The 144,179-nt window shown below is 46.3% G+C and overlaps 1 protein-coding gene, 1 non-coding gene and 2 pseudogenes across 3 annotated transcripts; 2 read left to right on the forward strand and 2 right to left on the reverse strand.

Moving 5' to 3' along the window:
- Nucleotides 1-7,091: 7,091 nt before the first annotated feature.
- Nucleotides 7,092-18,635, reverse strand: LOC149327332 (uncharacterized; annotated as a pseudogene).
- A 1,317-nt stretch (nt 18,636-19,952) lies between these two features.
- Nucleotides 19,953-102,808, forward strand: LOC149327333 (uncharacterized; annotated as a pseudogene). Its single transcript, XR_016286543.1, has 15 exons — nt 19,953-19,980; nt 23,239-23,258; nt 23,409-23,478; nt 28,495-29,241; nt 39,189-39,255; nt 44,114-44,259; nt 50,253-50,311; nt 54,295-54,400; nt 56,713-56,848; nt 74,108-74,262; nt 75,814-75,987; nt 77,662-77,728; nt 90,010-90,139; nt 97,772-97,932; nt 102,592-102,808. The product of XR_016286543.1 is annotated as an uncharacterized LOC149327333 (transcript).
- Nucleotides 102,809-110,877: 8,069 nt separating this feature from the next.
- On the forward strand, nt 110,878-113,915 carry RIOK1 (RIO kinase 1). Its single transcript, XM_089564155.1, has one exon. It carries the CDS (start codon nt 110,962-110,964, stop codon nt 112,537-112,539), a length of 1,578 nt encoding a protein of 525 aa, XP_089420281.1. The 5' UTR covers nt 110,878-110,961; the 3' UTR covers nt 112,540-113,915.
- A 23,860-nt stretch (nt 113,916-137,775) lies between these two features.
- On the reverse strand, nt 137,776-137,848 carry TRNAA-AGC (transfer RNA alanine (anticodon AGC)). Its single transcript has one exon. It is a non-coding gene; the product is annotated as a tRNA-Ala (tRNA).
- Nucleotides 137,849-144,179: the final 6,331 nt, after the last annotated feature.

Consider the following 144,179-nt stretch of genomic DNA (forward strand, 5'->3'; position numbering starts at 1 on the left):
TGAGCGGGGCACAGCCGCGTGAGCGCAGTCGACGCACCAGCGATCCAGCGAGCCGCGTCTACTGCTAACCGCCACTCGCTCGGTTTGCGGCGCGCCGTTGCGAACAGCGTCGCAACGTCCGATTGCAGCTCGTTGCCTGCGTCCGGCCTGCTAGACGTCAACGGCGGGCCGCTCGCGGCAACAACGACGGAAAGCGGCAGCGTCATGATGACATAGGGCGCACTCCTTGGAGCCGGGCGGTCTGCACCAGTCTTCGTGCCGAACGCCGGCATCTGAAGAACGCGATAGTATTGTTTGTTCACGTTCATAGCAAACCCTGGGATATATGAATATCAAAAATGCATCGTTTCTGACGATCGTTGGCAAATACCGAGTTCCTGGTAGAAGTGATGACTGCGATGCAAGCAAATTTCATCAGCCGGTTTTGTGCTGCTGCTACCTGGTGCGGTTCACCTGCCGTCTGCTAGCTCTGTTGCTGAAGACGTCGTGGAAATCGAACATATCTTTTATTATGGGACGAGTTCACAGTAAAGGGGTGCCGAGCGGAGCACGTTTCTGAGCGCTGGCCAGTCCCGAAACGCCCTCAGCTGCGGAGTCGATATGCGAAAGCAGCTAGGCCTAGCGACGACTAGGGCAGTCTGGGACCAGCGCGCAGGTCGTCGGCCGGCGTTGCCGCAGGCAGTGTCGCTGCCGAAAGATCCACTTTTAGCACAGTCATGCTGTCGTATCTCGAATCTAGAAAGCATCCTTTCTGGTAGCATGGCTGTTTTGTATTTTCTTGTGCGGACGTGAAGTACGCCGAGTCTGCCGGCCGGTAGGTCGGCCTGGATACCGTCTGCCGACGTCATAAAAGCGAGCTAAAGAGTATTCTTGACGTAAATAATAAACCATGGGACAAGAAATGTGAAAAAAGTGTCATTTTTGAGGATCGCTGACCAATACTGAGCTGCTAGTAGAGGTAACAACTGTTATATGAGCAAATTTCTCACAACCGCGCCTAGCAGCTGCCGCTGGCGCGACGTTGGGGTCCGGCTCGCCCGGCGCCCGCTAGCTCCGCTGCCGAAGGCGTCGAGGAGATTGACCATACTATTATTTTATTGTGAGATTATTCTGTTAACACTACAGCTATTTGTGAAAAGTAGACCTTTTATTATAGCGCAGGCGACTTCCGAAGCGCCGGCCGCTTGCTAAACAGGCTATAGGCCTAGCGACGACCACGGCAGCCAGGCAGCAGCAGAGCTCGTCGCCCGGAGCGCCCGCGAGCGGTGCTGTTGCTGAAAGCTCCCAACATAAGCAGACATGCTTTGTCGCTGCTCGAGTATAGCTGGCAGTTCTGATAACAAGCCTATCTTGTCTTTTCTTGTGATATTTGTACACCATCCCAAGCAGCGCTCAGGTACTGCTGCACGGCAGCGAAGTGTGACACCGGTTGTGGGCGCAGCTTGGGTAGAGCGGCGCAGCGATGCTTACTGGCATTTTGCAAAGTGTTTCGCATCCTCACGCGAACCCGCGAAGGCGATATTAGCGTGCGAACAAAAAAAAAGTCGATGTCCTCACTCATTGGAATCAGATCTGTCAGAATCCGAGCTGCTGGGACTAGACGTGCAGTTGTTTGTTTTCATGCGCTGGTCAGCACGTGTGTCGGAAAGCAGACGATGCAGCAGTAGGTGCGTCACAACCTTTGTGGGCCCACGTGACCAAGCGAAGCAGTTGATCTTCCCCCTCTGTGACGTCACTGTACAACTCGGCGTTCCGAAACCGAAACCGAAAATCGTTCACCTAAAAATGCTATAATAAATTATTCACTGTGAATATATGAATCTTTGAGTGTGTATCATGCTTCCTGGAGCCATAAGAAACGTTTGAAACTAAGAACGCGCGAACCACAAATTTGGTGTCTCCACCCCTTTAAAGGGTCCCTGAAACGGTGTCCATGTAGGCAAAGAGAAGTCGAAGCATTGATAGACACTGAACGATCCATCATCCTACCGCAAAAATTTTTGATCTACCTTGTGTGGAACCAGAGATAATGGCCATTAAAAATGACCACCAGCCTTTTCCCCCTCAACTCGTACACCGGAGCGAACCATAAAAAAATAAAGATTACAGACCGGGACCATGCTCCGCCCACAAATACGTCATCGACGAGATCGGTTTGTTTACTTCCGGTTGACGCGCTCGCTCGCTCGCTTTCCCGCTGTCTGCTCACCTGTCTCTCGCAACCGTCGCTGCGGCTTCTGTCGTACTGTGGACCCCGAGCTGAAGGAACGACTTTTGCGGATGGGTGCCCAAATGGGATTTCAGCCTTAAGGCGGGGACATATGTGCGAAAAGTGTGTGCGATTCGCCGCGGCGCGCCGTTGTGAACGACGTCGTAACGACCGATCGCAGCTCGTCGCCTACGTCCAACCTGCTGGATATCAACGACGAGCCGCGCGTGTAAAACGCAACGACGGGAAGCGGGAGCCAATACGAGCGCGGAGAGCGGCAGCGTCGTGATGCCGTACAGCACGCTCCTCATGGCGCTCGGGGCCGAGCCACGCCAGGCCGGCCTGCCAGCCTTGATGCCGGCCGCCGGCGACTGACAAACGCGCTAGTATTGTTTGTTCTCGTCCATAGCAAGCCCTTGGATAGATGCATGTCAAAAATGCATAATTTCTGACTATCGTAGGCCAATATCGAGTGGCTGGTAAAAGTGATGACTGCGATACAAGCAAATTTCATCCCAAAGCCACTTTGGTGCTGCTGCTACTAGGTGCAGTTCGCCTGCCGTCTTCTGGTTCCGTTGCTGAAGGCGTTGTGGAAATCGAACATATCTTTTTATAATGGGACGAGTTCGCAGTAAAGCGATGTGAAGAGTAGGCCTTTTATTATAGTGTAGGCGACTTCCGAAGCGCCGTCAGCTGTGGCTTCGATCCGAAACCAGCTAGGCCTAGCGACGACTAGGGCAGCCTGGGACCAGCGCGCAGTTCGTCGCGCGGCGTTGCCGCAGGCGGTGTTGTTGCCGAAAGATCCACTTTTGCACAGGCATATTGTCATTGCTCGAATCTATAGGAAGCATCCTGTCTGATATCATGGCTGTTTTGTATTTTCTTGTGCGAACGTGAGGTACGCCGAGCATGCCGGCCGGCCGGCCAGCTTGGATCCCGTCTGCCGTCGTCATAAAAACGAGCTAAAGTGTGTTCTTGACGTAAATAATAAACCCTGGGATAAGAAATGTGAAAAATGTGTCATTTTTGAGGATCGCTGACCAATACTGAGCTGCTGGTAAAGGTAACGACTGTGATATGAGCAAATTTCTTGCCACAACCGTCTCGCAGCTGCCGCTGGCCCGACGTGGGGTCCGGCTCGTCTGGCGCCCGCTCGCTGCGCTGCTGAAGGAGTCGCGGAAAGTGACCATACTATTATTTTATTGTGAGAGGATGCTTTTGACTGCAAAGCGATGTGTAGAGTAAGCCTTTTATTATAGCTCATGCGACTTCCGAAGCGCCGGCCGCTGCGGCTTCGATGCCAAAGAGGCAATAGGCCTAGCGACGACCACGGCAGCCAGGCAGCAGCAGAGCTCGTCGCCCGGAGCGCCCGCGAGCGGTGCCGTTACCGAAAGCATCGCAACATAAGCAGACATGCTTTGTCGCTGCTCGAGCAGTATTTCTGATAACAAGGCGATCTTGCCTTGTGATATTTGTACACCATCCCATGCAGCGTTCAGGCATTGCTGCACGGCGGCGAAGTGCGACACCGGTTGTGAGCGGAGCTTGGGTAGAGCGGCGCAGCGATGCTCACCGCTCCGTGTGTCCCTGCTTGTAGTGGGGCGGCAGTTCACAAGCGACGATCGGTGAGGCGCGTCGGCCAGGTTTTTAAGGACACGCCGTTCAGAAATCCGGCGCCAAATCCTGACGACGACGACAGCTCGCTCACTTCCATCCTTCGGCAGACAGTGCCGAAGGGCAACATATCTTGGCTTTGCAACCAACGACACAGCACGGCCGGTCCATTTTGATTGCGCATGCGACGGAGGTCGCGGCAGAAATCAGTACTGCGGAAATCGCACCTCGATTCTCGATTCTGTTCGACGGCGGCGCCGGCGGAGTGACACAAGCGGTACGAGCAGACGAAAACATTGCAAACCGGAAGTGCAGTACTAATTTCTGACACCCAACACGCAATAACCGCGTAAACATGCATATAAACGACAACTCTCCTTGTTGAAATGCGAAATGGTCCCGCAAAGAGTAAGAATGTGAAGTATCTAGAGCTTTTAGTTTGTTAAATGTGCGATTTCACATTGGCACCGCGAACCAATGATAGCCCTGCGCTGGTGACGTAAAGAGTACTAAAGTGACGTAATGAGTACAGATTCAGGCGGAAGTTCACCGCCGCTGGTCGCCGCGAGGCTCGGGAGCAGCAGTTTTTTAAAATGTATTATAAATTATCTACTCGCTTTTGATGTATTGTACGCGGCATGAACGTTCAGTGGCCTATGCTCTACGTAATGCAAGTATTTTTTTGACAACCTCAGACACCCCTTTCAGGGACCCTTTAAGTGTCAAAAACATTCCTACAGAGTGAAAGAACAGCTGTCTTGCTGCCGAAATCAGAAATCACAAGGAGTGTTTAAAAAGATATTAAAGGAGTATAGACACCCAACTTTTGAATGCGTGTTTTCTTCTTTGCAATGAGGAGGAAGTCATTATTATACATGGATTACCAAGTGGTAACCTCCTACAACCGCTAAATAATTTATAATGAAATTTCTTTCTCGTGCTGTTTCGATTTCATTTCAGCAGCGAGCGACGCTTGTGACGTCAACGAAAGGTTATAGATCACGTGAGGCATGAGAAACTGCAATATCGGTGCTTCAACATACGTTGTCATTCCAACTTTTGAAAAAGGCTGGATTCAGCACTGTACTGAATTAAAACGATGAAGAACGGATTGGTAAATTGGTTTTTGAGGAAAGGAAATGGCGCAGTATCTGTCTCACATATCTCGGCGTACACCTGAATTGCGCCGTAAGGGAAGGGAGGAAGGTGGGAGAGAAAGAGGTGCCGCAGTGGAGGTCTCCGGAATAATTTCGACCACCTGGAGTTCATTAACGTGCACTGACATCGCACAGCACATGGGCGCCTCTTGCGTATCGCCTCCATCGAAACGCGGCCGCCGCGGTCGGGCTCGAACCCGGGTACTCCGGCTCGGTAGACGAGCGCCTTACCACTGTGCCACCGCGGCGGGTCGGATTATGTCGGTTTTTTTTCATGCCTCACGTGACCTAAACCTCTCTCGACATCACAGCCATCGCTCGGCTGTTCAAAACCGAAACCGAAATAGCATGACAGAAAAATTCGATTATAAATTATTTAGCGGTCCTAGGCCAATACCACATGGTGATTCATGCAGAGTAGTGTCTTCCGCATAATTATAGAGAAGAAAGTATGCCGCCAAAACTAGGTGTATGAACTCGTTTAAATGCGAAAACGTTACGCTCGGGGAACAACTGGTCCATTTCGCTGATATAGTGATTGAAAAGCATGCAATGAAAATGGATAATATGAAAAAAAATACAATTAACCTGGATTCAATGAAACATTAACGCCGCAATTTAAGTTGTAATGCAGCCAAAGAGCGGCACTTACCGAGATTAATGCCAACAGCAGTTACAACGGCACAAGCAAAGAGATGAAAAGAGAAATGCACGGAAGCTCTAGCAAAAACAACCGGACATTGTGCGATTGCGTACTGCTTAAAGGTGCGTTTATACTCCGACGTAGTGCGCGCGGCACGGCGACGAGCGCACTCTGACCGCACCATGCAGAAGACGGAAACAGCGCATTGACACAAATATTTGAAAGTAAACATTGTGATGCCGAGTTTCTCCAAAATGTGTCAATACATGATACAAATTTTTTCATTTAATTATCCATGACGTTTTTTTTTGCACATAATCTGTGTGTAGGTTCGTTCTATTTAGTTTGATGGTGAACTCTTTGCTCTCGCGCTGTAATGGCGACGAATGCAAGAAGGCCACGCCGCCCTCTCCCGCGCGCGCTGTTTAAGCTTGGGTGGCATCAAATATTTTGTCATTGGTGTCGAAAAGTGTGAAATTCTCTCTCAAACTGGCACATTTATTATTATGGCCACAAAGGCAACCGTTTTGCGCCACATAAGCATGACTGTTTTCTACAAAACATCTAATGGACCATGTAGGCAGACAAGCGATTAGGTAGTGCACGACGTCTAAGCTCCATGTCCAAGGGCATTTCAGGAGCCGTTAGAATCGTGTGCTTTGGTGTAAAATTTTCAAGACAGCTATACAGTTTTGGCCTTATAAGCGTATTGTAGGCCAATAGCTTGCAATTGCTAGGTGCGCCTCTAAGTTTATGGCGAAGAAAACCAAGTTTACGTAAAGCTGAGGATTTAATGTGGTCTGTATGGTCATTCCATTTGAGTTGCGAGTTTAGTACAATACCAAGGTACTTTTACCTTGGCACTTCTTTAACTGAAACACCATTAATGCAATAGTTGAAAGAAAATGGATTTTTCTTCCTCGTTATCCGCAAGAGCACAGTCTTTTGGGTATTTATTTCCATGCCCCATTTTTCACTCCAGGAAACGACACTAAGCAGAGTATTATCTAAATATTCCTGGTCAGAAACGAAATATACGGCAGTATATATCATGTAGTCATCCGCAAACAGAGCAATCTTGACAGCTGGATTAATACCGGAAACTAGATCATTTACATAAATTAAAAAAGTAGGGGTCCGAGCACACTTCCCTGATGTCTTGCTCCAATTCTGACATACTGTTATGTGCGACTACTATTAGGCTGAAAATAAAGAACTCGCAGAGCTGAGCTAGCTACATAGCTAAAGTTCATTTACCTGTCTAACAGGAGCTTTCAAGAAGGCAATATTTTATTGACACCTGCTTACCATCAATACTGTTACAAATTTTCCTTGTTGGGAGTGACATATCCTTTGTGTGCAACCTTCCAACTTTTCTATGACCATATCTAAGAAAAAAGTAAGCTGAGATGCATTGTTGTTTCCTTGCAAATGGTCAGACTACACTGAAAACACTAGGAAGTAAGTCTGAAATTTCAACTTCGTATATTCCGTTCAATGTGCACATACAAAATGCAGCCCTTTGGAGACATTGTCACATAGTATACAGGCATGAACATATCTCTGCTGCATGTACTATACTGCACTCAGTATGAGCTGCAACTCACAATATGTGGTAGGATCTCAATTCACAAAGCATGTGCAAACCAGCCAAGTTGAAAACTTCTGCAATTACTGGACAATAAAAATAAGTGACATTAATGAATGTGTGGCAAAGTTGGGTGCTTTGTTTTAAAGGGGCTGCGAAACACTGCCTGGGGGAATACCGGCTATACTTCAGGTGGGTTCTTTATGTCACACAGAGGCTGACTTAAAAAGAATTACAGGAATCGATGCACAGGAACGGGAGCTATTCAGTGAAGAAATTTCAAAATACAAGCAAACAAAACGCTGCCCTCAACTCGATTTTGGCGGGGCTTCCCACTCCTATTTCGCTCTCCCAATGACGGCACCTGGCGCAACCAATCAAAACAGCCAGCCAGAGCACGTAGCGGAAGTTTGCACTCCATGGTTGCCTGCTCTCTGTGAGACTGGCAGCGTTGTTTCCATGCCAGAGCGCCCCTGGTGGTGTATTTTTATTTTACTTGCTTTGTAGGGCTTTTATCTAAGACAAGCAAGTTGTTTTTGTTGATCTAATATAAAACGCAGACAGGTGACAAAATGGGTCTCTATTTATTCACACAATTTGCAGTATATTTACTGTTTGTCCGGTCATCAAGCTCGCGCCGGGTGATGTCATATCCGCTGCTGAAAACCCGCCACTGTGTGGCGACACCATCAGAGCCATGAAGCTGTTTTTGGGAGGACATTAAAATATTAAAAAACGGAATGTACGCGGTATTACCGACGCTAATAGCACCATTATAACTCACTGTATGCAATCAACAGGCAAAACAGTTAACTAAGATTGTGTTTCTGGGCCCCTTTGAGTGGATATTTTTATTTTCTCTCACATTTCTTTCAGTATGTTCACTTCAATTTTGCCTATATTTAGTCGCTCATGTGATTTTGGGATTCTCCCAAAGCAGTGTTCATGGCCCTCTGCTGTTTTTTACTTTCTGTTGGATATTTACTATAGTAGGATACGACTTAAAGGTACAGTCTTTCTCAAAAGTAACCAGGCTGAATGGTTTGCTTCTAGCTTGTATAGTAGAGCCTTTGTGACTTTCCCAAAAATCAAAAGTTGCTGGAAGGTAAGAAGGTCCTCAGTCCTTACCTTTAATGACCATTTCAGCTCCAGGGAAGCTGTAAGGGCTCCACTGTACGAGCTAGAAGCAAATCATGCAGCCTGGTTACTTTTAACAAAGACTGTACATAGATTTGGTATCAAGGGGGACTTTGGTTTGTTCAGTACAGACACAGTGCAAGTCATATCGAGTGCAATAGTACATAAAAACACAGTCACACAAAAACATTACAAACATTAAAAGCAAGCAGAGGTGCACAACACGCACAGCAAGTGCGTGACAATGTGCCATGATTTATGGACTACAGTCTGTACGCGTATTTTTACTAAGTTTACTAAGTCTGTGCCTGGTACACATTCCATTGGACCCAGCTATAGGAATATGTTAATTGCATTTGTCCCCACAAGTGCACATATTGTGGCAAACATGCCTCTTTTTAGAGGCACCACGACTGTTACTACGCACATATGCTTCACTGTATTCCCTACTGTGGCACAAAGCTCCCAGCAGTACATACAATGTTGAAGTCAGCTGCCTATGATTGCCCACATCTGTTATTTTCACTTCAAAAACAAGTCAGCGAAACACTATTCTACAAAATCAAGATTCCAACTAGTGCCACTAAGCAAACATAAAAACCAGTCAGCTGTGCAGTTGTGACAGAATTGTATGGTGAAAGTTTGCCCATAGAAAAAAGCTGTATTATAATGAGAATCATGTTGGACAGTAGGGCAGAACATGCTATGGGCACTTTTCAAAACAAGAATAATGCGTAGTCTGCACCTGTTGATAGTCTATCAAGCACAGAATAGTATTAACTCTTAACCTGAATAGATCATAGATTCTATACAAGGAATTATGCTAACTCAGACAACTTTTAATGCCAATAAACATAACATTACATCAGATGTACAATACAACAACAACCAAGAATACAGCACAAAAAAGTTTTTTCAGAAATGGTACTTGATGCTAAAGTTTTCCAGCACTGTATTACAGTGGCGTAGACAGAAATAATTTTCAAGGGGTGTTATACAGCACAAGTAAAGAAATAAAAAAGAAAGCCTGCACCCAAACAATATTTTGCTCATTTTTCCGCTTTAATAAAGCCGAAGGGTTAGTGGTTTCGTTAACTGTAATATAAACATATACATAAAAATACGAGTTCACGCAGGACTCTGAGGACTTGATTCATAAAGAACAGTTCTTTTCTCTCTCTCACACACACACAAAACTCGTATGATAAATCGTGGCTATTTAGAATATTTTCACATCATCATCATCATCAGCCATACTACGCCCACTGCAGGGCAAAGGCCTCTCCCATGTCTCTTCTCCAATTAACCCTGTCCTTCGCCAGTTGTGGCCACCGTATCCCCGCAGACTTCTTAATCTCATCCGCCCACCTAACTTTCTGCCACCCCCCGCTACACTTGCCTTCTCTTAGAATCCACTCCGTTACCCTTAGGGACCAGCGGTTATCTTGCCTGCGCATTACATGCCATGCACATACCTTCCTCTTGATTTCAAGTAAGATGTTGTTAACTTGTATATTTGTATTTGTTGTATAACTTCACATAATATACAACAACACAAAAGCTTCTGCTCTACAACAAAGTTGGCAACTGCAAACAAATAGCATTTGTCAAAACTTCTACCCATGCATGTGAACCTGTGCCCGGCTGCAGAGGCGGTTTAAAAAAAGCACTTTTTATTTTCGTGATTGTTTATGAAGATCTGAGCACAATGCAAAGGGTGAAAAAGTAGGCTGATGCGAAAATTGATGTATTGATGTACTGGGGTTTAACGTCCCGAAGCAACTCAGGCTATGAGGGACGCCGTAGTGGAGGGCTCCGGAAATTTCGACCACCTGGGGTTCTTTAACGTGCACTGACATCGCACAGTACACGGGCCTCTAGATTTCGCCTTCATCGAAATTCGACCGTCGCAGCCGGGATCGAACCCGCATCTTTTGGGTCAGCAGCCAAGCGCCGTAGCCACTGAGCCATCGCGGCACACTGACGCGAAAATGCATATTTAATTGGATGAGCTGTGCCTATAATTAAAAGCAGTGCCATATGTATGTCGCTCGATGGTGAAGGAGAGTGACTCTTCTGCAATAATTTCCGCTTCTGGTTATAGAGCCATGGAAACATCAATCTTTTCGAGAATAAACTGACACTCTTGTTCTTTTCGTTTTTTCATTTTACTATATTGATGCAGTGTGTAAATAGCATGGGCAAAAAAAAAAGACCGAAAGGAGGAGTTGAGAGGGGATGCAGCGCTCAGAGAATTTCGGGGCGGGGTGTTCTGTCGCCGAAACAACCCCCTGGCTGTATTATTTCTTTGGTGTGGGAGATGGAGTGCACATCTATCACCCTAAGCCAGTAGGCTAAAATGTCAGTCATGCTGCAGGCGCCTTCGTTTTGGGAGGGGTTTCAAGGAAGAGCACCCCTTTGTTGGTGAGCTACGAACGTGGACACCAGAACATCCTGTCACACAGCTTGCTAGCCTAGCAAAAGCACTGTCGAGCAGTTCACTAACTTCCGACAGCACTTCGTTGCTGCGGCATCGGAAGAGAATCGAATTTCATTTCTCCCACTTTTCAAGAACACTTCTGTGCAGTGCCGAAGGCATTCTGTGTGTAAGTAATGGCTCAGGCGAGGTCAGGTCCGCAACGCTGGCTTCTTGTGTACTGGCATCACTGAAGCTAGCTGTTTCTGTCTGTTATGTGTGTCCAGTGTTATGTGTGGCCCATTAAGATATTCATGAGGCAGTGAGGGGAAAGTCCTTCCTTCAACAATTTTAAAAACTGCACAGAAATGTTTGCAGGGGCACTTGTGCTTGCAAAAATCAGGGCATGTGCATGAGGGCTTGTGAAAGTTAACAATGTAAGATGAATCTGTCCTCTCAGAGCGAACGGAAAATGTCCCATTGATGGGCAGCTCAGCTACATCAGCACGGGTATATTCCTCTGCATTTACAAGCCTCCTCAACATGTGCTTAATGAAGTTGCGAGGGCGTCCAGCAAGGTATGCAGGGACATTTTCATTGTACTATCTGTATAGCGCTGACTGCCTCATCTGTGACTCTATCAATTTTTTCTCACCATCTGGCAAGTATGCGTAAACAAGGGCTGTGATAAGGGAGGTAAGGGATCACTTCCCACTTGCTCTCTTCACATAATGTGCCTTGAGTACTCTGTTCTGAGCCTCGATCCCGTTGTTTGTGGTAAGCACAACATCAAATCCAAGCCGGTAGTACAGAACCCACAGCTCTTTCACAGAGAGCCACACTGTTTGAAAATAAGTTTGGAGCTTTTCATTTCTCCAGTGCTCTGAAGCCAGGAGAGCTTCCAGTGAGCTCTCAAATTCATCTGTATTAGAAGCGTTCGCTAAGCGCTTCATAAGGTTAAGGGCATCATCGGGGTGTGACACACCATTTTCTTTACTGCGGAGCCATCTCTGCCATGCCTGGCCCCTGTGGAAATCGCAGATGGATATTTGACTTTCGGGGAACACTTGGCGGATGGCACCCATCTCTGCCAGACTGTAGTCCACCATCCAGTATTCTGGAGATAGATTTTCGCACCATTTTTGGAAAACATTTAAAGCTTCAGCTACACGACAAGCACTTTCGAACTGCACAATGAACACACCAGCAGTTGCATAGCCTAATGATGTTTTCACTACAAGCAGAAAAAGTGGCAGTGCATAGTCACTGGTCTTATGGGTCGAATCTAAACAAATGACTGCAGTGCCATACTTTCCAAGCATGTTTTTCATAAACTTCGACAGGAAACAAAAAAGCAATGTCTCCTCACACTCACTGGCAACATTCTCTTCCATGTCATCAGATGTGCTGCAGTTTCAGTTCGTGCTTGCTGCATTAACCGGTACACTACTGAACTTTCAGGCTGTTCAGACTGGATTTTTTTGATCAGGTTAAGTGCATTTGTCTGATCAACAGTGCTGAACCGATCTCTTCTGAGAGCAGCTTGGATGCGGTTGCTGATGTCTTCAGGAGCAGGGAAAAATGCCCTGCTGCTGCTGTCTGGTTTTTCATCACTCGGAAAAAGCATATCTTGCACACGATAGGGAAGAAAATTTTTGGCATCTGACATGGTTGTGATCCCTTCTTCACCAATAGTGCTATGCGCTCAACAGAACACCTCTTGTCCACAGTTTCGCTGAAGCCTTCGATGTCATGTGGCAAGTACTGGCAACAATGGAGACATAAATCCTCTTCTCAGATACTGCTGCTTCAGTTCCTTGTAATGGGCTGATCTTGGCCGATTTCAATTTGTTCTTTTATTCGGCCACATGGCTGAGGTACGTCCACCTAGAAACAAAGCATCGCAATTTTAAATGTACACACATCAGTGAAAGTGCCAATTTATTTCCCTTTTCTTTTTAATAACATTCACAACACAGACGTCTGCCTTAATGCATAGATCGCCCAGTCAGCTCGGATAGAATAAAACGGAATAAAATGAAAAAAAATTTTCATGATATTTCGGCGCATGTCAATGAGAACACCATGATGTTTTGCACACAGTTGCATAATGACTTAAGGAATGAAGAGTTAGTGTTCTTGGTTTGAAAACAAAAAGAAGTGGCTTTCTTTTTGGCTGCAAAGTCTATTACTATGTGGAAAAGAATGTATTCCCACAGAAGTGGTGAGCTGTGTTGTCAAAATGACCCGAAATTTTCTGTGCATAAAAACTTCCTTGCATTTACACCTGCAACCATATATTCACAGATTCCAATCACTACATTTTACAATCTTGCAAGGAAATTTAGGCAGGCAGCAGTTTGTATCGGAAAAGCTGCCTTAAAAGAAACTGAGTCCAGCATCGGTCTCTCTCTTCCGAATGAGATACTCAAGGCTGGTAGAGGAGTCCGTAATTTCAAAACAGTGTATGGGTGCAACGATTGTTGGAGTCCAATTCGCACCCTCAAAATCTGTCTATCTGTAACTGCATAACCAAGCCTGGGGCGCGGCCTGGTCTCGGTGCCCAGAACTCAACACGCACTTCCGTCACCAGAACAGGATTTGGCCACCCGGGTGTAGTACTTGGCCACAACCTTCTATGAGCAAACCAATTAAACCTCGGCCCTCAGTCCCCAGCAGCTGCAGAGCAACTGACCACAAGGCGGCGGTCAGACCTGTGACGCAGTGGTGGGTGCTAAGAATCACTGGCTCTGGACAGGCCGCCATTGGAAACTGAACCTGGCAACTTTTAACGCTAGAACCTTGTCCAGTGAGGCTAGCTTAGCAGTGTTGCTTGAGGAATTAGCGGGTATTGATTTGGATGTCATACGGCTTAATGAGGTTACAAGGACAGATAATGCGTATACAGTACTAAGGGGCGGGCACATACTGGGTTATCGTGGATTAGCAGATAGGCGAGAACTAGGTGTGGGATTCCTCATCAATCAGGATATAGCTGGCACATAGAGGAGTTTTATAGTATTAACGAGAGGGTGGCAGCTATCGTAATTAGGCTTAATAAGAGGTACAAGCTGAAGGTGGTTCAGGCCTACGCGCCCACATCGAGCCATGATGACCAGATCGCTGAAAGCTTCTATGAGGATGTGGAATCGGCAATGACCACAGTAAAATCACAGCACACTGTACTGATGGGCGACTTCAGTGCGAAGGTAGGCAAGAAGCTGGCTAGAGAAAAGTTAGTGGGCGACGGTGGCATAGGCTCCAGGAATAGCAGTGAGCAGTTAGTAGAGTTTGTAGATATAAATAATTTACGGATCATGAATACCTTCTTCACAAACGACCAAACAGGGAGTGGACGTGGAAGAGCCCCAATGGTGAGACTAAAAATGAAATAGATTTCATACTGTGCGCTCACCCTGGCATCATAGAGGATGTGGATGTCCTCGGTAAGGTCCGTTGCAGCGACCACAGAATGGTAAGGTCTCGTATTAGCTTAGATTTGAAGAGGGAACGGAGGAAACTGGTGAAGCGAAAGGCTATTAACGAGTTAGCATTAAGAAGGAAGGTAGAAGAATTTAGAATGTCGCTGCAGAACTGATTTTCCACTTTAACTGAAGAAGACGACCGTAATGTTGGAACAATGAACGACCATCTGATAGCTATCATCACAGAGTACACAGTAGAAGTAGGCAGCAGAACGGTTAGACAGGATACCGGCAAGCTCTCTCAGAAGATGAAAGATCTGATCAACAAACGCCAAAGCATGAAATCCTGTAAGCACACAGACAGAATAGAACTGGTACAGCTATCAAAGCTAAACAATGAACGCAAAGTAACCGACATAAGGAAGTTTAATGCGGGGAGAATGAAGCATGCACGAATTAGCAGATGTAGCCTAAAGGCAGCAAACAGGAAGCTAGCCATAGGCAAAAATCAGTTGTATACATTAAGAGACAAAGAAGGCAAAGTCATTACAAATATAGATTAGATAATTAAAGCAGCCGAAGAGTTTTACACAAGTCTATACAGTAGTCAATGTTATCAGGAGGCTATTGAGAGAGAGGCAGTAGTGCACAGCAATGGGACATCCCGCGAGTAACGAAGGAGGAAATAAAGAAAGCCTTAGGAGCAATGCAAAAGGGGGAAAGCAACTGGTGAGGATCAGGTAAAAGCAGATTTGTTGAAGGATGGAGGAGAGATTGTGCTAGAAAAACTAGCCACCCTGTATACGCATGGCCTTGTGACCTCGAGAGTACCAGAAGCTTGGAAGAACGCTAACATTATCTTAATTCATAAGAAAGGAGACGTCAAGGACTTCAAGAATTACAGAGCGATCAGCCAACTGTCCGTTGCCTACAACGTATTTACTAAGGTAATCGCTAATAGAGTCAGGACAACCTTTGGCCTCAATCAACCAAATGATCAGGCAGGCTTTCGTAAAGGATACTCGACAATAGACCACATTGACACTACCAATCAGGAAATGCATAGAATATAACCAGCCCCTATATATATACCGTTCATTGATTACGAGAAAGCATTCGACTCAGTAGAAACCTCAGCAGTCATGCAGGTATTGTGGAATCAGGGTGCAGAAGAGTGTTTCTCGAAAATATATAACGATTTTACAGCTACCATAGTCCTCCATAAAGTCCAATAAGGAAAGGTGTCAGGCAGGGAGACACGATCTCGCCAATGCTATTCACTGCCTGTTTACAGGAGGTAATCCAGGGCCTGAAATGGGAACAGTTGAGGACAAGAGTTAATGGAGAATACTTAAGTAATTTGCGATTCGCTCATGACATTACCTTGCAAAGTCACTCAAGGATATGAAATGCAACTCACGATCAATGACTTGGACAGGCAGAGCAGAACGGTAGGTCTAAAAATTAACATGCAGAAAACCAAAGTAATATTTAAGTCTCACACAGGATCAGCAGTTCGCAAATTGGTAATGAGGTGCTGGAAGTGGTAAGGGAATATGTCTATTTAGGGTAAGCAGTGGCCACTGATCCGGATCATGAGAGGGAAGTAACTAGAAGAATAAGAATGGGGTGGAGCGCATGTGGCAGGTTCTCTCAGATCATGAATGGTAGCTTACCAATATCCCTGAAGAGAAAAGTATATAACAGCTGTATCCTACCGGTACTCACCTATGGGGCAGAGACGTGGAGGCTAACAAAGAGGGTTCAGCTTAAGTTAAGGACAATGCAACGAGCTATGGAAAGGAAAATGATAGGTGCAACATTAAGAGATCGGGAGAGGGCGGAGTGGGTGAGGGAAGAAACGCGAGTTAATGGTATCCTAGTTGAAATCAAGAGGAAGAATAGGGCCTGGGCAGGGCATGTAATGCAAAGGCATGGTAACCGGCGGTCACTGATGGTTACAGACTGGACACCAAGAGAAGGTAAGTGTACTGGGGGGCAGCAGAAAGTTAGGTGAGCGGATAAGATTAAGAAATTTGCGGGAATACAGTGGCCGCAACTGGCGAAGGACAGAGTTGATTGGAGAGACAGGCCTTTGCCCTGCAGTGGGCGCAGTCAGGCTGATTAGGATGATGATGAGCTTGGTGCAGTAATGTCTTTTTCATCATGTAGGAGCTGCTCGGTGCATTAATTGTCTTCTTTCAGCTTGTTAATTATCTCAGTCCTTTCATGGGCTCTTTCCATTGTGTTAATATCCTATATGTTCTAAATTATTACTAAATTGCCATTACTTTCAAGTGACGTGTTGTGCAGGAACATGGATCAGTGCACATTTTTGTAAGCAACGGCTTAGACATAGGGTTACACGAATGCTCAAATGGCAATTATCCATGGCCACAACTCAAGGATGAAACACCACCATCTTTCAGTGCTTTCCAGAGTAATAGAGTCTGCGGCTTTGCAAGTTTTGAAGGAATGTAGATTCAGAGGAGGTTTGGTTTTTAGAACTTCACTGGGAGAGGCCAGATCGACGAAGTAAGTTGTGGCAAAAGAGACTGTTCACACGCGAAGAGAAAACTCTCGACTCTGTGCTGTCGACATTTACGAATATTTTTTTCCTGGTACCAGGATATAGAGTGGCCCCATGAACTATGGAATGCCATGTGCAACTCCATACCTGCACACCTGCAAACAGAATATGGCTTCCGGTATGATATTGGCAAATGAACAGTTGGTGTGGATAGGTGTTGAATGGAAAATAGTGATTACACTAGATCGCTTGGAAGTTCTTGTCGTGTGAAAATGATAGGATTCATTGTATACTTAGCCAAAAAACACGTTGTATGGTTTGGTTTCGTTTTAGAGGGTTTAACGTCCCAAAGCAACTAAGACTATGAGAGACGCCGTAGTGGAGGGCTCCGGAAATTTCGACCACCTGGGGTTCCTTAACGTGCATTGACATCACACACTACACAGGCCTCCAGAATTTCTCCTCCAAAGAAATTCAACCACCGCGGCCAGGATCGAAGCCGCGTCTTTTGGGTCAGCAGCCAAGCACCATAACCACTGAGCCACCGTGGCGGCACACTTTGTATGAACCTCATTATCAACTTTTCTCATTAAACCAGACAGGAGAGAATTGGGCTTACTTTAGGGCATAGTTAAGGGCGGCCAGCCTAATCTAGACAGAACAACCATGCATGACCAATCTGTGGACATGCCTAGCGTGCAGTATGTTGTCTGTGCTGTACGTAATTTCTGTCTGAGGTAAGCTTGAGAAACCAGAGCAGTACTTTCACTAGAGGCCTCTGCGTGCAGAGACCACGCGCACATCTGTGTCAGCATAGGAGGGGCTAACACTGTGCCCAATTATTCTCCCGTAGTCCGCTGTCTTTGGTCAAGGAAACGTTCGTGGAAGAATGCGTACGCAGCCAACCTGTCAGCCAATTTGCAATGCATGCCTTTCTGAAAACTGTAGAACTTCACTGGAAAGAAGCGCTATCCAGAAGTTCTTGGAGGAAATTGTAGTATCCGGTTAGAAGGTTTCCTGTTGCTGTTCAAATATCGGTGCGGGTATAACTGGTGAAATCAGAGCATGCAAACAGAAGTTATTCCACTTGCAATATTGAAAATACAATGAAAACGAAATCGCATTTCACACGCCCATTTCACTAGCCCAGTGCGGAAGATTGGGCACCACAAATCAGAACCGTGCCTTGCACACATGCAGTCATTGACAAGCCAGGGCAGTCCACGGCAACCCCAATTGCCACTTCCGCATACATGCTGCAGACGGGAGCCTTTTGATGATACTCAGAAAAAGTTTTCTTGGACAAAGACCTGACACGACACGCCGAAGTGGCCGAGGAATTACCCACTGCACTCGCCATATCTAATCACGACTGCTGGGTCGCCGTCAGCGACTCACGCATAGCCATTAAGAATTACGCCAAGGGGAGAATATCCGTGGAAGCCTGCAGAATATTCAAGAAACAGACAGGTTCGCCGGACAACAAGGTCGAGCTAGTTTGGTTCCCTGCACGAATGGGGTACGTCTCTCCGCACCTCAGTCAGGTACCACGGGATGGACACGTTATGCGGTGCATGTGGAGAGGAGGAGGAAACGGCTGAACACTTGACAGTGTTCTGTAAAGGGCTTCACCCCATAGTTGAATGCAGCACGGCTGCTTTATTCAAAGCATCGGGGTTTAAGAACAGCGAAAGAAAAATAGATTGCAATAGGGTAGAAGTAACCGAGCGAAGGTTATCTGATTGCTGGCTAAAACCAAGAAAACTGAAATTTCACGAATCATATTACAGGTGGCTTGAGCCACCGCCCGATTTAAAGGGTTCAGCCTCATCCATCAATCCATACATCCATCCAACTTCAACGAGGTCGCTCACTCCGTTGCGCGAGGTCTCGCAAACCGTGTATGAGAGGGCCATGGTGAAGACAGGGAGGGGGACCGGCTGACGAGCTTCAATGACTTAACCAAAGCCTTTTACCTGGCCCGCCGGACCTTCCCTCCACCTGGCAACAAACTATGCAGAGCTCAGGCAGTCATCTGGAGGCAAACACGTGCCTGAACCAGCTGCAATAGGATCTACCCCGAAATACATAACACCAACACATGCAAGGTCTGCAAGACACATGATGATCTATGATTTCACACTCTGCAGAGCGCGTGGAGGAGCTTACCTCAATCCTGTTCAACAAGCGCACTCCTGATCCACGCTATGATCCCATGCTAAAAACACGTTGTATTGTTGTGGTAGCTGTCGTTGTTGTTGTTGTTGTTAGCCTTTCAAAAGATGGCACATACCCATGTTACAGTTTCGGGGGATCGGCCTAGAATCGGGAGGTAAAGGTCACTAAAGGCAAAAGAAAAGCACACGGAAGAGCAACGCCGGAGAAGTCTACCTTGCGCCAGCCATGTGCCAGCTGCTGTCGCACGCACATGGGTTACAGCAGTTACAGTGAACTCATAGAGTTTCTTACGTAGTAGTAAGAAACTCTATGCAGTGAACTAGAATATTTATACACATAGGCCACGCATGCATCTATGGCTATGGCTCTGATTGGCTTAGAGAAAAGTTTGCGGCTATTTTGGTCGGGTTTCAGAGATTCGACGCTGCATTCCAATAATAATAAAAAAATACTGTAACAACTTTTTTTAAGCGTAATTGCATCACATTGCAGTGAAATTTAATTTTGAGTCAACCAATCAGAAGTCTCAGTTCCTCATATCCAACAGGGCCAGTATCCATGGCAGTATTATAGTGCCTAGAAATATACTAGCAGTATCAACGTTCTTGTGTAGTGTATTATTATAGTTCTAGTGACGTTGGAAAAAATTTGTCAAATTACTTTTTATTATTATTAGAGTGCAGCGTCGGATCTATGAAAACCGACCAAAATAGCCGTACATTTTACTCTAAGCCAACTAGAGCCATAGCCATAGATGCATGCGTGGCCCATGTGCGTGCGTCTAATATCACAACAATGCAACGTGTTTTCAGCATGGTATTGTAGCGTGGGTCATAGCTCTGACATGAATTTCAGTAAAATTGCGATTTTTGCTGCTTTAGGTCTTGGACATCAAGTGCCCGATGAAACTGAGGTTTAGTGTGTTTTTGTACAAGCGGCGCGGTACGATCGATAAAGATGCCACGGGTACCAAAGCAGAGTGCGGCCAATCGGGAATATTCCGTTGAGCAATGGGTAAGCTGATCCTCGATCCTGCCTTCTTAGGTACAGGCAAAATGATTGGAGTCTTTGGTGGCAACTCATGTGAGCACCTGTATTCGTCTTCTCGACCAGTCTTAACGAAGTGAACTTCACTACGTTTAAACACAAATTGGTAATGTTGCAAATTGCCCAATGTTTATTTACGTGTTACGTCGGTTGTTGTGCAGTACAAGAAAGACGAGGAAAAGCTTGTAGTGTTTAACTGGGACAGCGACAGTAATCACGCTCAACGGTGTAGGCAGAGTGTATTTACTTTGTGAAGCCAGCAACCGAGAAAATAAAGTATGATTCGCTCGTGCTTGTGAAGTCCAATGTCAGGCAAGCTTGGAAATCCGACAGGTTGCATCTCATCTGCTGTCAAGAGCAGGTGCCGTGCGGGCACCGACATCTTAAAATAACTGGTCTACAGCTTTTTAAAGGACGTGCTGTTCATGGAATTGTTCTAGCTGTAAAGAAGTGGCCGCTTCATTTTTGTTCTTTGCAAATCTAGTAGACTTTCACACTGGTTAGCAAGAGACGCAGTGCATTGTAGGAAGCAGATTTTTCAGTGGTTTTTGGTTACCGCTAACTATCTTAGCGGCTTTTGATGTTTGTACATGCTTATTTCTAAACAGTTCAAGATTCATAAGGGGCTGCACTGTTTTCTGTATTGGAATCCTGTGGTCATCTCATCAGAGCTAGCCATTGAGATGGTGCGGTAAGCAACATCGAAACAGGGTTTGACTTCATATGTGCAGGATTTCTACGCGAGTTTCTGAAGTCTGCGGGGCGAATTGGGAGTTTATAGGCGCGCTTGACAGTTTAGGAAAAAGTACCTGCAGAACTAGAAGCTCAGAAAGATGTGGTTACAAGACAGCCTGTTAAACAGTGGTATGACAGAGTTGGTTTATGGCTTATGGGGGTTGAACATCCCAAAGTGACTCAGGCTATGAGGGACGCCGCAGTGATGGTATGAAGGGATGGTTACTTACATAGCAATCAGTGAACTGTGTGTGACTCTAGCAACATATCCCTCAAGCTAACATGAACTTAATCACCAGTGAAGTCTAAACTTGGCAAGTAGTTTCTTGTAAAAGTGAGTTTAAGCCAAGGTAACAGCAGCAATGTCTCGTTTAGTCGAAACAAAAATGCGGTAGAAAAATGCTGCTAAGATTTCACAGAAGTAGATGAGGCAAGAGTGAATTGCATAGCAGATACTACAAAGTTTTCATAGTTAGGGAGATAGAATTCAGTGCTTCTTTTTCATACACAGTCATTTCTTGGTAATGAATTGAGCTCTTATAACTAGCATACTGAAGGGATGGATGTCAGAAGATTACTGTAATAGTTATAGCTGAAATTGTTAGGGCAGCCTTTCATGTATGAAATAAATGTAAAGCACTAGAGAAACTTTCAGGGCTGAAACTGTTTCGCCTATTCCGCTCCCAACCATATTTTACCCATGTACGGCAACCATAAAATGTGTGTAGGGGTTGTAGATTTCAGTTTTTATTTTGTAAATTCAACACACTTTTTTCAGTGTTTTTCAAAACACAACTATCAGTTTTCTTTTGCAAATATTATTTCATTTGAATGAATTTTCACTTATTTTTCGGTAAAGTGAACAATCTCCCTGTGCTGCTGAAAGTGATGAGCTTATCTTAGCCTTTTGTTACTAGCACAAGCAGCCCATGGAGCAGTAATCAGTGCACAATTAACTGGTAAAAGTAGAAGTCTTTCCATCGTAATAAAAAGTAAAGACGTTGAAGTTACCTGATGATGAATCCTGAAGACAAAAACTTCAGTGGAAGTTTAGTCCTAAAAACCTGGTTGTCATTGTGGCTGCACCCTGCATCGAATGAGAGGACTGTGCATCATTTCACTCACGGGCTGATGGGAACCATATAGCTGCTGCTTAACCTTTGCAGGTGGGTTATGCATAGTTTCGCATTGACGGTTATCTCTTACCATTCCAGAAGTTCCCGGTATCCTCAGATGCCGTGAAAAATATTACTTAACGAAGCAACAGCCCTAATCTGGTGGTAAGCCTGAGCATACGGTGCTGTGCTAGCCGACATTCCTTAGCCTCTTGACCTGCTACATGTCTGAGTTCATGGATCAGTGCCTCAAAACTCACAACTGTTTCGTGCCTGTCTAATTTAGGATGACTCTAGTAACTGAGGACTTCTTTTAGATGGGGATTATTGAACGTTTGTTACAGTCTGGGCTACATAGGTCTGATTAGGAGGAATACATGGTTGGGTCTGCTGCGTAGCTGTTCAAGTGGGGACGCCGCGGAATCCGAGTCGTCTGCCACTTGTCTATAAGAGGGTGAGGAGGACGGCGGCCGTCGGGCCCGTGCGCTCGGCGCATCGCCTGCGAGGGTGGCTGGCCGCTGCTCCGACAGCGGAGGGTGCGCTGCCGGTACAGCTGGCGCCATCTACAAGAGCGTCTTGTAACAACAACTTTACAATAGTAAATTCCAAAGATACCGTTGTCTCATTGTGGTCCTCGCTGCAGAACTTTCTCAGTGTTGCCATGTTCTGAATAGCCAGTTAGTTGTGACATGCAAGCCCAGAACGCTGACTTTTTTTGGTTTAAACCGCAAAGTCCAACCCATTGATAACTTATGTTGTACCGCACGTAAGGATTTATGAGGGATTCGAAGAAAATTGGCGACAGCCCCAACACAGGTAAAGCTCACTGCATACAAATCCCTGGTTAGACCGATTTTGGAGTACACGTCATGCGTATGGGATCCCTACACCAGAACAAATATAGACAAGTTGAAGAATGTGCAGAGAATGGCCATCCGTTTTATTTGCAACCGTTACACTCTAACAGATAGCGTAACAGGGATGGTTAATCTCTTGGATCTTCAGACCCTCCAATCCAGACGCACAGAATACAGGCTTAAGTTCTTGTACCTCCTGTACAACAATAAGACGCAGATAAACAAGACTCTCTGCCTTACCCCTGTACCTCGAGCTAACACATGCTTTAACCACGGGAAAATCTCACAAGAATACTGAACTTTTATCGATTAATTTAAATATTCCTATTTCCCTAAGGCTGTGTCCGACTGGAACAGGCTGCCTCAGAATCTTGTTGATTCTCCTGATGAAGTGAAATTTATTGCCGCTTTGAAAAGTATGAATGTCTAACTTTTTTCTTTCCCTTTGTTTTGTATTTTTGGTATCATTCCTGTGTGTTTTTACTCCTGCTTGGACTCCAGAAGGAGTCTGCAGCATTCCTAAATAAATAAATAAACGTGTCCTTTAGCTTTGGGTAAGTCTCTCACCTGTACCCTTTTTATCGTAGGGCTCAGCAAGGCTAAAGGGGTAACTTTAAGAATGCAGTGTCTCCATTTTGTATGTTTCATCTTACCTTTAACTATTTGTCTTGGAACGGCATACTGTGACTTTGCTAAGTCACACAAATCGGCCTGCTGTCAAAGTGTGCATCCCCCCCTTCTGTGTATCCCTGTGCAGAGGGCACTCCTGGAGCGTCTCACAGCCCCATCTGTGCCACAGTCGGCTTCCAAGGGCGTAGTGGAAGAAGGTACGTCAAGTGTTTCGGTCCGGGTGTTTGTTTAAACGCCATGTCCGTGCTTTACCGTTGAGGCAAAGCGTGTCGTGCTAGTCCCCACGGCATTGCGATGGTGCTGTCGTGACTACCTGCTGTGTGACAAAGACAGTTCGTTCTTTAAAAGCGTGTTTTCTCAGAAGGGACTATGAAATTGCAGAAAGTGGTATATTCTGTTTGAAGATATTTTCCAACTTCTGGGCACCACAGTTTTAATCACTGCGGGGAGGTGATGTCTTCGTGTTATCGCTTTATGAGACCAGCATTGTGAGATTGTGATAACCGCTGGTCCACAAGGGTAACGGAGTGGATTCCAAGAGAAGGCAAGCGTAGCAGGGGGCGGCAGAAAGTTAGGTGGGCGGATGAGATTAAGAAATTTGCAGGAATACGGTGGCCGCAACTGGCGAAGGACAGGGTTAATTGGAGAGACATGGGAGAGGCCTGTGCCCTGCAGTGGGCATAGTCAGGCTGTAGTTGATGATGATGATGAAGGGCAAGAATAGCCATAATGATAGAAGTTAGCATTACTACTTGAACTGAGAAGGTTACTATTTGCCAGATTAGGTCACGCTTTTGCCCTGAACCCAGTGGGTACTATAGCGGCTGACTCTTCACTTGCGATGCCATAATGGATGCCACCATAGTTGGGAAAAATAAATGTGGCGAGGGTTTGCATGGGAGTGCAGCTGCTTCTTTCACTGTGGATTCAGTCAGCAGTGGAGCCTCATTGATTAAGTATTGATAGAGGATTGGTCCCGTCAAGTGTATCACAAAGGCTCCCCTCAATTCTAACTCTGCAGGGTTCGAGCAAAGGTCTGTGCCCTTTGAGTTGAACTAGACCATAAACACCTAATTTTATTTGTGTTTTCCTGTCTGTAATGATGCATAAGACAGAATAAATATGTGGATTGCCACGTGGTATTCACCTACCACCGCTAAATAATTTATAATCGAATTTCTCATATGGTGTTTTAGTTTGGGTTTCATCAACCAAACGATGGCTTTGAGATGTAAGTTCCGTGGCGATGTACCTCCCGCGGAATGATGACATCGCGGCACGCGCGAAGTTTCGGACCGCGAGGCAGATGCCAAATGCGCTCGGTGAGGTGGCTTCACCACGACGCTAGGAAGCCGCGAGGAGAAGCTAACTTTCTGAACACCTTGAGGCCGTGAGGCAAAGCGCGGGCGCGCACGGAAAAAGTAAAGCTGCATGTATAAATGTAGAAAGAAGGCGATGCGGGTCGTTGAGAAAGGAAAGCCAGTACAAGTGTAGTGAGGAGTAGAAAAGGGGGAAAAGGCGTGCGTTCGTAGCACGAAGAAGCAGTTGCAAGCACAGGTGCCACGGAACTGTGTGGGCGGTCTTGCTGCGCCTGACAAAGACTACTGGCTCTTAAACGACACTGAAGTCACAGAAGACGACGGCGTGATCATGAAAAGCTGTGGTTTTTCTCGTGGAATCAAATTTGCTTTATTGTTGTGGCCACGTTGTATTCATGTAAATGTGGCACTTCCACAAGATGTTAATGATATCGAAAACGTGACACTGTGATAGCTGATAATAAATAATTATCGCACAAAGGGACAATAAGAGCAAGATGAAAGGTATTTCTGAGTGTTTCTTTTATAAACCAAAACTTCGTGCTTAGTAAGCAGCCAGAGAGCATAGTCAGAGCCATGCCATCACCAACAACCGATATAGTAAAGAGTAAAGACCATGATACATTAAGACTTCTTTCTGGTGCGAGCTACCTTACTATAGAGGGGTTCTACTGTAATTGTAAATAAAGTATTAATCTTCAAAATAAAGTTTACTGCTATTGCTACAACAAGGTTCCCACTTGTGCAATATCTGGTAGCCCTTTCGGATATATAGTCAGTTGTAGTGATGATGGGTGAAAACAAAATTTCTTTTCAATGCCTCCTTCTTTTCATAGCTATAATTTGTGGTAAAGTGTTTCTTTTTATTTCAACTACCTGTACTGGTATTTGATATTATTCGATTCCATAAGCAACCTATCTTTATTATTCGCATTCACTTCACACCCATAAACTTGATAACACACCATTATAATAAATTTGCCTTTTCCTTGCCATGTTTCGCAGAAAATTTCATCTGTAAATTAACTTGGCAGTACTCAAAAAATGTTCAAGTCACAATAAATTTTTAGTATCTCAATTCGCTTCGCAACCAAAATTTTGCTATTCGCACAGCTGCAGTCAGCTACAACTTAAGTCTGCAGTGAAGCTTCGCCCATATTTAGGACCTCGATGCACAAAATTCCTCGATGTCAAAACAGTAGTCCATTGTTAAAACATTTGTTTCTACTTGAACAAGAAGCTAAACACAAGAAAAAAATTATAAGCTCTACACTTTTGATACCTGGTTTGTATTATATAGTCAAATGTGAAAACGCTTGTTCCGTGCACTGTTGTGATTGGCCAGAAGAGTAAAACAATATGTTGCCCAATGTCACCAACAGCCGCTTTTTTTTTTTTTTTAAGTCGTATCCTACTACAGTAAATATCCAACAGAGAGTAAAAACTGCAGAGGGCCATGAACACTGCTTTGGGAGAACCCCAAAGTCACATGAGCGACTAAATATAGGCAAAATTGAAGTGAACATACTGAAAGAAATGTGAGTGAAAATAAAAATATCCACTCAAAGGGGCCCAGAAACACAACCTTAGTTAACTGTTTTGCCTGTTGATTGCATACAGTGAGTTATAATGGTGCTATTAGCGTCGGTAATACCGGGTACATTCCGTTTTTTAATATTTTAATGTCCTCCCAAAAACAGCTTCATGGCTCTGATGGTGTCGCCACACAGTGGCGGGTTTTTAGCAGCGGTATGACATCACCTGGCGCGAGCTTGATGACCGGACAAACAGTAAATATACTGCAAATTGTGTGAATAAATAGAGACACATTTTGTCACCTGTCTGCGTTTTATATTAGATCAACAAAAACAATTTGTTTGTCTTAGATAAAAGCCCTGCAAAGCAAGTAAAATAAAAATACACCACCAGGGGCGCTCTGGCATGGAAACGACGCTGCCAGTCTCGGCAAGAACGAGTTACAGAGAGCAGGCAACCATGGAGTACAAACTTCCGCGACGTGCTCTAGCAGGCTGTTTTGATTGGTTGCGCCAGGTGCGGTCATTGGCAGAGTGAAATAGGAGTGGGAAGCCCCGCCAAAATCGAGTTGAGGGCAGCGTTTTGTTTGCTTGTATTTTGAAATTTCTTCACTGAATAGCTCCCGTTCCTGTGCATCGATTCCTGTAATTCTTTTTAAGTCAGCATCTGTGTGACATAAAGAACCCACCTGACGTATAGCCGGTATTCCCCCAGGCAGTGTTTCGCAGCCCCTTTAACACGTTTACTGCAGCAGTAATTTTCAGAGCCCCAATCCCTCTGTGCCCTGGTCCACTGGTCAGCCAACCTTATAATTTCTAGTGTCTGGCACGACCCACCACGAAGCTACTGGTGACATGAGCTTCTAAGAATCGCGAACTGGTGCCAATAGCAACCTTGCATGTGCTTTTCATAGGGTAAGAAAAATCTCAACTGCACCATGGTTTCGTCATGTGATCCAGTATTTGTGGCCACACAGAATGAATAAATGATGTTAACTACCAGCGACATACAACACAGTGAACATGTTAATGAGTTCAGAATTACTCAAATTGAAGATGACATTTTGTTTGCGCAATAGTTCAGAGAGAAGGACGTGCCAAAACCTTTTGAGAAATCAGTGAATGAGGCATCGATGTGGTTATGTCATGAGCAAAATCAGTTAACGGAGTAAATGTACTAAGCCCTTTGAGCAATGCTCAGAACCAGAGAAATGGTTATTGACACAAAGAATTGCATATGTTTATGAATGATATGCTATAGGAACTGAAATGAATGTGTTCTTAAGAGGCAATTCTATATTTGAACAGAAGTTGATTTATTAAAAGGAAGGAAGTACAGTGGCCAATTTCCAAGAGGTTTGGACAGTGCTGGTGGAAAGAAATTTTTGAGAAGTTACTAGGAGGCAGTTAGACGAACAAAGGTGATGACCAAGAACACTGTTTCAAACACCATCAGGGCCTAGAAAAATTAGGCCTAGCTACAAACTGAACCGGCCAGGAGTGGTACTTGAGTGAATCCAAGACAGCGATATAGTTACCAACTCCCTTTCTACTAGAGCATCGCAGTCAAAGGAAGACATCAAAGGCCAGTAAACTGCAGGTGGCACTCAGCCATGAAAATGATTCCAAGTGATTCACGTCCATCTTGTGTTTCCATATTTTAGGCTTTTCATTTTAATAACGTGTCTCCAGCGGCCTTCTGAATGAAAATGAGAATGGGCTTTGCCAGGCTACACGAACTGAATGACATAGTGCAAAATATCAGTAGATGAGTCAGCGGCCCAAATAACACCAATAATGGAGGTCTGTGTCTATACATAAAGTTTTCACTATATTGACTCAGTACCAGAACAGACTGGTAAAGTTGATAACCTGCGATGTGACCAAAGACATAAAGCTACAACTATTGTATAACCTTTGCTCGATGAAGTTTGAAAAATGCAGCGAAAAAGCTAGTGCAGCACGCTTGCACACAGAATGCACTGGCTGCTGCCCCCCCCCACCACCCCCCCCCAAAAACCATGACTTTAGATGAAAGTTCCACCGTATACAAATGTTGAACAGTCCGTGAATACTAACATTGGTGACACAAAATATCAACTCATGCATTCAGCTGTTCTGTAACACTATTAACAAGCAACTAAAGTACACAGCAAGATCTGCTAATAAATGCTGTATTACTGCACTGTAACAAAGAAAGAAATGAGCTTTCTTAGAGGTTGCAAGCACATTGTCTACTGGCTGCACACCTTAAATATTCACTGCAACTTTATAGTTAGAAAAAGACACAGTCTTGAACCTAATTGTCTTTTTTTTTTTCTCAGATCCTGTATTCAAAGGATACCGAGCCTCTGAGAAGCCAAGGAGTTCCTCCGCTCCCTCCCACACCCTTCATACACTCACAGGGTGGAGGCATTTCTCAAGTGCGAGAAGGAGTGGGTCCTTCCATATCGCAGCGGCTTCACCTCCACTCGAGGCCACAACACAAACAACTACTCTGAAGCCTCAATCCGAGTACTGAAGGACATTGTGCTATGTCGAACCAAGGCGTACAATGCTGTAGCTCTGGTCGAGATCACTGCTACAACTTGGGAGAAGTGTTTTGAAGCACGATTGCTCCGACATGCACATCACCGAGAAGCATCACATCGCCTCACATTTGAGCACCTGCTCCAGAAGATGTCTGAACTGTCCCCCCGAGTCCATTACGCAAGTGGACGAATCTGTTTACAGCGTGCCAGATGCTAGCAACACCAAAGCACATGAAGTGCATGCCGACCTAGGTTTCTGCAGCTGCTGGGCGGGGAGCCAAGGAGCATTCTGCAAGCATCAGGCTGGAGTGCAGAAGGCTTTTGGGGGGCCCTTTCCTAACAGTCCAGAGCTGACGCCCGAGGACGGCAGGGAGCTCGGTCACCTCGCACTAGGCGAGAAGTGCCCACCATTGGAATTTTTCATGCCAATGAAGTACAGCCAGCAATGTGTAGTGCCTGCAATTCCCTCTGCAAGCTGCGACGAGGAAGGCATGGAGGAGGATGCCAGCTGTAGCGAGCCACCGCAAGCATCACAGGGTCCAGCGGCAGTTCCTGGCTCGAGTCTCCAAACTGAGGTACACCAACTGTCATTAGCCCCGCCGCGGTGGCTCAGTGGTTACGGCGCTTGGCTGCTGGCCCGAAAGACGCGGGTTCGATCCCGGCCTCGGCGGCTGAGTTTCTTGAAGGTGAAATTCTAGAGGCCCGTGTGCTGTGTGATGTCAGTGCACGCTAAAGAACCCCAGGTGGTCGAAATTTCAGGAGCCCTCCACTACGGCGTCCCTCATAGCCTGAGTCGCTTTGGGACGTTAAACCCCAATAAACCAAACCAAACCAAACCAACTGTCATTACTGGTTCATTCCACAAGGTGTTGGCACCAAATTCCAAACCAACAGACTGAAGCCGAGCTTAACACGCATGGCGCATTTTTGGTGACTGTTGTGTGCAGGGGCTCCTCAGGAATTTGACAGTAGTGGCAACAGTTTAAGTAATACGATGACATCCGGTTACAAGAAACTAAATTATGTGACTATTCAATGATTACACGGCCACCTTCATCAAGTGATAATGGACCATCGCTATGTTCACCAATTATGCACTAAGAAAGTGTCATGCAAGGGTGGAAGTGCGAGCTAGTTGGTAGTTCATCTTGAGGAAAACGCAGCGCACTCCTGAGACAAGGACGAAGAAGGACAAGAGGATGCAGCGCTGACCTCAACTGATTATTCTATTGTGGAGCGGCATATATATATATGTACGAAAAGTGGGCGGGAAGACATGGGTGAAGGCTGCTGAGTTTGCATGCGGCCGAAAGGTAACATGCTAAAGTTGAAAAGACACATGATGGCAAGGGTGGACCTTGGAGGCTAAAAAAATGAAAACGAAACATGATAAAAAGACAAGTGGAAGCATCATCCTTTTAATCGCCCTTCCACTTGTCTTTTTTATCATATTTTGTTTTCATTTTTTGTTGCCTCCAAGGTCCACCCTAGCCATCATGTGTCTTTTCAACTTTAGCACGTTATCTGTTGGTTGCATGCAAACTCAGCAGCCGTCACCCATGCCTTCCCGCCCACTTTTCGAACAGATATATATGTGTTGCTCAGCAATAAAATAATCAATTGAAGTCAGCGCTGTATCGTCTTGTCCTTCTTCGTCCTTGTCTCAGGAGTGCGCTGCGTTTTCCCCAAGAAGAAAGTATCTTGGTCATGCAGTATTGCATACACCCCTGCAGTGAAAGGAAAACAACTCCCCCAACTTTTTGCTCTTCTCTAAATAGCTGTCATCTGCTAAAGCCACAGAAGAGCAAACAGTCAAGGAAGTGTTTTAACCATGAGCAAGTGTTGCTTTGCTTTTAAAGCATTTAGTGATTTCATGCCTACCCATGCTATACTGCAAGTAGTGCAACTGTCAGCGTAGCAAACATCATTTATGAAACCTTCTTTACAGGTGGTTGAAGAGACCTACGCTGGACTTGAACGGGCACTTCGAAAAATGCACAGTCTTGCAGAGGGAAGCTCTGCTTACATTGCGCTGCTACAATCCGTAACAGCACAAATCGACAAGGTGGGCAGCATCTCTGGCGCATTCACAACCATGATGCGAATGAAGGCTTCAACTGCCATGGACAGGCGACGGGGCAGGAAAATTAAAGTTCAGCCCACAAGTGTGGCAAGGCGCCGAGCTGGACAACCTCGGGGTTCGGCCCGGATTCCTGCTGGACGACCTGCCAAAGCAGGACATGTGAGGAAGGCAAAGCGCACGCACAAGTTGAGCCGCTGCGTCCAGAAAAATGTGCCAGGAGCGAAATGCCACTAAATGTGCCCTAATTTCGCACGTGATTTGTTCAGATAATACAGTCGTGCCTCGTTAATAGTCACACTTTGGTTCCTCAGCAAAAGTGTAAATAAGCGAGTTGTCCGTAATAATGAGCCATGAAGAAAAACAAAAAGAAATGTTTGAAAAAAATTCATAAAAACACTATACTATTACGGACTGCTTCTGCCTACCTTTCTCTGGTACCCAGCACTCAAAATATAACGGGGGGAACATCTGGTAGAGGGATTTCAGCACTTTGTTATCCCTGCCCATATTACCGGAACAAAAATATGTGGGTCCCAAGGGCTCTGTGCATTTTCACCGTCCACTGTCTGGACAGCGAATTGCTGTATTAAAAAGGAATAAATGCACTGGAAAAGTTGGGTCCTCAGAAAAGCTGTCCTTAGGTCTCTTCGATTTGGCTTGCACTGGCTGCACCAGTTCTGATAAGTGCTGCAGCGGTGCCGCCAACGTGCAGCGCCAGTTCAAGTGCAGCAGCGACACCAGCAACACCAGCGCTGCCAAAACGAGGACTCAAGTGTAGACCTAGCAGACGCTCGGTCAGGGTGCGTGCGTCGATTCGTCGGTATCGCTTGCCGTAGCACCACCGTAATGGCCCTTTTTGAAGCCGCCTTGGAGCTGCTTGACGATGACTACAGTAACTTTCATGACGACTCCAACGACGACTGCGACGATGAGTTTGACGAAGTGTGCATTTTGGTTGCGTGCGCGTTGGTGGGGCAAGATGCCACTCGTGTGCCTGGCTACGAGGACATTATCAACAGGTACCATGAGTACGAGTTCAAAAGGCTCTTCAGGCTATTCAGAGAGACTTTTGACTGGATCAGTGGTAAATTCAGGGTTTCGGCCTTCTATCCAAGCGCAGTGCAAGGTCGTAAACAGATATCTGCCGAAAAAACGTGCCTCGTTGCACTGGTATACATCGGGTCACAGATGTCAATGTATGCCATAGGCGACAAGTTCGATGTTACAGAGTCGTCCGTACACGCTTGCGTGACACGGGTCATCCACTTCCTGCACGCTATTAGCGGTGAAGTTATATGCTGGCCCAGTAGTGCGGAGATGGACCGCATCAAGGCCGGTTTCCTCGCCAAAAGCGGTGGCAAGGGCCCAAAGAACGCCATCAGCTGCATACACGGGTCGCACATCCAGATCCTAACCCCCAGCGACTCTGCGCAGTCGTACTTCAACCGCAAGAAGTGGCCATCCATCATCCTACAGGGGATATGTGACGACAGGAACAAGTTCCTGAATATGTTCATTGGCTTTCCAGGATCGGTGCACGATGCCCGCGTATTAAGGGAAAGCCCGTTTTTCGCACGGGCAGCCCTGGAATGCGGTGAACACTACATTCTCGGGGACAGTGCCTACCCCTTGATGCCTTGGTTAATGACACCGTTCAGGGATAATGAGGGTTTTTTTCCATCATGGAAAAGGAACTTTAACAGACGACACAGCCAACAAAGAGTGGCAATCGAAAACACGTTCGGGTTGCTGAAGCAGCGTTTTAGAAGACTCTATCTTGTGGACGCCAAAAGTGTTGCGCAGTGCTGCTATATTGCCATGGCTGCAAGTGTGCTGCATAACTTATGCAATGATGAGAGGGACTTCCTCCTGGAGATGACATCATTGCCACAGGAAGAAGACGTGGGCAACGATAACTCTGAAGGGGACTTTGACAGCAGTCTGCCAGACTACAGCCGGTCTCTCCGCGAGTTCATCGCCAAAGAGCAGTGCTAGACTGATGATTATGGGTGTGTTTCATCATATATTGCCCCATATATGAGCAATGTTTTCAAAATGAAACTTGAGCGTGCAGTGCTGTTGGAATAAATTTATTGTTTGTCAAATGTTTTAGGGGAATCCCCCAAGGTGAACAATAAATTTGTAATAAGGGAGTAATTACTCATTGACATCCACCCGAGCGCAGCCTTGCGGCTACAAAGGAAAGCTATACAGCTTTCTCAGAAACTTCGTAGTCAAAGAAAAATTCGTCCCCGGACCTGGACAAATTTTTCTTTGACTACGAAGTTTCTGAGAAAGCTGCGCTCGGGTGGATGTCAATGAGTAATTACTCCCTTATTACAAATTTATTGTTCACCTGATGTGCCTTGCTGTCGAGCCAATAAATCGGCTAGGCGGTCAAAACGATTCATGCGTTCTTCGTGTCGCTTCGCCTTCGCCTCTTCCCACTTCTTCCGTGCTTGGGTGGATGCCCATGAGTAATGACTACCTTATTAGAAATCATTTCAACCTTGAGGGATTCGCCTAAAATATTGGACCAACACCGCTCCCATTTCGAGCTTGCCCCATCATATTGTTACGCCGTCCCGGTTCGCGCACTTGGTAGGGCAACTGCCCCCGTGAGGCAGTAGTCCCGGGTTTGAACCCCAGTCTAGGGTAACTTTTCCTCTAACTACTACAAAGTTCCTGTGGAGCCTGAGTAGCTTTCCTTTGTAGCCGTACGGCTTTGCTTCGGTGGATGATAGTGAGCAATTACTCCCTTATTACAAATTTACTCCACACTGGGGGATTCCTCTAAAATATTGGACTAACATTGTCATTTACTGCATGGATTTCTACAGTGACCAGTTCGAAGGACAAGGGGTTAGTAAGCATAGCCTTGTGAGATGGAAGACCATTCCAGCCTTTGGTGGCAAAAACAAAATTGAATCTTAAAATGCAGTGGCATAAGCTAAGGGAGGCACAGTGCTTGTGCAGCTAGTGCAGAAGGAACCATGAGCAGGAAAAGATTAGTTTGTTATGTGACGGTAAAGAGCAAAAAAATACCTGCAGTTTCTGCATGAGACGAAGAAAGTCGAAGATTCACCTTTAGTGCTGTGACACTGGAGCTTCTACAATAGTCTGAGAGAATAAAACAAGCAGCTCAGTTCTGAATTCATCCCGGGATCTCAGAAAAATTAGATTTGTGCCATGTGGCGTAAGAATATTCTGCTGATGCCACACAGGAGTTTTGAATGCAAGCAACATGGAAGACGGTGACACTAAGGACATGCTATGGCGTAAATATCCTGGGCTGTGGGTAGTTGTATAAGGATTGTTAGGTGAGTCCATGTTACATTGTTAGCCCTATCAATAGTTGAGAATTTGAACCAATATGCACCGACTGCGGCGGCCACGTTTGTGTGTCCTGCACAATATCAGTGCACGGTAAAGATCCCCAGGTGGTTGAAATTATTCTGGAGACCTCCACTACAGCACCTCTTTCTTCCTTTTCTCTTTCACTTCCTCCTTTATCCCTTCCCTTCGAGCGCAGTTCAGGTATCCACCAAGATATGTGAGAGTTACTACGTCATTTCCTTTCCTCAAAAACCAATTTTTTTTTCCAGTATGCAGTAAATGTGCCTTTCTCAGTAAGGCCTTATAAGTAGGCAAGATGTAGTTATCCTGAAAGTAAAAAATATTGGTGCATTCTTAATAACATTAGCAAACAGGCTAGTTGAGAGCATCCGAAATATTGTTCTGAGAGTTGAAATACTGTTACTGATTGCAGAGGGCAGACTCCGTAGTCGTCAATGAAGGCGTGATAGGAAACACTGAATGGAAGGTCATAATGTATTTAATAAAACCTCGGGCCCAAGGGCAATGCCTTGGGGACGCCCGAGATTGCAGGAAAAAAGCAGGACGCGTAAGAATTAGTATGGGAATTCTGTCGACAGCTGGCTGTTAAAGCTTGGATCCAGTTTAGAGCAATTGGATCCAAGTTATAGCATGAGAAAATACACCTTATATAAATGAGGGATTTTATCACACGCTCTTTCAAAGGCCACCAAAAAAGCGTTGAGGGGGATGTTGCTGTTGAGAGACAATGAGAGCAAGTTGACTATCGCAGGAATGCTTTCTAAAGCCTTGCAAATTTGGATGAAACAACTTAATTGTCCAAAACATTATAGCGCCACGAGAGTATAAAATGTTTTACAATTGGGTGTACATGCCAACTACACAAACAGGGTCATAGGTGCTGGGTGATGACTGGCAAGACGCATACAGGGGCCAAGCCATGATGAGACAGGAGGCTATCTTCATGGCACGCACAAGATATATGTACACACTGTGTCCCATCCTGCTGTTGCATTCTCCAAGTTTCACAGGGCTTGAGTGTGCTGTTGGGTGAACTGCTGGAAAGACGGCATGTTGACACTGTACTAAGGACGAGTATGACAGAACAAGAATGGCTACTGGGTGTGGTGGTGGTGTTGTTCTTTCCTGTCGTCTTTGTTCCTTGTAGTTTTACAAGCTCCACAGGCCTTGTTTTCCTATCCGCTGTTTCAAAGTGGTGTCAGGTAAAGCCATTTTTTATTCTACAACCACCAAACTGCTGTGCCATACAACATTCTTTTAATCAGCTTTCATAATTTGCAACCACAAATTTACTTCATAAGTCGTCTAGGCAAATAACACAGCTCAATAACTTGTGTCCTCATCAGGACTAAAAATAACCATAATTTCATTTATATGGTCATGCCTCGTTAATACAGACCCCATTATTATGGATTCAAATTATGGACAGTATTTCTGGGGGCAAAACGTTTTCAATGCACTCGCACCTCAATAAAATGGAAACTCGCTCATGACACAGTGGACAGAGTGAAAATGAATACAGCCCGTTGTCGCATAATTGTGCAGAGTGCAAAGACTGTTCAGACTTCTTGAATTTGAGTAGATAAGTCAAGCACAGCCTGAATCCTATACCTTTGTTACACACTGTAATTGTCGCCATTCTGCTTGTTGCAGTGTGTGCAGAGAGTTTTGTCTTAACCCATGAACTGTCAAGCCCAACTACTCCTCCTGCTCACACACTTTCTGGATGCCAAAGCACTTCTTTTTCTGGTGTCAAAAGCATTGTCAGTGCTCGGCGAGTCGCATCCTGGCACAGATTGCTCATTGCACAAAATGAATTAAGCTGCTTAACAATAAAGAACAGAGCTGCAAGCTTACATTATAACCTCACAGATGCCTTTCCGCAGCCCACAATACTATAGCACTTTTTAAACGGAGTGCACCATGTTGTTGCAACCTAAACCGAGAACTACTCCTCTGGCTCAGCCCACCATCATGCAGAGAAGTTCGTGTTGTCACCAATTCTTCACGCAAATATTTTTGCAGACATAGGTGCGCATAGCAGGCAGGAAATAAAAAAAAAAACGGCGCTCCACAAGAGACCACTGCACTACACACCGATGTTTTCGCACGTCGTAACCCGAGCATACATAATCACAAAATGTACTGTATGAAGCAGCAAGACGCAGAAGGATGGCGACGCTGCTGTTGTCGCGGAAGAAAACAGTTCGACGGCCGTGCAGCCACGTCGCACACACAGCAGTTTCGAAGCACAGTGCCTACACGAAGCGCGATCAAAACCGGTGATGGATACGTAACAGAAACAACGTCGTATAACAACGCTCGCTTCGGTCGCAATCACTGCAACCAGTGCGACTAGCTGCACTACGCCAAGCTGATTTCAGCATACGGAAAACACTGCGTGCGTAGTGAGCCTTCGCACGTGCGCATTTATCTGCCTCGACGGAGAAGCACTTGCTCCGACCGCAATCACTTTCACTTCTCGGACACTGTCACTGTGTTGTGTAGCTTATGCACGCACAGGAAATTCACCATGAGCAGCCTCCTTTCTCCAAGGTGAGCAGCTGTTACTCGTCGCTGTCTGTGGTGATCCTTACAGGAATTAGAAACGCTTGCAACGGCCACAAACGCTTCATGACATCATCACCGCGTAGGTCCTACGTCGGTTTGAAGACCAATGCAATACGCATATCTAACATCCAACCGCGCGGCTTACATAGCTCCTTGGAATCGACGCACTTTAACCATTCAGAGGCAAGTATCCTGGACCCAACTATGCGGCTTGCACTGGTCTTGGAACCACTTGTTTACAACTGACCGAAAACACCGTGACTGCCGCCACAACTATAGTGCCAGTATATTCTAGGCACTATACCACAACCATGGAGGAAGAAAAAGTTTTTTTTCCTCCATGACCACAACCTTTAAAACGGCCGTTTTGACTGTTGACGGAAGTGACGTCATGTCACGTGATCGCACTCCTGGGCGTCGTCTGCTCGAGTGCATCTACAGGATATGGTTTGGCTATAAACAAATGCAGCCACGCATTCTAAAAAAATTCACATTGTTAACTTTTTTTTTTTTTACTGTGTACAGCGCAAACGAATAAAAAAGAGTTGATTCTGAACGCTCAGTAGATGTAGGAACTGAGACTTCTGATTGTTTGATTAAAAATTATATTTCACTGCAATAAAAAGTTGTTAAAGTACTTTTTATCATTATTAGAGTGCAGCTATAGTGCAGCGTCCGATATCTGAAAACCATAGAGTTAATATAACCAACTCTGAAAACCGACCAAAATAGCCGCAAACTTTGCTCTAAGCCAACTAGCGCCATAGCCATAGACACATGCGTGGCTCATGTGCGTGCGACAGCTGCCACAACAATGCAGCGTGTTTTCGGCATGGGACCGTAGCGTGGGTCAGAGCTCTGTCGTGAATTACATTAAAGTGACGTTTCTGCTGTTTTAGGCCTTGAACATCAACTGCCCGATGAACTCTAGGTTTAGTGTTTTTGTACAAGCGGCGCGGTACGATCGATAAAGATGCCACGGTTACCAAAGCAGAGTGCGGCCAATCGGGAATATTCCGTTGAGCAATGGGTAAGCTGATCCTCGATCCTGCCTTCTTAGGTACAGGCAAAATGATTGAAGTCTTTGGTAGCAACTCACGTGAGCACCTGTATTCGTCCTCTCGACAAATTTTAACGAAGTGGACTTCTCTACGGTTAAACACACTTGTAATGTTGCAGTGTTTATGTAGGTACGTGTGACATCAGTTGTTGCGCTGTAGAAAAAATCTATCTTGTAGTGTTTAAGCGTTGTTGCCGGTCCACTGCCTCCGCTGCCAAATGACCAGGATGGCGATGTTGCAGTCCTTTTATAGCCAGGCGACGTAGCAGTGCTGTGATGCAGTACCACGTGATGTCGCAGGTATGCAGGGGTCCTTTTGTTGGCCGGAAATCAGCCCAGACAGTCCGGTGGTCCACATTATCAGGTGATAGCGCTCGGGGCAGTAGGCGTCTGCGATTCAAGATGAAAGATTAGGCGTTGTTGCCGGTCCACTGCCTCCGCTGCCAAAATAACTGATGAAACCCTGAGACAAAAACTTTATTAAATGGTAGTTTAGTTCTCAAAACCTGATTGTCATGTTGTGGTGTGTTGAACGAGTTTTCTGTGTTGAACAAGAGGACCATGAATCGTTTTGCTCACAGGCTGATGGGAACCATATAGCTGCTGCTTAACCTTTGCGGGTGGGTTATGCATAGTTTCGCATTGACGGTTATCTCTTACCGTTCCAGAAGTTGTTGGTATCTTTAGGTGCAGTGAAAAAAACCTAGACCAAGCAACGGCCCTAAGCTGGTGGTAAGCCTGAGCGGACAGTGCTGTGCTAGCCGACAGTCCTGAGCCTCCCGATTTGAGTTTGCAGATCACTGCCTCAAAACTCACAGCTGTATAATACTAAATCCCAAAGATACTGTCGTCTGATTGTGTTCCTGGTTCCAGAACTTTCTCAGTGCTGTCATGTTCTGAATAGCCAGTTAGTCATGACATGCAAGCTGGAAATGCTGACTTTTTTTGGTTTAAACCTTAAAGTCCAACCTGTAAACATGTCTGTTAGCACTGGGTAAGTTTCTCGCCTCTACCCTTTTTTTCACAGGGTTCACCAAGGCTAGGGCGTTAGATTTAAAAATGCAATGTCTTCATTTACAGTTTTTATGTTTGTTTTGGTTTTATGGGGGCTTAACGTCCCAAAGCGACTCAGGCTATGAGAGACGCCGTAGTGAAGGGCTCCGGAAATTTCGACCACCTGGGGTTCTTTAACATGCACTGACATCGCACAGTACACGGGCCTCTAGAATTTTGCCTTCATCGAAATTCAGCTGCCACGGCCAGGATCGAACCCCCGTCTTTCGTGTCACCAGCCGAGCGCCGTAACCACTGAGCCACCGCAGGGGCTAGTTTTTGTGTTTAATCTTACCTTTAAATATTTGTCTTGAACGGCATACTGTGACTTTGCTAAGTCACACAAATCTGCCTGCTGTCAAAGTGTGCATCCCCTCCTTCTGTGTATCCCTGTGCAGAGGGCACTCCTGGAGCGTCTCACAACCCCATCCGTGCCACAGTCGGCTTCCAAGGGCGTAGGGGAAGGTACGTCAAGTGTTTCGGTCCGGCTGTTTGTTTAAACGCCATGTCCGTGCTTTACCGTTAACGATGCACTGAAGAGGAATCTGAACTCGTATTTTTGCCACAGGAACTCGATCTACACGTTCCGAGCGTTCTTGGAAACTTCGATTTATTCCCCTGTGCGGCCGATTTCCGTAACTAAATTGGATTAACGTCCGGCTCCCGCCATTTTTTCTAATCCCCGCATACGGTGGGAATGCAACTTTGCTTTCGCTTTTATTTTTTTCTTTTAGGTTTCCATAAATAAATAGGTCTAGTCAGAGACTACATAGCTGCAAATTAGGCCCACAGAAATAAAAATATGCGTGGACTCTCTGCTTTCCCTAATCACTACGTATCACTCCGCCGATGGCAGAGCGGCGAGTGGCAAGCCACCACAGGAGTGGCTGAAAGGTTGGTCGACTCCTCCCACCGTCTGCGGGAATTTAAAAAAAAAAAAAAAGGTGGGAGCCTGACGTTAATTCGATCTAATTAGGGAAATCGGTCACACAGGGCAATATTTAGAAGTTTCCAAGAACGCTCAGAACGTGTAGGTTGAGTTCCAGCGGTAAAAATACGAGTTTAGATTCCTCTTCAGCTCACCTTTAAGGCAAAGCGTGTCGTGCTAGTCCCCACGGCATTGCGATGCTGCTGTCGTGACTATCTGCTGACAGCTGTGTGACAAAGACAGTTTGTTCTTTGAGAAAAGCGTGTCTTCTCAGAAGGGGATGCGAAGTTGCAGAAAGTGGTATATTCTGTTTGAAGATTTTTTCCTACTTCTGGGCACCACAGTTCTAATCACTGCGGGGAGGTGATGTCTTCGTGTCATCGCTTTATGAGACTAGCATTGTGAGATTGTGATAACCGCTGGTCCACAAGGGTAACGGAGTGGATTCCAAGAGAAGGCAGAAAGCTAGGTGGGCGGATGAGATTAAGAAGTTTGCGGGAGTATGGTGGCCACTACTGACGAAGGACAGGGTTGATTGGAGAAGAGACATGGGAGAGGCCTTAGCCCTGCAGTGGGTGTAGTCAGGCTGATGATGATGATGGGCAAGAATAGCCATGATGGTAGAAGTTAGAATTACTACTTGAACTGAGAAGGTTAATGTTTGCCAGATTAGGTCACGCTTTTGCCCTGGATCCAGTCGGTACTATAGCGGCTGACTTTTCGCTTGCGATGCCATAATGGATGCCGCCATAGTTGGGAAAAATAAATATGGCGAGGGTTTGCATGGGAGTGCAGCTGCTTCTTTCTCTGTGGATTCAGTCAGCAGTGGAGCCTCATTGATTAAGTATTGATAGAGGATTGGTCCCGTCAAGTGCATCACAAAGGCTCCCCTCAATTCTAACTCTGCATGGTTCAAGCAATGATCTGTGCCCTTTGAGTTGAACTAGACCATAAACACCTCATTTTATTTGTGTTTTCCTGTCTGTAATGATGCATGAGACAATAAATATGTGGATTGCCACGTGGTATTCACCTATCACCGCTAAATAATTTATAACCGAATTTCTCATATGGTGTTTTAGTTTGGGTTTCATCAACCAAACGATGGCTTTGAGATGCAAGTTCTTAGGTAAGGGAAGTGTGAGAAAAACTGCAATATAACCACTTATACGTCGTTTTTTTTGTCATTCCAGCTCTTGAAGCATGCTGGCTTGAGAGTTGTGGTGCATTAAGGGGACACTGAGGAGAAATTGAAGTTGGCTTGTATCGACAGAGTACCAGCCCCTGGTTACAAAAATGCCATTCATACTGACAACAAAGCTCTTGTAATGTAGAAAAGAGCAAGAACCAAAATACAGGTATCGCCACCACAGTGTTGCTAGAACCAATGGTTCTAGAAACACTAGGACACGAGAAGCCACGAATCACTGAGGCGCAGCCAATGCATGCGCAAATCTCTTTGACGTCGCCAGATGGCACCACGTACCGGGCAGCTACGCACGCGCCTGTAGCATCAGGACCAATCAGCGCTTGCTCACCGGTGGTAGGCGGGCTCTCGGTATTCTGCTAGCGGTAACAAGGTACACGATATGCTAAAGCTGTCTGTTTGCGAGAACTTCATTGACGACTTCGAGAATGGGATCCATCGTAACGCTGGCAAAACGCCGGTGCAAACGTAAACGAAGCGACGGTAGCGACGGCCGCAGTAGCCGATAGATGCCTTCAACGTGCGGCCGGCGGTAGCTTTCTTTTCGGCTGCTGCTGGGCCGCACTGCTGGCCGCCAGAAATCACGGAGTCTGCGTTACGTCATGTGCACGTCATGTTTCACGTCACTTAGTCCTGTGTCGTCATAGCAGAATCCCAAGTTTGAATCATAGTGGCGGGAAAAGCTTTTTCAACTTCGAATCCGAATTTCTTAGAAATAAATGCATCTTTCGCTGCCGGCCAAGTGGCAACAAAGCCATGACATGCCGAACTATCGGATTTTCCTTTTAAAAAAATATTAATAGAGCTCTCCTCGGTGTCCCTTTAAAACCATGTATCTTTTGATTGTATATCATTTCTTTTTGCGGCCCATGTGACCTGTAATCTGAACGTCACATCCATCGTTTGGTTAATAAAACCGAAACTGAAACAGAGAAGAAACTCAGTTATAGATTACTTAACCCCCTAACCGTTTTGGACGAGCTGTGCTCGTCCTTGCCAAGCCGTCCCCAAACCGTTTTGGATGACTGTAGCTCGTCCTCTCTGAATAGGTTCTTCTCTTCCTCGTGTCGGACGAGCAGTGCTCGTGTGTGGCTTAGATGACATTTTTCTCGACAGATGGCAGCACTGACCTGTTAATTTCGTTTTCTTCTACCGCATAAATGTTTTTTTTTCGTATGGCAACCTGGGTTTTAAAAATGGCATCCGGCGGAGGCGACGCGTGTTTTGCTGGCCCGTCTTCTCGGAAAAGTCGCTCTTCTTCGTCGTAATCTTCAGACGATGGTGACTGAGACACCGAAGTGTACATTGTTTCAGGGAGCGAGGACGACAGTGCTGACGTTGTGCTTATCAGTTCTTTCGATGAAGAAGTGGACAGCTCGGAAGCGAACTTTGCGAGCGCGCGTCAGTGCATGAAGGTCAACGTCAGTAACATCCCTACATGACCCCCTCGGTTTCCTTTTCTTGTAGTTCCCGGTAAGATGTGCATTATAAGCTTGCCTGAAGTTCCCGGTAAGATGTGCATTATAAGCTTGCCTGATGACTTGCTTGAATATATTTATCGCTCATTACCAGCAGGAAGTTGGTTTTCCGTAATGTCAGAAGTAATAAACTTTAATATGCTAATTTGACTTCGTGTTTGCTTCAGATATTTTTTAAAGAACGAATTCGTGCTTTTTATTGCAATAATATTCGAAATCAGGAATAAAAAAAATAAGCAGTTTTGTTAAGAAATTCGTTGATATAACAAAACGGTGAAGGGGTTAATGGTTGTAGGGGTATACCATGTAGCGATCCATCTACTGTAACGTTTAGCACATAATTTGAAAGAAGAAAACATGGAAGCACAAATTTTGTGTATACGTCTTTAACTCAGATGTTGGCGCAATGGAAAAGATGCAGCCCTGGTTTGAGCCTGCGCCTATACATTCTTGCACGCTATCAGTACCCAAAAGGAGAGAAGCCAGTTACCAGAGATAAAAATGGAATATCTACGGGTCTCGGGTTCCAGGAATCTGCGTATAATTGCTGTATTTTCCGGTGTATAAGACGCACCCTTGTATAAGACTCACCTGCCATATATGCAGGCTGTCATTGAAGAAGTTGGTATATAAGACGCACCCCAATTTACCCAGTTAGGCTAGTGAGGCTTAATTAAACACGCTTGCGCGACCATCGCGAAATGCACCGTACCTGTGAGAAGTTCTTAAGCAACGCTAAGTGATCGAAAAAGGGAACACTCGCGCCATAGCCGCCCACGTTTTAGCAAAAAAGAAAGAAATGCAAACAAACTCCTCTTATGTCCATAACAACATTTTATTTTTACTTAAAACCTTCGGAGTCTTTATCTTCGGATGCGCTATCAAAAAGTCGCCCATTTCTAGAGGCAAAGCAGCTGAAACATTCTCTTCGCACTACGTACACGGAGCAAAGTTGCAAAGGGTGACTAAAAATACCCAGGCTTAGCTTGGTTAAGCCAAGAATGCGTAGCATATTGCGCGGTCTTTTTGCGTGAGGTATTGCTTGGCGGCACTCGATTTTCTAAGCAGCTTTTCCTCCGTGACGTATGGATGGATGGATGGATGGATAGGAGCGCCCCCTTTGAAACGGGGTGGTGGCAACCGCCACCATGCTCAGGCGTCCTTTTTTTATCTTTTTTTTTTCGTGGTTTGGTGACGTCACGTCACGTGGTTTGGTGGCTGCCCGGCCGCGCCCAAGGGCTGAACTGAGTGATTGCAATATGCTGCGCATAAAAAGAATGCCGGCTTGTCTTGACAATGGCGAGAAGCGCAATTGTCGCCATCTTTTGGCATTTCACATTACTTTTGCTTAGGGCCTCCGAAACGGCCATGTGTTTGTGATCCCGAAAGTCGTCATCCCCGCCGTTTCATGATAAAGTTCACCTAGAAAAGTTGCGCATGACGTCCCGGTATTGAAGTAGTAACAGTGTTACAACCGCGTTACTAGTAGTGATATTTTTTCGGTGAAAAAAGCTTGAACATGAAATTGAGTAATTCCTGAACTTGCAAAAAAACCCGAAAAATTCGCGTATAAGATGCACGCTAGTATAGGACGCATCAGCAAGATTTTTGAAAAAAAACTGCGTCTTATACACTGGAAAATGCGGTACTTGGCAGCAGCGTGTGGTGGGGCAGTTTAGGGTGGTGACCGCTCGGTTGTGTGCTGCGCAGAGGAGCGGCGGATGACCAATCGGCGTGCATGCCTCCTGGCACGGCTGGTGCAGCGTCTCTGCTGCCAGTACCAGTGGCGGACGGCCGCAGAAGCCGTCGAGGTGCTCCTGGCTGGGCACTACCCCGCCGACCAGTTCTGCTACAAGGTGGGCTCTTTGCTCTGATCAGTTATCGTTTTTTTCTCTTGCTATTACCATTTTGAGGACACGTGTCAATTTTGCTGTCCTCTATTTTCTCCTCCCCGTCTTTCCCTTTATAGGCTCTTTGATCTAATGCAGTTTTTTTTCCTTTACAAGCACAATGTACAGCATACTGAGCGTACATGTCTCGTTCTCTGTACCGAACTTACTTGTTTTTTCTCCTTACATTTTGTTTGATGTCGTACTCCGCCGCCATTAATGCGGCACTGTAAGAGGAAGCCAGGACCTCTCAAGCTGTCTATACAGCTTTTTCCCTGGCTGTCCTCGCAACACGTCGTTGCTGAAATAAACCTTTAACCTTCACCAGGAACGCTACTTGTGAGCTCTGCTAGCTGTTGATAACGTCTTGCAACGTCTTGAGAACGTCTTATGAAGCTGCTGGTGGAAGTCTGGATTTCTCAGTTGGCGATGGGCTTTTGGAAACTAATGAACAGGGACACCCCTAATAATCTCTCTTCTCAGCTGTTGAGAATGTCTGACCACTTTCAAAAATACATTATGGTCAACTGCATGTATTTTTTGTTCGTGTGGTTGGATACAACCCAAGTCTGTAGCGAATCATGGTATGTGAGGTAGCGCAAAACGGGACAAGGGACAGAGAAAGATGTACGCAACACAGGCACTAACTTCTGGAAGTTAGCACCTGTGTTATGTGCGTCTTTCTTTGTCCCTTGTCCCGTTTTGCGCTACCTCACATACCAGGAATCACAGCTACTGACTCGCCCAAGTTTCTACCCTTGTGAATCTGTAGCGAAACTCCACCTGTGATCGCCACAGATTGTTTCATTGTTCAGCTTTCCTTGTTACCTAAACAAAGAGTGGACAGCAGGATGAATTATGGCCGGTAGGCAACTGCTATTGTCATAAGTTGTTTTCTGTTTAGTAAAGTTAGGTTCTTTGGTGCTTCGTGACTCTCTTGACAACAGGGAAAGGTGTATTTTGTGCTGAGAAACTTGAGTTGGAAATGGACAGTTCTTTCATGCCACTCAAGTTAAGCTCACGACTTTAATGGTGACATTGAGTGCATAGAGGCTGTGTGATTTGTGATTGGTTGTTGGTGGTGGTGTAGTGTATACTTCACCTCACAAGTCGTTTGCAGTGCTGTGAAGTCTGTTCAGATCTGTACTTTCAAAACACCATTCTAAACTACCTTTCCAGTTTGTTTCAAAACTAGTCGGAACACTGCTGAAATATTTGAGGCGCTATTTGTTGTCTTCCTTGGCCCTGATTGGATGACACAGTTTTACCTTTCGCAGTGCTGCAATTGACTTGTGAGATCACCTTATAGCCTCATTGGTCTGCAAACTAAAAATGGCTTGGTATCACTACAGCTTGCTAATGAAAATGGCCCGTAGAAGCAGTACTCGTGTTTTATTTTCAGCCATTTTTGGCTTTCAGTGAAATTTGGTTCTTTGTAATTTGAACTCTGTACAGTAGAGCCCCGCTATAATAAACTCGGGTATAGTAAAGTGAAACTATGGTTCGATTTTGCCTTCCCTAGATGACTGTGCATTTTTATTTTTATAGAAAAGAAGTGTTGATAAAGAAACGGATGTAGTGAAAAGCATATAGCCATGGAGCCATACTTTTTGTGGAATGATGACATTGTGCCATGCGCGCATTCTGTAATCACGAGGGCACAATTCGGAGGCAGATGGATGCTGAAGTCGATAAAACGATGCTCTTCGAAATGGCTTAACAACTAGGCTCGTGAGCTGCAAGGAGAAGCCAACTTCTCTAAGGCCTTGGGGCCACGTGGCAAAGTGTGTGGCGCGCATGAAAAAAAACGAACAGTAAAGCTTGCTGTGAACTTGGAAAGAAAGTGCCTTGAGTTGCTGAGGGAGGAAAAGACAGTAGAAGTGAAGCAAAGAGTACAGAAGAAAAAAAGAGGGTGAAAATTCGCTCTACCGGCCGCACGAGGCAGTGACAGTGACTCTGTCGTGCATGTTTTTTAACCACTGGCTCTTAAATGACACCGATGCCGTGTTTACACAAAGCTTTTATTTTCACATATAATCAAACTCTCGTTATGTTCATAGCTGCATTGAATTTATGCAGATACAGTCAAGTCCACTTATAACAATATTCAAGTGCCATGGAAATACCATTGTTATAACCAATAATTGTTATAACAGGGTTGGGCCGAAAAAAAAGAAAGGATGACAAACTTCAGAGCATTTATTGACAGTAAATACCCAGAGGGGTTTGATTGTTCTAATGCGTGTAAAAGCTCGTTAAATCGAACTTCAGGGAACGGGAACAATGTTCACCGTTCACCGATGACCAAAGCACCGCCATCACTGCGCCACCGGGAGCTTTGTACACCTCCACATCACAGGAATCAAGCCGGCTTTTTGGAAGCTATTCTATGGGAAATTCAAGAAGCATGCAGAACCAAGGGTGCGGTGACAGCTGACAAGAGAAAAACCGCGCTGGCTGCATGCACACGCGCTGCACTGACTGATTAGGGGTACGCATGGCGTGCGTAGCCAATGCAGCAATGCAGCAGCTCTCCTGACGCGATGACGCCTGCCTCTTTTGCTTTTGTGGCGTTGCTGCGCCAGCTTAGTCCATTGGTCGGCCCCACACATGCACGCCTTTGTGTTCTAAGCATGGTTTTGCTGGTGTGGTTGTAGCATTTCTTTTCTTTTTCTGTAATGGTTGACACTCAATTACCAGATTTAATTGTTATAACCAATAATGTGCCCTGACTGCATTGCTATAAGCAGTTTATTTTACCATAGAACACATGGCAAAGCTGATGGTGCCACGACTGAGCATTGTTATATCCGATATATTGTTATAACCAGCATTGTTATAAGTGGACTTGACTGCACAGTACTTCCACATGATGTAAACGAAATTGAAAATGTGATAACTGAAAATAAGTTGTTAGCACATATTGTAATGATTAGAGTAGGGTTAATGGTATTCCATAGTGTTTCTTTCCTAAACCAACACTGTGTGTCGAGAGAGTAGCCAATTAATTACCAGAGAGCATCCTCAGAGCCCTGCCATCACCAACAGCTGATATAATGATTTAGTAAAAATTCTCTGATTTAGTAAAAATTTGTGTTTGTATGAGTGGCTACTGTGGAGGGCAACAGGTATTGTCACCAGAGGCCATTTCTGCAGCTGAGTGGCATGGACATCGTGGGAGATGTATTTTATTATCTAAAGGAGAAAAGTAAAGGGTTATGGGCTTATATTCATTTAACTTTTTTTTTTCTCCCAACTGCTGGTTTCACCTTTGGTGTGCAAGGAAGACCGGCAGAAAGACCAATCATGGAAAATCATGTAGAGCGAGGCCACCCACCTACCATATTCCATATAATATGGTAGTAATAATAATAATATAATAATATCCCCAGCGTCACAAGTTTGTATCAGATTGGCAAGGAACAAAATACTTCCACTTCAAGCTCTTTCAGCCATCAAAGAGCCTTTTTGCTGCCAAACAATTGTTGGCAAAAGCTGTTGAAGGTCTAGCTAATCGGCCAAACCTTTAGGGGAATTCCCTAAGGTGGAGTAGATTTGTAATAGGAGAGTATAATTACTCTACTCCACCTTGGGAGATTCCCCTAAACATTTGAACAACACTGTTCCCACCTCAAGTAATTGATCATATCGCTCTCGCCCTACCATAAGCTTGCCGTCCCGGTTAGCTCAATTGGTAGAGCGACTGCTCCGGTGAAGCGGTGGTCCCGGGTTCAAACCCCTTACCAGGACGAACTTTTCTTTAACTACAAAGTTTCTGAGAAAGCTGTATAGCTTTCCTTTGTAGCCGTATGGCTGCGCTCGGGCGGATGCCAATGAGTAATTACTCCCGTGTTACTAGCTAATCGGATTTCAGTAACAACAAAAACCCGATGGAGTTCTCCTTGGTAACCCTTTAACTCTTTCAATACCATGTTCGTTGAGCATAGGTGAGTGGTGACCCATAGATATTACGCGCTATTTTAATGCTACCAATAAACGTTCTGACTTGTTCCACTTTAGTAATGTAGTCCAGGGAGTCAGCTTTCAGTTTCAAAGTAATTTGTAACTGTGCTGCAAAAAAAGTGAATTTAGCATGGGGCTGAACTTTTCTTACCTTGGGAAACTCCCCATATCTGGATCATCTTACAAACTGCCTTTATTTTGTTGTTTTCTTGCCTATCACGGTAATTTTTGGAATACTGTTAATAGCAGTAAGCCTCTGTGTGATGGTAGATAGTCTGGTTTTAGTTTTAAAGGTGCATTGAAGAGGAATCTAAGCTCGTATTTCTACCGCAGGAACTCGATCTACACGTTCCGAGCATTTTTAGAAACTTCGACTTATTGCCTTCTGTGGCCGATTACCCCAATTTAGATTGGATTAACGTTGGGCTTCCGCCTTTTTTTTTTTAATTCTCCGCAGACGGTGGGAGGAGTCGACCAATCTTTCACCCAGTCCCGTAGCGGCTTGCTGCTCTGACATCAGGGGAGTGATACGTAGTGATCGCCGAAAGCAAAGAGTCCACGTATATTTTAATTTCCGTGGGCCTAATTTGCAGCTATGTAGTCCCTGGCTAGACCTATTTATTCACAGAAACCTAAAAGAATCAAAATAAAAGCAAAAGTAAAGTCTCCACGTGACGTGTCCATGCGTTAGTCGACACCTCCCACCGTATGCAGGGAATTTAAAAGAAAAAAAAGGTGGGAGCCAGATGTTAATCACATTTAATTGGGGAAATAGGTCGTACAGGGTAATAAATTGAAGTTTCTAAGAATGCTGGGAACAAGTAGATCGAGTCCCCGTGGCAAAAAGACTGGTTCAGATTCCTCTTCAGCGCACCTTTAATGGTGAATACCTCAAGAAACCAGTTTGAAACATCAACTGGTGTCCACCAGGGAGCATTTTTTTCTAGTTGCTGTTGCTGTACTAATTTTTGTGCCACTTAAGACGTAATAGGGTTGTTTATAGTATCATTGCTGCTATTTGCTGTCTGTCTACATTATGTGGCCAAGATTTGTATTTTCATGCCTACAGATGCAGCCGTTGTGCTTGAAAAAAAAAAAAAAACTGCCCCCACATGGTGCTATGCAGTGGAGCCAATGGCAGCCGTGCAGTGAAGGAGAGAGGTGATGCGACGTAACAGTGTTATTGGGCTTTTTCTCAACAGCACTGAGAATTCAGTCCACACCAGTAAGTATCTGTGGGTGCTTGTCCTGAGCAAACAACGTCAAAATAAATCTGATGACCCGCAAAAAGTCTACAGGCGTTAATGGGTATCGTCCAATGCCTTGCTCATTTCCAAGGCATCCTGATGGGATTAGGCATTGGGTGTGGAAGAAACTCACAGAAATTGTGTTGTTTATTATCTTAGTTTTGTGTGGGGGTTGTGATTTTGATCTCCATTGATATCAGGCTGTACTTCATAATGGTAAAAACAGTGCAAACTGGTCCAGGCACAAAACAGCTATGGCGCCTGACTGCTCACCCGATTCCGATCCCAGTTCGATCCCGGCCGTGCTGGTTGAATTTCGATAGCATTGAAGCTCCCTAATTTGCACCAATTAGGTGTAGATGGCAAGGCTAATGTATTCAGGCTGTTTAAACATATTTGGGGTTGGCTCGTTGAATGATTGTTGTATAGTCCTGCCTGTTTCTGTCAAGTGATGCAGCATGCATTCCCGAGTCTCTGCCTTAATGGTATGCATGAATGGGTTAATTAATGCCTGTATATGTGAAATGGGCCATTTACATTAAAAACACTATCGCGTTAAAAAATACTAACATCAAATGTCAGTCACAGCCAAGTGTGTCCTTTCACCATTGCTGCAGGTACCATGGTTTTCACCCTCATGAGTGAATCGCTTGAGTTGTGGCTTCCTTCAGTATCTTCTCCCCTTTCGTTGAGTTCAATCTGCTTCATGAACGATGGGCGCAGTTTCTCACTGTGGTGTGTTTTATGCAGGCGGGGATGCTGCTGCATGAAAACCTGGCGTCTCCTGAGAAGACCAATTTCTTTATCAGGTAACCTGTTGCTAAGTGTGCAGTCATTCGCTGTCATCTGTTATGCCCCGGGCATCATTTATTTATTTATTTATTTATTTACCCTCAGGGCCAGAGGCATTACAGAGGGGAGCGGTTGAAATGTACAACAAAGAACACGAAACACAGTTAAATGCTAAAAAAAAAGAGAGAGAGTAAAAAGATGCTCCTAATTATACAATGTTAGCTGAGTGTTACCTAAAGATACAGTACAGCAAAATATTTATTTATTTATTTATTCAAATATCTCACGGGCTCCGACTGGAGTATTATGTGAGGAGGGTTACATTACTGGGGTGCGAAAAAGAAGCCAGTAGAAGATAGTTATTTTAACATCGTTATACAATACCAAACAATCAACCATAAAATAGAACTAAATTGAAAAACACTACACAACACACCTCAGAAAAAACACACTTAAGAACAAAATGCTGCTTATTTTTTCTTTGAAAATAACATAATCTGAGATGTGAGCAATGTTGTCAGGAAGGCTATTCCTGGTTATAAAACAATGGTTATAAACATTGGTTTTATAACAAAAGGTTATAAAACCATGTTCTCCTAATCATACAATATTAGCTAAGCACTTTCGAAACAATTCGTTATTAGTAATGGGCACAATTTCAGCAGGAAGGTGGTTCCATTCAGGAGAAGTAAGTGGAATGTATGACTGAAAAAAAGTTTTAGTATTATAACGACCCAAACCAACTTTGTGATGTGATCAATGTCATGGGAGCGATAGAGCAGTTCCAGAATTACTTCACTATGCAGTATGGAATGATGGAGAAGCTTGTGAAATAAGGCTAAGTGAAAAATAGTGCTAGCTGCAACTTCGGAAATGTGTGCACATGTGTGTGAATAGTGAATGTACACCCGGGGTCAAAAGTCTTAGAGCCACGGAGTTTGCTGTTCAGACGTGTAATGTAGCACCCGTCGCTACCTTGCAGTTCAAAACGTCTGTAGGCTAAAAGGGGACACTGGTCTTAGACCTATTTTCCTTATTTTTGGTCCCATCGTAGTGAAACTGCACCACCTTGCTCAGTTTATTTATACTGATTTCAACAATGAAATTACGTGTCTCATAAGTTAGTCAGTTCCCAAGACAATTAATTTTAATCAGACATTCATTAGCACCTCGTTGCAACAAAAACTACTCAATAAAAAATCATTTTCAATCCATGGCTACATAGTGGAGAGTGCAATAATCAAAACCATTTTTCCATTTTACCCTCATCAGTAATTTTACAGCACTTGGAATATCAATGCTCAAGGTGTGAATGTAATGCATCGGTAAACGTTGCAAAATTATAAATTCCTGAAGTGCTACTGAACAGATCTGCTTCGATTATTGCACACACTGTGTCCTCACTTTCCCTTAGCAAACAGTATGACATCTCTGTCTGCCCCAGATGTTGAGATATCGACATACTAAGGCAGCCAGAGGTCCAAAATTTTCATGCCATTAAATTGTCTGCTCCTGCATAAGTTCAGTCCACAGGATGATCTGAATTTAATATGATGGTCAAAGTGCTGATTTCTTGAAGGAAAAAACTGGTACAGTTGGAAAATGATAGCTGTAGATTCCACGAATGTCATTTTTTGAAAAACGATTTTTTGTTCATTTTTTGGTCTCAAAGACCTTTTGAGACAGTCTGCTGTTAGGGGTGGAAAGTACCACATATTTTGCCCATGTATAATAACCGCAGTTGAAATGGACGCTCACTTATTAGAGAAGGATCCAAGCTCGTCACCAGGACGATGGCATAGAGGTTGTTATGGACTCCGTGATTGCTGGCTGGAGGTGGGGGGGGTGGCTTGGGCCTCAGAGATCTGCGTAAAAAGAAAATGCATAGATGTCATTGCAGTTTGCACGTAAAATGGCTGCTGCTGGATATACCTATATTTTTTTTGTCAGCATTGCTAGCTTGTAAAAGCTCTGTTTGAGTGAAATCGGCCTCTTTGTCATTAGATCACGGTACTAATAAATTTATTTAGACCACGTGAATTTGTCCTCATTGTCACTTTAGGAGCAGTGCTATGCTAGTACACTGCTCAGTGCTAGTTAAGGAGGAATGCAGTTTTGAAATCCCTAAAATGGGCAAAAAACAGATTTTTTACATAATTGTTGTATTTGCAATTGGCAGCGAGATGCTGGAAGTAGTAAGAGAATACGTCTACTTAGGGCAGGTAGTGACCGCTGATCCGGATCATGAGAGGGAAATAACTAGAAGAATAAGAATCGGGTGGAGCGCATATGGCAGGCTGTCTCAGATCATGAATGGCAGTCTTACCTATATCCCTCAAGAGAAAAGTACACAACAGCTGTATCTTACTGGTACCCACCTATGGGGCAGAAACGTGGAGGCTAACAAAGAGGGTTCAGCTTAAGTTAAGGACAACGCACCGAGCTATGGAAAGAAAAATGATACAGGTAACGTTAACAGATCGGAAGCGGGCGGAGTGGGTGAGGGAACAAACGCGGGTTAATGACATCCCAGTTGAAATCCAGAGGAAGAAGTGGGCTTGGGCAGGGCATGTAGTGCGAAGGAAAGACAACCGCCGGTCCACAAGGGTAACGGAGTGGATTCGAAGAGAAGGCAAGCGTAGCAGGGGGCGGCAGAAAGGTAGGGGGGCGGATGAGATTAAGAAATTTGCGGGAATACGGTGGCCGCAACTGGCGAAGGACAGGGTTAATTGGAGAGACATGGGAGAGGCCCTTGCCCTGCAGTGGGCGTAGTAAGGCTGATGATGATGATGATGATGATGAACTGTGCGGTGTTGCTATTTTTACTGTCTTTTACGTTACAAATCGCATTTAGTTAGCTGCTTCCCTATATTACTAGCCAACCCAGCTTTTACATTCTCTTGATTATTTTTTTCCAACAATGTATCTTCACTACGCAAAGTGTAAAAACAGCCTCACCGCACAAAAAAAAGCATCCTGGATGATTCAAGTCTACAAAATATCTCAAGGAATTTGTGAAGATTTTTTGCCTTATGACGTGTAATGACAAGCCCAGTTATAATCACAAAACTGTTTCTAACTCAAATTCTGAGTGTGCTATTCAGACTCTTAACTGCATATTTTCACACCGCCTAAAAAGCGCGTACGAAGTGATTTTAAGGGGGGGGGGCGAGGCTCTTAAAACTAACCTTTTTATCTATGGCTGGAATCTCATGAAATTTTGCACACAGATGCATTTTTCTGTTCTCATTCCAAATATGTAGTCTGCTGCGAACAGCTAAAGCCACGAAATAAACCTCGTTCTTTTTTGCTCCAGCCACCTGTCTCCTCTCGTTCTAGCGGGCTCCGCCGCCGACCTGTTGGCAGGCGTCCGCCGGGCCCGTTTGTAACATAGTCTTAATTGAACTGGTGGTTTTAGATCTTACAAAGTCTAGAGCGTAATTAGGTCATTTCTTATGCATCTTTAATGGACTTTCTCGTTGCATTTTGTTGCTTTTAATTACATGAATTGACAGCCAGAGAGTTCCCATACCCGGTGGCACTCTTGGTTTTTTGTTTGGGCATGTCATCCTGATACACTGTGTCGAGAGTAAAAGGTAGCAGTGTCTGACACTGCAGTTCGTTGAGATAATTGTAAATTGCTATTTATACGTGGCCTAAACAAAGAAAGTAAGAGTGTCACCGGGTATGGGAACTCTCCGCCTATCAATTCATGCAATTAAAAGCAAGAAAATGCAATGAGAAAGTTCATTAAAGCTGAATAACAAATTACCCTATTGCAGTGTAGAATTCAAGATAACTTTTGATCTAAGACCACCAGCTCAGTTATGACTACATATTTGGAACGAGAAGAGAGAGAAACGCATGTGTGTGCGAAATTTCATGAGACTATAGCCACATATGAAATGGTCAGTTTTAAGACCCTCATCCCCCCTTAATGGCAATCCTACCATAAATAAGCAGTAGTTTCAAGACCTGCATTGTCCCCCCTTTCTCCCAGGCATTCGCGCTGCCTCCTGGTGGCTGACAAGAAGGAGCTGGCCCTGGAGTACATCGTCTACTGCCTCAAGCGCCTGCGCCACTCACACCTGCGCACATTCTTTCAGGTGGGCTTCCAGGTTGCAGGTTTATTATTCAGGTCAAAGCATAGAGTTTCTTACTATTACCTAGAGGGAAAGCTGGCAGCCCGTCTATGGGAGTTTGCATGGCGACCCCTCGAGACCACTTCAGCCACCATGGGCGCTCAAAGCATCATGGGGCGGTGCGCTACTTGTTGCGGAACTGCAGCTTTTGGCCAAAAAAGAATAGAAAAATAAAGCTGTTTGATAACTACAAACGTCCTAACATTGAAAATCTTGTCTAATGATTGCAACAAACGAGCAGAAAAGCATTTAAGTGCAAAGTTTGCCCAAAATAAGAGACGACTCGCTCTCCTATTGGCCAAGTAGTGAACACTATAAAAACTAATATATCGTAATTAACAGGAGCACTTTTAAAAGCAAATATGTTCTCAAAAAAGATGTTGTTGTCTAAATACTATAAGAGGATTTTTAATGGCATTTAGGAAAAGTTAAACCTTTTATTGGCGTCATGTGTCGTCGCGTTTCCACTACTATGGGTTTTGCACACTGCGTTCGCGTGAAAGTCGTCTGCGCACACACGAACAGCGTTTTCGGAATGAAACGTCTCAGTAGTGCCACTCCGTGTTCCCGATAAACTACGACTGTGCCGCAACAAGTAGCTCACCGCCCCATGATGCTTTGGGCGTCCATGGTGGCTGAAGTGCAGCGCCGCCAGCTTTCCCTCTAGGTAATAGTAAGAAACTCTATGGGTCAAAGCAAATGCTCAGTCAAGCTTGACAGAGAGATTATAGTATGATACAACTTAAAAAAACAGCAGTTGCTAACACTGGGCCGCGGTCCGTGGCGTCCTGTACTACTCCGCTGGCTAACTGTAACAGTAAATTAAATCAGCTTTTTAATGTATTAAACAAGCGACGTATCGAAACTCTAGTGCTCATAATTTTTTTTTCTTGTGATAAGCTTCTGGTTTAGGTAACAAGAAACGTTTAAGCAGTGGACTACTTTCTCATCGTGGAGGAATGCTGTGTGCTGGTCGCAAATGTGGGCAGTGCTTCACTGCATACTCAACTGGCGTCCAACTATAGTGTCCCAAGATTTCAGTTTGGTCGCTTTTGTCGAGGACAGAGATTCGATAAGCCTGCACAAATGCCGTCAAGGGGAAAGAGTAGTGAAACCCTCAGGGAATTCAGGCACCTGTGTCTCGTCACACGAATTCTTCGCCTGCTGTGATTGGCTCATCATCAGTGTGGGGAGTGCTGCTGAGATGCGAGAAAGCAAAGTGGTCCTCATTTTGCGTGCCCCAGTCAGAGGAAAAAATGGGCTTGGGCAGGGCATGCAATGTGAAGGTCCCTAAGGGTAACGGAGTAGATTCCAAGAGAAGGCAGAAAGTTAGGTGGGTGGATGAGATTAAGAAGTTTACAGGGATACGGTGGCCACAGCTAGCAAAGGACAGGGTTAATTGGAGAGAAATGGGAGAGGTCTTTACCCTGCTGTGGGCGTAGTCAGGCTGATGATGGTGATCATGAGTCCACCTGCATGAAGCCATAATGCTCAGCAGCTTCACAAGCGTAAGCCATGTGGAAGCTCTCAGGATCATTGGAGCTCTTTTCGAATGGTAAGGCCAGTATTAGCATTGAGAGTGGTGAAGTAGGGCTTGATGGCTAAGTAGTAGGATGGCATCATCTGATGATAAATACTATAACTAGGACCCATTTTGTTTTGGTTTTGTTTTCGTGGTTTTGTTTTCGGTTGCTTCCTCTGAGTGGTGGAGAGTTTCTCTACTGTCTCTGATTCGTCAGAAGGCAAATGTCATCAGATGACATTGCAACACTGGTGTTTCATGTAGGCTCGTGCAAATAGTTGTCCTTTAGTTTGTAGCGAATTTGAAGTGAATAGTGATTTTATTCGAATAATTGGGAAGTGAATATTTTGAATACTTTTTCCACTCAACGCTACTGCATGAAATAAAAAAAAGAGATAGAAAAAGTGCATTGGAGCTTTGTTGCACTCATTGAAGCTATATTGACCTTTTTGTAAATTTTCATTCGTCGCTGGTCATTCGTACACCCCTAGCATTAATGCTATCGTGTCATACCATTAAGGTGAAGCTTAAGTGACCCGTTCAATTTTTAATGTGGATTTATTAGAGACTAACGTAGAGCTACTAGTGTTAAGCAAAGCTTTCACTGCCGACGAGTTCATTGCTTTCATTCTATTTTAAAAGACAGTAATTATTTTGCATTTGTTTAGGTTTTAAACAACTTGAAGGTTCACTTTGTTGTGACAGTGATGCTTGTTTAGTTGCAGTTTGCTTGCTTGTGTCGCCAATGTTGCAGGAGCACCTGAGAGTGGACCGGAAGATGCTTCGGCCCAACGACAAGCTGGATGCCTTCATCAGGGGCTACCTGGGCCTGCTCGACTACCTCCAGTGGCTACCCCATGCCTCACGCTCCCGCCGGGATGATGTCATAGGTACGGCGTCTGACTGAGCGAATACAACTGCAGTTAAGCATGAACATTGCATACTGATGAGTGTGAGAGAATCCTCGACATAACAAACTGTTTCAGTTTCCGCCACATCGCGTTCGTAGGAGACAGTGTAGTTTTACCTTCGACATAATGAAGTGAAGTTGCTGCACTCTCGAGGTAACAAAAACTTGTTGGTGGGTCTAAGTGGATGTGAAGATCTGAAGGGAAACGTACCACAAGCTTGATGGGTCAAGCGAAGCGTGTAGCGAAGAGTGCATGGAAATGTGATGATGATGATGATCACTGTGGCGAGTGCACCATCGTGAGACTGCTGAACATGGTGTCAAGAAAAGCCTCTAGAGATATTGCATTGTGGGCCTGGCCAGGCATTTCGTCTCTGCCCACGTAACCGAGTCACGGAGGTGTATGCTCAGGTGCATAAGTGGCAAGAATTGCAGGGTCCTCTTGCTCAACGAAAAGGTGGCTGTATATTGCAAACTGTCTTGGATGGTGACAAGAAGCAAGATATTGCTGCTTGGTTTGGAATACTACTCTCTTGCTACAATTTTGATGTTGAAAGGCTTTGTCCTTGACTTCCTGAAGAAGGAGACAAGCACCCGGTGGAAATATTTGAAAGGTGCTACATATACTACAGGGATACACACAAGGCTATGTTCTTCTTGTTAAGGTCTAGTACGGCTAAGCACAAAAGACTTTCATGGGCTTGCTCTGATTGCCATGCTAGCAGCAGGTGGTCGTTCAGGATGAGCATTTAGGGAGGCCAGACCAATCCTTGGTTGAAGAATAGCGCTCTGGCTGGATTTTCGTTGTTACTAGACCTTGGCTGAGAGCAGGTTTGGATGCCTTGAGGGGCAGCCAAAGAAGTACACGGTGGCGAAATCGGGCATGGGGAATCAACGTCAGCCAATGCCCTTGGGTCAAAATGGAGGTGCCGGAAATTCTTGAGCAGTATTGTAGCGTGCAACGTGAAGTAGAACACTGGAGCAAGGATGAAAAACTGCGGCGATCCCTCAGTGGTCCGAGCGCGTGAGCCTGAGGCAACTAACTTTTTCCTCTACTAGTGCATGGGCTACTTCTGGTTCTTCAAACGTGTGCATCAATATGATCTGTCGGACGATGTGTTTGATGCCGACGACACGTGATTGCTCTGTCGGCTGCTGCCGAACTGAACGAAAAGTTGCGCAGAAGGGTCATTGCTTTCACGCTGGCAGCCACATCTAACTGCGCGTCACTGTTCCGCTCTGTGTAAATGTTGATGGCAGTGACAGGCCTCTGCCAGTTGTGGCTGGGTCCAGCTAGAAGCCATAGTGCTTTGGAAATTCACGGCAGTTGGCGCTAACATACACATGCAACAAACAAACAAACAAAAAACTTTAGCTGATGTGCGTAGTGCTTACAGATGTGGTGTTTTAGTTGTTGACGCACTATGCTTGCGAAGGCTCTTCTTGCAAAGGCTCCTATGGACATTTTCTTTCTGCCTTTCTGCCTTTCTGCTGACTGGGCTGTGCTCGTTAAACAGGATAGAGTTGAGGTTTAATTCTCGCAAAAAGCTAGCTGCTCCAAGGGTCATGAAAGGGGCTGTACAGTGCAACCCAGCTGGTACGTTCCTGAGCGCTGTGTTTTCCTGCCTGCTACTTCATTATGGACCAGTCTCTGCTTAAATTGATACAGAATACGATGCAGTAGAAACCCAGCCCCTAACATCGCAGCTGTGAGGAAGCTCCCAAATGATGCACCCCGAGCCTCTCCAGCTGGGGAGTACCACTGGCCTTATGATGTGGCGTGTCCTGGCTTGATTAACTTTGACCAGCCGCAGCCACTCGCTCTGGTGGGGGGGTGGGGGGGGGGGGGGGGGCATCCAAGAGCAAGAGGTGCCCAGGCCGTCTTCATTGTCTTTACGTTCAGTGGATGAACTCCCTACTGAGGCAACCTGTACCCTTTTTTTTTTTTTTAATTGTAATCTTCCATTTCATTTCTTGTGATGGTCAGCTGCACTGACCTCCAAGCATATGAATGGAGTTACAGGTAGTCATGATGTAACAATAGCGCACAAGGAACACAAGGGACTTTAAGAAAACGATGCAGACAAGCGCTTGTCTGCGTCGTTTCCTTTCCGCCCCTCGTGTTCCCTGTGCGCTATTTTTTACATCATGAACATTATCCAACTTGCCCAACTTTCGGCTTTGCTTAGCGTTATTTGTAGTAATCCAGATTTCGTCATCCAAATTCAACATGAATGAAAATTTCGCGTTCAAACCTGCCTTTCAGATGCTCACTATGAAGATATTCCATTCGACAGTGACAGCTTTGCTGCACGCGACACCTCAAGCAAAGTGAAAGCGTATATGATGCGGAAGGAGACATCTGTAATGCTAAATGACAACCAAAGTGCCAGTTATGCATCTGGTACCGAAACCGAAGAGGCTTCCGTCACAAGTCAACAGGTTCCCGTGTGGAGTACTAAGTATCGGATGTCTCCGCCTCTGATATTTTCATCAGATAGTGGACTACCAAATGACAGTCTTGCCACGAGCAATGTCACCCCCATTTGGTATTTCCAGCCTTCTGTGGACGTCTGGGTGGGCCCAAGATATTCTGTTTCAAACAAATCTCTATGCACAACAAGAAAATAAGCCCTACATTCCAACAACGGACAAGGAAATGCGATCATTCCTAGGCCTCAGTTTGTCGATGAGACTGAGAAAGAATCTGAGCTATCATGATCTTTGTTGCAGTGCTCATGGCGTGAGAAACCCGTTCATTTCAAAAGTCATGGCTATGAGTCATTACGGCTGGCTGCTATCCAATCTCCACCTAAATGGTAACACTCTGCAACCAGAGACAAGCTTTACAAAGTGCGCCCGCTTTTGTCAGAAGTTCGAAGAAGTTTTGCTAAGCACTGCCAGCCCACAGAGTGCTTGGCCATTGATCAGTCTGTGGTCAAATTCAGGGGATGAAGTTCCTTGAAGCAGTACATGCCTAAAAAGCCGTTAAAACACGGCTACAAGGCTTGGATGTTGTGCACCAGTAATGTCTACTACATGAAATTTGAGATTTACACTGGAAAGTCTGACGATGAGGCCCAAAGAAAGCTGGTCGCACATCTTGTGAGGACGCTGTGCGAAGGCTTGGCTGGAAAGCAGTGCCACATATTTTTTGACAGTTATTTTACTAGTTGCAAACTGTTGAAAGGTCTCGCAGAAGCCAGTATATACGCTTGTGGCACTGTGAATGCTAACAGGAAGCACCTGTCTAAGCTAACCCCTGACTAATCAATGAAAATGGGAGAAACTGCTTACTCTAGGCTGTGTTGCCTGAAGTGGAAAGACGGGCAGACTGTTCACCTGTTAACAGATTTCCGCGGCCCCTCTGAAGAAGTCCGAGTAAACACAGGAAATAGAAAGATGGGACCATTGCTAAGGTCATCTGCCCTGGCGTATTCCAAGGGTGGAGCAAGAACACGAACTTTGTGAAAAAAATTTGGCCATTTGAAAAGGAAGTATGCGCCAGATCTGGAATCATGCGAGTGGTGGCACAGGATCTTATAGTTTCACCTTGTTGACTGTTGTGCAGTGAACGCACACATAAATCATTGCAAACACGATGGGTAGGAAACGATGTCATTGAAAGACTTTCGAAGAAGCCTGGTCTCACACATGACTGATGAAGCCCGCTTGGATCGTAAAGTGAAATGGAAGTCATCAAACAACCGTGCTGTTCGACTAAAGAAGTCAAATATCATTTGTGGAGTTGGCCAGACATGCAGTGAGCCCTTGTGTCTCTGCAAGGGAAAGAACTGCTTTGCAGAGTACCACAGAAAGTAATTTTGCAAGTGAGAAGTGCAAAGTGTGCTGGTATTTCAGAGAAAAACAGAGGGATGAAGGTATGCCGTAAAGAGACCCTTCCAGCATGGTGGTCAACAGCACTGACCACATCGTATGTTCTAAACTACAACAAGTAAATTTTTTCTGCCTTGTGCAATATATTTTGCGATCATTTTTTACCACTTGTGCAGTAAAATTGAAAAACTTTACAAATATAAACATTTCTCATTGGCTGAGGGGTAGCGTGCCCACTCACGACACAAGGGGCAGTGGCCTGACACGCAATATTCATCCGCACTGCTAAGAAGTCAAGTATTATGGTGCATGTATACACGCTGACTTGAATTGTGTGCTAGTTTTATATAAGTGGCTATGTTGTGCGGTGCATGTATATTTGTGTACAGGCCTGCTCGCTGCCTTCTGTGGCTCGAGAATATTATCCGATAATATTCCGAAAGTGGGGGGCCGTGTCACAGAAGCGGCGGCATTCTGTAAATGACTTACGTTTATATGAACTGGCATCTGCGACAGGACGTTTGATGCAAATAAAACGTGGTGAACGGAGATGGAGACCTGTTGGGGTCTTGAACTGTGTCGAGGCATTAGAGAGGTGTCGTTGCATGAACGGGATTTTCTTTTTCGCTGAGCTTCTAGCTGTGCTATTGGAAGTGTTCTTGGAGATAGAAGCATGGATATGGAAAGGTTGATAGCGATGGGTAGCCATTTGGGGCTGACGAGCACTGAGCTCAGAAAATGGGTGGAAGACAAGCAGCGCGAAGAGCGGGCGTTTGCCCGAGAGAGAGCGCGCGGCCGCGAAGGCAGCTGACGAACGTCGGATAGAGATTATGCGCTTGAAAATAGAGAGTCAGCGACTAGAGAAAGAGACTAGAGAGAAAGAAGGGAGCCAGGACAAAGGCGATTTGAAGCTGAACACAAGTAAACTCCTGATCCCATTTGACGACTGGAAAGATGATTTAGATGCTTATATCAGACGATTTGAAAGCATTGCGAAGAGTCAGAAGTGGCCGGAGAGCCAGTGGTCGACAGCGCTGGCTACCTGTCTGAGTAGGGAAGCACTTAGTGTTTACGGGCGTTTGCCGCCGGGTGATGCAGTGGATTATACCAAGGTGAAAACCGCTCTTTTGAAGCGATTGCGGTTCGCTGCGGAAGGATTCCGAGAGAAATTCAACACTGGAAAACAGGTGGATGGAGAAACCGCGGCTCAGTTCTCAGCGTGTCTCAGCCACTATTTTGACCGTTGGATCGAGCTTTCGGGTGCCAAGACTGAGTTTCAAGAACTCGGAGAGCTCCTCATTAAGGAAAGGTTCCTACAGGGCTGTCATTCCTACTATACTGCCAAAGTGTTGAGCTGGTTTTGTGTATTTGTAAATTTTTCTTGGTCTGCAGGGCAACCATTAGTAGGACAGAAGTTGTGGGCATGTCTCCCTTTTTGGTTGTGTTCTACTTTTTGCTGTTCCAAGGCACCGAATCCAGAGTCCAAGCCACCTAGGGCTTCTTTTTAGTTATCCTTTAAGTTTTCCTCCTCTACGCTGGCGGCTATGCAGTGTCAAAGTGTAGGCGTCTACGTGCTGCCGCTTTTGTGTGTGAACTACTTGGTGCACTTTTTGGTGTTTGCTTTTTCAACACCAACTCTGTGCTCGCCGCGAGTGCTTCGTCCGCTAGCGCCCGAGGACTTTAAAAGGGGGCTGTATGGGCACGAACTTCAGTCCGCTCGTCGGTGGAGAAGCTGCCGCCGCATACCCTGGGACTCCGAGCCGCCGCACCGCATCCTTGAAACCGCAAGCTGCTCTAGAAGGACCGTCGCCTTCGGGGGCTGCACTGACTGCGTGTTTGTGGATGGACTGCCGCCGCGCTCGCCGGTTTAACTGTATGTTCGTTCCCCTTCTGAACTTTCTTCGACTGTAGCTAATTGGACTCTCAGTTGTGTTCTGATCTATGTAGACATATTGCAATGTATAACTTAATTCAGTGTATTTAATGCGCCTCTGTAAAAGCTCTCGTATTCTTCGTATTGAACTTATAAACGTTGTTTTTGTTGTTGTTACCTCTTAACACGCCTCGGTCTCAGTCACTACGTTTGCTTACCGGCTACGCCGGGCATCAAACGGCCACGCCCTCGTTGTCCGGACTCGGTGATGATGTCGCCTAGTCACCGAACGCGTGACATGGCCTGAGGCTTGGCTAGGTTGTTTTTCTTTTCAGCGCAGTTGCTTTTCGTTCTTCAGAGGCACTGTGTGATGGCAGTGGAATGATGTCGTGACCCTGTAGACCACTGACATCCCTGTTGTACTGTGTGATCGTTTGGGGTGTTTGAAATATACCTACACGAGGTCATGTGGTTGTGACGTTACGACCCTTTCCACACATCCGGATTTTCTCAACATCCCGGCTACGATTCTGGGTTCTCCGCCAATAATTTATTATTCATTTTCTTCTGTCATGGTGTTTTGGTTTCAACAGCTAAACTATGGCTGTGGTGTTAACTCTTTCCTTACCACAGGAAAACGACCATTTTTCATATGTCTCAGACAAAATTTTTTTTAGAAAAAGTGTGATAGATAAAATTATATAAAATGCATAACAATAATTGAGATAGAATGCGCTTTATAATGAAATTTATTTGAACACATATTCTGTTTGAAATGCTGTGAAAAAAAATCAGTAAACACAACAAAAAATAAAAAAGAACAAAAATTTTGTGTTTATATGACTAACTTTCCAAACACTTGTACTAATAAAATTCTAGAAATTACAAAACAATTCAAATTCTTTCTAAAACATGGCATTAAAGTTTGAAAATTATAACTTGAATAGTTGTCGAGCTAGAATTTTTTTCTTTATGCCTCTTGAAAAGGCTCGTTTGAGAGTGCCCTTTATATGATTTTTATAGTCCAACAAAAAAAATATTGGAAGTGTAATGTTATGCGCCAAACGAAAGCTTGGTAAGCGTGGTTTAAAAAATACAAATCAAAACTTATTTAATTTACATCAAAAATTGAAACAAAAAATATAAAACACAACAAAGTATAGGTGCGATATTGCGATATATAGCATGCGATAAGTATAGCTGCGATGTAGCTGCAGAATCGAAATCCAACGTTACAACATCTTAGTCCGAGTCACCGGTGCTCGGAGGATCTTGAAAATCAGCTGCAGAGGCTGAAGAATCACGTGCAGCGGGACTCTTCCGAGCGCGCGAAGCGCCCGACCTCGACGAGACGCCATCCTCACCGCGTATTATGTCGCAATAATCCTATGCTCCTAGGGCACTTCAAAAATGCCCGACCGGCGGGGAAATTACGAACTAGGCCGAAAATGGAACTAACCGTCTGAACAACAAACCAGATGCGCCCGCACAAGCGGACAGGAAAAAGAAAGCGAAACTATCAGGCCAACGTTCCGGGATCAGTTTGCGCAGTTACGGCGTCTGAACCAAAATCCGACAATCCAACATCGTCACCAGAGACTGTGCTACTCATAGCATAGATAATAATTGCAGTCAACGCAGTAGAATTGCGCGCAGCAAGGTTTTTCCGAGCGCGCGCCGTCCGCGCGCCCGACGCCATGCTCGGAGAGTCCGCGCCGTGCCCTCCGCTTCAAGGGCGTTTCAAAAATTTGCGCGTCGTGGGAAAGTTGCGCTCTACGCAGAAACCGAAACTGTAGTCTCTGAAGAACAACTTAGATGGTGCCACATCACCGTAACGGCTATAATGAGGAGCTTCGGTTCGCACAAACAGACCGGAACGAGGAATCTGAACGCACAGGCGAGCGTTCTGGGCTCTCGTTGCCCAGTTTGAGCTTCGAAACAATACCTGGCGATACAGCATCGTCGTCAGGGTCCGTGCTAATCGATACATCAAAAATATGCGGTGCAAACGCAGCGGAATTGAGTGGAACGTGATTTTTTCGAGCAAGTGCCATTCCCGACGATGACGGCGCCCGACGCCGCACCCCCAACTTCAAGCGCGTCTCAAAAATTGTCGCTTTTTGGAAAAAATATAAACTAAACAGGAAGTTGAAGTTCAATGTGTGAACAACAAACCGAATGACTCAGCAAGTCCGTAGCGGCCGCGGTCGCGCTGCCGTAGCGCTTCGAGTTTTTCGATCACCGGTGATCGAAGCACAGTGGCGTGGTAACGAAAGAGTTAACTTGGGCTTCAGATCACGTGAGGCAAAGAAAAGAAAGGAAAAGCTGCATTGTGATCGCTGCTTGTTATCGCGGTTATCAACATTTGTTATCATTCCAGCTCTTGGGCAGGATTGCATACGAGTCGGAGCAAATTAAAACAGCCAAGCAGTGATTTTGTCGCAGTTTCTTTCCTTGTGTGCCTCACATGACCTAAGTCCGAGTTGACGTCACAGCAATATTTGTCTGTTTAAACTAAAACTGAAACAGCGCGGAAGAAGAGATTCAGTGATAAATTATTAATAGGTGCACATGATTATACATGGTGATCTAAATATTCCAAAAGAGGTGGCATGCAACCAAAATTTTGGCGTCAACACATTGAACTGACTAAACGTGCTTTTAGATTTTACACATGCAATACTATCTTTCTGCCTATCTGTGTTGACTTTACTTGTCCAGCTGACTAGGGAAAACTCGCTCGCACATATGGATCGGATAGTGTAGCAAAATCGAAACTTCCATCGTGTATTTCCGTGACCAGCTCTCTGGCAGCGCGCTGGCAGTGGTCTAAATTTACTTGTATAAATTTTATTGTTAAAGTGTTTGCCATTGTGTAGTGTAGGGATGTAAATTATGGTGGGGTAATGATGGACCACTGCCAGTGACTCTGTGTAAAATAGCCAATGAACTGCGTGTTGTGGAGAGGGGAAAAGTGTAATAAAAAATAATGTAAATATGAATAGAACATGGGGAGAGACCATGAGGGTTCGCCATGGCGGAACAGAAAGTTGGTGTGAATCGGGAGAAAAAAGTTGAATTTCTGAAAAATAATAGTAGTGTGCAATGGAAAGATGCGTAGCAACACCGGTGATCCCAAAAGCAAATAAAAATAAAAATATAAAAATCAAAATTCTTGGGTGAATGACTAGTCACTATGCCTAAATAGGATAAAAGAAAACGAGAAAACGGGAGGAAGAAATGGATTAACAAAAAGAAATTACGCGTGCATACGCTTACACAATAGCAGAGGAATGCTTGACTTACTTTCATAGGATAATGTAAAAGATTGAAGGGAATGAAAGAATTATGAATAAAAAATAACTGCGCAAAAGGACGGGACAAGAGAAAGAGAATCATACGGGACAAACGCAGACTGACAACTGATTTATTCCACCCACTCCTCTTTCCTTCAGCAGCAAAGCGCATGCACACCAACCACAAAAACAAAAACAAAAGCCACACTCATCTCGTGGAATCGAGGAACTCCTTGCGGTACAGGTGTACTGAAGCATCGCTAACACACTTGTCAGGCCCTAATCTCGCGATTTCCGTTCTTTCGTATCCCTCGAGCGTTCGATAATCTTAGTCCTATCGAAAAGTGATTACAATCTTTGTCATCATGCTTGCAAGTGTGACAGTGCTTAGGCAGATGCTGCCCCCTTGAATCATCTAAGGAATTTGCATGCTCTAATAATCTAATGTTGACGCAGCGGCCAGTTTGCCCGATGTACACCCTACCACAACTCAGGGGAATCTGATAAATTACATTGCATGTACACTGTACGAACTTATTCCTCTGGTTGATGCCACACACAACCTTCTTTTGCTTATCTTTTCTCGTCAAATTGCACAAACGCGACAACTTGCAAGGTGCAGAAAAAATGACGTCAACGCCGAATTTTCCGGCGACTCTCTTGAGGCCGTGCGAGACCCTGTGAACATAGGGCATCACTTCATACTTCCGCCTCTCCTGTGCATCCGCCCCCCCGGGTTTTGAGTTAGGGCGGAAGGACTTCAACAGGGACTCAGACTTTTGTGGTTGGTGTGCATGCGCTTTGCTGCTGAAGGAAAGAGGAGTTGATGGAATAAATCAGTTGTCAGTCTGCGTTTGTCCCGTGTGGTTCTCTTTCTCTTGTCCCGTCCTTTTGCGCAGTTACTTATTATTCATAATGTCATACCAACTAGCCCTTCACCGCACTCTTCTAGAATGAAAGAAGGCGTGTCTGAAAATATTTAAATATGGCGAATGTGAACGTGTGTCCATTTAAATGTGAAAGGAGGGCATTTGCTATACAGGAGTGCTGGCACAGCGTGCGGGACATGTCGAATGGGGGTGTGACCATCTGAGGTTAAAGTCGTAAACTTTTTGTTAAAGGCCGTGTTTTTGTGTTGGGTGAAAACTTGCAGATGGATGTCAATTAAATACAAGGTGACTAACTTGGCCGGCGGAAAACTGTTTAATTTTGTTGAATTCACGGTGGTGCCCGTGAATCGCAAAGAAGAGAGGGCGGAGAAATTTGTGAAACGCATAAAAACATCTTTAAACGGATGGTTGGCAGGAAAATTAAAATCGCGATTGCCAGACAAAAACGGCAAAAATAAAAGGTGAACGGCAAGAGACACTATGGAAAAATTTCTCGTGAGTGGCATTGAACTCCAGAAAGGTACAGTTTCCAACGAAAGTTTGTGGAGCACAACTGTGTGGCAAAGAAATTTCATTTGTTCTCACCCAAGGCATGGTGCGTGAGACTTAATGGTGCGCTTTGTAATACACACACTCACAATCGGGCTATTTATTGGTTGAATGTGCAAAGATGGCAGTAAAGTGAGGTTTTTCTGACTCATGTTGCCGGTCCATAAACTTTCGACTGCTGACATGCATGTTCCGACAATCCATGCGGAACGCTGATCCAAAGGCACATTTGTGCATTGCTACTTGCATCAAGTGAAAACGTGTACACCTGGTTCAGCATGTCTGCACCAGTCATAGCGAGCATTGTTTTCACAACCTGCGGTCCCATTTCATGGTTTCTTGTGCAATCACAGTGGATCGTGGCAGTTGCGAGCCAAACTGACCCAGCGGTCCCAGAAGTTTAACAGGATGGAGAGTTGATCTGGCTGGATTTGATTCATTTTGATACGGAAAGCTGCGGAGAACTCGTGAAATGTCAAGAGGGGGAGGCATGTAATGCTGGTTAACAAGTGAAGGCTTTACTATTAGAAGATGAAGAAGTTCATACAAAAAGAAAACCCACACATGTACTAGAGGGTGCAGAACAGAAAAATACTTTTGCTGAAGAGCTGCTACCAACAGGGAAATCTATCACAAGAGTCAGTTTCTTGTGTCTTTAAGTGTCACTGACAGTTGGCTGGCTTTTTCATTTTTTTTTTTAATTTCAATTTGTGGCGGGCGTTTAAAACCTGTGGGTGTGGGTTTCTACGTGGACACAGGCCACCACCCACCGCGGGTTCGAGCTTCGCGCGAGCCAAGGGCCCCGATCAGCCGTCACCACACACACACTGGGACACCGATGCAGTGCACTCAACCTCCGCTGGGAGGAGAGCGATTCGCCGCAAAGAAATAGGCCTCCAAGTTCACAAAGGAGACGTTTATTCACATCGTCCTCCAGCTGTTACACACACACTCAATAGTCACCCCGTCCCGGGGGCGCGCGAGGAGCAAGGCTCCGCTGCGCGCACGAAGCGACTCGAGTAATGCGCACCGCTAGCACGCCGCTGCAGGAGAATGTCCCCGCGGCAGTGCTGTGATCTCTCTCTCGTGTCGACCGTTGGGCCGGTTGCGAGAGAGAGTGGGCATTCAACGCAAGGTACGCCTGTCAGGGGTCGCTGGACCCCGAGTGACAGGCTCGAGCCGCTGCAGGTCAGAGGACACGTGCAGGCGAGCTCGAGTAAGCACTGGTCCGAACGGCAACGGCCGGCACGGACAAAACAGTAACGTACGCACCTTACGCTGTCTCGGAGGGATCCCTCTCTCTCTGGGCCCCGCTCGGACGGTCGCGCGGCGCGCGGCCGCCCAAAGCGGGGTCCCGAATTCCCGCCAAAAGGCGCCAATGGCAAAGGCCCTTGGGGAGCCGGGGCGGAGCTGTGGCTAAATGACAGTGATTAGTCACCCAGCCGCCTCTCCACCGCCTGAGGCGGGAGCAAGGAAAGAGGAGAAACAACGCGGGAGGCCGGCTAGCCGCGCAAAGGCGACGGCGGAAAGCCAGATTCCCACATCCCCCTCTCCTTAAATGCCCTCCTACCCATCGGCAAAGCACGCGGCCAAAATAAAGAAATCAATACACACACAAAAAAAATAAGCTACACTTCAGTTCCAAAATAAAGAAATGAATACACACAAAAAAAAAACTAGCTACACTTCAGTTAGAAAAATAAAGAAATGAGTACACAAAAAACTAGCTCCTCTTCAGTTCCAGCCAGAACAACGTAAGAAAACAAAGGGAAAAACAAGGCAAACAAACAAACACTGGCATACGCTTCAGTAAATCAAAAACAGCTTGCAGATTATATACACGGTACACAAGAAGATGTGAATAAAACTGTACAACTATGTTACAGGTGGATGCCAGCCTCAAAGTTCGATGGCGCGGCCCAGTGGGCCTGTCGGCGACTCACCGCTCGCAGACTTCAAGTTGAACAGCTTGGGAGGGCCGACGACTGATGGCGGTCTTCTTTCCATTGATGTAGGGTGCGTTGATGACGACGGGGCCGCGGCAGAGCACTAACCTCGCGCCCTTGGACACGAGGTCACGTTCGGGCACAAGACAGTTAGTGCACCCCCCTTCACGCCGGCTGAAACGGGCGAGGACGTTCGGCGGGGTCCTGCTGTGTAACCTTGGCCACAGCGAGGGGTCCTTCTCATCCTCGCGCTCACGCAGAAGCACACGGCACAACTCACAGGCGTCGCCTTGGCTCATGGTTACGCGCACACACAGTCACAGCCACAACCACGCATACACCCGCAAGTGCGCGGACGCTGGTCGGCGACAACGATCCCCTCATCAGAAGCGTCCAGAGGCGCCGCGGCGAGGGTCAAATGGTGCACTTTCCGCCCCCCCATCGCCCCAAACGCCCCGCCAACTTCCCCTTCATGCGGGCCGCACAAAACTCGCACCGCGACACACGGCTCCTCAACGAGCCAACCACCCACAGTCGGGATAGGAAATGAGAAAAGGCGCGCTGTACAAACGACACCTAATCCAATCTATTCCTTCTAGAAGATAAGAGCAAGCACGAGCGGGCCGAAGTTTGCCTATGTACAAGTCTGGGAAAAAAAACTGAACGCCAACACAAACGCATGTTGCCTATGTACATCTCGGTACGTTAGAACGAAAACAGACGTACCAGCAGGAAACGAAAGTGGCTAGAAAACTGACTCAAGAAAAACAAATAAATAAACTGAAAAACACACAAGGCTGGAACTGAGCATGCTGCCAAAACAACAACAGAAAAAAAACACACCGTGCTTCACCTGGGTAGGGCCTGACAAGAAAGCTCGCCAGCTAGCTGAGGCTGCGTGCCTTCGGTTGCGGAAAAGTCCGCCGTCCGGCATCAATCACACCGGTGACCGTCGCCTCAGATTGTACCGGTGCTCCGTACGCTTGCGTTCCGCAGCACCAGTTGTGCCTTTACACTTGCCTTTGATACCAATGGGTACCGGCGCAAGCTCATCAGACCGTGACGCGTAGGCCTTCAGGTCAATGAACCCCTGCTTGCTCCTGGGGAAAGGCCCCATCAAATCGCAGGTGGCCATCTGCCACGGACGCACACTGTCAATCGGTTTCATCATTCCAGGCGGCTTGCCACCCCGTGACTTCACCGCTTGACAGACATGGCAGGAACGGCAATAGCGGATAATGTCACGCTTCATGCCGGGCCACGTCACCGATTGACTCAGTTTTGCAAAAACTTTGGAGTCACTCAGATGACCGGCCAGTGGTTTGTCATGAGAGAATCGCAAAAGTGCGCCTCTTAGACTTTTGGGGATAACCACCTAGAACGGGTCGATGGACTCGTCATCGGTGGCTACGTACTTCAGCACGAGCCCGTCATGGTCCAGCAAATATGACTCCCCGGGGTTCGCCGCGACACACGCTGGCTTCTGCCCCCCTGCGCCCGCTACAATACAAGTAGCGTCACGGCGCTCCGTCTCCCTGAGACCGTCGCTCACCTCGCGACAAAAGGGGTCATTTTGCTGGGCTTTCAGTAGCTCTTACGGCTGAAAACGATTCCAGTCATCCCAGAGGGGAGCCTGGTCTCGTCCCCACTCAGGTTTGCAGCCAAAATTTCCGTTCGCGTCGGCACCTCCGAGGCGCTCACGAAGAGCTTTGCCTCTCGTCCGCTTTGCGAAGCGCTGCTCGCCTGGTTAGCGGAATGGGTTAACCCGTTTGCGGGTTCCCCCTCCTTGCCGCCCGGCGGCTCGTCCGCTGTTTCGCCCCCTCCGCCTACAGGCGTCAAGGCGCCGCTGGCGAGTGGGGCACGGGATAGCGCGTCAGCTACCACGTTTGTGCTCCCCTTTCGACACTGCACGGAAAAGTCGTAATGCTGTATCAGGAGAGCCCAGCGCGCCAGCCGACCCGCAGGCTCGCGGAGCCGCATCAGCCAACTGAGCGCACTGCACCCCTGCCTCAGTGGAGGCTTGGGCGGGCTACACGAACGAGGGAGGCAAGGCTCCTAGTTCGATGAGCGGCGTGGTTTCCACAGGGAACCGGGCCAGCGCCTCGCCGTTCCCAGAGCAGAATTGACTGCTCGCGGGGCACGGCTGCTGCTGTTCGAAACTGCCGGTTGCGGCAGCGTGACACGAACTGCTTTCGCACTGGGCGGAAAGCTTGCACAGCTGAGGCATGCGACCAGCGGATGCACCGCAGGGTGCTTCCGATACAGCTCCAATGGGAGCCGCGTGGTCGACATTTTGGGTTGTGCCGCCGTAAACCCCAATGGGGGCCGCGGCCAACCACGGTGTCTAGCTATTCGAAGGAACAGCAGCCAGCGGATCAAACGACGCTACAACTCCGTAGGGAGCCGACATGTAGCTGCCGAGTGCCGCGCTGGGGGTGGTAGACACGGTGCGCAAGCGTGATCGTCAAGGCGACCTGCTCGGCTAATGTGCCATCAAAGGCGTAAGCGCCAATGACTTAGCACGTTGGGCGCCAGTTGTGGGTTTCTAAGTGGACACAGGCCACCACCCACCGCGGGTTCGTGCTTCGCGCGAACCAAGGTCCCCGATCAGCCGTCACCACACACACACTGGGACACCGATGCAGTGCACTCAACCTCCGCTGGGAGGAGAGTGATTCGCCGCAAAGAAATAGGCCTCCAAGTTCACAAAGGAGACGTTTATTCACATCGTCCTCCAGCTGATACACACACACTCAATAGTCACCCCGTCCCGGGGGCGCGCGAGGAGCAAGGCTCCGCTGCGCGCACGAAGCGACTCGAGTAATGCGCACCGCTAGCACGCCGCTGCAGGAGAATGTCCCCGCGGCAGTGCTGTGATCTCTCTCTCGTGTCGACCGTTGGGCCGGTTGCGAGAGAGAGTGGGCATTCAACGCAAGGTACGCCTGTCAGGGGTCGCTGGACCCCGAGTGACAGGCTCGAGCCGCTGCAGGTCAGAGGACACGTGCAGGCGAGCTCGAGTAAGCACTGGTCCGAACGGCAACGGCCGGCACGGACAAAACAGTAACGTACGCACCTTACGCTGTCTCGGAGGGATCCCTCTCTCTCTGGGCCCCGCTCGGACGGTCGCGCGGCGCGCGGCCGCCCAAAGCGGGGTCCCGAATTCCCGCCAAAAGGCGCCAATGGCAAAGGCCCTTGGGGAGCCGGGGCGGAGCTGTGGCTAAATGACAGTGATTAGTCACCCAGCCGCCTCTCCACCGCCTGAGGCGGGAGCAAGGAAAGAGGAGAAACAACGCGGGAGGCCGGCTAGCCGCGCAAAGGCGACGGCGGAAAGCCAGATTCCCACAAACCGCACTTGTTCGTTCCTTTCGGTGCTTGCACACCACTTCTGTATTCTTCAGTAACTTCAGGGATGCTATATATTACTCTTTTGTCGCGATGGTGCATTTTTCGCTGCTTTTCAGTTGAACTGTATCTCAGAAGTGCTAGGAAAATAATGCATTAATTCTAACAAGTATCTTCGTGGTGACGATGAGCTGCACAGTCTGAGTATATCTGTGGTTGGAACACGCCTGTTCTAAGCCGCTTCTACTGCATGCAGATTGAACGCAACATTTCGGGCGAACAAACTTCGTGATAATAGATGGCTGTGGCTTGAAGCAAAACTGAGATGGCTTACTACATGTTGCATATATTCTCACTTCGGTACATGCTGATGTCCGTTGGGCACTGTTGTATTCAGGAATGTGATCTTGCAAACAGCGCAAATAATTTCTGGATCCAGATGGTTTACTACTAGGAGACTCAACCCTGAGTGTTTAATGGACTTGACCGGAACATCTTATGTGAAGAATAGATAACCGGTGGGTGGTCTTTTAGGCTAGCAGGGTGGATTCCAAGGGAAAGGGAAAGAGTCGGGGAGATTAGATTATGCGGGGTTTGCAGCTGATGTCACTAAAGTGACATTCAACAGTTTAGGAAGGCAACAGCTGTTCGCAATTGGTAGCAAGGTGCTGGAAGTAGATAGAGAATATGTCTACTTATGGCAGATAGTGACAGCTGATCCGGATCATGAGAAGGAAGTAACTAGAAGAATAAGCATGGGGTGGAGCGCATTTGGCAGGTGCTCTCAGATCACGAGCGGCAGTTCACCAGTGTCTCTCGAGAGAAAAGTATACAACAGCTGTATCCTACCGGTACTCACTTATGGGGCAGAAACGTGGAGGCTAACAAAGAGGGTTCAGCTTAAGCTGAGGACAACGCAGCGAGCTATGGAAAGAAAAGTGATAGGTGTAACGTTAAGAGATCGGAGGAGGGCGGAGTGGGTGAGGGAACAAACGCGGATAATGACATCCTAGTTGAAATCAAGAGGAAGAAATGGGCTTGGGCAGGGCATGTAATGCGAAAGCAAGATAACCGCTGGTCCTTAAGGGCAACGGAGTGGATTCCAAGAGAAGGCAAGCGTAGCAGGGGGCGGCAGAAAGTTAGGTGGGCGGATGAGATCAAGAAGTTTGCAGGAATATGGTGGCCGCAACTGGCGAAGGTCAGGGTTAATTGTAGAGACCAGGGAGAGGCCTTTGCCCTGCAGTGGGCGTAGTCAGGCCGATGATGATGATGATGCAGCTGACGTCATCATCACTGCGGCTAATCTGCTAATCTCGTTAGCAGGTGGGACAGGGCAATTTAGAAATTGATGGAAGAGGCGTTTGTCCTGCAGTGAACCCAGCTAGGTACACAGTGATGAGGAAGTTGGCGAAGTGGGAACTGTCAGTTGTTGCTGTGCATAGGTGCTCAGGAAATGTGTGTGACCCAGGAGCATGTTTCCGCATAAGTCTCTCTGGCACTCCCCAGATGTGGACGCCCATGAGGCGGGCGAGTCCTACGAGGAGCTGACCAGTGTTGCCAGCGCCCTGGACAAATGGCGGGCCCTGTTCACTCCGGACGACGAGTCTTCTGCCAGCGCCTCCCAGGAGATGACAGACATCTTCCTCACCAAGACACTAGAGGTAAGGGTTTCCACTGTGGAGAGCTGGGCAGTGCCATGCCTCTATCTTCATCATCATCAGCCTGACTATGCCCACTGCAGGGCAGAGGCCTCTCCTATGTCTCTCCAATTAACCCTGTCCTTTGCTAGTTGCCGCCACCCTCTCCCCGCAAACTTCTTAATCTCATCCTCCCACCTAACTTCAAGTAATGCATGTTGGCATGTTGAGGGATATGCTAAGTATCGATGCATATTGGCTTGCATAAGTGAGGGAAGTCAGTCAAGGAAGTCCTGTAGAGAAGTTGTTTGTCTTGTATGGCATTAATTTCTCAACTTCTGAGCAAGATGAAATGAGACCCATCTGGTGGGAAGTGGAGGAAAATGTGGGAGTCCTGTAGACAAAGTATTTGTTCAGACACTAGTTCCTGAGCTGTTCACAGTGGCAAGCACGAGGCAGCCATGTTGGCGTCTCATTTAACTTCCTGTGCATTGTTGACGGGTTTGTTTACTGGCTTCTTTTATACCCCCTGGCTTCTGTCGGAGTGGCGTACTGCTACTGTTCGTGTATCAACTCAGGGAATAGCAGCGTAGCCAATTTACAGTGGTAAAATGCTGCCAGGTTCATTCCAGTCATCATGTAAGTACAGCGATGATGGCATCACATTCTAGGCATCAGCGATTATGTTGTGACTTATGGTTGAACCCACGCCTGCTGTCAGTCGCATTTTAATGCATGCCACTGCACCAACTTTCAGGGACATTACATCAGGGGTGGGTTTTTATATAAATAGCGTAAAGATCATGGCAAGTAATCATTAAGGGGGGACACTGGTATTAGACCTATTTTTCTTATTTTTAGTCCAATCCCAATGAAACAGTACCCCCTTTGGTCAGTTCTTTTACACTGATTTCAACAATGAAATCACCTTTCTCATGAATGAGTCGGTTGCCAAGATAATTAATTTTAATTAGTCATTCATTAGTTCCTTGGTGCAAAAAAACTGCGTAATAAAAAATCATTTTTAACCCATGGCTGCATAGTATGGTGAGTGAAGAGTGCAATATAATCAAAATCATTTTTTAATTTTACTCTCATTAGTAATTTTACAGCACTTAGAATGTCAGTGTTCAAGGTGTGAATGTAATGCATCGGTAAACTTTGCAAAATTTTAAATTTTTGTAGTGCGATTGAACAGATCTGCTTCGATTATTGCACACACTGTGTCTTCAGCTTCCCTTAGCAAACAGTATGGCATCTCTATCTGTCCCAGATGTTGAGATATCGGCATACTACGACAGCCAGATGTCCAAAATTTTCATGCCATTAAATTGTCTGCTCCTGCATAAGTTCAGTCCACACGATGATCTGAATTTAATATTATGGTGAAAATGTTGGTTTCCTGATGGAAAAAAACGGGTACAGTTGGAAAATGGTAGCCGTAGATTCCATGAATGTCATTTTTTGAAGATCGGTTTTTTGGTCATTTTTTGGTCTCAAAGACCAGGCTCTCCCCTTAAATGGTCACTTGGTCCACAAAACACTTTTCAGCTTATAAGTGGTCGTGTTGTGCAGCTTCTTCTACGGTACGACCGCATGGATGAGGCGGAGGACATTGCGGAGGGCTACCTGGACAGCCGGTCGGACGACTGCCTGCACGCTGCCCTCTACGCACAGGCCTTGGCACAGGAGCGCAGGGATGCCCCAGGGGAGACATCGGCCGACGCTCAGAGGCTGGAGCTACTCGAGGTGCCTTGCTGTTGCTTTGCTCTGTGGACGGTATTCGAGCTAGCTACAGATGACGCGTGCCCATGTTGCCAGGGTAGTCTTTATTGCTGGCAGTCTTGGTGAAAGTCCTGTTTACTATCCCCCTTGTGAATCAAAAGGGCGGGGTTAGTTGAATGACTTCCGACATCTCATTTGATTTGCTTGTTTTCTCCTTTCAAATGATGTGTTAGACAATAGAATGCAGGGATCACCAAGTTGTATTTGCCTACGACTGCTAAATGATTTATAATTGAATTCCTTCTCTCATGCTGTTTCGGTTTCATCAATCGAATGATGGATGTGAAGTTGACCTTTAGGTCACGCGAGGCACGAAAAGGTCTGCAATGCAACCTCTGAGGCATTAGGTTCCAGTTATTCAACACACTGCACACTGTAGGAGATGTGCATAATACTGCTCTCACATCGCCGTTTTTAATCCCGATCGAAGTTTTGAGCATGAACACGGCGCGATGCTGCTACATGTTCCCATCCGACTGTGATTGACGAGCCAGCCTGCTGAACGCCATTTTGACAATGCATGCACACATAGTTGTACAAATGATGGCAAACAAACTGGTTATATAGCAAGTAAAAGTAAACAGAAACGCTCCTGATAAAAAAACATGACCATCGATTTGCATAATTAGGCTTAACATGAATTAGGATCACTACCACAGTGTGGCCATTGTTTTTGCATTGTTTGTCTTGGTTTTGCATTGGTCCTCATGGTTATGCTTTGTTATACACAATATTGCTATGAGATGTAAGTGGCATTATCAGGTGTATTCTGTGCATTTTATGTGTTTGCATGGCGTGGATACAATATTAGTAGATGCATGACACAATGTTTATTATAGTCGTTGTATGTATGCATATCGGTCAGTTACACTCAAAACGTTTACAAAGACTGTGTTGTGATCAGTAAAGTAGTTAGTTAGACACAGTAATCACAGATTTTGTATGAAACACTAAATCTATGCAACTTTGCTACTTTTCCTCAGCGTCGTAGCCATGTTCTCAGCTGTAACCAGATGCGAATTACACTTTGTGACCCCATAACCCCCTTCTCACACACACGCATGTGCTAACACACGCATGCATGCGCTCATACACACACTGCACACACTGACACCTGCCCATTGGAGGACTGGTAGGACAAACTGCTTTTTCTGTGAATATGGGCTTGGGTTCGAGCTCACAAAAAATTCTGCTTCGCTGACACAGCTACAGCAGGTTCCATTACAAACACATGCGAAACACCTCCGACCTATGCGAGCGGGTGCTGTGTTCATTCACTTCTCTGAAAGCAGGCATCTCATCACAGTTCCGGAAGCTAAGCCGCATGGAATAAAATAAAAAATTAATTAAAATTTTCCTAGCTTTTGTCGAATATCTTTCTGTGCAATTCAGTTTCAGTTTGCATTTGAATGTGTCCTCAGTACGATGGCACCAGCCCTCAACCAGGATCGAAAGCCTCAACTGCACTTTGGGAATTATGTCCTGGAGTCGAACGTAATCAAGCTGATTTACTGTTGAATTGGCCGTATCGCAACTGGAGATGTGGATTAAGCCTGAAACTGAATCAATCTATTGCTAATGCATAACGTAAGCTGCCCTTCTTACATTTTTGATGCATGTCTAAATTTTGATTTTCAGAGAATATGCGAAGCCGACCCGACAAACCCTCAAGTTCTGGAATACGTGCAGCTTATTGCACGCAGTGGTGAGCATCCATTTTTGTTTTCATTTTTTTTTTTTGCTTCAGTGAGTGTTCAAGTAAAGCTACATTGGAAAGGGATGAAAGCAGTCGATACAGTCACCGACCGATTTCTCGGACTTGGCGGGACCTGAAAAATGGTCCAAATAATCGAACAGTCCGAAAAATTTGTGAACTAAAAAAAATAACTTTTCTGTGAACAACCGGCTTTCAAAATCGTGAGAATCGCCGCTCCCCATGTTCCGCCTGCAACGATATTATGAGACTCTATCTGAGTCATAGCCCTGCTTTCCTCATGCCCGCACCCTATCAGATCATGATACCAGATAGTGCAACGCGGCTGCGGTCATACCGCGAATGAATGCACTCACTGCGCGAAGGAAGAACGGTCAGTTTGCTTGGGGCAGTGACGTTTGCGAAGACCTAGAGGTAACCCATGGGAAGATGTGAGCGGAAGCGGGCGCCTCCGAATGCAGTCCCCCCCTCTCCCCGTCTACCGCGTTTGCTGCCCCGCACCGCAGGGTGCGTCGTCCAAGCCGCGGCGGATGGTACAGCTTTCCCGCTTTACCGTTTTCAATGCAATTGCGCGCCCTTTGTAGGCCATCTCAATGGCAATGCAAAGCATCTCATTATCTTGAATGGCAACGATGGAGAACAAATAGCCAAGCCTATCAAAGCCAGTCCGATCGCGCCCGCCGAGCCAATTCTGCTTAAATCCAAGATGGCGCCTTTCACGGTGGCGGCAAATCGGTTGTTAGTGACAGTGATGCCCGCTCGTGTCTATATTAGGCCGAAATAATAAACTTTCGGTTGAAAAACAATCACCACAATATTGTTGGCGTCTATTTTAGTCCGAAAATTCAAACTTTTAGACTCCGCAAACTCCAAAATATCGGTCATGAAAATGTACACGTTCCTATGAGGTGCTTGACGGTTCCTCAGTGAAGTCCAAAATATCGCGCTAGTCCGAATTATTGGAGTCCGAAATATCGGTTGGCTACTGTATTGCCACCACAGATACCTTTGCCGTTCACCGTGCAGGTTGTTGCCCAATCATGACGTAATTCCCCGAGTGTGTAATTGAACAGAGCCTGCAAAAAACATCTTTTGCTGCCTGTGGCAATGCTTTTAAAAAAGCTGAGGTAGCAAAATTCATTGTGGGTATGGCAGCAGTGTTTTGCTGTCCTGTTGTCATTCATCATTCTGCACCTTTCACCATAGCTTAAAGGCAGCGCGTCGTGTATCACGTTTAGGCTTGCCCATAGCTTGGACAGGAAAGGTCAGTGCCATTCCTGTCAGCTCTGAAGTCCGTCGTACGCCTTCGCTTTTCACTTAGACGATGTGTGTGTGTGCAAAAAGATAAGCACTCAGGCAGGAAAACACGAGGAGCGGAGTAGGCCTGATTTCATTTCATTGGTGGGTGATTGTAGGACAGTCTTCTCGCTCTCGCCAACATGGAGAAAGAAAGGAGAGTAAGGGGGGGGGGGAGGGGTGGAAAGGGTAGATGGCATGGCCAGCAACCTCATGCTGCCAACATGCTGGTATTGTGCAATGGCAAATGCTACCGTGGTTATAAAATTAGAGCAAACACTGCCCCTTGTGCTTTTTCGATTTCGGAATGGAGTTTCCAGCCCAACACTGGGTTCCGGATTATGTCAGTAGTGATGAGTGTCTTGAAAACTGACTTCAGCACCATTCCTGTCATGTCTTCACTCTGAATTAATGAGCGCACATGCGATTTCACTCCCAATTAATGAGTGTGTAGCGCCATTGCATTATGTAGATTTTTGATGGGAGGGAGCAGGGAGGCCGAATTATTCAAATTCCCTAATTAACGAGGTCATATTAATGACATGAGTCAAATGCATCTACAGCGAATGCCTCTGCTGCGAAATGGCCTGTTTAACGAAGGAGATAGGTTGGGCTCGCTGTTTTCATATACTAACAGTCTGTTGTCATTGCCACTACAACAAAGACTGCTACAGCAAACTTGCCTTTGTAGCAAAAGTTTATTAAGGCGAGAACCTTTAATGCCTTGCCGTTGTCGACGGAAGGTTGTCAGCAGAGGTGTCATGCTTTTTGGTTGGTTGATATGGTTATGTCGTCAGAATGCGGAGGACTCGAAGTAATGTGGTCACCCATGGATGCCTGACGCCCCCTTTTGGAGCAGACGACAACTAGTAAAAAAATAGGTGTCGTCTGCTCTGACAGGGGGCGTAAGGCGTCCGTGAGTGACCACATTATACATACCTCATTGGTGCGAACAGAGCCATGGATACAACCGAACTCATCAAAGCATAAAGAGAGCCATGCTAAAAGAAGCAATCAAAGTCGGCAGTCAAAGTGCGTAGTTGTAACGTGTCGTCAGAGTGTGTAGACAAATAAAGCGCTAGTACAGTACAAACGGTCTCGCAGTCAATGCCAAACAGTGTGCCAGGAAAGGCTTTTTTGCCTTGCAGCACTTTAGAGAGCCAAAGTGCCCCCTGAATTTTTTTGTTCCCAATCGTGTACTTGTCATTTTATATTGAACATGCATGGCAAGGTGTGATGGTTCCCTCAGGGATAATTGCATTCAGGCAGCGTGCAACTATCTGAGGGGCACTAGATGCTATACCATCTCAAAATAAAATCAGCCTGTGCTAAAAATATTCGGATTGAGAAGCAGATGACTGCTCTTCTGGAGCACAGGTCTGTACACAGCAAAATTTCGATGAAGCACATCAAGGTTTTCCTGCCGCCAGACTGCATAGTGTTGCTACAACTACTAGTTAAGGGGGGGTTTTGGAGGGGAAATTTTTGTTTTCTTTGCATGGAACAATTAAATTCGAAACACTTATGGGAAACTTCAGTGAATGCTTAAATATGAAATTTCACTTTAATATCTTTCGTAGTTTTTTTGCTGTGGCAAACTTGTAGAAAGTGTGGCGTGATGACATTACATGGTAGGAGTCTTTAGTTACTCATTAAGTTTTACTCAAAAGAATGGTTGATGCAGTCACATTCTCCAAATACAGCAAAACCTCATTGATGTTTTTTTTTAGTTGCGGGGAAAAATTTACGATCCAAACCGCCTAATTCTGAAAAATGTAGCTGTTGAATGAGGTAACAAAGCATTTATTGACGATTTCACTTTATAAAAATGTCGATTGGCATTGCTTGGCACAAGATATGAACAGTTCCTATTCCAGTGCTCGCTGAGTTCAGTCCTCGTTCGCGCTGTCCTCAACGCGGAAGGAAATTCAATTCAATTCAATTTCAATTTTAATTTATTTCGGACATAAATACATGATGTGAAATATGAAATATGAAATATGAGGTAAGGCAAAAGGTGACTCCTGTGTCTCCTGACGAGGCCTTCACCCCGGACGTACACATCTGACAGCTGGCACAGAATCACTAAAAGTATGTTGGACACAATGAGAATTACAAAGCTAACTACACAGGTATGTGCACAAGAATGAACACATATGAAGACATTGGAACAAAATTATTTGTGAAGAAGGTTATACACTTACTAACAGTGTTTGTAACAATCTTTTCTCAAGTATTTCACAAAGCAACAATGCATCAATTTCAATCACGCCATCTAAACCACAAGGGAAATTAGTGGAAACCTCAATGGGACATCAGGAGAAAGCTATTATACATTTGAAGGAAGGAGAAGTATCTTTACTTGTTTTTTAAAACGAGGCGTAGTTACGTTTTCTTTGGCAAGTGTAATTAAGTATGGATATTCATTACACAATGCAATTATCTGATTCTGTATAGTTTTAGTACCATGGTTTGTTCTTGGTATTAACCCCGTCAATAAAGTAGTGCGTAAGTTGTATGCTATGTCTCTGTTTAGAGTATGTGTTTGAAAAGGCGGCATAATCAAGTTTAATTTCGCGGAAGATCAATGGGGCTAAGCAAAATTTATGGAGCTGCGGAAATGGTAATATGTTCAACTTATTGCACAGGGACTTTGTTGATGAGGATTGATGAGAAGATATCATTTTTAAGGCTTGTCTTTGTAACGAAGAAAGACGCTCAGTGTCTACCTTGTTGCACGTTCCCCAGACTAGATGGCAGTATGTCAGGTGAGAGTGGATAAATGAAAAATACAGTTGTTTCCTAACACATAACGGCAAAAAATCTTTTAATCTGTATATCATGCCAAGAGATCTAGATAACTTCACTCGGATATGATTTATGTGCTCAGACCAACCAAGGTCAGACTTGAAGAAGACTCCCAGAAATTTACATGAGTTTGCAGGCATTATTTTACAATTATTAATGTTCAACTTTATGTCGTAGAGTGGTGGTTTGTTTTTTGGACGAAATATTATGAACTGTGTTTTCTTTACGTTTAAGTTGATCTCATTCACATTAAGCCAAATGTGAAGCTCGTTAAGCCTGATGTTAGCACGCTGCTCTATCAAGTGAAGGTCTGCGCCTGTAAAGAAGACGTTAGTTTCATCGGCGTACATTGCAATGACAGGGGTAAAAGGAATATTAGCAATATCATTGATGTATAAAAGAAAAAGCAAGGGACCCAAAACTGATCCTTGTGGGATTCCAAATTTTACATCTCCCAAGCTTGACCTGAATTCGTGAAGCTGTGTATATTGCACTCTGCCTGCAAGGTAGCTCTCAATTAATAAAAGTGGCAACCCACGGATGCCATATGCGGTCAACTTTTGAAGCAAGATTTGGTGTTTAATAGAATCAAACGCCTTTTGGAAGTCAAGAAAAATTCCCACAGTAAAAAGACAGTGTTCAAAGTTGTCAAGGATGTGTTCTTTTATTTGCAGTAGCGCAGATTCAGTCGATTTTCCGGACTGAAATCCAAATTGATGTTTATTGATTATGTCTTTCGCTTGAATAAACTCATACAATCTTTTGTAGATAACACGCTCTGCTATTTTAGAAAAAAGTAGCAATACCGATATTGGTCTATAATTGTTGAGGTCATTTTTGCGACCACCTTTAAATACAGCTGTAACTCGTGCTACTTTCATTTTATCAGGGAACACGCCAGTCACTAGCATTCTGTCACAAATGTAGGTAAGTGGGCCGGAAATATAAGAGATAGCTGCTTTGATAGGAAGGACGCTGATTTCATCATTGCCGGGCGAACATGTGTCTTTCAGGGCGTTTGCAATCTGTGTTATTTCTTTGTCTGAAGTAGGCGCCAAGAACAAAGAATGGCTATATGCCGGCGGAAGTTATGAAGTAGCAGATTTTGAGGCATGTGCCGTTTCGGGCCCATTAAAGATACCCGAAGCTAAAAAATGAGTGTTAAACTGATTTGCAAGCGTCACACCGGAGTGGACTGCTCCATTTATGTCCAGCTCAGTAGGTATACACGGTCGTTCATTTCCTAAAATTTTGTTAACAGCTCCCCAAAGAAGTTTCGAGTTATTAATTATAGGGGTGATTTTATTTTCATAATACGCGTTCTTTGCCTTCTTGAGGTCCAAGCTTAACTTGTTTCTAAATTTCTTAAACTCTATTAGATCGGCCTGATTCTTTGTTTCTAGGAAGCGAGAGAACATGCAGTTTTTTTCTTTAATGCGTTTGAACAGTGATGGTGCGATCCATTCTTTTCTGGCTTTCCTGTGCTTCTTAACGGTTGAAGGATCAGTCTCATGATACACCTCTTCCCAATTAGTTTCACTCATCAAGGAGCAAAAGCTCCTTGATCCGTAACGCATCCGCTCCGTCGTCGGCAAAGACGAAAGTAACCGAAATCTCTTCCTTGTCCTTTTTGGATGCTTCTCTCCTTCGCACCCAAGTACCGTGGGGAAGCCACCGCGGCGGCTGGTTGTCTCAGTGTTTCTGCTTTTTAAGCTGCGTTTTCCAGACCCAGAAAAAACTTCTCCTCCTTGCCGTTATGCACCGCGAAGGGCACCTTATGCACCCTTATGTTTCACCTCTTCACATCGCGTCCTCGCAAAAACGGCCGTCGCGAATGAATGCTAGCGCGCCGTTTTTATATTTGTTCTTGGTGGTGGTGCTTCGCCTCGTTACATTGAAGTATTGCAGAGAAGCCACCACGGCGGGAGACTGCCACAAAAAACGTGTCGCGTGCCCTGTCGTACGGCGCACTTGTATCTTTATACATACGCGGTTGGTCAATAAACCTAAATTGCCGAAATTTTATACCTACTAGCCGGGAAACTGTCTTTCTTTGGGAACGTATTGAACGAAAATATAGTGTAACTCAATGGGACATTTGTAATGTCCGTGATTTTGAGCGTATGAACCGGGAAATCGTATGAACAGAGAACATATCAACGATGTTGTACTGTATTTTTAGCAACCTTATACATGGAATGTTATATCTACGACTGTATAATGCCCTCATTATTGTCTTGTCGAAATATTGACTGAGTAAGAAAATGTGAAAATAATTCAGAAATATAGAAATGGCACTGCACAAAGAATTGGCACACTATGCAACAAACCGAATGAAAAGCCGTGAAGCCATTGTCATGCTACACTTTATGCAAAAAGGGCAGTCAGGTCAAAAAACACCTTTGGAAAAAGTGGCATTTTCACTGAGATTTCGGCCAGTTTTGAACTGTCTAAGGCCACAAAAACATTTTTAAAGTCACTTCTGGACTGTTTTGGGGGCACGTTTTTCGGGATATAATTATAAAATCCTTATACATACTCACCTACGGGGCAGAAACGTGGAGGCTAACAAAGAGGGTTCAGCTCAAGTTAAGGACAACACAGCGAGCTATGGAAAGGAAAATGATAGGTGCAACGTTAAGAGATCGGAAGAGGGCTGAGTGGGTGAGGGAAGAAACGCGGGTTAATGACATCCTAGTTGAAATCAAGAGGAAGAAATGGGCTTGGGCAGGGCATGTAGTGCGAAGGCAAGATAACCGCTGGTCCTTAAGCGTAACGGAGTGGATTACAAGAGAAAGCAAACGTAGCAGGGAACGGCAGAAAGTTAGGTGGGCGGATGAGATTAGAAAGTTTGCGGGGATACAGTGGCCGCGGCTGGCAAAGAAGGACAGGGTTAATTGGAGAAGAGACGTGGGAGAGGCCCTTGCCCTGCAGTGGGCACAGTCAGGCTGATGGTGATGATATAGGTACAAAATCTGGTGTTTTATAAAATTTGATTCTTTTCAAGATTTGTGTAATTTGAAAGCTGTGTCTCCCCTGAAAGCAAAACACTGTTTGCAAAACTCGGCAAGCCATTGAAAATGATTTTCGCCGCCTGGTGGAATGGGCCACTAGCACCGTGTAACTGCTTGGCAAAGGACAGACTTGCCTCAGCTCACGTTGCTGCTGACAACGATGACAGAGACTGCACTGATGATGGTCTAATGTCTAGGGGAATCCCCCAAGGTGGAGTAGATTTGTAATAAGGGAGTAATTACTCATTGATGTGGCCACTCAGTCGTGGCCTAGAGGCATGGTCGCCTGTCTCGGCTGTGGGAGGTGGTTGGTTCGAAAACCACCGTCAGACACCCACTGGTAAACCCCCGGCCCGGCACCCGGCTTTTTCAAGGATGTGCGCTTGGACGAGGCTCCGCAAACCCCGCTGCGCCAGTTCAGAGGCAAACCCAGGTTCGAACACTATCAGCCTGCAAAGGTGGTTCATGATTCAGTTCAGAGTTGAGAGGTTCAACGGAGTTTCGAGAGTTCAATGAAGTTTAAACGAGTTCGGTCTAATGTGAGTTCAGTGGCACTGCGCCAACTTGAGCAAAAGCTGCGCCTTACCGAAGCGGTGGCCTTGTGGTAGAGCATCCGCCTCGCATTCGGGAGGTTCTGGGTTCAATCCCCAGTGCCGCCGGGTACCCACCGGTTTCTTTAATGAGTACAAGATTTCCCCTGGCCTGGTGCCTGGGAAAAGGGTCATAGACCAAACAGTTGCCTTGACGGATGAAAGATAAGTTCCCCCGTCAAGCAACCCTAAATCCTCTTCGTGCGGTAGAAGCCCAATTTGTGGCCCTTTTTCATTTGCTCCTGCCCGCCACTGACGGCTTAGGCATCACCCATGAGGAGGGCTGACATATAACACTTACACGGCACAGAGACAACCACGAGACGGCACAGTAACATATATCGCACCAGGTGTTGTTCGAAACAGGGTACGTCCCCGAAGGGCATAGCGGGGTCTACCAAGCCTCTCCCAGGACTGCACCCCCTGAGCAAACCGGTCGCCAGGTCGGGGGGAGCCTGTACCCATATACGGTGGGTATCCGACGGTGGGTTTCGAACCTGCCACCTCCCGCAGCCGTGGTGGACAACCAAACCACTCGGCCGAGTGGATGTCAATGAGTAATTACTCCCTTATTACTGCACTGATGACTGCAATGCTGTAAGTGCCGGCATGAAGCTCCAAGAATCACTTGACAAGTATCAGGCATGGACTACTGGAGCATCAGGAGTGACCATCACAGAGTACCAGTCGATGACTGTGCACATTTACTTATAGCTTAGAAGGCAGGGTATTGTGGAGAAAATCAAGAGTGCTGGGATTTCAAAAGGGTTGAGAATTGGGCGAGTTGGTACAAATTCATACTGCTGTGTTGTTGTCACTCTGTCTCTGTCCCTGTCTTTGTGGTGCCACAGCAGTATGAGTGCTGTGGAGGCCTACAGGGATGACCAAGCTGACAGTGACCCCTGTATACCTACCTGTATACCCTACCTGTATAGACCAGATTTTTTTACCCTCGCACGCACGCTGCGGGCGCGCTCCTACTCTCGACACCGGTAGCCATCTGCCGCGCCTAGAACGCATGTTTACGTGTTCACTTCTGCCGTTGTTGTGCTCCATCAGCTAACGTATGAGGGTGTGTGCTGTGCGTCACTACTCACATTTTCCCTCTTCCAGACAGTACTGCGGTTATCTTGCGTGCACTTACTCGTTAACGTGACATCCAAGAATAGTCGACCAGGTAGTGTACGGACTGGAAACCAGTAGTAAATGGATAGGCGAGCTGCAGAGTGAAGGTTGTCCCAACGGAGCGCGTGTTTTCAATCACCTGTACATGTTCGGCATCCTTGCGCTGAGCTTGCTCTTGTTCCCATTAAACACATTTCATGCACAGGATTGTAAGCACGACCGCTACCAATTTCAGCTGCTTTTTCTGCACGTATGTCAGAGGGATCTGGGGGGTAAAGGTTTATCTATAGTATCTTTCTGCTGTTGGTATCTACCTTAGTTTGGTTTGGTTTATTACGTCCCAAAGCAACTCAGGCTATGAGGGACGCCGTAGTGTAGGGCTCCGGAAATTTCGACCACCTTTAACCTACACTGACATCGCACAGCACACGGGCCTCTAGAATTTCGCCTCCATCAAAATTCGGCCGCCGCAACCGGGACCGAACCTGCGTCTTTCGGGCCAGCAGCCGAGAGCTGTAACCACTGAGCCACCGTGGCGGGGCGGTATCTACCTTAATCGTAGGAAAATATGCGCCATTTCATTACATTTTCCACACTTAGCCAAACGGCTATGCAACGGTCTCACACGCGGCGAGAGCTCCTGAATAAAACAACGCTAATTCGAGCCTCAGAATTAGTGAAAGCTAGATTAGCTGCTCATATCTATTCAAGCTTTGCTAAATTAAGCGAAAGTACGTTCTTATGCACTAGGTTGCATGAACCATGACAAAATTTGTTTTCTGTTGGCGCTGCGACTCAGTTGAGCCTGCAGCGGTAACTTGTTGATACACTGGCGCACCACGCAGGCGACAAGAAAGCCCTGTTTGTAGAAGGGGGGTGGGGTTGCTTATGACTGGCAGGAAGGAATAAGAGTGCATGAGAATTGGAAGTGCATGCTAGCCACACACCTAATGCTTGATATTGAACAAAAAGTTTTCTTTGCAGCGGAGCACCAAGACTGTAGCGATATAAGCACGAGCGCGTTCTTAGCGCCGGCACAATTAACCTGAATGTCAAACTAAATGTCATTGATAACGTGAATACGTCCTGCAACACAGCCACGCTGCGGAAGTATTCTCGACAAGGTTTTTTTAGCGCCTGAAGTGCGGCTATAAGCGGGCGCGGCGGCGGAGCTGCCGCAGCCCCGCAGTCCCCAAAGAAACGCCCGCACCGTGGCGTGCCAGCCGGCGGAAAATGGCCACGCCCAGGAGCGGCTCTGAATTCTGGTCTATACCCTGCACCTGTTTCTTGCATCATTCGTAGAGCTACAAACTCGGCAGACTGTTGGATTTCACATCGTATAAGGTCAGCTGTGGTTGCATGTCCTTCAAGGCACACCATTAATAAAGATGGAGACCTCTTCCTCTAACTACCCGCCGTACCCACCTGGCATAAAAATTGGTTTCATTGATGCTAATTCTACTTTATTGGGTCAGCTGTGGGGCGCTGCTGCATAAGAGGCAGTCAGTGACATTGCTGTGTGCTGTAGGCTTTATTGCCTGCAGTAATATTGCACGCATTTCTGAATTGCTGCCTCTTTTTTAGATAACATCAACATATTCGTTTGCTTCCATAGTTTTGCATGTCATCTCCGCTTTTTCTGAGCCATCGGTTTTAGATGGCTTGAACAGGCTGAGATCGCTTGGTAATTGTAATATATACATATTTTGCGCAAGGTGTCACCCCCCTACATGCTCTATACTTGTAAATACAGTAAGTTCATTCCTGCCTTTGTATGGAACCCCAATCTGAGCATGCACAGCTTAAAAAGTTCATTGTGAAATCTCAAGCTGTGTCTCCTGGATGCATGGCATTTTTAACTTCTTTGCCAAATTCGTGCTGCGTAATCTCATGAAGGCGGATGTACAGAATTGAACGGGTTTGTTCATGCAGGCATTGAATAGACAGTGAATAGACAATATGCAAAACTGTTTGGAGGTATCGTAACAATGCGCCTCCAGATTCTATTTGCCACGTTAACTGAGTTGAGATCTTGCTTCGCGTGCTACGCATACTGTCTCTCTAGTTTGTTACGTCCAAGTCTAACTTTACGACGCCTACGATTTTTTTTACACAAGTGCGATGATACCGTCAAGCATGAAAGTTGTACTAAAAATGAGCAAGATATGCTTGGAGCTACACCATAAGTGCGGTATACTTTCAAGCTTCTTGAAGCTAGTACTGTGCAGTCTGTCATCTTCCACATATTCCACAGCAGGAATTGAGTGTGTGATTGGAAACAGAGGTTTGCAAAAGTTCCAGGTGGTAATCAAAGATGTCTATTCCTGTTCAGTTGTTTGGATGTTAGGCTACCTTGACGCTTTCAGGCGCCATTTTTTGTTTTGACTGAAATCAATTATTTTTTTTTCACCTAAGTAGTATATTCAGGCCTCAAGAAAGGGAATTCGTTAGTGTTCGAATGTGAAGGACCAGCAGGTAATTTTGTACAACAATGTGGAGAATTCTGTACAAAGTGTCAGATTCCTTAGAAATAAAAACATCGAAATGTTCTCATGTGTCAGGCAAACACCCTAGGGATTGTGGAATCACTTTATGTTTCGAAGATGCACATTACGCTTGAAATTGAGCAAAAACAATCTATGTTTTCACTCGCGACAAAATCTGTCTGCACTAAAACGGTGGACAAAGTGCTAACTAGCTCAGTGTTATATGAAATATTACTTACTGCGTTCGCTACATGGTACAAAAAAAAAAGCAACTTATTTGCAGTAAGAAGGGTGCTCAATTGGACTAAAATTGTTAAATCATTGTCAAGTGCTCTATTTTCTCAGAAAAAAAGCTTTAAGTTTGCCGCTTACGCAATTGTGTACAAAGCGTCTGAAAAGGGTTAATGGCAGTTTCACTATTTTAGGGTGGCGGCATTCCTTGCTCGATTGGGAGACACCATCTTTGATAACGAAAACTACAGTGAACTGTAATTCAGGCACAGAGCTTTTCATCAATTTATGCCTGAAACCTGAAATAGCACTTTGACGCCTGACAGCAGTGTTGGATAATTTCATGGGACAATGTTGGGTAAATTGGTAAATTGGTTTTTGAGGAAAGGAAATGGAGCAGTATCTGTCTCACATATCTGGGTGGCGCCGTAAGGGAAGGGAGGAAGGTGGGAGTGAAAGAAATTTCGGCCACCTGGGGATCTTTGACGTGCACTGATATCACACGCCTTACCACTGAGCCACTGCGACGGGTACAATGTTGGGTCTCACTCGTGCAATGGCATAGGATGCCTCCGAACAGCGATAAACGCATTGATGCACCATACGAACCTGCTGAGTTGTAACGCGTGATGCTAAAGCCTATGGCCGGATGTTCAAAACCAAGCTGTGTGAGCGCGTGTTCTCATCTTTGCCCCCCCCCCACATTGTGTGGTGGTCCTCAGAGCAAGGGGGTGAGGACAGCGTGGTGGAGTGCCTGCGGCTTCTGGCGGACTTTGTGGACTGCCCGGACAACAAGGACAGCGTGGCAGCCTGGAGGCAGCTGTGCCGGATCACACTGGGCGCCAGTCACAGGTAGGAAGAAGGAACTCTGATTTGGGAAGGCCGAGCACAAACAAAGTAACTCAGCACAAAAAAGAATCTGATGGCCATAACTGCACCACCTCCCAACAGCCGAGGCCCACTGATCTCTCATAACCCTGTGTGTGACACTTTTTATTGACAACATACTGTGCCAACCCTTTGGATCCTGCAGAAAGACTTTTAAGGGGGGGATGAGGAGATCGATGGCAACTTTTCTATTTTTCGACTTGGAGTGATGAAATTTGGCAGACTGGCTTAAAACAGCATCAAACAACCAGATACTATAAAGTTTCACAATGACAGCTTCAGTAGGTTCCCTTTTATCATTGCTTATTTGTTGTCCCCATGTTGCTTGCTTGTGGTAAGCCCAGCATGACAAAAAAACAGGCTACAGGTCTGTAAAGGCTGTTAATATTTACTTAGAATTGTGGTGTAAGTCAAGACTCTCTTAATTTCTTTTTTTAATGTCTCTGCTCTTTTATTTGGAGGTATGCACATTCTCTAAGTAATATGCTCTAATTACCATGTAATAAAAACATGTGAGCCTAAATGGTAAATCTGAGACTGTCTCAGCACAGACCACATTTCAGGGATCACAACAAAACAAACGGGGTAAAAATCCATGCACCCACTTCTGTGCTATATGCTTTCCACGAGCAAGGTATTAAAGGGAAGCTGAAATAGCTTTTTGAGAATTAGAGGTTATTCAAGAATTCGAATCTATCAAGCTTCTAGATAAAGCATGCAAAGTATTTTTTCATTAGCATTTAAAATGCTGACATAACCGTCGATTAAAACTGCGACGATGTTTAGGCTTCTCCTCACTACGTTGGAGGAGTGCGAGGAAACTCGGCAGTGACGTCATTGTTGCCGAACTTTCAGGTGTCCGCTGTTTACGCCTACATGCTGCTCTGCATCGTCAGATGGCGCGAAACAATGCATTGTGAGCGTCACCTTCGATGGCGTCGGTTTTCTTCCATGTAATAACCGTTTCTTCGCTGGAAACGTAGGACCGTCATACGTGATGTCATTATCGGGGCCTCTGCCCGTTGCTGTGCACTTCAGAGAAGCTGAACGCTGACGCCGACTTCATTCGGCGATTACGCCACCATTTCAAATGCTAGAGCAAAACGATTTCGCAGGCTTTACCCGGACGTTTTGCACATTAGGCCACCGTAAACTCATTGAATTCTAAAACCGCTTCAGTTGCCCTTTAAGCTCAAAACAAACTTTCTAGAAAACAAGTTGTAAGCTAGCACACACTGTCTATGTGTAGGTGCTGACAAATGTATTTATTTGGAGCACTTAAAGTTTATTTTTGGGCGAAATATTTCAGTGCAATGTAAAAACAGTGTTGGAGATGTCAAAAAGTGTACTTTTCAAAAATCGACCTTTCTTGTGTTTTTTGCAGTCTGATTTTCACATCCCCCATTAAAGCGAACGCTTTTAATGGCTCATACTGCTGTCCGTTAACAAAGTGTGTCACATGCGTTTAACTCGGGAACTAAAAAAGATAGAAGAAAACCAATGGTTGCTTCAGCTAGAGGAGGAAAAAGTGAACCTAGAAGCCAAGTTTGATGACTGCAGATTAATTAGTTAATTAATTATAGGCAAAAATGTCGAAATTGCATCGAAATAGCGCAGACATAGATATAGCCACGGGAACGCTGTGACGTCACATCCGCCGGAAGTTGTCACGGCATAGTGAAAATTGTCACAGAATGGTTGGGGAAACGCCGGATTTGTGTTAAATTACGTGGAAAATTGTATAATTATGCGTAATTAACACTTGAGATCCCCGAAAGATGTCTAATTTGGGTATCGATATAGCCACGGGAACGGTGCGACATCAGATCCACCGGAAGTCGTCACGGCATAGTGTCCTCGGATTTCGCCTCTCAACACTTTAGTTGCCAAAGTGTCCTTGCAATTTTTAATACAGCCCTCTCTGCAGAAAAGAATGAAAAATTCTAATTGGTGATACATGTGCAAGCGCTTGTGTGTGCTCAAATGCACCATGTGTATTACATATTTCAGGAGGACACTTGGCTGTAATCGTCACTGTTGTTCTTGGGTTCATTTTTTTTAGCTTTCTTTCATTTCATTACCGTAAAAGCTGAGATGGGCATTACCATTGGGGAGCAAACATCAAAGCATCATTAGTACATTAACATATCATCGTTACAAGTTAGTTAATAACTCGTGGTGGTGCTGTTTAGACAAACGTCATATAGACAAACGTCACGTTTGTAAACGGAGGGGGCGCTGCAGTCGGCAGCGACTTGGGGTTACTGTAAGCAAAAACGCAGCATGCGTACGCTGCGTCAAGCGACGCTGCCTTCGAAACCTACCTGCATATGGGAATATTTCCAAGTGCGATCATCACTTGTGTTTGGGAACATTCTTGGAGAATAGTTCTACACTTTTTCAGCCTGTTCTCCAGATGCAATTATCAGGCGGAGTGCTATGTTGGCTTCCTTCTCTGTAAAATACAGCACAGCCATGGCGGACGACTATGTTGAATGATTAAATCAGACTGAGAAAGCGCGAGGTAAAGAGGGAAACTAAAGAGTGCTAGTGCAAAAAGTAGGACGGCATGATGCCCAATGCGAACCAGCTTTTTTATATGACAAACCTTGTGATGCGCTTTGTTTTCTCCGAGCCACTTCTGGAGGACGTGGAAATTACCGGACACTTTTAAGTCATACTGTTGCTTTGAATGAGGCAAATGCGATCTCTTTGTTCTTTGGAACTTAAATGCTTAATTCTGCTCGATGAAACAGACATTTGTGGCATCAATCAAGGTCTCGCTGCACTGATGGCTTTGAGAGAGCTGCACAAACGCATACATAGGCGTTTCCCTTGAGCTTCAGATGAAATTCTGCTTCTTATTTTGAAGCTTGCATTCAAGTGCATTCCTTCTGCTTGATCAGAGTGGCTTTTGGTGTGGTATTTGCGGTGTTCGCCAGGTTCTTATCGACCTACAGTGGGAAAATTCAGTTAATCTGAGAAATAATGCTGTGTGACTTTGTCAAGATCCTGGCCTCGTTTAATAGCGTTTTAGGACCTGTGTTGAAACGGCACTTGTTGGTGCTCGCGAAAGTGAGAGTAAAGAAAAAACTACGCATCATGCATGCTATGGTCCAGGTCTGGTGCTACTTCAAATTTCACGCTTAGTGGCTCGCCTTAAAAGCTGAAGGTGGTTGGCAGCGGCTGTTTTGCGTTTTTTTTTGTGCAAATAGATGTTCGGCACGTAGTCTGGGTGACTGGCATCGGAAACTTTCCCCCTGCATTCAACTTATGATCGTGTACACATGGAATATCACATCTAATGCTGGAACGAAACAGCGTGAAAAAACGGGACCACAGAAAAGCAGAACACAGACACAGTGCTCACTTACAACTTGGTGTATTTCATGCGAGATACTAGCAAATGATATTAGTAGTGTGTTGTTTTTGTTTTTCTTGTGCTTGCCTTCTGTATTCAATGCTTTCTCGCACGAAACACACCCAGTTGTAAGTGAGCACTGCGTCTGTGTTCTTCGTTTCTGTAGTCCCATGTTTTCGCACTGTTTCGTTCCAATATCAAACCAAACTAGCCCAACAATCGTCCCTGTCACATCTAAATTTCTCATGCTGAGAGCATGGCAGAATGCAACTGAGTTGCAGGCATTGGCTTTTGGACTGTTCACCGTGCAACCAAAGAGCAACTATGCCAACCAAGGGACATAAACGGATCAGATTTCGATGCAGAAATGCAATGCTAGCTGCGAAGCCAATCCGTCGCAGAACCTGTCCCGCTCCGCGGCCGCTATCTGTCGCTTTCGCCCCTATCTGGCCGCAATGAATGTGTGCAAGCTTATGCTGCTTCTTTCCATCTGTCTTGCAACTCAACCAACCGACCAACAGTTTATCGGCACTCTGCGAATCACAGTAAAAAACATGCAGACATGGCATACTGAATGCGTACGGTCCTGCCTTTCACCTACACAATGAAAGTCACTGCTGACGCCAGCACTGCCACATCTCCCTGACGTCACGGTTTGGCACTTCTATATAGCAAAATCTTGGGTTTAGTACAGTGGGACTGCTTTTAGTTTTACCTTCTACCTCTATAGACTACTCTACAGTTTAAATTTTTTTTCATACAGCAGAACCCCGCTATAGTAACTTGTGTATAGTAAAAACTCGGATACAGTAAAAAACTGTGGTCCCATTTTGCCTTCCATAGATGACTGTACATTTTTTTTATCCGTTATAGTAAAGACTTTTTCAAAAAATCTCTGTCTCTCCCATAACCGAGAGTAGAGTAAGCATGAAATGTTTACGGGCCTAAGGACGATGCAGAAGCGTATGCGGGCACGACGAGACGCAGGCCTGACAAGAATGTACAGGGTGGTCCACTCTAAGTGCGAACACAGCTCCGCGTGGCCGCGCTCCGCGGAGCGCCAGCGGATCCGGCGCGTTCGCGCATCGAAGCAAAGCCGCGCAGGCGCATGGGGGCCCGGGGCAGGAGCTTCTTGTCGTCTGCTACAGCGCTGCGCGCACCTCAAGCGAGGTGCAAGCGAGGTGCGCGCCAGCGCGGTAGCAGACGACAAGAAGCTCCTCCCCCGGGCCCCTGTGCGCCTGCGCGGCTTTGCTTCGATGCGCGAAGCCCCTAAGAGATCACGTATGACAACGAAGTGTATCGTGGCATTTATGTGCTTTTCGCACGCGTTATTAGAAATCGGAAATTATAATTCCGTGCATTATCAAATGCACAGCTCGAGTGATATCTTGATGAACATTGAGAAGGCACTGGCAGCAGTTATTTTTTGTGACTCGTTTGGAGAGCAACCGGCGCTTGTATGCCGGTCCCGTAGGAGGGCTTAGAGAGTCTCGTTGAAACTCGTTAAATCTCGTACGGTGCCCGGATGTTCTCGTTTCAGAGCCCGGATGAGTAGAATTCAGTGCCCGGATGAGTGGGATTCAGTGCCCGGATGAAGGCTCTCGGCCTCGGCGTGACGTCACCACACTGCCGACAACGGGAGCTAAAAGCATTTCATGCTTAAAAACGGCTACAATAAAGAGCGTCCGACCGTGGCGATATACCTCCCGCGGAATGATGACAACGCAGCAAGCGCGAGACCAACATTCGGAAGCAAATGTACTATACCAAAAACGATAAAGCGGTGCTTTTTGAGATAGCTTCACCACTTTGCTTGGAAGCTATACGGGGAAGCCAACTTGTGGAAGTTCTTGGAGCCTTGAGGCAAAGCGTGCGGCACACACGAAAAAAAAGTAATGGCCGGCTATGAATGCAGAAAGAATGCGACACTGGTCACTAAGAAAGGACAGACAGTAAAAGTGCAGTGAGAAGTAGAGAAAGGAAGAAAAGGGCAAAAGTTCGCAGCATAGCAGCTTAAAGCATGAGGAAGCTGGGGCAATTTGCAGCGCTTGACTGTGCCGTGCGCGTTTCTAAACTTATTGCCTCTGAAATCATGCTGAGGCTGCAGAAGACAACACCATGTTCGCACGAAGGTTTGGTTTGCGTATGGAATTGCAATCCGCATTACATTCCTGGCTGCACTGTATTGATGCAAATGCAAGGCGTAAATGAAATAGTAATGTGATAAATGAAAATAAATAATTGTTATGTAGAGAGGCGATAAAAGTAGGATGTATGGTATTTGTGAGTGTTTCTTTTATAAACCAATGCTCTGTGTTTAGCAAGCAGCCAGAGAGCATCCTCAGAGCTATACCTTCACTAACAGCTGATATGGTAAAGACCCTGATATAGTAAAGATTTCTTCTGGTCACAGCTGGTTTTTTCCTTTCCTCAAAACCAATTTTTTCCCCATCTCCTCATCATTACTCCTGCGGGGAAACCACTCTGGACCCTACGCACAACTTGGTGGTCCAGTTGGGATAGAAGCAAGCTGCAACAAACTGCCTGCAGGATAAAGGCCTTTAGTTCAAGATCTTTACGGTGAACGCCTTCATGGTAAATGCCCTCTGGGTAAAGGCCTTTAGTTGAATACCTTTAGTCCAAAGTCCTTTATGGTAAAGGCTTTTAGGTCAAGTGACTTAAGAGTGTGAGGACCTGCACGGCCCACCATCACTAGTGCTGCTGTATGATAACCATCTGCTTTCTTTCTTTTTTTTTTTTTACTCTTCAGAAAGTTTAACGTGAAGAGTTCTGTAACTTTGATTATTCATTTCTGACATTGCAGTGCATAAACCATATATTCTAGATCTTTTGTTCTCCTATTATTTAACTCAATATATTTAATAACTTTGTGAATCTTTGTGAGAGTCATGAATATTGCCAATGAAACATTTTTTTTTTCCTCATAAGCAATGCATATCTCGGCTTTTCTGTATGCCATTATAAAGAGAGCTCTATTAGCTAAACTATGGTAGACTGCAATAAAGAAAAGTTTTGAAGTTTACGGGTGAATAATTATTTTATGCACACCACCCTGAACTTCCCTGTTTTCCTGTGGTAAGGAAAGAGATAAGAGGCATGCATGCTCTGTCAGCTGGAAATAATGCCATCTGACTCGTTAGCGAGGCAGTGGAAGAATGATTTTTTTTTTTTTTTGTGCAAATCCACTTTCTGTAATCCTGATGGTTCATGGTAGTTCCTGTGAAAAAAGCCAGCAAGTGAAGTCAGTGCATGAAGAGATGGCCGGTGACTTTGTCATTCTTAAGTGGGCATGTTTGTTTGCTAGAATATCACGCAGATCACTAACAGTTATAGCCGATTCTACAAGTTGTGTCGATTCTATGTTTTGATGTTCGTTACCTTCGCCTTGGCTGAACTTCAGTTTCAAGGATATTTAACTGAGCTTGAGCTTACATGGGTGCAAAGAACAATTTGCTCCAACTTTTTCTTCTCTGTATAAATGCATTGTCTGACTTTTAGTGGCAATGTTGGTGTTCATCAAGCAGCAGTTATTTATTTATTTATTTATTTATTTATTTATTTATTTATTTATTTATTTATACAAAATACCCCTAAGGGCCCTCAGTTTGAGGGTATTACATAGAAAAAGGGGGGGGGGGTACAGGCATGTAATCAAAAGTAAACAAATGAACCACAACTTCAGGAAAGTACAACAAAACAGACAAAAGCATATGAGTCATTGCAAGAATAATACAAAACGCAAAATTAAACAATCAAGCGTAAAGGGGAAAATGGAAAACATGAACAGAGGAGCAGACAGTAACGTTAATACAAGTTATACAATGCCTCACAAACCACTGCATGAAAATAATGTGGTGAAATAAAATGTGGAGAGAAAATTAGATTCAGGAGTGTATGTTCTTTGTTCCTACTGCTTGGTCCAAACTCTCATGATGCCATTAATGAAAAGAAGTCAGTGATCACTGTTTGGAAGTAAATGGCTTGGTAGCCTATCCGTGGAGGTCTGCATAGAACAATTAGCCTCGGCATCACTGCGTTCTACTTGCAATAAGGACCAGTGTTGGCGGCACCCGTATTTTTCCTTCTTGAACTTTTGTAGTTTATGAAAGCTTCGTTTTTGTCTGCTGAGGGTGGTCTCCTTGTTGTTGGAATGGAGCAATCAGTTGATGCAGGCCAACTTGACCCCCTAACCGATGCTCGGTGGTTGTGTGCAGCCGGGACATGGCGGTGTCCACGTGCGGGAGTCGTCTGTGGCACGAGCGTGGCGACTACTGGCTCCCCTACCACTTCTCCCCTCGGCTGGAGGGGGACCCGGCAACCTGGCTGCTCAAGGCCGTCTTCCTACAGACACTGGGCCAGACGACAGGCAAAGCCGGTGCGTGCTTGTCTTTGTAGCTCCTTGTGTGTCCAAAACATGCCACAGATGGAACAGTAACATCCCCATCACCAGCCTAACTATGCCCACTGCAGGGCCTCTCCCATGTCTCTCCCATTAACCCTTTCCCTCACCAGTTGCGGCCACCGTATACCCGCAAACTTCTTAATCTCATCCGCCCACCTAACTTTCTGCCGCCCCCTGCTACGTTTGCCTTCCCTTGGAATCCACTCCGTTACCCTTAAGGACCAGCGGTTATCTAGCCTTCGCATTGCATGCCCTGCCCAAGCCCATTTCTTCCTCCTGATTTCAACTAGGATGTCATTAACCCGCGTTTGTTCTCTCACCTGCTCCGCCCGCTTCCGATCTCTTAACGTTACACCTATCATTTTCCTTTCCATAGCTCGCTGCGTTGTTCTTAACTTAAGCTGAACCCCCTTTGTTAGCCTCTACGTTTCTGCCCCGTAAGTGAGTACCAGTAAGATACAGCAGTAACAGCTGGTCGCCAATTTATTTATTTGTACATACTATCGGTCCAACCTGGACCAAGACAAGAGTGGACACAACATCAAACTTGTGGCATACGCAGACCAGCAGGAACAAGGTGCAGTTGATGCAGTATTTATTTATTTGTTTATACAAAATATCCCTAAAGGCCCTCAAAAGGGTATTACATAGGGGGGGGGGGGGCACAGGCAATTAATCAAAATAAAACAAAACCACGAAATATAAAACAACAAAACCACAAATAAAACACTCAGCATGACATAAATAAGCAAAAGAATCAAAAGTATGGCAGCGCTGTAAAGAGTGAAAATTACTACTGTATTCAAATTATACAAACTCAACTCTAATAGTAGAGTCATTTCAATAACATACCCTGCAAAAAAGGAAACCATGAACAAATAAAATGACAATGTACGCAAAGACTTAAGCAGTAGTTATTGAAGGTATAAGATTAAAATATTTATCAGGATCAGTGGTGGTAGCGATATGTGAAGGCAGAGTGTTCCAGAGTGTTCCAGTAGAATCAATAAAACAGTGTTAACAAAGTACAGTCATAAAATACAGGCAAAAAATTGGAGGTAATAAAAGACTCCCTTTATATACTTTATTGCTCTATATGTTTAGCAAGACAAACGGAAAACTGTCCTCGAGATTGTGCATTTACAACTTCATTTGGCCAACTTTGTTCCATTTAGATGCTGTTACAGGTAAAAAAGGGATGTTTGAAACAGTCCATGTGTAATTTCTCTGTTTGGACATGTCTACTATGTTTATTACTGCTCATGCATGTTTTTGTTCTGTTTATGTATTCCTCTTTTCTCACATGCACTAAACTATTAATGACACGATAAAAAAGGTTTAGTCTTTTTTCTTTCCGCCTCTGAGAAAGGTGATGTAAATCGGCTTTTGCATAAAGGGGTGTCACGGAGTCCAGCCTTCGATATTGAGAGAAAATGAACCATGTGGCAAGCCTTGACAGGGCAATGCAAAGTCACTGAAACGAAATGTATAAAGACTTGCTGGGATTCTAAAGTGGGTTCCATGGAACCCTTGGGTTCCTTTGGGTTCCCTTCGGGAGGAGGTTTAGTCATCCCAGCCACCTACAACCATGCATACCTGAACCCTAACCTTCTCTTTTCCCCCTCTCTATATCTTGGGAGTAATCATGCTGTAAACTGTCCATAGCAGACAGTTTCACTTGACAGCCAGTCATTAATACAGTACAAGCTCATTAGTTCGAACCTCAAGGGACCAGAAAAAAGTGTTCCGATTTATTGAATGTCCCCTAGAAAAACTTCCAAAAACTGCCTGCATGAGCATAAATTTATGCGATCAAAGACCGGACAATGGTTGCCTGATTTTGAGATCACAACAGTGCAGCAATGAATATTTTTTTTACCTTCCCCTTAACGCTTTATTGCGGGCACACTGTTGGAATCATTGAAACAGAACTGCTCTGAAATCATGATGGCCTCTGGGATCTTTCACGGTGCAGCACGCTGGAGCTTCACAACTGATGCATCATGACCAAGCCGGCAGTTTCAGTTATTCACATTTTTGAATTAACGGCGGTTAAATTAACAATCTTTTACTGTAATTGAATTGGAGCAATTGTTTTGAAGAGAAGTGCGTATGTGTGTTTTTCTTTGCCTGCATGTCAGTCAGGAAGGGGCAGAAGCCGAAGCACATGGGGTTGCTTGGGATCGTTTGAAATCTGTGGAGTTTCCCCGAGGGTGAAAAGATTAATCACCCTTGCGTAAATTATTTAGGTGCCTATGTGCCTTGCTGCTTCTTTCAGTATTTGTACGTGTCTAATACCCCGGTTTTACAATTTGTCAGGGCTGTCGTCCCGGGTATATAGCAGCTCTGGTTTTGATTGTGTGACTTGTCCTGTTTATGGTCAGGAGTCTAGTGCCAAGAGCTAGGCATCTTTTTTATTTGTTTTATTTTTTGAGCCCAAAAGGCTTTTCTAACCACAATATTTTTGGTTCCTGCGGCAAGCAGTTGGCGCTTATGCGTTCAGCCTTAGTAGGTAATCAAACTTGAGCCTTTCTTTGGGAAAAAGAGGCCCGAAGTGCACATTTGTTTCACACCGTTCAGTCTACTTGCCGGTGCAAGTTCTGATTTTATGCGCTGCAGTGGCACAGTTTGCGATAGAATGTGTTATGGCTCTGTTGCTTCCAGGCCTGTGTGGATACAATTGATCCCAGATATATCGAACTCGGCAGGGGATCGCATGCAATGTACTATTGATAATGCAATGTACAAAACATGGCAACATACAAGTTTATCTCTAACTCTTAAGTGTGAATATGGTGCACCCACGGTATGCACCTAATCCACGTCACATGAAGGGTACAGCGGACAGTGCATTGGAAGAAGCAATCGTCGATCATATGAGGCCTAACTTTGTTGCCAATGCACACTTTAAGCGCAGTAATATCTTAATCGAAATTGGGCACAGTTGATCTTCACGTCGCCTTCAGCACCAAAGCACGCCATGTGAGAGCCGCCGCTGGCCTTCAGTCACTTTGCTGGCTTCATCAATTGACAACCGGTGTACTGAACTCTGGTGTGGTGGGCAGTACGATGTATTGAATAGTCGGCTGAATGGAAGTTTGATAAATGAACAACATCAAATTGCTTTTGCATGGGATTTTGATTGCGGTATTTGGACAGTTCGATATATACAATAACTCAGTATGTATGGGTTCAGCATATCCGTCTTCAACTGTACTATATTGAGGAGTCTGAAGTGATGGTAAATTCAGTTGCAGTGGCTAGAAGGCAGAACAACTGTTTCCACTCAGATGGTATCATGAGTGATTGCTAGAACGAGTCTAATACTCATTAGCAGGATATGTTGTTGGGCAAGTTGGTTCAGGACGAAGGGATGGTAAGTGCGCAAAAAGGACGATCATGAGAGAAGAGACAGGATGGGACAAGCACTCGTCCCGTCCTGTGTCTTCTCTCGTGATCGTCCTTTTTGTGCACTTACCATCCCTTCGTAATACTCATTAATAATTCCCCTCCAAGGCAGGCAAAGAAGGTCTGGTTTGTGGGAGTCCCAGAGCAGATTGTTCAGTCCCTTGGCTTGAATAGTGCATCAGGAGTTCGGACACTCAAAGCAATGTCACATAATGCATCACAAAGTTATGCATTATGTTGCTCAATAACTAGCTATTGCAGGTGTCACTGGAAGGAAAAAAGATGATGACCAAGGTGGTAGTGTTGTAGTGTCTTGTAACCACCACAAATGCTGCCTTAGTCTATTCGTAGGAGCAGTTAATACAGCATGCGCACGTTGTGGGATCACCATCCACTGGTGGCTTTTAATCTTTTCATCTAGTTTCTTCCCATGGTTAAGAGGGGATGTGGGGATCACATTGCAAAAGTCACGGAAAAAGTCGATTTTTGAAGAGTACACTTTTTGGCATCTCCAACACTGTTTCTATGTTGCACTGAAATATTTCATCCAAAGATAAACTTTAAGCGCTCCAAATAAATGCATTTGTCGGCTTCTACACATAGACAGTGTGTGCTAGCTCAGAACTTTCAGGCTTGTTTTCTCGAAAGTTTGTTTTGAGCCTAATGCCTTGCTCATGGAAAGCGTAGCAGGGCAATGGGTGCACAGATTTTTACCCCGTTTGTTTTGTTGTGGTCACTGAAATGTGGTCTGCATCGAGACAGTCTCAGATTTGCCATTTAGGCTCGCATGTTTTTATTACATGGTAATTAGAGCATGATGCATTATAAACATAAAGAGAAGGTGCATATTGTGTCCTCCAAAAAAAAGAGCAGAGAAATTTGAAAAAAAAATTAAGAGAGTCTTGATTCACACCGCAGTTCTTAGTAAATATCAAAAGCATTTACAGACCTGTAGCCTGTTTTTTTGTCATGGTAGGCTTTCCACAAGCAAGCAACATGGGGACAACAGATAAGCAATGATAAGAGAGAACCCACTGGAGGTGTCGTTGTGAAACTTTATATCTGATTGTTTGATGCTGTTGTAAGCCAGTCTGCCAAATTTCATCGCCTTAAGTTGAAAAATAGAAAACTCACCTTCGATCCCCTCTTCCCACCTTAATGTAAGAATGAAAACTAAATCATGGCTGCAGTAAGGACATTCATTTCTGTGCGCTTTCTCCGCAGGCGACTTCATATCGGCGGTGGAAGGCAAGCTCCTGGAGCGTGATGTCGAACTGCTTGATAAGTTCAGGGATGCGCTGGAGCGAGTGTTGAACGTTCCTGGACCCGACAGCCTTCTCGAGGAGGTTCTGCAGGCTGCTGATTGTTTGAAAAGTTGACACCCACCTATTTCATAGCTGTGTCATCAACATTCATGCTGTGAATAAATTCATACATCTTGCGTGTCATGATTCTCTGCAAGAAAAGTTCCAGGACTGACTCTGTAGGAAGGTGAAACCCAGGCATGTCTTGATTCAGGTGTTGTAGACCATGCCTGTGATGAGAAGTGCTGTGTCAAGGCTTCCGGCAAACCTGGCAGTCAAGGATTCCTCAAGTTGTCAAGATCTTAGTTAGTGAACTTGGCTGGATATGAAGCATTTTCATACACACGTACGGTCAGGGACAAAAGTGATATATTCCCTGCGGTGGGAGCTGGAGCAATGGAAAACTGCAGCATTTTGGCGAGCTAAAGCACGAAACATTGAAACGAGCCAAGCGACATACCTGCTGATAATAAAGGTGACGCATTGGCTGTCTCGATCCCAGATGCCGCCTGCAGATGGCGTTGCAACACAGTTTTTTGTTGCTCCGGCTCCCGACGCATGGAGTATACCACTTTTGTCCCCGATAGTACATTGCTGTCAGCCTTCAGAAGTTATGGCGTCATTTGTCACTGTGTAAGGTTGTCAGATGCAGTATCTCGATGATATGAATCTTGCGGGATTGGGAAAAGAAATTTATATTGTCCTAAAGCTAACAAAATCCATATGCAGGAGCACAGTAAATGCATTTACGAAGATCTGCATACGCATGAGCCATTGGGGATGCAGACCAGTTGCGTGCTTATGGTTGCTATGAACACTGCACGCATTCCGTATTGTGCTTGTGACAGGGTGTGCCGCCAAATAGTAGACCAACCACAGATCGCCCGCACTGGTTCATATATTCCCCTTCATAGTGCATCTGTCTGTGCCAGTGCAGGGTGAAGTGCTTTCGAGTCCATAGCCAGGGTTGCCTTTGCTACTGGGCGTGGCGTTTGTCATGAAATAATTGACACTTTTACACACTATAGTCGGGTGCAGCTTAAAAAAACAGCAGTTGCTAACAATGGGTGGGCCGCGGTCCATAGCGTCCTGTATTACTGCGCTGGCCAATTGCAACAGTAAATGAAATCAGCTTTTTAATGTTTGACAATATCAAACAATCCACGTATCAAAATTCTACAGGTCATAATTTTTTCCTTGTGATAAGCCTCTTGTTTAGGTAACAAGAAATGTTTAAGCAGCGGACTACTTTACGTCGTGGAGGAATGCTGTGCGGCGGTCCTGAACGTGGGCGGAGCTTCACTGCAGACTTGAGTTGTACCCGACTATAAGGAAGTTAATTGTTATGCCTGTATCGGGCGTAGCCAGAGGGGGAGGGATGGTTCAGTGTCAGAACACAGCCCGAAATTTTCGGAGAGCTGCATCTGCCCTGCCCCCCTCCTTTCGTCCTTTTTTTTTTTGCCCTTGCTATTTACACACCACATCTGTGTATTAAAGTGCAAAAACGGAAATAAGAAGAGTGTCAGTTTGCCAACAAAAGTGGTTCCTGTTCTGAAAACAGTATGGTGCCGTTAAGCTGAAATTATAGTTGCAGCGAAGTTAATCACCGGGGTAGTGTTGTGAGTCCAGAAACTGCCCTTTCGCATCTTCCCGTCGACCCCTGCCAGCTCTGGCTGAATGTGTAGCATCTACACGAGCACAGACTCCTTTCCAACTTTTTGTCCGTGCGGATGCGGAGGTGAATGCAAGATTTTACGTAATGTTCAGCTTGTAGAGGAACTTGCAGAGGTTTCATGTATTGCCGCGACCATATTTTAATAGCACCATTTTTTCTCACCGGATAGTTCCACGTTGAGTTTCAAATAGTGGCTCTTATTTTTGTATTTGAGTGATTATTCAGGAACAGTCTGGTACATTTGGATTCTCTGTTGTTTATTTTTGAATATACTGGGACATGTATGTTGTCGTGGCTCTATAATAGGAAGTGCAAGTCATTGCAGAAAGGAGTCTTTTCTTCGCCATCGCAGGACGTGTGGCACTTCTCTGAATCATAGGCATAGTGCACACAATTAAGCATACCTTCTCACGTCGGCCTACTTTTCATCCTTTGCATTGTCCTCAAATGGTCATCAACTATCGCGAGAATAAAAAGTGCTTTTTCTTTCGAAACGCCTGTGTGGCTGGGTGTAGGTTTACATGCATGGGGTAGAAGTTTCTACAAATGCCATTCTTTCGTGGTTGCTGAATTTGTTGTTAAGCGGAAAGTTTCACATTGTTGAATATTGTGTGAAAATATTGTAAATAGCTGCGATTTTTCGTAGAGTGTTTTTTTTTTTTTTAGAAAATGAATGTGTTTTACAAATCAAGTCCTCGGAGTCCTGCGCGCACTCATATTTTTATGTAGATGTTACTGTAAACGAAACAACCAACCCTTTGGCTTTATTAAAGCTGAAAAACGATTGAGACATTGTTTGTGTTCAAGCTCTCTTTGTTTTTATTCTTTTCTTCCGGCGGCGTATATAACACCCCCTCAAAAATATTTCTGGCTATGCCACTGGCCCATATAGCTCGGTCCTCATTCAGGAGCCTTCTTTGACGAGCAGTGGCAGATGTGGTCATAATTCTCTCTGAGCGTGCTTTGGATACGGCTGCTGGAACCGTAACGAGCCTTTGTGTACAGAGAGCTTATCAATGCTAACACTGCCTTTGTGGCCTACATGTGTTGGCCAACAACTAACAGCCAAAATTCCAGCTTCGTCAGCCAGCCTACTTAAAGTGTTATTTTTATTTTTATTTCGTCATCTTCGCCAGCCAGACTACGCCCACTGCAGGGCAAAGCCCTCTCCCCTGTCTCTCCAGTTAACCCTGTCCTTCGCCAGTTGCGGCCACCCTATCCCCGCAGACTTCTCAATCTCGTCCACCCACCCAACTTTCTGCCGCCCCCTGCTATAGGCTTGCCTTCTCTTGGAATCCACTCCGTTACCCTTAAGAACCAGCGGTCATCTTGCCTTCGCACTACATGCCCTGCCAGAGCCCACTTCTTCCTCTTTATAAGCCTGTAAGCCTTCACAAGCTCACAAAGGAGTGGGTACAAAATCACAATTGTAGACAACTTACTATGCATCCTAGCGAAAACAAAAACAGAACAACAAGAAACATTGGGCATTTTACAGCAGTTTTGGAAAGACCTACGAGTACATGCACTTGAAACACACTCTGTGAATTGGCGCTTTAGATATCGAGGTTACAGTATCACTTGGCAACTTAGTCCATAATTCTATGATGGACGGGAAGAATACTTGAAAGTGTTACAGCTGATGATAAATGGCCTGATTGTCTCGTCATGGTTTGTTCTGGCTGAGTGCTGGCGTAGTGGCTTTAGGTATTCGTGTCAGTTGATATTAATGCGGTCATGATAGAGAAGGTAAAGAAACTAAAAAACCAACTTGTTGCCGGCTCCTCAAAATTTGGATGTCTGCTCTCTTGCGTAGTGTGGTTGTGATGACGTGCCACGAATACTGTGAAAAAAACTAACCAAAGGGCTTTGTTTTGAATTGCTTCTAATTGATTGATAAGGTACGTTTGGTGTGAATTCCATATGATACTGCCGTATTCAAGGACTGGTCATACGGGGCTTATAAAACTTGCTAGCTTTACTTTAGCTGCTGCACGTGAAAGTTTCCTTCACAGAAATCCAAGCTGTCTGAACGCTTTTGTGTACGTTTCAGTGATGTGAACATCCCATTTCAAAGTGCTTGTGATGGTAACCCCTAAATATTTAACTGCATCGGTTTCTGCTACTTGTACTCCCATTAGATGGTAAGCAAACTTTAGGGGCACCGATTTTCGAGTTATGGTCATAGATGTGGTTTTTTTCATGTTTATTTTCATTCCCCGAATTCTTGCCACCACCTGGCAATGTTAGTCAAGGAAGAATTGAAACATACCTGGTCATTAATTGTATTCACTGTGGTATAGATAGCGCAGTCATCTGCAAACAGCCTTACCGTTATATTAGGTTCAACATGAGAGTGAATTTCATTAACCAATATTAAGAATACAATAGGGCCCAGCATAGACCCCTGTGGAACACTGGAGTAGACATCTAACTCTTCAGATTCATATTCACTTATTTTGACGTATTGCCTGAGGTTTGAAAGATGCGCGGCTATCCAGTGACTCGGTTCTAATGTGCACGTGTTTTCCAGAAAAGTTATTCTAAAAAATTCTGGGGGGCACTTTGTTGACCTAAAGTGCGGTGAGGTGAAAGCCTTAAGCGCAGTGTTGCTGCTTGAGTCACTGATGTGTGGCTAAGGTGTTCTTAAGTGCTGGAGACACTGGAGGGCGCTTGGGAGGCATCCGTCTGATTCGACGCCTTTCTGCAAACACTCTGCAGTGTCCCAGACAAGGGGAACTACATATGCGTTGGCAGGAAGTAGCGTAGCCACTGGCATGCTCGGCTGCAGAACGGAAGGATGGTGGTTTGAGTCCCATCGTGCAGAAAGATTTTTTTTCGGCTCTGACTAGAAAAAGCGTGACACCTCTGCTGACAACCTTCTCTCGACAACCTTCTGTCGACAGCGATGAGGCATTAAAGGCTTTCGCCTTAAACACATGCGCATTAGAATCAAGTCCGAAAATGAGGTTAGGTCAGAAGCACCCTATTGTCATTGGCATCACAAAATGACAAGTTAGTATTTCTTGTGGATTGACATCACCTGCCACAGTCGTGGATACTGATAGACCTCGTGAGCATCTGAAGTGTCTCGTCAGAAAGGCTACGACGTGGACTTTAGCCAACCTGGAAGTGTTGGTTGTGAAGACGTACAGAGTTCATATTCACGCTAATCAACAGGACGAAGCATGCCTTTCTGCAGGACTTTGCAAGATGGGTGAAGGATGTGTGGCACACAACCATGCCTGCCGCGGTCAACAAGGCCTTCTAGAGGCGCGGAATTATTAGTGCTGTGGACAGCACGGAGGATGAAATGCTTTGGGCTGTTGAGGTCGAAGATGAGCGACGGTGATTTTGTCAGCCAGGTGGGGAAAGGCAAGTGGGGCGGTGAAACCATTTACATCATCGTAACATTAGAGCGGTTGCAATAAAGGCTGGTTGCTCCAAGTAAGAAGATTGATTTCTTTATTGAAGCATGAAAAGTCTGCCACAGTGCCTCAGTGGTTATGGTGCTCGACTGCTGACCTGAAAGACGTGGGTTCGATCCCGGCCACGGCGGTTGAATTTCTTTGGAGGAGAAATTCTAGAGGCCCGTGTGTACTGTGCGATGTCAGTGCACGCTAAAGAACCCCAGGCAGTTGAAATTTCCAGAGCCCTTCACTGCGGCGTCCCTCGTAGCCTGAGTCGCTTTGGGACGTTATACCACATAAACCAAACTAACCAACCCGAAGCATGAAAATCTGGTGCGCGTTGCAGTCGAAGGAATTGCACTTTTTTTTTCTGACCATAAAAAACGAGCAGGTTGCAAATCAAGGGCTCGTTAGAATCGACGGAATCCGGTAATTCTGCAAGCCAAATCTGGGACATTCCCTTGCACTCCTTGTTCCAGGTCTCAGCCAGATCTTGGCCTTCATTATGCCAGATGTGCCTTACAAAAGAAGAAGTAGCTTCTGCAGGCTACTCCTGTACACTGTGTAGCACATTTTAGTGGAATGGAAAATTCTACATGTAAAGCCCCTGCTTTCTTACTCCTGCATAGTGAACCTGCCATGCCTAGAAGAAAATGTGCTGGCCTTCCCAACTGAAGAGAGTAAAGGTGTATGTGACATATATACAGGGCAAGAAAGAGAGGAATGGAGAGTGAGAAAAGGAAGGGTCATCACCACATAATTGCAAGTTACATTGGAGTGCAGCCCTAGCTTGACGAGACATATATCTTTAGACGTTAAAATAAAGTGCAGAAAAACCAGAGAAGTCTTATAAGCATGCATAATCCACAAGAGAGCAGACAATTGTGTCAGCATGCCATCTATTGAGCTGTCTCATCTGTACCCTTGGGCTCCTCAAGGCGCCACTAGCATACCCACTATTGCTTTCGGTTTTGCCTTCTTGACCATGGGTGTCCGAATGTTTCTCCGTTTTCAACAAAAGCTCGCTTTACGCAAAAAAAAAAGAACCAAAAAGAATACGCAAGCTGACCTATGTGTGTTATTCGCACATGCGGAGTGCCCCAAGGAAGCATTCTTGGGGCTTTGCTATTTTTAGTTTATATAAATGGCATCGTCTACAGCGCTAGTAATGTTCAGGTTGTGTCATTTGTGGATGACACAACTTTTTTTGTCACAGGTATTTCCGAGGCCGACGTTGAACGCAAAACAAGCGAAGCCCTTAATAAACTGCACTCATGGGCAGATGCAAACTCCTTGCGCATAAATCCGTCAAAAACACAAATTCTGTTATACCTCCCTAAGGGAAAGAAAATATCTAGGCCTCTCAAAATAGCCTTAAACAGCCAACCAATAGAGCTTGTGACTTCTGTAAAAACACTGGGAGTTATCTTTTCTCACAACCTAACTTGGAATGCGCACATAGAACACATTTGTTCGAAAGTTTCCTCAGCTCTAGGTATACTTGATCGCTTTAGACATAATTTTCCAATAAGGGTAAAGATGTTGCTCTACAACGCGTTAGTACTAAGTCATATCCAATACTGCAGCTTGGTTTTGGGGAACAACAGGGGTAACAAATCTTCATAGATTGCATTTGCTGCAGAAAAAAGCCGTCCAGTCCATAGCAAATGTGCCATTCCTTTTCCCCACAAGAAATATCTTTATAAAGTATAATATCCTTCCAATCTTCGTGTTATACTTTTACAGGCTTCTATTATGCTATAAATACTCTTCACAACAACGTGATAATCCCTTCACTGTACTTGGACAACTGAGAGAAAATAACAGCTGCCGTAACACTAGACACAAAGAAACTTGGATCACTCCAACACCAAGAACTTACTCTATGAACCAGTCCTTAAGTTACAACCTTCCCATCTTGCTAAACAAACTAATCCATGACAATTTTGATATTACCAGAAATTCAAAACACAATATCCGTGACTACTGCCGAGACAATTTCAGTCTGTGAAAGAAGCAGACATGATTTTTTTTTGTCCAAAGTTTGGGACATCTATCCTGTATATTTTAGTTATGTATAACATTTGCTTTGAGTACATGTGTGTATTGCGATTTTCGTTTTGCATGTGTGTTCGCGCTTCGCGTAAATGTGGATCTGCATCGCATGCCCATGGCATTACTAAATGATGTAAATGATGTGACCCTCGCCTTCCTTCTGTACTGCCACTGTCTCAAGGAGTCGGGACCTTCAGTCAAGCTGTTACCACAGCTTTTAGTCCCGGCTCCTCATTTGTAAGAAAGAAAAATGAACTTGAACTTGATTAACGCAAAAGCAATAAAACTGTAACGTGTGTCTCGTCAAAGCTATTGCTATGATTACAAATCACATGGAATAAATACCTAAACTTTACACCGTTACAGCAAAAAGGCAAAATAAAAAAACAAGGCTACACAAAGCCCGTACACGCGTACCAGATGGTCAATAAGTACACAGTCGGCAATAAGATTGGGTGCAAGGCAATGACTGTTAAAAAAAAAAAAGACGCTTTTTGCCGTTCACGTCGTCGCACGTGGCAGTGGAGAACACTCGCAGCAGCGGCCTCAGCCTTACCAGCAGCACAGCTGACTACAATGCCACCTTTTGCAATCATGGGAGCAGTACAAAAATCAAAGAACGCGCCACTTTCGCCAAAAACACGCAACGCTTGACGTCATAGTGCTGCTGCTAGCGCTGCTGATACATGCGTGTCACTAGCGTCCATGGTCAGTCAGCGGTCACCGCGTAAAAAAAATAAAGGCAAAGCCTAGTGACACACGCGTGTCTGCCTGCCAAAAATGAAACGCAACGTTAGCCGTTCCCTACTAGGGTCCCTAGAAAGACTTGCAAGTATTGCTAGGGGCCCTATCCCTACTCCATGGCCGCCGGCGTCATTATCATGTGATTTGGCCGAAGCGCACCACAAAAAATTTAATTGTGATCATGACGCAGTCGTTCAAATACATTCAATGAAATAACCAGCTGATTATTTTGAAATGCATAATGATTATGTTGCTTTTGCGTAACTCGGGAGGTAAGTTTTGTAGGCGAAACCAATCCAGACCAATCCAAAGACGAAGTACGTAAGCGCATAGCTCATGTTGACCATGTGGTTGCAGCCCAGCGAAGAACTGACAGATTTCTTACTACATCGTTAAGTTCTGTGCTATGGATCGCTATAAAACTGTGACTGCGGACGTGGTGGAGGGACAGTTCGACGATGCGGTTGAAGACACCGCCCCAGCGGCCAGCCCCAACGTCTCCTCGCGCGCGCGCCGCAGCCCCGAGCAGCCCGCGAGCGGGGACGATTCATACGACGAGGAGGCGAGTGACGACGGCTACGACTGGGACGACTTGTCTCGCGCCCCTGGCAACGTCCAGGCGAACGCCAACGCATTCCAGTCGCAGTGCAAAGTTCTCTCCGGCAAGTACAGCTCCAGGATAAATCTCGAAGCCTACGCGGGTCCGGCTGTGGCCGCAGGCGCGCTCAGCGTGCTGAACGAAGCGAACCGCAGGCAGGAGAACGAGCGGGTGCGAGTCCGCGACAAAGTAGAGAGGGCCACGGCGGAGCAAGTGCTCGACCCGAGAACGCGCATCATTCTCTTCAAGCTCCTCAACCGGGGCTTGGTGGAGCAGATCAACGGCTGCGTGAGTACGGGCAAGGAAGCCAACGTGTACCACGCCACGGCTGACGGCGCTCCCGATCGGGCTATCAAGATCTACAAGACGTCCATATTGGTCTTCAAGGACCGCGACCGCTATGTCACGGGCGAGTTCCGATTCCGAAGTGGCTACTGCAGCAGTAACCCGCGCAAGATGGTGCGAACCTGGGCGGAGAAGGAGATGCGGAACCTTTCCCGTATCCACGCCGCGGGTCTGCCCTGTCCCAAGCCCATAGTCTTGAGAAGCCACGTCCTCGTCATGGAGTTTGTCGGGAAGGACGGCTGGCCGGCTCCCAAGCTCAAAGACGTCCCGCTCGGCGGATCCAAGGCTCGCGAGCTGTACAGGGACTGCGTGGTCATGATGCGGCGTCTGTACCGCGACTGCCGGCTCGTGCACGCCGATTTGAGCGAGTACAACTTGCTCTACCACGAAGGGAAGATCATCATCATCGACGTGTCGCAATCGGTGGAGCACGACCACCCGAATGCCCTCGAGTTTCTCCGCAAAGATTGCACCAACATCACCGACTTCTTCGGAAGGCGAGACGTGAAGACCATGAGTGTCCGGCAGTTGTTCGACTTTGTCACGGATCCCACCATCACCGAAGACAACATGGATGCTTACCTTGAAAGGGCGCAGATGCTCGTAGAACAGGGTGACGCAGACGCCACGAATCAGGTTGAAGAGGAAGTCTTCAAGCAAGCGTACATACCACATCGGCTGGATGACGTGCTTGATTTTGAGAAGGACATCGTTGGCGTGCAGGAGCAGAACAAGAAGATCCTCTACCACACTATCACTGGCATGAAGTCTGACCTCTCGGGTCCTGCTGAGAAGCCGGCAATTCTGGATGCTAGTTCGGGGGACTCTGATAGCTCTGAAAGTGGCAGTGAAGACGAGGAGGACAGCGATGAAAAGGAGTCAAAGTTTGTGAGCGCTGCCAGGCCTAAGGGGGAGTCACTCGAGGAGAAGAAGGAGAGGAAAAAGGCCATTCGAGAGGCAAAGAAAGAGAAACGGAAAGAGAAGATACCCAAGCATGTTAAGAAGCGAAAAGAAAAGCAGGGAAAGGCACGTAAGAAGTGACAACCGTAGACAAACCTTGCTTGTGTGGAGCATCGTGTTGAAAACCCTTGTGCAAAATGTGCTTAATGAATGACTTTTTTTACTTTTACTTGAGACTTCTGGCTAGATGTGTGCTTGTATGCCCTCACTGAAATAATTAGCTATATATGCCGGTGACTATTGCACAGGTGCTTTTGTGCCTCCTTTCAGGAGCAGTGTATGTCGCTTTAAATGTCTTAAGTGATGAACCATGATTGACAGCAGCTCAGCAGGAGAAAACACTGGTAAGAGCAGCACTTGGCTGTTTGTTATTGAAGGTAATTTTCACTGATTGGTTAATGCCACTGAGCAGTGATGTTTTGAAGGGCAGTGTATCGTATCATGCCTGAAGTTAAGAGCATGTTTGTTACGACTCGGCACTTAGTGTTGCAACATTTTAAAGACGCTGAGAACATTTCCATAAAATCTTTCTTTTTGCTAAAAAATCATTCTGTGGCTCTTTCTTTGTATACTTATGTTTGTCTGTCAACAGAGGACGCAACTTATTGTTGAGAAAATAGTGTCAAAAATATTTTCCTGCTGCATGATTCAAATTCGTGGCGTCTACACTGAAAACGACTTTGTCGTCACTGTTTTGAAGTGAGCGGCGAAGTAGCCTTGCCTTTGAAATCTACGTCTAAAGAACTGTGTCGATGCATTACAAACTCTTCTGTTGATGGCAATGCCTGTATTTCATTTTTTAGCCTTTACTCGTATATACAACCTCTGTTTTCAGTGAAAGTGACATCTGTAGTTTAGTGTCAGTATAGGCCAGGTTTAGTTTGTCCTAAGTTTCACTATAAAGCTTGACACTGAACTTCCCGCTGTCAACCGTGAAGAAAGAACCAAGCATTTTCGAAATGTCGGTCTTTTCAATTATACTTTCTCTAGGAGACCGTTAGGACACTTTCCTGCAACTGTGCTTGTGCGCACTCTGGAGAACGTCAGCCAACATTCAGATCCTTTTGAGCTCAAACCATCATGAGTCGACTGTGCTCTGTAACAGTGCATCAGCAAGGGCATCATTCTGTTATTACTGTATGTGTATGTGCCTCTTTTTTTTTAGCACAGAAAGGTATAACAAATCTTGGGAGTGTTGTACACAGTGCATTTCTGTACATATTTCTGAATGAATAGTCGTGGTGTCAGCCACGCACATATTGAATGCTGAAACATGAGTTACTGTGTGAGAAAATGGATCCTTGCAGGAAAACAAATTGAAATGGTGTAATTTTCTCAAAGGGCTCCCAAAATGCTTTTTTTCGGGGTTGAAATTCGGACGCCAGACTTGGAGGAATATTTTTTGTTGTACGTGCACAATTAAAGGGCTGTGCAAGATTAAACTTGATCCCCTCATATTCAGTGCCTTTTGTCCTCTAATTGTCCTTAAGGCTGGACCAGTGCTTCACCCAAAGAATGCCACGCCACTTCGTGGTGCGAGTGCCGTCACGATTGGTCGGACAAGGTTAAGCATCAAGCCAGCCAAGTGGGAAAACAGCTCCCATCAACTGCCAGTGTGCAAGCCTGCCGAGCAGAGACCTATTGGATTCTGATGGGAGTGTCATCCGCGCCCCACCAGTTAACCCAGAAGACTGAAGCATGAGTTTACTACATTACTGCAGGCATGAGACTTCTGACATAGATATATTTTTTTATTTTTTTTATATATACTGTTAATCCCCAGAGACATGGTAACAGGGGTGGGTACAAGAAAAAAAAATTTTACAGTATTGGTAACAAAGAATTATACCAGAGACAGAGTGGCAGAATCGACTGGTCACATTATTACAGGACGTGTCTAAGGATATGTACAGTCGCCGTCGAAAGTAAATGGAAGGCGACTTTGTCAACAAAATTTTATTTCTTTAAATCTAAAGCGTTATGGTCCATGTTTGTTGGTGCACAGTGCAATTCGCACAATCACAATTAGTCTGCACATATGTACTCAAGGATGCATGAATTGAGCGCGCAATGATTAAATTTTTTTTGTTACTATTGCCTTCCATTTACTTTTGACGGCACCTGTACAAGGAATTGAAGAGGCAACACAGAATACTGACTGTGTTTCAATATACATATATAACAATGGTAAGTACACAATTTGTAAAATTAGGATCATAAAATACATTCAGGAAATGAAGCACCAAACCCTGAAAGCAAAATGATCAATGTAGTAACGACACAGATATCATAACATAGTTTTACTCTGCATTTGGCCACAATAGCGTTTCTACAAGCTGGGTAAACTTATCAGGCGAGCTCTGTTGTGCAGTTACTAATTTATTAATTACGTTGTGACCAAGAAAAAAATTTACCTGGCTAGGCTGAATCAGCTTTGCAGCCAACAATGCTGCAACATTGTTTCATCAGGGGTAAAAAGATTTTCAGCCACAGCACTATTTCGCTAGCTCACAGATTTCAGTTTCCATTGGAAACGCCACATTGGCTTCAAGGTAGTCCATGAAGACAGATGCTAGGGCAAGCCTAAGTAATGATCCATGCTTAGGGATGCCTGAAAACATGTCGAATGATGTCACCATAAGTGACTGAGCACTGCAATTTAAAAAAAATTGTACATATGGGGCTCATGTAAAGCTTGTGGGTTTCTACGTGGACATAGGCCACCACCCACCGCGGGTTCGAGCTTCGCGCGAGCCAAGGGCCCCGATCAGCCGTCACCACACACCACTGGGACACCGATGCAGCGCACTCAACCTCCGCTGGGAGGAGAGCGATTCGCCGCAAAGAAATAGGCCTCCAAGTTCACAAAGGAGACGTTTATTCACGTCGTCCTTCAGCAGTACACACACACTCAATCGTCACCCCGTCCCGGGGGCGCGCGAGGAGCAAGGCTCCGCTGCGCGCACGAAGCGACTCGAGCAATGCGCGCCGCTAGCACGCCGCTGCAGGAGAATGTCCCCGCGGCAGTGCTGTGATCTCTCTCTCGTGTCGACCGTTGGGCCGGTTGCGAGAGAGAGTGGGCATTCAACGCAAGGTACGCCTGTCAGAGGTCGCTGGACCCCGCTGGACAGGCTCGAGCCGCTGCAGGTCAGAGGACACGTGCGGGCGAGCTCGAGTAAGCACTGGTCCGAACGGCAAAGGCCGGCACGGACAAAACAGTAGCGTAAGTTTTCCGTGTCGTAAGTGTTTTCTTCCTTTGTGCTCGTCTTCTTTACGCCGCAGTGATGTGGAAGTAGCGTACGCACCTTACGCTGTCTCGGAGGGATCTCTCTCTGGGCCCCGCTCGGACGGTCGCGCGGTACGCGGCCGCCCAAAGCGGGTCCCGAATTCCCGCCAAAAGGCGCCAATGGCAAAGGCCCTTGGGGAGCCGGGGCGGAGCTGTGGCTAAATGACAGTGATTAGTCACCCAGCCGCCTCTCCACCGCCTGAGGCGGGAGCAAGGGAAAGAGGAGAAACAACGCGGGAGGCCGGCACAGCCGCGCAAAGGCGACGGCGGAAAGCCAGGATTCCCACATCCCCCTCTCCTTAAATGCCCTCCTACCCATCGGCAAAGCACGCGGTCAAAAATAAAGAAATCAATAAACAAAAAAATAAGCTACACTTCAGTTCCAAAATAAAGAAATGAATACACAAAAAAAACTAGCTACACTTTAGTTCCAGCCACAACAACGTAAGAAAACAAAGGGAAAAAACAAGGCAAACAAACAAACACTGGCATACGCTTCAGTAAATCAAAACAGCTTGCAGATTATATACACGGTACACAAGAAGATGTGAATAAAACTGTACAGCTATGTGACATGTGGATGTCAGCCTCGAAGTTCGATGGCACGGCCCAGTGTGCTGGTCGGCGACTCACCGCTCGCAGACTTCAAGTTGAACGGGTTGGGAGGGCCGACGACTGATGGCGGTCTTCTTTCCGTTGATGACGACGGGGCCGCGGCAGAGCACTGACCTCGCGCCCTTGGACACGACATCACGTTCGGGCACAAGACAGTTAGTGCACCCCCTTCACGCCGGCTGAAACGGGCGAGGACGTTCGGCGGCGTCCTGATGTGTAACCTTGGCCACAGCGAGGGGTCCTGCTCATCCTCGCGCTCACGCGGAAGAACACAACGGCACAACTCCCAGGCGTCACCTTGGTTCATGGTTACGCGCGCACACAGCCACAAACACAAACACACGTACACCGGCACGTGCGCGGACGCTGGTCGGCGACAACGACCCCCCCATCAGAAGCGTCCAGAGGCGCCGCGGCGAGGGTCAAAGGGTGCACTTACCGCCCCCCATCGCCCCAAACGCCCCGCCAACTTCCCCTCCATACGGGCCGCACAAAACTCGCACCGCGACACACGGCTCCTTAACGAGCCAACCACCCACAGTCGGGTCGGAAATGAGAAAAGGCGCGCCGTGCAAACGACACCTAATTCAATCTATTCCTTCTAGAAGATAAGAGCAAGCACGAGCGGGCTGAAGTTTGCCTATGTACATCTCGGTACGCTAGATCAAAAACAGACGAGCAAGCAGGAAACGAAAGTGGCTAGAAACTGACTCAAGCAAACAAATAAATAAACTGATAAACACACAAGGCTGGAACTGATCATGCTGCAAAACAAAAAAAAAAACAAAAAAATAACACACCGTGCTTCGCCTGGGTAGGGCCTGACGAGAAAGCTCGCCAGCTAGCTGAGGCTGCGTGCCTTCGGTTGCGGAAGAGTCCGCCGTCCGGCATCAATCACGCCGGTGACCGTCGCCTCAGATTGTACCGGTGCTCCGTACGCTTGCGTTCCGCAGCACCAGTTGTGCCTTTGCGCTTGCCTTTGATACCAATGGGTACCGGCGCAAGCTCGTCAGACCGTGACGCGTAGGCCTTCAGGTCTATGAACCCCTGCTTGCTCCTGGGGAAAGGCCCCATCAAATCGCAGGTGGCCATCTGCCACGGACGCACACTGTCAATCGGTTTCATCATTCCAGGCGGCTTGCCGCCCCGTGACTTCACCGCTTGACAGACATGGCAGGAACGGCAATAGCGGAAAATGTCACGCTTCATGCCGGGCCACGTCACCGATTGACTCAGTTTTGCAAAAACTTTGGAGCCACTCAGATGACCGGCCAGTGGTTCGTCATGAGAGAATCTCAACAGTGCACCCCTCAGACTTTTGGGGATAACCACCTTGAACGGGTCGATGGACTCGTCATCGGTGGCTATGTATTTCAGCACGAGCCCGTCATTGTCCAGCAAATATGAATCCCCGGGGTTCGCCGCGACACACGCTGGCTTCTGCCCCCCTGCGCCCGCTACAATACGAGTAGCGTCACGGCGCTCCGTCTCCCTGAGACCGTCGCTCACCTCGCGACAAAAGGGGTCATTTTGCTGGGCTTTCAGTAGCTCTTTAGGGCTGAAAACGATTCCAGTCATCCCAGAGGGGAGCCTGGTCTCGTCCCCACTCAGGTTTGCAGCCAAAATTTCCGTTCGCGTCGGCACCTCCGAGGCGCTCACGAAGAGCTTTGCCTCTCGTCCGCTTTGCGAAGCGCTGCTTGCCTGGTTAGCGGAATGGGTTTACCCGTTTGCGGGCTCCCCCTCCTTGCCGCCCGGCGGCTCGTCCGCTGTTTCGCCCCCTCCGCCTACAGGCGTCAAGGCGCCGCTGGCGAGTGGGACACGGGATAGCGCGTCAGCTACCACGTTTGTGCTCCCCTTTCGATACTGCACGGAAAAGTCGTAATGCTGTATCAGGAGAGCCCAGCGCGCCAGCCGACCCGCAGGCTCGCGGAGCCGCATCAGCCAACTGAGCGCACTGTGGTCTGTCTGCACCACGAATTGCGTTCCATCAAGGTAGACGTCAAATTTGCGCAGTGCAAACACGATGGCGAGGCACTCCTTCTCGGTCACGGAATAATTCCTCTCCGAGGGCAGCAAGGAGCGGCTGGCAAAGGCCAGCGGTTGCAGCACGCCATCGAATTCCTGTAGGAGAACTGCTCCTAAACCCAGATCGCTCGCGTCAGTCTGGACTACGAACTGTCTGGTCAGGTCGGGTAGCCTGAGCTGCGCTGTCTCGGCAATGACACTAGACAGGAGGCGAAAGGATCGCTCTTGCTCGGGCTCCCATCGCCATGCGGCAGTCTTTCCCAAGAGCTCGGTCAAGGGTGCCTGCACGCGGGCACAGGACGATAATAGTTGGCCATTCCCACACCACGGCGCAGGCCGCGTACGTCCTTGGGCGCGGGAAATTCGAGTATGGCTCGAAGTTTCTCCGCATCTGGCTCAGTGGAGCCCCGGCCTCAGCGACTGCGCCCCTGCCTCAGTGGAGGCTTGGGCGGGTTGCACGAACGAGGGAGGCAAGGCTCCTAGTTCTATGAGCGGCGCGGTTTCCGCAGGGAACCGGGCCAGCGCCTCGCCGTTTCCGGAGCAGAATTGACTGCTCGCGGGGCACGGCTGCTGCTGTTCGAAACTGCCGGTTGCGGCAGCGTGACACGAACTGCTTTCGCACTGGGCGGAAAGCGTGCACAGCTGAGGCATGCGACCAGCGGGCGCACCGCAGGGTGCTTCCGATACAGCTCCAATGGGAGCCGCGTGGTCGACATTTTGGGTTGTGTCGCCGTAAACCCCAATGGGGGCCGCGGCCAACCACGGTGTCTAGCTATTCGAAGGAACAGCAGCCAGCGGATCAAACGACGCTACAACTCCGTAGGGAGCCGACATGTAGCTGCCGAGTGCCCCGCTGTGGGTGGTAGACACGGTGCGCAAGCGTGATCGGCAAGGCGACCTGCTCGGCTAATGTGCCATCAAAGGCGCAAGCGCCAATGACTTAGCACGTTGGGCGCCAGTTGTGGGTTTCTAAGTGGACACAGGCCACCACCCACCGCGGGTTCGAGCTTCGCGCGAGCCAAGGGCCCCGATCAGCCGTCACCACACACACACTGGGACACCGATGCGGTGCACTCAACCTCCGCTGGGAGGAGAGCGATTCGCCGCAAAGAAATAGGCCTCCAAGTTCACAAAGGAGACGTTTATTCACGTCGTCCTTCAGCAGATACACACACACTCAATCGTCACCCCGTCCCGGGGGCGCGCGAGGAGCAAGGCTCCGCTGCGCGCACGAAGCGGCTCGAGCAATGCGCGCCGCTAGCGCGCCGCTGCAGGAGAATGTCTCCGCGGCAGTGCTGTGATCTTCCTCTCGTGTCGACCGTTGGGCCGGTTGCGAGAGAGAGTGGGCAATAAACGCAAGGTACGCCTGTCGGAGGTCGCTGGACCCCGCTGGACAGGCTCGAGCCGCTGCAGGTCAGAGGACACGTGCGGGCGAGCTCGAGTAAGCACTGGTCCGAACGGCAAAGGCCGGCACGGACAAACAGTAACGTACGCACCTTACGCTGTCTCGGAGGGCTCTCTCTCTCTCTGGGCCCCGCTCGGACGGTCGCGCGGTGCGCGGCCTCCCCAAAGCGGATCCCGAATTCCCGCCAAAAGGCGCCAATGGCAAAGGCCCTTGGGGAGCCGGGGCGGAGCTGTGGCTAAATGACAGTGATTAGTCACCCAGCCGCCTCTCCACCGCCTGAGGCGGGAGCAAGGGAAAGAGGAGAAACAACGCAAGAGGCCGGCACAGCCGCGCAAAGGCGACGGCGGAAAGCCAGGATTCCCACAAGCTTTTGGTTATTATGGTGCTCACAGTAGCCTGTCTGCTTTTTAGTGTATTAGAATTCGGCCGCGAGATCTTGCCACGACTCGTTTAAATTGAAGGCCTCTTCAATGATTCTGGTATGAAAGCTTTATTTTCTCTGTGCTCAAGAGATCGTGTTCACACTAACTTGACTAAGATTCAAAACGACCAACGCGAAAATAGACGGAGACAAGAGAAGAAACATTGACGACAGGACAGACGCTGTCTAATAACTGTTTATTTTCGAGGAAATCCCAGCACAATATATGCCAAAAAACCACATGACAATCATATTTCACCAACTCACCCAATCAGCATTTTTGATTGACTAAGATATTCAAAATCTAATACTTAGTTTTAATTTGTGAAAAACGTTTACAATTGCAGTTGTACAGTGTAGAAGCCCGAAGCTCTGAATTGTTGGAAGTCCAAATTCACATGCGACATACTAAAAAGATTTTTGCAGCAAAACACACAAGAAAGAAGACACCATGGTCGCATGTGACGTTTGTGAGGTCAGCATCAAAGCGTGAAAAAAACGAACACGTCGGCAGAAATAGGCCTCTTGTGGGCAGCATGCACTTGAATGTTCAACTTTTTTGTTCTACTGCTTCAAACTAGGAATTCATGCCAATAGCAATCCACACAACTCCTACAGTATCATAACCAACGTTCTTAGACAGTTTCAGTTTCGCAGCTCCCTATACTCGCCGCTTGATGGCGTGCCTATAGTGGACGTCGCTGGAACTAACGGCGCTGCAGTCGCGCTTTTCTACACATCTAGCGCGTCGTCTGCAACATCCTCGTAAAGACGGGCGGCGCCGCGCCCATATCTGCAGGTTAATTAATTTTTTTCCGGCGTGACCAAACAAGTATATTGCATAACTGCTGTTGGTACGTGTCGAAAAGCTGTTCCGCTTGGAGGGTACAAGGGTACAACCTATGCGGTTGGGGCGAACAATATCTGAAGAAGGCACGCACGATCGGCGCGCTTCGTCTTTTAGGTGTCTATAGTCCCAACCTTCTCGTGTGTGTCATTGCATATATTATGTTCTTTCTGGCGGTTATAGCACTTCACACCAATCTGTGCAACGAAATAATCTACCGTTTCTTGTGTTCATTAGGTTCGAATAATTGAACGTGATATGAATAAGGTAAGACAAACTTGTTTAAATATTTCATTGCACAGCTCTTTTACGGCACATCGTTCGTTAAACTGCGCCATTTTTAAAAACAATTTATTGATCTCTTGAGGAGAAAATTATTTTAAATGTCAAACGCTTCCATGGAAAGAGAAAAAAAAACATCTTGCTTTGTAAAAAGCGTTCCATTAATGGGTGCTTAAATCACTTTTGCTCTCTTTCTCGCTGACTGCACTTCAGCATTTACCAGCATTTCAGAGTTCATTTTCCTGGAAAAAAAAGTGCATCCTCATGATGACGTAAAACTTGATCACTTTAGGAGTGACTTCCTGAGTGACTGCAGGCACAGAGGACTCTTCAACCTTGTCTAGTACCTCCCAGAACAGGTCGCCAAATACAACGCGTTTCTCGAGGGCTTTGTGAACAATGCTCCCTATCGCGAAGGCTTCCTGGCTTTAACGACCTCAGGTCAGTCAAGTGCCTCTGAACAACATCACTTGGGCTGGCGTGTCCAGGAGCAGCCGTCAGCGTGATTTGGCAATCCAGTGCACTGCCTTAGTTATCTTCTTATGCACATATCCTGCTAAGTAATAGACAACCATTTCTTCTGGTCCAGCTCTTTCGTATCCATGGTCGCCCAGGCCATCACTTTCACTCGAAAAAGAGCTTATGCTAGGAAGCTTCTTGTTTTCTTCCACAGCATTTTTGAGCTCCGCAGCAGCCTTTGCCTTTTCTCCGAGGCTGTCATACAGCGACACGGGGACACTTTCAGATCCAGAACAGTTCCCTTTCACTGCATTCTTCACAGGAGTGAACAGGAACAAAATCCTATAAATCTGGCTGATCTGTATGATCGATTTCAGCTGCTAATGATGCCATGAACGCCAGGCGCTGCAAAGGTGGGAGATCAACCAGTGCTGTTTCAATTCCTTGATCTTGTTGACGCTGCCACCAGTTGTTGGCGAAGATGGGTCGGTTCGGGGTCGTTGCTAGCTCGCTGCTGCTGCTGCTGCTCGCTTGACGGAACCGTGGTCAAGCTTCGACACCCGTTCCCACCACCACCAGGACAGGAGTGCCGCCAAGTCAAAGAGTTGAGTGATGGGAGGAAGATTACAAGAGGGTTTATTTACATCTTTTTACAACATGGTTAGAGACTGAAGTGAGGCTCCAAAAGAGGCTCTATGGGAGGTTAAGAGAGGCTCTTTTGGAGCCTCACTTCAGTCTCTAACCATGTTGTAAAAAGATATAAATAAACCCTCTTGTAATCTTCCTCCCATCACTTAACTCTTTGCCTTGGCGGCACTCCTGTCCTGGTGGTGGTGGGAACGGGTGTCGAAGCTTGACCACGGTTCCGTCAAGCGAGCAGCAGCAGCAGCAGCGAGCTAGCAACGACCCCGAACCGACCCATCTTCGTCAACAACTGGTGGCAGCGTCAACAACTGGTTGGCAGCGGTGTGATGAACCGGGTGACATGGTGCTGCATCTGCGGGTGAGTGTTTGGTTTTTGCTTTGGATTCTCCAGGCTTCAAATTCTGGGTTAATAATTTGAACTGCTGGTTGATCGGGTGTTTGTATGTCTGTAGCACAGGGGTAGCTGCACAGAATCACCATGAGCGAGCAAAACCAATATTTAAAAGCAGCGACCGTGGACCTGACGAGGTTGTCGAGGACAGAACTGTTGTTCTTGTGCGATGAGTTAAGTGTGGATGTGGAAGAAAGAGCGAAAGATTCGGATATTATCCAGGCAATCAAAAGTTTTGAAACGGAAGAAGAAGATGATTTTGAAATTGCTTGGGATAATACGCACAGGTGGGCAAAAGAACAGGAGCGTAAAAGAGCTGAGGAAGCGGAAAGAGAGGAAAGAGAGGCACAGCACCAGGAGCGTATGGAGAAGCTAGCAGCGGAGCTAGAAGAGCTTAAACTCGAGGCTGAGAAAAGGCGGCTCGCAATGCTCAGTGGTCTTAATGGGAACGAAGTAGCAATGAGTGACGCTATCTCCGTCCAGACATGGCCTTCAATGTTCCAGTCCATCGCCGAGTTACAGAGACATGACGCCATAATACAGGATTGCGAAATGGCGCAAAACCGGCATGGATGGCACGCGACAGAGCACGGCCAAAATAGAGAGGCTACAGAGACCGTCTCCGAGTTAGCTAAGTGTAACTCCGCTAGATCTCGTTCAGAAAACGTGTGGAGAGGGCATGGATGGCGTCGGACAAAGCCGAGCCAAGAGAGACTTCCCAAGCTAGCTAAACAGACCGTCGCCCAGTCAGGTAGTCGCAAACCTGCTAATAAGGGCCGAGAAACGGAGTCTAACCGGCACCCGCGGTTTAGAATAGAGAGAGCTCCGAAGAGAGGCTGTGCAGTGAGAGTAGGAACCGTGGCCGATTTGGTTAAGCGCGAGGACGATAGAAAGGGGCCTGTACAGGCGACTAACCGGCACGGATGTGAAAGGGATAACTCCCCCAAAGGTAGATGTTTCGAAAGGGAAACAAAGGGGAGCCCTTTAGAGATTGTGAATCGTGGCAACTCAGATTTGAGGCATCAATGCGGTGCCAGTGATCAAGCCAGCGTTGTGGCTACCTCGGCGAAGCTGGCGTATACAGAGTGTGAAGCTGCTGTTGGGTTAAAACGCAGTATTGAAAGTCAGGCTGAGAGAGAGGAAGAGCGCCCGATTCTAGAAGAGCAGTGCATTTCAGAGGAAAGCACTGAGAGCGATAAGCCAGCTGCAGAGGACTACCTTCAGGGGAGCGAACTGCTCATTTCCGGGGCAGCTGAAGGTCCGTCTGTCAGCTCTGTAGAGATGACCATCTGTTGCGAAGGCAAAGAGGTCAATTTGCCGCCTAAGGAAGGATCAGGCAAGTCATGTCAAGGGCTGGAGGAAGCAGTCTTGGTTCAGGCGGTGCACGCGGAAAGTTCAAAGCGAAAAAGGAAAAGGGCAAGAACCAAAAGGAAACGGTTGAAATGTCAGGCCCTAAATTCGCGTGCGCGTACAGGTGCTAGTGTTAGCACAGATGAAAATGCGGCAGAAGGGAAAGAGAAGCCTTCCCGCATTAGAGCTCGCAAACTTGCGGCTAAAGTTACTGGTCAGGCGACACGCGTGGATTGTTGTAAACCTGACCGCAGTAACAGAAAGGGAAGACCGCATCTTCCAAGCAGAGCAGGAGGGGGGTTTTTCAAAGGGCATCGACCTGCGGGAAAGCCCATGCAGACAACCCGTACCTGACAAGAAGGCGGAAAGGGAAAAAGCAAAGCGGCCCGAGAGACCGGGAGGCGCTATGTTGCGCGACCCTCTGCGTATGCGTGCACAGGGATTGAGCAATAGGGACCCCGCACGCAGGCGTCTTCACCGCGCGCAATTGAAAAGAAGGATGCGTCCTTCACTTTCGGCACTGGATTCCGGGAAGCGCGCAGGGCGAAAGGGTAGCCGAGCTTCGTGCTGGGGGCGAGAACAAAGAACAGCTTCTCGCGCTGGTCGCTGTGCGTTGCCAAGAGCCGGTTCTCGACTTTGCATGCCCTACCAAGGCTTTCTGAGCGTGTCGAGGGGGAGCGGAGACGACAGAAGGAGTCGTAGATGGCTTTTTACAGGGGCCTTTTGTAACGAAATGACAGCAGTGTCATCAGTCAAAGCGCGACCCCAGAGGGCGCGTCTGAAGGGCTAATCACTTCGACACGGCGGAGGTGAGTCAGCTTTCATCCCCGCGTAGCCATTCGAAGTAGCGGGTTTTTTGTTCCTTTTTTTTTGTGTGCTAAATCGTGAAGGGAAAGGCTACTTTGTTTAAGCTAAAGATTTGGACTTAACGAATGTTACTGTGTTTTTATATAACTTCGGCAAATGTTATTGGGGCCCCTGAGTTAGGAATTACAAGGGTTAATTTGCCACGCTACGAAGTTATGAGAGCACTCGCAGGAGTGTAGCGAAGATTCCTGAGTAGACGATGTGCTGTTTGCATAGTTAGAACCGTTCAGAGCATTCAAGTTTTGCTGTGTTTGAAGGTTGGCACAGATTTCTTTTGTATCGATAGTGGACTCAGACGTGTCAGACTTGGTTAAGATACCTGGCGGTTGTTGCTACATTAACGGCAGTGTAGCTAATGCCTTGCGAAGGCAAAGAAAGTGCGTGTATTTGTGCTCATTTGCGTACTCGTGTTTCCTGGCGCGTGGTTAGTTATCCGATTGCGGTATTCGGAGATTAACCGAATGAAGTGAAGGTGCAGAATTTTCTGGAGAACAGCTGTAGCAGCTTGTGTATAGGTTATGGTGCCTGACACAATGAGTTTAAGAGAAGTTTTGCGTCAGTACTGGAATGAGTACGGATTCTGAAGAGCAGTCGTATCTTTGTGAGGTTAACTGGAGCAGTTGATTCTCAGTCTCGAGCGATTAAGGTTCTTTGAGAAGAGCCAGAGGATTAAACTGAGCGTGGGCCAAATTTTAAGGAGACTTTCGATATTCTGGTGGTATTGGGGATCAGAGCTTGATTGATAAGGAATGGAGTTTCTATTCTAAATTTGTAGGCTTTGACACACCACCGCTTATCGTACAACGTGGCAGTCTGTCTTTGGCGACCTCAGATGTGACGCGGACGCTCGCTTTGACCCTAAATTTGGGCAAAATTGAGAGATCAGTATTCTGGAGCAGGATTTTGTTTGGCACTAAAAGGAAGCCTGGTGGGTCCTGAGTGAATTCCGAACGCTTGCGCGTGGAGCGGTGCTTTGTTGTTTGGAACGTCCCATCTATGCTTTCCTTTGTTGGTGGTTTGGTGTTTTGGGTTTGCCTTGGGAGTTGATGTTGCAAGCCAAGATATCAACGTGGACGCGAGCCCATCTCTTCCTGCCCAGCGGTGGGGAACGCTGGCCATTCGAGATTTTCCGGGCCGCGGAGGAGCTATTAAGATCGACGTCAGCGGGTCTCGTTTGGAGCCAGCCAGCACACCTGTTTCTACTGTGCATAGCTGCGAGCAACTTCAGCGTGATTACTTTCGGGCCTGCCGCCATAAACCGGACGTACAGAGAGGACCCAGGTGAAAGCTGACTTCAATTACGGAGTTTGCCCGGTTGGAGTACAGGACCAAAACCAGAGCCCCTTCACAAAGTGCCTGCACGTGTAGAACGCCGCCGCCGCCTCGGGGAGACGAACGTTATCTTCCCCATTTGCCGTGACCGTGCCAGGGAACAAAGGGCCTCGTCTCCGGCTGCTCTTTGTTGTGCCAAGCACCGCGACAAGCTGGCGGGCATCATCTCCGACCCAAGCACGAGGAACCACTTTCGGCCTTTTCGTGACCTCGCTTTCCGGCCTCGAGCGGCGGGTGTCTTTGATTATCAGCAGATGTCGATGACCCGCAGAAACCTTCGACTGGCCGGAGGCCATCCCCTACCGCAGTCAACGCTACCTCGACGACAACCTTCTTTCCCTCAGACTCCACATGTGACGGGGGCGTGGCCCTAAGTGCAGTGGTGTGTTTGTGCGCACAAGTTTGTGTTGTTTGTGATCTGGGCCCCTCCCACCCCGGCGTGGGCGTCCTCAACCTAGGGAATTTAGGGAAGGAGAACAGTATAAAAGTCGACAACGAGTGCGGCAGGACAGCCTCTCTTCAAGCCTCTCAGAACTCACTAGAGTCTCACTTCTAACCATGTTGTAAAAAGATGTAAATAAACCCTCTTGTAATCTTCCTTCCATCACTTAACTCTTTGCCTTGGCGGCACTCCTGTCCTGGTGGTGGTGGGAACGGGTGTCGAAGCTTGACCACGGTTCCGTCAAGCGAGCAGCAGCAGCAGCAGCGAGCTAGCAACGACTCCGAACCGACCCATCTTCGCCAACAACTGGGTGGCAGACCCAACAATCTGTAAGCTTTGAGAGCGCTGTTTTCAGTGCCCCAACCTCGCTCTGTTTTTTCTCCCGCGCGGCAGTTGCTCGAAAAGCTTTCCTCTTCAAGTCCTGCAGCTTCTGGCCCTTCTTAGGTGCTGACGTTTTCTTCCTCGCTCGAACCTGTCTTCGAAAACACAAGCAACGCGCACAGATTAGCTGCTTCGAAAAAACACAATAGTTTGTGATGAGCAGCTTCCGACTTCGTCCGCTGTTCATCAAGATTTGTATTTACTCCTGCACAGATATTTAAGCTATCTGTTTCCAGCAGAATGTTCTCAAGGTCAGTGACAGAAGCTACAGTTTTGAACAGCTGCTTGCGCAGCTTGTTGTAGCCTTTCACGAAGCAGCTGCCATCTTCTTCCACGACAACAGCCTTGGGAATGACTAGACGGCTTGCCGCTATAGCTTTCTGAAGTAGAAAACTGCACACACCTTCCCAGTTATTTCGTCCTGTATAGAATCATGTTGCCACTCAGTAGATGGTAGAGTCGCAGTCGCCAGGTCACCAATCGTAAGTGCAGTCGACATAGTACTGGCTTCCGCAGAGCGGGAAAGAGGCATCAGCTCATTCGGGCTGACTGCCTCTACGCAAGGCTCGCATGAGGAGGACGTACTGTCGCTGCAAGGATCTTCACACTTATCAGTCTGCGTGACAGCACGCGTTTTTGGTGACTTCCGTCTGAATTTCACAATTTTTGGCTTTGAGAATCGGCCTGGCACGCCGGAAAAGAGTCGAGGGACGGCACCGGGCACTAGCGTCCAGTTCCCGCGGGGAAATCGGACCTCTTGTCCATTCACAACGTGCTTGTAGTACTTGATAATATCGTCATGCTCAAAATGACGCTCACATATCTTAGACGTGTGAGAGAGCCGTCTGTCCTTGCGATGCAACATCTGCTCCCACCTTTTAAATTCGCTTGCATTGCGAGGCGGTTTCAAAAAAATGATGACCGGTGGCATCGTTTCTGTTGCCACTTGTGCAGCCGGGCGCAAAGCAGGATGGCATGTGTACTTCTCGCTTGAAGTCACCAAGTGCACATATTTCACCACAAACACGTTTTCACAACACTAACAACATCATCACACGAAAAACCAGCTTGAAAATCTGACTAGCCTGTCGTAGCTGCAGAGCGCGAAACTCCCACGACAGCAGACGATGTAGAAAAGCTCGACTGGAGCGCCACTAGTTCCCGTGACCGCCACTTTAGCCACCTTCGGAGCGGAGCTGCGAAACTGAAACTGTCTGGGAACGTTGATCATAACCATAGATGCAGAGTAGCGCAGACATATTAACCGGGCGCCTCCCGCACTCGCGCAGTGGCAACGGAGTGCCAGGTGTGGCCACTGCGATACATCTCTCTACTTTCGCTGCCCCAGCTCAGGTGCTTCCTGTCGCGATAGCAGATGCCGGGGCAGCAAACATTCTTTTACCTTCCGTTTTGACATGTAAATAAATAACCACTACTACTACTACTACTTTCGACCACCTGGGGACCTTTATAACGTGCATTGACATCGCACAGCTCTCGGGCGCCTTTTGCGTTTCGCCTTCATCGAAGCGCGGCCCCCAAAGCCGGGTTTGAACCCGGGTGCTCCGGCTTCGACAGCGTCTATATCGCTACAGGAGAAGGCAAACGTAGCAGAAGAGCGTCAGAGTTGTCAGGCTAGTGATGAAATTGTAATTTATTGAAATTCAGACAAAATACAATTATCTAGGTGAAGAGGGCTAAAGGTGACACATGAGGTCGCCTGACTATAGGCCATAACCACCCTGCATTCATACAGCACAGTCTGAACATGAAAGGCATTTCAACAAAATTCTGCAAGAATATCGTAAGACAGCACAGAAACACAGCCGCCCAAAAAAGAAAAACATTACAGCAAAATTCAACAGGAATACCGTATGATTCCACCAGTGCTGTAGGCGTTAACGACAAAAAAGTAACTAAATACGTTACTCGGTACACTAAAAAAAAGAACGCGTTACCGCCCCATGTTACCTACAAAAAAAAGGTAACGCGCTACCGTTACCGAAAAAAAGTAACGCACGTTACTTTGCCGTTACTCCATGGCCATAAATTTTAATCAGTACGTCTTCGCTGTAAGAACTCAAGATATCAATTTTATAAAGCTCATATTTCATATAATTCCAACTTCACAAAGACTTCGGGACTCCATTTTGCTTCCGCCCCTCAGAACTTCACGCCGTCTCTTCAACTCCATGAGCATTCTACGCGTGCACGGCTCCACTAACGCATTTAACAAGTCTTTTCTACCTGTTGCCATCGAAGAATGGAATTCATTACCCGAGTGCATTGTCATCGAGCGTGATCCATGTAAGTTCCGCAAATTGCTGCTGTCGCACTTAAAAACCTGATGTTGATTATTTTTCTCTTTGTGTTTAACTACCGTTTCATATATGTTTGGCCACTCTCTGTGATGGGATCATGCACATTTTATATGGCAGTGTATATGGCACTGATTGATATGGCACTGATGTATATGGCACTGATTGTGATCTGGAGTATTATTGTTATGTAACGCCCCCCCCCCCCCTTATTTAATGCCCCGCCACCTAGAGGTCTTTAAGGGCCAATAAATGATGATGATGAAAACATAGCTGAACTCAACAAATTTACAGTAATTCTGGCGTGCTTGTGCTTACGAATTTACGCGGAAATTGTGTAGCAATAAAGAAATGCTTAAATGTCATAGTTCCGGAAAAAATATATTTGCGCACATAAACAATTTCTTTTACTTGAACCTGCATAATTATTGCAAAAATGCGAGTGTTTACGTTAAGGTGTTCAAGTTCAGCTTCGCTCTCTTAGGAACTCAATAACCAGAAACGTAGCTGCAGTTGCAGATAGAAACAGCCGGTTGACTGCAATCCCCTTTTCTGTGCTGTACCATTGTACTCTTTCGAAGGCTCTCTAGGGGCCATCTTGAAGTAAACTGGCGCCATTCCTGAGTTTTCTCAGAAGAGGCAACTGCTTCCACAAAGAATGCGAGAGTGCCGCCTGGGAACGAGACCTTTTGGTTGGAAAACAAGCTTGCAGGGAAACTGACTTACAGATTTCTGCAGATGGTCCATTGGTGGCTCGGCATGCGTCCACTCTTTAGAGAGTTGTGTGTGTGAGTGGTTTGGGGGTGAAGACAAGTGTGTGAATGCGTGTTCGTGCTTTTTTTTTTGTTGAGTGCGTTGTGAAGGGCAGGTGTTTCTTGCCATGCATGCGAGCCGCAACAAAGGTAGTCGAGAGCACCGGCAGATTTTATTTATTTGCAGCATCATTTTCGGCGTTTTTTTTTTGTAAAAGAGGCGGAGGGGGACTATTGAAATAAAAAGTAACTAGTAACGTGACACCTCACGTTACCGAAAAATGTTAACGTAAGTACGTTACCCGTTACAGTTCCGAAATGGTAACGAGTACGTTACTAAGTTACCGAAAAAAGCAACGCGTTACCGGTAACGTCGTTACTTGTAACGCGTTATCGACAACACTGGATTCCACATACAACTAGACTTGAAACACACACTCTTTGTACAAGTCAAAGTAACTGAAGAAGAGAATAACCACAAATGTGTTCCCTTGACAAAGCAAAGATAACCAGAATCGAGGGGATCGCCTGGATTTCGTAATAAATAAATAAATAAATAAATGAATAGAGATGACACTTAAGATTAGCCTTAAGGAGATGACGCGGTAGCGTTCATTAGTTAATGCCATTCCCTATTTTACAGTCACAGACAGGTCTGGGAGTCCTGAGGCATGTGCGACCCCGGTTGCTCTTCCCGAGCAACGTCTCGCGACCAGTAATTAATTTAGTGGCCATCCGCCACTGTGGTCAGTTTGCTCACAATCCGGTGGCTGCAGGCTGTGATGACGCCATAAAGTCACGTGTCCTATGTGGCCCACCTAAGTTGCTTCTTTGGGGATTTTTCATTCACAACGCCGACGACGACTACGAATTTTCTGCTGAGCGGCGTTTGTTCACAGATTCTCTATTTAATTTTAAGAGCCGTTTGAGATAAACCTGATGAGTTTTTTCCTGTTTGGAACTGCACCAAACCCTGGCCAATACCCCACCGTGGGTGTGCGCCATCGCTTTTGAGGCAACAACAACAACGGGAGCCTAACGCTACCACGTTAAAACAATTTATTGCCGCGAGCGGCATTCGAACCCTCGGCTGGCTACTGTATTAGACCACTATGCTATCGCCGCTTTTTTTTTAAATTGATATTTATTGCAGTAATTACCGAACATCCCGCGTATTTAACTGCCAGTATGTCGCGCTGTGCTTTGGATGTCGTCGTCTTCGTCAACTTTCATCCGTGCGCAGTGGATCTGGAAAACACCGCTATCGCATTATCCTCTTAAGGCCACTTCAGGGACCATAAATTTTGTCCTTCGCGGGAATTCAGGTTCGAGAGTTTTACTCGAAAAGAACACTTCCAGGTTGTACTTAGAAGTTCGCTTTGGCTGCCTCAGTTTTTACGCTTTCAAGGTAGGTATGTACAGGCAAAGCGAGGTTGCGCTTTGTGCTTGTTTTGTGTTATTTCGTTTCCGCCTTAATTGCACTAAGTACCTTTAAATATTAAAGCGGCACTAGTATCTAGTGCCTGGGATATTTTCGTGGAGTGATGAGGATGAATATTTTTTTTGGGCCTATAATTAAGCCTGAGGACATCACCATTGGTTTGGCAGGAATCAACCTCGAACGTGCGTTGACAAGAAAGAAGACACTCTTGTCACCCTCTTTAGCCAGCCACGAATAACGCTGCTGAGAAGTGCAAGGCCTCGGAAATGTCAGCACCAGTGTCCGAAGCAAGAGACGGGCGGAGTCCACAGCGAGCCATGCAAGAAACCGCCCAGCATCGCATGGCTACCGAACCGCCAGCGCCCTCGCTTGAGACGCCGGTTACGTCTACGCCCACCGTGGCTCTCAAAACCAGCCCGCACTTCCTGCCGATCATGGCGGCAGTCATCGGCGGGGCAGTTTCGACCTTCGTGCTCGTGCTGGTGGTTCTGGCCGTCGTCGGAGGGAGCAAGACCGACCCTGAGCTTCAGAACATCAGCTCCTTCTGCTGTGCCGACGAGGCGCTCATAGTGCTCCGAGTAGTCAACCTCAGCGCCGATCCTTGCGAAGACTTCTACGAACACGTCTGTTCCAGGGCTGACGCGGGGACCCCCGAGCACATGTCGCCCATGTTCAGGGTCGCCATGAAGCGAAAAATTGTAGAACTTCGCTCTGCCAGGACGGGCACCAGCGCTGCCGGTCAGATGCTCGCCGCTATCAAGAAAAGGACCCGTGGTGGGGCGGAGATCCTGGGTAAAGACATCGCCGAATTTGTGACTGCTGTCGCGAAGGCCGCAGCTATAGGCGAGAAGATTGAACTCTTTCAGATGGTTCGTCTATTCGCGGAGCTCAGCATGAGGTACGGTCTCCAGTCCCTCGTTTCTTTCTCGGTTTCAAAACCGGGCACAGTCGCGAAGATACGAAGAAACGACGGGTGCGTTTTGGATTCGGCTTACACGGATCATGTAGACTTAGCGGCTGAGGCTTACAACAAAGCCCTGAATGGTAACGTCAGCGTCGGAGAGCTCCGACAGCTTCACGATAACTTGAAAACGACACAAGGCGCCAGCCATTCCAAGGCTGCATCTCGTACCATTGTCTCCTCTCCGTTTTCTGGTTTATCCGAGCATGAATGGGCAGTAATATCGCGGGATCTGATATTCTCTTTATATCCAAATGTTACGGAGGTTGAGACGCGGGATGAAGACAGGCTTAATGACTTCCTCACCGTCCTTGTGAAGGCATCCCACCAAAGCACAGCGCTTGCGTACATAGTCATATGCACCGCTTATATGACACGCGACAATATGGACGACATCCTGTGGACGAAGCCTGCACATGGAACGGGAATTTCTTGCCAACTTCTGGGCGTCTGCGAAATAGAGGATATATTCTTTGCACAGGTGTTCAGCAGTCGTAGCATAAACAACTACGTCCAAAGCCTGTTTCGCAATATACGCCTCAACGTAGCGGACCAAGCCTCAAGGCATCGTGTGCTCGGTGGGCCTTCCAAGGAAGATATCGCGCGGGAACTGGACAAACTCCGGTTGGTGCTGCCGGAGGAAATTGCCGCCTCGGATCTCCGCGTTCCAGCCGTGTCGAAGACATTCGCTGCCAACTTGTTGGCGGCGCGTTCGTACGCCTTCGACGTAAGAAAAGCTAAGGTGTCTCGCAAGATACCCACCGCCGACAGCCTCTCTCTACCCCTGGTTGTGCGACGCGAAGAAGTGATCTACGTACCGACGAACGTCTACGCCCTTCTCGGCCACAAGCCGAACAAAAAGCCTGCTCTTGGCATTCCCGTTGTGGGAGTGGATATGGCTGCCGAGATGTGGTCGTACCTTCTGGAGCGTCCATGGTCTGACGAGTCGCGCAAGAACATCAAGAGTCGCCTGGAATGCTTCAAGCAAAAGCTGCTCAACGGCTCTCACCATGCTGACTCCCTAAGAGCGGCTGCCATCGCCTTGGGCGTGGAGTCCTCGATCGACGCCATGATGACTGCAGAATGGAACACCGTTGCCATCGTAAACGATACCCAGACATCGCTAGGACGGCTGGTGTACCTCTCTTGGGTGTACGACAGATGTGCCGCCATGTCGGAGCACTTCCGCTTGGGCATTAACTCAGCACTGCAACATTCGCCAGGGTTTGCAGAAGCTTTCGGCTGCGCAAACGGTTCGGCCATGACTTCTCAAAGCTGTTGCCTTAAGTCGTGCTAAGGAGGCAGTGGGGCAGAGAAAAGGCGGTGCTTTCATGCATTGCCTGTCGGCATGCTATCCTAAGGACATATTTTGTACGACTAACAAACTTTACTTTCCTATTTTTACATTTACTGCTCAAAGAACGTGTATTTACAAGATCTGCACATATGAATACGCGACAAAATATATTTGTTACCCTGTACGCGGGTTGGTTGATTTGTTATTTGACTCAGATTGCACGTTAGCATGGTATCAAACAGTACGTCTGCGTGTTTAGAATGGTACTGCATAGTGCTCCAGTCAACTCTGGGTAGCTTGAAATCCCCCATCGAGATTAACCTGGCTCCAAGGAAGTGATTAAGCATGTAAGCATGGAATGACTGCAGTACGTCGACGTTTTAAGATGGGCTGCGAGAAACGCGCCGATAAAGACTGGTCGCGATGAATACTAATGATGGTGATGGTGTCCTCAGGCTTAATGGCACATACCCACGACGGGGGATTGGCCAGGAATACAAGAGTATAGAAAAGATTGCTTCGACCTTTTTGACTTCAGGAAGAACGATGAATGGAATTTCCTTTTTTATCAGGATAGCAACGCCCCGGCCACGTGTTAACCTGTCTTTTCGGACTATCGCATGTATACACACGCAGGTATAGCTGTATCTTACTTATATGAGGCATAAACGTGGAGGCTAACGAAAAGGGTTCGACTTAAGGACAGCGCAGCGAGCTATGGATATAAAAATGATCGATATAACGTTTAAGAGACCGGAAGCGGGCAGAGTGGGTGAGGGAGCACACGCTGGTTAATGACATCCTAGTCGAAATCAAGAGGAAGAAATGGGCTTGGGCAGGGCATGTAATGCGAAGGCAATATAACCGCTTGTCCTTAAGGGTAACGGAGTGGATTCCAAGAGAAGGCAAGCGTAGCAGGGGGCGACAGAAAGTTAGGTGGGCGGATGAGATTAAGAAATTTGCGGGTGTACGGTGGCCGCAATTGATGAAGGACAGGGTTAATTGGAGAGACATGGGAGAGGCCATTGCCCTGCAGTGGGCGTAGTCAGGCTGATGATGATGATAATAATAAAACTCTCAGTGGCACGCTGCGACTAAGCTAGCGCACCATGCACGGGGTTTTATCAGGAGGCGGATTTTGCGTTCTAGTGGACTGCATACTCCGTTGCATCAACTGCTTGTAGACGAGTAGAAGCAACAGGCGCCGGGTGACAACTTCAGTGAACGTGCAGTGCTCCGGAGTTCGCGAGTCAAACACGCATGTCTCGAAGGCTTCTTTGCGTGCTCGTACTTCTGTTCCAATATGAACAAGCTGTGGATCTCTGTTGAGGTGACAGCAGATATCGAGTGGGAAAGCGGGAAATTTCTCCCTATATTCTGCTAGGCAAAAAGAGTTAAGCTTGCAAACGGAACGTATAATAAAGAGGCTGGATAGAGAGAAGAGCCTACCACTTTTGTGTCGCTGTAAAAAAAAAATAAAGAAAGGAACTACGAAGCTCATTTATATGCAGGACTGTGGGGCGAGACCGGTTGCGTCTGTCTCTTGTGTTCCTAGGTGGTGTGGGCTGGGCAATATTATTTTCTTTTTCCTTTCTCTATCTACCAGCACTATTTTATGTCTCGTATTTTTTTTTTTGTCGTCGTTCACCTTCCTTTTCTTTCATTGTGGTAAAAACTGCGCGCACCTGAAGGAGTTTCGTCACTGCGTTCCGCGATCGGCGGTTTTCTTCAGCGTCTGGAGTGCTCTACTACTATCGGATTTATAGCATCAGCATTTTATTTAAAATTCCAAGAGAGATGCGCTGTTAGGGAGTGCCTTTTATCAGGACACTCCTCAGCTCTGAACTATCGATAGTGTCTCCTTGTGCAAGACGGTGTATATAGTGTGCTCATACGTGATCAACATGGCTAGAAGCGATTGACAGTAAAAGAAAAATAAGAAAATGCTGTGCGATGTCAGTGGACGGTCAAGATACCCCGATGGTCGAAGTTATTCCGGAGCCCTCCACTATGGCCCCTTTTATTCCTTTCTTCTCTAAATCCCTCCTTTATCCGTCACCTTACGGCGCGGTTAACGTGTCCACCCATATGTGAGAGAGATACCGCGCCATTTCCTTTCCCCCAAAAAACCAACAAAGACCAAGAAAAGAAAATGAGTGTGGAGTAGCTTGTGAAGTGTAAAGTCTGATGAAGGAAACCAATGTTTCTCCGAGTATTCATTTCGTTGAGTTTTGGTATTAGTGATTGTAGTGAATCATTCACGCTGATTCGAAGAGGCGATAAAGATAACATCCCATTTGCTTGCCGCAATAAGTGTGCACTCTTGGCAGTAAGAAATTCTGTGAGAAAGCAACACACGTGACTTTGTGTTGGTGAATGCACTTTCAGCGCGTTAGAGAGGGAACGACTTGTCACGCTTCCATTTCCCGATCTGCTGCTTTGGATAAACTGCGCTTTCTCTCGCTACTTCTGACGCACGTACACCAACGGAAATCTGTCTTCCCCGCTACGCCGGTTAATTAATGGTCCGCAGCCTCGGCTACTGGGTCACAATTTTTGAGGGCGCCGCAGAAATTTATCGTGCGTAGATAATCATGATCATCAGCCTGACTTGCGCCCACTGCAGGGCAACGGCCTCTCCCATGTCTCTCCAACTAACCCTGTGCTTTGCCTGCTGCGGCCACCGTATCCCCACAAATTTCTAAATTACACTTAGCTTTCTGCCGCCCCCTTCTACGCTTGCCTTCTCTTGGAATCCGCTCCGTTACCCTTAAGGACCAGCGGTTATCTTGCTTTCGCATTACATGCCTTGCCCAGGCCCAACGTTACACCTATCATTTTTCTTTCCATAGCTCGCCTCTTTGTTAGCCTCCACGTTTCTGCCCCATAGGTGATTACCGGCAAGATACAGCTGTTGTATACTTTTCTCTCTAGGTATATCGGTAAATGCCATTCATGATCTCAGGGAGCCTGGCATATGTTCTCCACCCCATTCTTATTCTTCTCGTTATTTCTCTCTCATGATCGGAATCAGCGGCCACTACCTGCCCTATGCACACATATTCCATTACCACTTCGAGCACCTCGCTATCAACTCTGAACTGCTGTTCCCTGACGAGAGTGTTTAACAATGCTTTGGTTTTCTGCACGTTAATTTTAAGACCTACGGTTCTGCTTTGCCTGCCTAACTCATTGATCATGCTTCGCAGCTCATCTCCTGAGTGACTTAGCTAAGGCCTCGCAAATTACTCAGGTATTCTCCATTCATCATTAGTTATCTATGGACATAATTACTTGAGTGCATAGATAACTTTACTCTTTAAGACTAAAGAAAGAAAGCCGCCGCGATGGCGCACTGGTTATGGCGCTCGGCTGCTGACCCGAAAGACGCGGGTTCGATCCCGGCCGCTACGGTCGAATTTCGATGGAGGCGAAAGTCTACAGAGGCTCATGTACTGCGCGATGTCAGCGCACTTTTAAATAACCCCAGTTGGTCGAAATTTCCGCAACCCTTCACTACGACGACCCTCATAGCCTGAGTCGCTTTGGGGCGTTAAACCACACAAAACTAAAGAACGAAAAGCCATGGAGTTTGTCTCTAGGGAACTTTCGTTACAGCTTAGCTTACAAAGAAGGAACTATATTAAACAGATCTGCAGCCTATACTACTATACATCTGAAAGAAATGTCTAAGGTTGCTGCAATCGTGCCTTTCATGGACGCTCCTATGCCCATCGCGCCATGTGCTGCGCGCTGTTTTTGAGCAATGGGCCAGAATGACAAAAAAAAAAAAAAACTCTTGGAGGTGCTGGGTATCGATCCCAGTACCTCTCGCATGCTAAGCGAGCGCTCTACCATCTGAGCTACACCCCCAGCCACGTAAGCGGAGTTAACGGGACTAAGGAATCGGCGCCGGAGCGATGCGCGGAAATGTAGGTCGAGCGGCGGCGTCCGAGAAAGCGAGAGAGAACCGGTCGCGCCCGAGATCTGGCACAATGTTCGAGTGCAGCTCAGTGGATCAGAAAGATTTTCATCTTTAGCCGGTAGGCCCCGTAAAAATTATTGAATCAGATGTCAGTTAAAAAATGGCTGAGGCTTAGCTAAGGTTAAGCCTTGTCAGATGCGAAGCATATTGATGGCTAGGCTTGGTGATACATGGCTTTCCTTGGTTGAATACTTGGTCATTTTAATACAACCACTAGAAGCCTTCGTCGTGGGGGAAGACAACGGCACGGCTACAGCGGAACGCCGACTAACCCCGAGACGCGCGTTGGGTGAGCGCCTGGATTGCCACGGAAGCCGCGTCCGCCTGCCCGGTGGAGCGAGCGTTTCACCTACACCGAGTGTGAACGCGCGTTCGAAATGCGCGGGAATGCCGCTCGAGGACATTCCGGCGTCTGTGCGATGGCATCGTTCTCCCTCTCCCAGCGCGTGACGGCGATCTGTCGTGACGTCATCGTGTCACGTGGTTGGTCACGTACAGCTCCGAGCGACGGCACAAGGTGGAGGACCTGTTTCTCATCTGTCATGACGTCATCGTGTCACGTGGTGTGACGTCATCGTGTCACGTCGTTGGTCGCGTACAGCTCCGAGCGACGGCGCGAGGTGGGGGACCTGTTTCTCATCTGTCATGGCGTCATCGTGTCACGTGGTGTGACGTCATCGTGTCACGTGGTTGGACACGTACAGCCACGGTGACGGCGTGGGGCATAGCTCTAGCAATATGCTTCGCATAAAAAAGAAGCTATGTAGCTTTAATGTAAACACAACACTCTGCATGGTTAGTTTCATGCATTGAGGTATATGTGAGCTTACAAAACCTTCACCTTCTGAGATTTCTCCGAGCGTATATCGCACTTTTCCTGTCTTTTTTTTCCCCGCTGGGGACAAGGCAATAGGTGACTTGCACTTAACGTCAGCACGGAGGGCCTCCGTAGTGTAGGGTCCAGCAATTGGTGAGAAGCGTTGTTGTTGCTACTTTAGTGACATGTTCTTCCTGCCGTCTTCTTTCGCCTAACGGGCGGACTGCTGTGAGGTGGTTGCATGCAATATATATATCAAAGCATGACAAAGTTACCTTCCGGCCGTGGCGTCATTCCCCTATGGCTAATTGTTAGTGCAAAATAATTGTCACCATGTTTCTTAATTTGCTTTTGGCGATGACACTTGCTGTTCACAGTAAAAGGCGTCTGCATCTCCTGTATGTGCATTCTGGGCTCTGAAAAGCACATTGTAGGCACTAAATTTGGCGGGCGGTGCTTCGGCGTAGTAATTGATTCTTTATTAACACTTGATCCGGGCCATTGTTTCCTCACTTAAGAAAAACAATTATTATTCTTTTCGTATGAATGTGGCTCACATGGGTGCACCGTACAAAAGTTGTCATCTCGAAAGAGCAGCATCCGATAGGAAAATGCTTGAAGAGCCTTTACAACCTGAGATTCAGGTGCGTGGGAGGACAAATCAAGGTCAGTAAAACTAAGAACAGCAGAGCTCATCAGTATATTCAGATGGCGCTGCTTTAAAAAACGCACCTGTTGGCAGCTGTCTTTGAAGTGCACCCTGTTTACCACTGTCAACTGCTTGGATGGCAATATGCGAAACCTCCTCTGATTTTAGGCCCAGGCTATTATTTCATGTCTTAGCTCGGCAAAGTGTTATCTGATTTTGGCGTAATACCGAAACGTTTGCATTGCTCTACGAGGGGCGTAAAGTGAATGCGCAGTCCAGGAACGAAATACTTGTGGGTATGTCTTAATGACTCAAGGTGTCCTCGTCATGCAGGGTAAAGAGAAATATACGGAGACGGAGCGGAGATTAACTAAGACAATTCCAGTCCCGTCTCACACTGACGGTGGCAATAGCTGGTACTCACAGAAGTCTGTCCCGCGTGCCCTGCTGTACAGTGCCCTCTGAAAGGTGCACACACACCATGCAGACCAACTCGTTTAGGTATGATTTATGTGGGTTTAACGTCCCAAAGCGACTCAGGCTATGAGGGACGCCGTAGTGAAGGGCTCCGGAAATTTCGACCACCTGGGATTCGGGGTTCTTTAATGTGTACTGACATCGCACAGTACACGGGCCTCTAGAATTTCACCTCCATCGAAATTCAGCCGCCGCGGCCGGGATCGAACCCGCGCGTCATTTCGGGTCAGCAGACGAGACTCATAACCACTGAGCCACCGTGGCGACCCAGGCCAACTCGTATCACATGAGCCAATGCATCTAAGATATTGCATGTGAGAATGGGTCGTATGAAAACATATAGCGCATTTTGAAGAACGTTCATTCATTTGTCTCCCTGGTTCCCTTGTCCAGACAATTCTTCCCACTCGTTAGCGGCTGGCGAAGGCATAGGGGATATGGCCTTCTTTTTCTGGCAGGCCCATGTTTTCATGGCAGGCCCAATTTCTCCACAGTGTTGACATCGTGGCTTTTAAAGTTTGGGTACCAGGTGTGTAGAGATTTGGTGGTGTGAAAAGTGTTGGTTTTTATCATTCTTAATGTCTTTTTTCTGCTTCCTTCGTTGACAGCATCACTACTGCATTTTAGGGATAAGCATCGCCCCGAGACCCTTCGTGGAGCCGGAGTAGCCAAACTTCGCGAAAGTGAAAGCGAAAAAAAGCTTTAGTACTGAAATGAAAGCCACGGACTACGCCCCTTAGGCATTCAAGCGTTTGGCAGCAGCGGCAGCGTACTGTTTCTACGCCGGATCGCCTGACATCGTCTGCTTTTTTTTACCACTTCGCAGGTTGGTGCCACGAATTTTTGTTGTACTGTTTTTTATGTACTGTTACAACACTCTGCGGCCGCTGCTGCTACTGCTGCCAAACCAGTTTCTTTGTTTACTCTGTGATCCTGTTACTTTGCTCTAATGCCGGGCCAAACAAACTGTGTATCGTGCAGAGAAAAAGTTGGGGATGAAGACCAGTATGCCACATGTGTAGAATGTTCCTTCAGTTACCATTACGGTAACTGTTCGGGGGGTTTCGAGAAAAGCAGGAAAGGCAAAGGTGCTAAAACTTCATGGAAATGCCCTACTTGTAAAGCTGCTCGTCTGAGAGGGCAGAAATCATTAGACAAGCACAACAGCGAGGAAGGCTGTGGACACACTGGCATACTGGCCGACATCAATGCGAAGTTGGCTGTTTTGGTCGAGATGAAAGTGCAAGTTGATGGTTTGGCGGGTTTGCGAACGACAATAGAAAGTCTTGAAACATCTGTTCAACTGATGTCTGAAAAGTATGATGAAATTCTGGCCAACCAAAAAAACAGGATTCTGATATTTAGACCCTCAAAAAAAGAATGGACTACCTTGAAGCAGCTGATCATGCAAATGAAATTATCAACCTAAAATTGCAGGTCAATGAGCTTGAGCAGTACGGTAGACGACAAAACCTTGAAGTTCACGGACTTAAGCAAGATGAGGATGAAAATTTGCTGTCAAAAGTGAACAAGCTAGCCGAGTCACTTGGTATCGATTCACTCGAAGAAACTGACCTCGATGGAATTCACAGGCTCCCCTCGAAAAACGCAAACCCTCCAGTTTTAATACGTTTCGTGAGCCGCAAGACAAAAGAGCAATGGCTATCCAAATCTCAAGAGCTCAGAACGCAACAATCTGACCTCCGGTTCTACGAAAACCTGACAGCCAAAAACAAGTGACTTCTCTGGCTTGCGCGCGCGAAGGCAAAGGAATTTGACTACAAGTTCACATGGGCACGAAATGGGAAAATTTTCTCAAGAAAAAGGGAAGGCGACCGTGTACTATGCATTGCTTCTGAGAGCGATCTCGAGAAGATTAGATAGTTTTCCATTTATCGTCTCAAGCTCTAAAGCTGATTTTTTTTGTTAAGTATCACTATGGCTTACATTGACATTGTTTCTTTCAATAACCAAATGTCAAGCTTGAAGAAGCCTGAAAAAAATTATTTCTCAGTTCTTCATTTAAACGTCCGAAGCCTATGTCATAAACAGGATCAACGAACATTGCTGAACGAACTGTCGATAAAATTTGATGTCCTGGTATTCTCGGAAACATGGTTGAAAAGTGAACTTGATGCTTTTAATCTTGAATCTTACACCAGTGTTTCTCAAACAAGGGGTGACAGGAGAGGAGGCGGACTCACTGCATACTTAAAAAATGGAAAGTCCTACTACATACTTTCCGAAATTTGTGAAAACAATGAGGATGTTGAGGTACTGGCAGTGTCTTATAATAACATTATTGTGATAGCAATTTATCGACCCCCGTCGGGCTCTGGACACATGTTTTGTAATTACCTTGAAAAAATACTGGACTTTGTTACAATTAATAATATGAATGCAGTGATTGTAGGTGATATCAACATAAACCTTCTCTGCAAACAACCAGCTACTAAACACCTCCTTGACCTGTTGCTTAGCCACGGATTTGATAACAAGGTTGAATCTCCAACTAGGGTGACTGATTTTTCTGAGACACTCATTGACGTGTGCCTGTGCAACTTTGGCGGTTCTGGTGTAATTTCAGGTGTCCTGACTGTTGGTCTCAGTGATCACATGCCCATTTATAGCCTCATCCCACACCACACTGAATACAAAGATAAAAACAACAAGAAAGCACTTATCGGAGGATTAATGACGAAAGTATAGCCAATTTCAGGAGTCTAGCCATGAACGCGGATTGGAGTGCCGTCCTATCTGAAAGTGATCCATGCTTTGCGTATGGAACATTTCAGACAATTGTTGAGTCACTTTATAATGAGGCGTTTCCGCGGCGGCCAGCAACGAAACATAAAAAGTCCAGGAAACCATGGATCTCAAAAGAACTTTATGACCGCATACTACATAAAAATCGCTTATTCTCAACTTTTATCGAAACAAAAAACGCAGAGATATTTCGAAATTTCAAGAAAATCAGGAACAAGCTAGGGGCCGACATAAAAAAGGCTAGACAACAATACTATCTAAACAAGTTCTCGAATACTACATCTCCAAAGCAGAGTTGGGCTCTCGTAAACGATATCCTCGGGAAAAAACCAAACAGTGTCCTCTCTTCACTAAACATTAATGGGATAGAATACACGGGGATTGAGTTGGCAAATAAATTTAACGAGTATTTCCTTACAGCTGGTGTAATGGAAAATGTAGATCCTCTCTGTAAAGAGCCTACAAGTTACATAAAGAAGACATACACAAATTCAATTTTCCTGGAACCATGTACTGATAATGAAATTGTAGACATAATTAACTCACTCCGAAACAATAGTGCTTCGGGAATAGATGACATCCTGACACGGCCAATCAAATTTGTTGCAGATATTTTAGCTGCCCCTCTAGCACATATCTGTAACATCATGCTTAACACTGGTAGGTTCCCAGACTTGATGAAAGTGGCTCGTGTAGCTGTAATTCACAAGAGCGGTGATGCCAACAACCTCAACAACTACAGACCGATTTTCGTTCTCTCAATTTTTGCGAAGGTTGCTGAACATGTAATAAATAATCGCCTGTATAATTATCTGGCACGACACAAAATTATTGCAAAAGAGCAATATGGTTTCCAAAAAAATAAAACAACAGAATCTGCTTTGCTTAATATTAAGGAACAGCTAATTGACAATATAGAGCGAAGACTAGTAACAATAGGAATTTTTCTTGATTTAAAGAAAGCTTTCGACTCGGTAAAACACGATATCCTTCTCCAAAAACTGGAACGGTACGGGGTAAGAGGTCTTGCTCTTGAGCTTCTCACCAGTTATTTAAAAAATCGTTTTCAAATAACCCAAATAAACGCAGTATCATCAACACCAGGGGAAATTGTAGTTGGTGTACCACAGGGTTCTATTTTAGGACCGATACTATTCCTTCTGTACATTAACGACATAGTGAACATACCTCAGACTAAGAATATTATTATTTACGCAGATGATACTAATGTGTTCTTTTCAGGAAATAATATGGCTATCTTAGAAAAAGAAGCAAACGTATGGCTACAAGAACTTTCTTCATGGCTGGAATTTAACCAATTGAAACTAAATGTTGAAAAGACTAAATATGTCGTATTTAGAGCCAAAAACAAGATGATTACTGAAAGTTTTCAACTGAAATTTCAAAATTCATCTCTACTTCGTGAAAATTCAATAAAATTTTTAGGAGTAATTTTCGAGCAGCACTTACTGTGGAATGACCATTCAGACTATTTACGCAGTAAAGTATC

This window comes from Amblyomma mixtum, chromosome 10 (genome assembly GCF_055824585.1).
Source record: "Amblyomma mixtum isolate Tamu chromosome 10, ASM5582458v1, whole genome shotgun sequence".
Taxonomy (NCBI): domain Eukaryota; kingdom Metazoa; phylum Arthropoda; class Arachnida; order Ixodida; family Ixodidae; genus Amblyomma; species Amblyomma mixtum.

Excerpts from the sequence above, each read along its gene's own strand:
- RIOK1 (XM_089564155.1), top strand. The coding sequence starts at position 110,962 with ATGGATCGCTATAAAACTGTGACTGCGGACGTGGTGGAGGGACAGTTC.